We start from the raw sequence: 105,031 nt of genomic DNA, 5'->3' as shown, positions 1-105,031 counted from the left end.
AGAGAGGGACAAACAGGAAGTCGGTTCCCGCCGTAGTCATGGGTAACGTGAGGTCCCTTCAAAATAAAATGACGGAAATAGCGAGCCTCATGCGGTCCCAGAGGATTTATAGGGACAGCAGCGTCTTGATTTTCACAGAGACCTGGTTAACAGCAGAAATGCCAGACTCTATTGTAGGTTTGGACAATTTTCATCTGCTGCGGGCGGAGAGAACGAGAGAATCCGGGAAGAAAAGAGGTGGAGGTCTGGCGGTGTATGTGAACACGAGCTAGTCCAAACCCGAACACTGCACAGTGAAGGAGCAGCTATGTAACGGGGATATTGAACTATTGGCTATTGGCATGAGGCCATATTATCTGCCCCGGGAGTTCTCACATGTGATTTTGATCGCAGTCTATGTGGCCCCGTCTGCCAATGCTGAAGATGCTTGTGAAGCACTGCTCTCCTGCACTTGTAGGCTGACAACACAGCATCCACAGGCTCTCTTCCTCATCTCTGGTGACTTTAACCACGCTTCTCCCTCTTCTGTTCTACCAACATACACCCAGTATGTTACCTGCCCCACCAGAGAGAATAGAACATTGGACGTGTTTTTTGCCAACACCAAGGAGGCTTATTCTTCTTCCCCCCTCCCTCCCCTGGGCAGCTCGGACCACAACCTTGTACATCTGAGGCCTGTGTATGAACCCATCGTGCGCAGGCAGCCTGTGGTGTCCCGTGAGGTGAGGATGTGGTCTGCTGAGAGTGAGGAGGCTCTGAGGGACTGCTTCAGCACCACTGTCTGGACTGAGCTTTATGACCCACATGGGGAGGACATCAACACCATCACAGAGTGCATCACGGACTACATCAACTTCTGTTTTGAGAACATTGTTCCCTCCCAGACGGTGCGGTGTTTTCCAAACAACAAGCCATGGATTAACCGTGAACTGAAGGCTCTGCTTAAGGAGAAGAAGAGAGCCTTCAGGTCAGGGAACAAGGAGGAGCTGAGGACTGTGCAGAAGGAGCTGAGGAGGAAGATCAAGCAGGCTGAAGCCGGCTACAGGAGGAGGATGGAGGAGCAGCTGCAGCAGAAGAACATTCAGGGAGTGTGGAGGAGCCTGAAAACCATCTCGGGCTTCAAAATCCCCCCTGCCCAGACAGAGGGGGATCTACAGTGGGTGAATGATTTAAATGCTCACTTCTTGAGGTTTGATCGGTCACCCGCCCCTCCCCCTGCACAGCTGCATGCTCCCTCTTCCACAGCTGGACAATGCCCTGCATCTGTTCCTCTTCGCTTATCTGCCCCGGACCATCAGCTCCCCACTTCGCCTGGACTCACCCATCCCCCCAGCACACGGTCCCCCTGCCAACCACTGACTGTCACAGCAGCACAGGTGAGGAGTGAGCTGAAGAGGATTAAAGTGAGGAAGGCAGCAGGACCTGATGGCATCAGCCCCAGGCTCCTCAAGTCCTGCACAGATGAACTGTGTGGAGTTATGGAGCATGTCTTCAACATGAGCCTGAAGCTGAGGGTGGTACCACAGGTCTGGAAGACCTCCTGTCTGGTACCTGTGCCTAAGACACCGCGCCCCAAAGATCTCAACAGCTTCAGGCCAGTGGCTATCACTTCCCACCTGATGAAGACACTGGAGCGGCTAGTCCTGGACCACCTCCGCTCCACCGTGAGCTCAGCCATGGACCCGCTGCAGTTTGCATATCGGTCTGGCATCGGAGTGGAGGACACTGTCATCTCCCTGCTGCACCGCTCTCTCTCTCACCTGGAAAAGCCTGGCAGCTCTGTGAGGATTCTGTTCTTCGATCTTTCCAGCGCCTTCAACACCATCCAGCCGCTGCTCCTGAGGGACAAGCTGGAGACGGCTGGTGTGGAGTATGACCTGGCAGAGTGGATCCTGGACTACCTCACAGACCGACCCCAGTTTGTGAGAGCACGGGACTGTGTGTCTGACACTCGGACCTGCAGTGTGGGGGCGCCCCAGGGCACTGCCCTCGCGCCCTTTCTCTTCACCCTTTACACTGCAGACTTCAGACATGACACGGACAGCTGTGTCCTGCAGAAGTTCTCTGACGACTCTGCCATCATCGGACTCATCACGGACGACGATGACGCGGAGTACAGAGGACTGGCGCAGGACTTTGTGGACTGGTGTCAGCAGAACCACCTACTCATCAACGCGGGGAAGACCAAGGAGATGGTGGTGGATTTCCGCAGACGCCACCCCACTGCCCCCTTACCAGTGAACATCCAGGGACGGGACATTGAGAGAGTGGACTCATACAAGTACCTGGGTGTTCATCTGAACCACAAACTGGACTGGACTCATAACACGGACGCACTGTACAGGAAGAGCCAGAGTCGGCTCTACCTCCTGAGGAGACTCAGGTCTTTTGGAGTGACAGGGCCACTCCTGAAGACCTTCTACGACTCTGTGGTGGCATCAGCCCTCCTGTACGGTGTGGCCTGCTGGAGCAGCAGCATCAAAGAGAGGGAGAGGAAGAGGCTGGACAGAGTCATCAAGAAGTCCAGCTCCGTCCTGGGCTGCGCTCTGGACTCGGTGCAGGAGGTGGGGGCCCGGGTGGGGGACAGGAGGGTCCTGGCTAGATTCACATCTATGCTGGACCATGAGTCTCACCCCCTGCAGGACACTCTGTCCGCTCTGGAGAGCAGCTTCAGTGAGAGACTGATCCACCCTCGATGTGTGAAGGAAAGGTTCCGTAGGTCTTTCCTTCCTGCTGCTGTCAGACTTTATAACAAAAACTGTTAGTACTGAACACTCGCAATACTGACCTAACCTAATACTGATGTGCAATTCTGTCATATGTGCAATTACTGTGCAATTACTGTGCAATTACTGTGAAATTCATGTGCAATCTATGTGCTGTCGTGACACATATTCATGTGCAATTACTGTCGTGATCACATGCAATGGTATTTATGTACTTATTTATTTGTCTATGGGAGTTTTTATTTGTAGGAGATCTTCTACAGAAAGTGTTTTTCAGACTTCCTATAAGTGATCTGTTCTTCTGTATCTACCTCTGTATCTACCTGCGTTGCACCAATGAAATTTCCCCATGTAGGACAATAAAGGAATATCTTATCTTATCTTATCTTAACTGTATTAAATGCCACCGCTTGATGTCACTAGAAAGTCAGGTAGTCTGAGTTGGTTCATACAGACAACACAGAATAAGAGACACTTCCTCTGTAAGATACCCCATGACAAGATAGTAATAAAAGGTTTGAGCGTTAGCTCAATGGTTCACTAAACGCTGTCTCGTTATTAAGATGAACAACATATCAACCATCAAGTCATACTGATAGCAGTTCATAGTTACAGTTTACCTGACTGTCCAGTCCTTCATCATGAAGAAGAAGACAGACCACAGCTGAGGTAGAGGCATCATGGCGACAGCGCAAGGATAAGCGATAAATGCCAGGCCTGGACCTGAATCATGAAAGAACAGAAATCTATGTGACATTCTGTTATTGTAAATATCCCAAATAATAGATTAGCTTCTGATAAGGAAGACATTACCAAAATAACTTGTCCTGCACCAGCAGCTTACTGTACTTGTATTTTGGCCTTTAGACTTTATTTTGGAGCAAAGTCCTTGAAAAGGTTGTTTGCCAACAGCTGAAAGATGTCCTCTTAATAAACAACTCATTTGATGTTTTCCAGTCAGGTTGTAGATCTCATCACAGCACTAAGACTGCTCTTGTCAAGGTGACAAATGACACCTGCCTCACACTGACACGGGCCTCAGTCTTAAAAAGCCTCTCAGTCTTAATTCTGTTAGATCTGAGTGCTACTTTTGACACTGTCGATCATGGGATCCTCTTACAGAGACTAGAGGACTGGGTGGGCATCACTGGCACTGCCCTAAATTGGTTAAGGTTGTATCTGGAGGACAGGAAGTACTTTGTTGAAATTGGTAACTGTGTCTCAGACCACATGCCCCTGACCTGTGGGGTGCCCCAAGGGTCAGTCCTGGGTCCCCTTCTGTTCAACCTCTACATGCTGCCATTAGGTCAGTTGATACGCAGCAAAAATGTGTCCTGACACAATTATGCAGACGACACTCAGATCTATGTTTCACTGTCGGCAGGTGAATATGGACCAGTGGATTCACTCAGTCACTGCATCCAACAGATCAGTCTGTGGATGAAAACAACTTTCTCTAGCTGAACTCATAAAAGACTGAAATCATTGTCTTTGGCCCACATAAACAAAGAGAAAGTGTTAGTTGTTACTTCCAGAGTCTCGCTTTAAAACCTACAAACCAAGTTAGAAATTTGGGTGTAATCATGGACTCAGACTTGAATTTTAACAGCCACGTCTGCCTTCACATGTACAGCCTTCCAACTGCGGCGTCCAGTGAGATTTGTTCTGAACTCAGCATTAGGATAGTCTTGCACCCTTCATGCGGGAGACCGGGTGTAATGTTTAACGTCAATTAGGTTTTGTGTCCAATGGTCCTTATGGTAGTGGAGTGCTGGTGCATGATGGGATTGTCTGATTATTATGTAGTTCAGATATGCTAAAGCGATGATGGAAGCTGTAATAAAAGCTGTGAAGGAAATCTCCAATAAGGCCTCTTATTTAATGTAACATGAAACGTCACACCAGGGTTCAAAACTCACTCTTGTATGTTAGTTTTGTTTTTGTTTTTTCACTTTTGCATAAAAATGTTATCCACTAAATATTGATGAACATCCCAAGTCTGCTCGACCATTCATAAAAGTCACTGCATGCTATGTTGATACTGGTCCCCTAAATTCCATGGCAATTCATGTCTAGTATCTAAATGTGTATGGAAGAAGAGGAGCAAACAGTAGGACAGCTCTAGAGCTCGTATGACAGGACCAAATGTGAAAAAGGTAAAATCAGATGGAAGATGGACACTCTGGACTCTCTGGAATAATACTGCAGTAGTTCATAACCAACCTGATTCAGCCACTGTTTTGATGCCGACTCCCAGCTCATACGACATGAACCCCAGCACGGAGAATATGGCAAAACCAGCAAAAACACTGGTTACACTGTTTAGCAGGCACAGGTAGAAGGCATCTCTGTAGAGAACATATAACATGAGACATTCAATATATATATATATATATATATATATATATATATATATATATATATATATATATATATATATATATATATATATATATATATATATATATATATATATATATATATATATGTATGTATATATATATATATATATATATACATATATATATATATATATATATATATATGTATGTATATATATATATATATATATATATGTATATATATATATATATATATATATATATATATATATATATATATATATATATGTAAGTTTGACTGATTGATTGAATATGGATCTCACAATACGACATGTATGGCAAGCTGCAGTAACAACTTGCATTGTTTGCAACAGTAAACAGATTAACAAACCCTCCAGCTCAGCTGCCGTTAGAACTAATTTCCAAATCCAAGTGTATTCTGTAATGAAAAAGTTCAGGGCATTAAGAATTCTATAAATTCCACAGTGCAAAAATAAAGCTTAAACCATCTAGACACTTAGAGCTAACTCACTTTGTACCTGTAACGGACAAAACTGTCCAGAAGATCATCACACGGAACAGTTTGTTAGCACCACTCACTCACACATAGTTAACATGTCACTTCAATCTGGAACATTCCCAAAGGCATTGAAAACTGCGGTCATAAAGCCTCTCCTAAAGAAGAGCAGTCTTGATGCCGCAGTACTGAGTAATTACCGGCCCATCTCTAATCTGCCATTTTGGGGCAAAGTCCTTGAAAAGGTTGTTTACCAACAGCTCACAGATTTCCTATTAATAAACAACTCATTTGATGTTTTTCAGTCAGGTTTTAGACCTCATCACAGCACTGAGACTCTTGTCAAGGTGACAAATTACATCCGCCTGAACACTGAAGCGGGCAAAGCCTCAGTCTTAATTCTGTTAGATCCGAGTGCTGCTGTTGACACTGTCAATCATGGGATCCTCTTACAGAGACTAGAGGACTGGGTGGGCATCACTGGCACTGCCCTAAACTGGTTAAGGTCTCAGACCACACGACCCTGACCTGTGAAGTGCCCCAAGGGTCAGTCCTGGGTCCCCTTCTGTTCAACCTCTACATGCTGTGAAAATGTGTCCTATCACAATTATGCAGACGACACTCTATCGATCTATGTTTCACTGTCGGCAGGTGAATATGGACCAGTGGATTCACTCTGTCAGTGCATCCAACAGATCAGTGTGTGGATGCAAAACAACTTTCTCCAGCTGAACTGAAGACTGAAATAATCGTTTTTAGCCCACAGAAACAAAGAGAAAGTGTTAGCGGTCACCTCCAGAGTCTCGCTCTAAAACCTACAAACCAAATTAGAAATCTGGGGGTAATAATGGATTCAGACTTTAATAGCCACGTCAAATCAATAACATCAGCAGGTTTTTACCATCTAAAAAACATTGCCAAAATCCAAAATATACTGTCAAAACCAGATTTAGAGAGACTTATCCATGCGTTTGTCTCCAGTAGATTAGACCACTGTAACGGCCTGCTCACTGGCCTCTCCAAACGAGCTGTAAAACAGCTGCAGTTAATCCAGAACGCTGCTGCTCGGGTCCTGACTAGAACCAGGAAGTATGATCACATTAGTCCTGTTCTCAGGTCTCTGCACTGGCTCCTGTGGCTCAGAGAATAGACTTTAAAGCAGCTCTGCTTGTGTACCAGTCTCTCCATGGCCTAGCACCAAAGTACATCTTGGATATGTTAGTGCCATATGAACCATCTCGGACTCTGAGGACCTCAGGGACCGGCCTCCTGCAGGTGCCCAGAGTCAGGACTAAACATGGGGAATCTGCGTTTCAGTTTTATGCAGCTAAAATCTGGAACAGTCTTCCTGAAGATGTGAGACAGGCTTCTACTCTTACAATGTTCAAATCTAAGCTTAAAACAGTTTTGTTTAGCTGCGCATATGACTGAAATTATTTTATTTGCACTCTTCTCTTTTATGTCTTAAACTGGTTTTGTGATTTCTGTAATGTCTTTGTAACTTTAATGCATGTCTTTCCTGTTGAATTGCCTTGTGTATGAAATGTGCTCTACAAATAAACTTCCCTTGCCTTGCCAATAGTACAGGGAGGCTAACAGAAAAGTGTAACAAACTAACTTTTGGTGCTATTATTACTGTCATATTTAAAAGAATTATGATATAATTGCTAGACAACAATTATTTCTTCATGTTGTTAGCAGCTACAATGGAGAAAAAGATCATGTCTATATAGTACTCTAATGTTTCTTTAGCTGTTGCTTCAAGAAAAAAATGTATTTAAGCAAAGAGGGTTGTAATACAATATATTGTGACAGCCCACGATATTACTTAGAGACGTTTTCATGTTACATCCTTAGTCATCATTCAAATATTTATTTGAGAAATGTTCCTCACTTGTAGCAGTTGTTGTCAATCTGGTTGTAGCTTCCTAGAGAGGCCAGGCAACCTGTACTTACAGCGTAGGAGAATAAAATCTGACTGGTTGCATCCATCCAAACCTACGAACATCTCAATGTTAAGTTGGGACATGCAAATAATCATGTAAATAGTTGATCAAACCTTTGTTATCAAACCTTTCTGGACCCTGAGGTGTGATCTAATCTATTTCATACTTTAATGTCCTCACCTGAAGGTCAGCCAGGCGACTCGGATCAGGCCACAGGTAAAAGCGAATCCCATCAGCAGCCCCTGGCAAGGTCACACCACGAATAAGCAAAGCGATCATCATGAGGTATGGAAAAGTGGCCGTGAAGTACACAACCTATACAAGAGTTCAAAGACAGGCAGTTGTTAAAACACACATGAAAACAGAGAGATCAAAAAACAGCAAAGCAATCCAGACAGATTCCTTTAAAGGTGCACTATGTAACTTTTCTGGTGGAGGGTATGTCACAAGCTTGTCTCCATTACATTATTGCAGTGCCTAAAATATTTCAAATCTATCTATCCCCAAAAAGACAGGCTAGTTTTGTTTTTCGAGGTATTTCTGGGCAAGAAATGTGCGATTGAAAAAATACTGTATTGTGGAATATTTAAAGCAAATGAACATGATGCGATTTAAAGGGGATTTACTTTACTGGTGGGGCATTTTGCCACCTGCTTGTCACCATGTGTTTTTAAAGAGGTAAAAGCTAAAATGAACACAAAAGCAAAACATGATAGCAATGCATGTTTGTTAATGCTCACTTTTCCAGAGCTTTTGACTCATTTCCAGATGCAAAAGTAACACATGATCCAGCTGAGGAGGAGACATCCAGCCAGGTCCTAGCGGATACTTCCCATCTCCTCGATTCCTCCAGACAAGCCCAGAACTCGTCTCCTGAGCAGCAGTTTATATATTAAAATGTCCAAGAAAAACTGAAATATCTAGAATTTAAAACTCACTGCCAGAATTCTTCAGCAGATGACGTTGCATTTACAGAAAGTGGGACATTCAAGGTTTGATTCAGTCGATAATCAATGCAGTTAACTAGAAATTGTAGAAAGAAGAGTAAAATGGTGTTTATAGGATTTGATGGAGTTTTAAGGTATTCATGGTAAAAGGTAAAATTTGCCGGTCCAAAGTGATAACTATATATATATATATATATATATATATATATATATGTAGTTATATTATTTAGAATAAAAATGTTGTTTAAATTCAACTCCGACTTCTGGATGGTAGAGATGTGATTTGTGACGGAGCACCGTAAAAGCCGTTACAAGTCGGCCCCGACCAAACAGAGAAAAACAGGGTTTTAGCTTTTTTATGAAGTTATGAAGGAGCCCCTCCGTGCTTCAGATAACAGTATTCATTACCTTAAAAGTACACATTAAGCCGTGCTCCGCACGGGGGGCGTTACCTTTTTTCTGAAGCGCAATGTTGATCTTTTTCCACCAATCAGCTGCAAACCACATGGCTACTTATTCAGCAGCAGCTACCATTCTCCTCAGAGACATTATTCATTTTTCCAGACTTTCTCCAGAGCTTATGATTCCCTGGACTACATTGCAACGGAACTGAGGTACTTTTACTCAAAAGTATTGCTTTAACGCTGTGTTTTAAGGTGGTCTTGTGATGTCACTTTAGCCTCGTCACTTTTGCCTCGGCACCTGAGCAGAGATGGAGCAATGCTGAGCTAACACGCTGCTTCAGTGCACTCTACATTATAAATACGGGCTTGAATTTAATGTGACCATTTTCTGAATAATTAAAATCACGTAGTCTCTTGAAACTAGCTGTTTTGGGACGGTATAATGTCTGTATCTTTGTGGGGTTTTTTACTGTTTTTTACTGTAGCCCGCGTTAGCTGGTTAACTTGTTAAATTCCAAACTTTTGTTTCCCTTTTCAAAATTTCAGGCGCTCACAGCTGGATTTTATCAAAAACTATGCAGAAGTCCATTGCATTACAGCTTCGACTTTGCACAGCAGGTACTATTTATTACACATCATTTACTTAACTACACTTTATTAAATGTGCAATAAAGTGCAAATGCAGAATAGCAATTATAGACTGTATGAATAGACATAAATGTCTTTATCACACGCAATAATGTCACATTCATGTGCATATAACTGATGTAAATAGAGTGTTTATTTTACCATTATTATTACTATTGTCTTACGCTAGCTGTTTTTATTTTATTTTATCTTTATTTTTCCCCTCCATTCCATATTGAGAAATGAGAGGTTCTGTCTATAGGATATTTAGTTTATAAGAGTTCTTCTATTAAATTTGTTAAACTTCCTTTAAGTTATCTGTCATTTTCCTCTGTATCAACATGTTATCTGTGAAGCATGTTATTCCCATATTATTGTTAACCCTAATCCTTATTTTTTTCCCCTTTTCAGAATTGGCAAAGACACCCTGACTGACATAATCAAACTCTATGAGGAAAATGGAGCGAGACCACGGTTGAGGAAGAAGCGCGCACAGCCACAGCCACATACACGCAAAATGTGGCCTTTTTGGTGTCTCCTGTGAAGGGATGCAGAAGCAGGTCATTTATATTGAAACTCTCACATTGTGTTAAAAAAAAATGTTAATGAGTGTTATGTGAAATTGTTTGCCATTTCTTAAATGTCCTGTTATTTGCGTAAAGCTTTGATGCCAAGAGACCAGGTGTGGTGCTTGCAAAAAGTCATTGTGAAGCAGAACCTGTGGAATTTCAGCTACTGCGCAATTCAGCTGTTCTGCCTCCAGTTGACAATCTCCATGTTCTGGTCCCACCTGGACTGAACATTGACAGGCAGACCTATCTGCATGAAAAAATCAGGCCTTTCTGTACTGACGAGGCAAAAGACATCACATGCCCAGCGCCGAAAGTCACAGCACAGAAGAGTGCACAGACGAATGTGCAAAAGAGGATGCGGATGTGATCTCTGATGTAATTGGACTCTAATGGTGTACATATCATATCTATTATCTCATTAATTAATACATTTTTATGATGTACATATCACCACTTCCTATTGCCCTACATAACTTTATACCTTTATATTTCATTATGTACATATCGTGCCGTTTAGTGCTCAGTGTTCAATGTTTTTGCTGTTTGTGTTGCACTGAATCACCTGTGAATTCTGTTTATCGACAAATGGCAATAAACCCTATTCCGATTCTGATTATAATTCTTGGATTACAAAAGGCCCTGAATAGCATCAAAGTATTTCCATTTCTATATAGTAACTTCTAATTCTGATTCAAGTCCAGTTTACATCAATAACAATTGTAGAAAAAGCTTCAGTTGTAGTCATCTGGACTCAGTTTGAAAAAATAGACGTTTCGACTCTCATCCAAGAGTCATTGTCAATAAAAGAATTTAGATCGAGAACTCCGATATTAATACTGTTCTGTGGTAAGACCCGCTCATTAGGAGGAGCCTTCCTGAAGTAGAAAGAGTTGTTTGTTTCAACAGAAACTCCCCCCTTGTATCTACCGAGCTAGCCTATTCAGAATCTTAATGGGCTATTAGAATCCTCTTTGTCTTTGTGAGACCCTGGCTCAACCACCCTGAGTACCTGATTAGCATCTAAATGTCGTGGTCCTGGTCCTCTACCTTTCCAGGGGTTCAGTATTCCATTATAGATACCAGGAAGATTGAATCTGAGCCCTCCATTTCTGTTTAAAGAAGGTCTTTCTTTTTTAACAAAAATAGCTTCCTTGACTCCTCTTTCAAACCATCTTTTCTCGCTGCTTAAAACCTTCACCTCACCGTCTTCAAACGAGTGATTAGAGGCTTCAAGATGGAGATGCACGGCACTCTGAGGTCCTGAACTAGTATTTCTTCTGTGCTGATAAAGCCTCTTGTGTAGAGGCTGTTTTGTCTCACCTATGTACCGTTCTTTACAGCTTTCTTCACTGCATTGGATCGAATAAACTACATTGCTCTGTTTTTGAGTCGGCAACTTGTCCTTAGGATGAACCAGTTTTTGTCTTAAAGTGTTTCCTGGTTTAAAATAAACAGGGACTTCGTGTTGTCTAAAAATTCTCTGCAGTTTTTCCGACAGGCCAGACACATAAGGGATAGAAACACCCTTCCTTCTCTGTTCAGTTCAGAGTGCTGGATTTTACACAGACAGCACAAGAAGCACAGCACAGGAAGAGAAAAGAACGCCAAATCAATAAGTTTAACATTCTTTTGAACAAAAAGAATGCAGGTGAGGTCGCTCTAGACATTAGGACTGAGACAGACAAATTAGCGACCAGCAAAAACAATTGGATTAAGAACCTATCAGATCGTGTTCTGACACAGGCAGAAAAGGAGGTGCTCTCTAAAGGTCTCAACTTTTCTGTCACCTCTAAACACATCCCTACAGAGGACTACATCACAGCCACTGAAACGGCAATTAGGAACAACAAAATGACTGAATCGGAGGCTGCAGACCTGAGGTTACGTGTCACAGCGACCCTGAAGAGTGCCAAACCACCTCCTTCAAATATCACAGCTGAAGAGAGGAAAGCACTTTCAGCACTGGAAAAAGATCATAGCATCAACATCCTCCCAGCAGACAAGGGACGTTGCACTGTGATTCTCAACGCAGCTGATTACGAAGCCAAAGTCCACACCCTCCTCGAGGACACGACCACATACGAACGCTTGAAAAGAGATCCGACCAGTGGCTACAAGAAGAAAGTGATAGACTGTTTACAAAGGCTGGAAAAAGAGGAAGCGATAGACCGGCCTCTGTATTACAGATTGTATCCTGGTGAAGCCATGCCTTGCATTTATGGCCTTCCAAAAATACACAAAAAGGATGTTCCACTCAGACCCATAGTGTGCAGCACAGATTCCATCACTTACAATGTGGCCAAGCATTTAACAACTATATTGGCTCCGCTTGTGGGGAATTCGGAACATCATGTGGAAAACACGCACAACTTTGTGGATAAAGTGAAACATCTCCAACTGGACCCAGATGACCTCATGGTTTTATATGATGTTGTGTCCCTGTTCACCTGCATCCCGACCTCTGATGCAGTAGCAGCGGTGAGGATCAGACTGCAGGAAGACACCACCCTACAGGAAAGGACCAAACTGACACCTGAACACATATGTAAACTGTTGGACATCTGTCTGAACACCACTTACTTTCAATTCCGGGGACAATTTTACAGACAGATTCATGGCTGTGCCATGAGCTCGCCCGTCTCTCCCATAGTGGCCAACCTGTACATGGAGCACTTAGAGAAGAAGGCACTGTCCTCATTCTCAGGCATAGCCCCAAAACTGTGGCTCCGCTATGTCGATGATACGTTTGTAACAATCAAGGAACAAGAGCTGGAAACCTTCTCTGATCACATCAATGCTGTGGACCCACATATCAGGTTTACAAGAGAAGACGCTAAGGAGAATCGCTTGGCCTTTCTTGATTGTTCCACGATCAGAGGAGAGGACGGGAAACTCCAAATAGAAGTATATGTGACTGACCGTGGCTAAACCAGTTACATGTCTACCCGGAGACATTTTGAGTCACAGATTCTGAAAGTGTGAATTCAAAGCTTTCCAATGATGTCTCACTCATGTAGATCTGATAATATTTGAGTAAGTTGTGGTCATTTGATTGTATACAACTCTCAAAACCTTTCACTGAGAAAACGGTGCTCAAAGTTTCTCACCGGAGTGAGCCCAGAGTCACAGGGGGGCTCATTTACATCTCATTGAGATAAGCCCTCCCCCCTGTCACACTGACACCACCGTCCCCCTACAGCTGTCACTGAAGACTCAAGGAGTGTTATTATTGATGGTAACTGGACTTGAATCAGAATTAGAAGTTACTGTATTCAAATGGAAATACTTGGATTACTAAAGGCCCTGAATAGAATCAAAGAATCAGAATAGGGTTCATTGCATTTGTCGATAAACATAATTCACAGGTGATTCAGTGCACCAACAATGGTGCACAGAATGATTCAACACAAACAACAAAAGATAAGATAAGATAGCCTTTAATGTTACAACGCAGTAGATACAGGGGGAAAGGACAGTAACTTATAGGAAGTTTAAAAAACACTCTCAATAGAAGAACTCTTATAAACAGATGCCAGGGCCAGGTATACGAACTGCAACGGGTCCATGGCTTTGAATATATGAGATAATAGATATGATATGTACACCACCAGAGTCCAATTACAGAGATCACATCCTCATCCTCTTCTTCGTCTGTGCACTCTTCTGTGCTGTGACTCTCGGCTCTTGGCATCAAAGCTGTAAACAAATAACAGGACATTTAAGAAATGGCTAACTATTTCACATAAAACACTCATTAACTATTTTTTTTTTTAACACAATGTGAGAGTTTCAATATAAATACCTGAAGTGCTGATAACTCTTGATCTTTGGAAGCCGTCTGAAGAAGGGACTCAGATGCTTCTGCCAGTCCAAGTTCTTGACAAACACTTTGCCATGTGCCGTTCCAACAAGCTGTGGGATATTGAGGTGAGACTCAGGAGAGCTGTTTTCCACTACCTGATGACAAGGGCGACAATGTAAAAAAATGAGAACAGAAGAAACATATCTTAAGCAGAGAGCAGCACTGAAGTTTTGCCAGGCTAATGTTTACACATTACAGTAGTCAAATAATATAAACTAACCTCAGCGATGTCTTCCAAAGTGTCAACCCTGGTCTTCATTTATGCTCGCTTGATAAGTCCAAAGTTGCAATCAGGGGAGAATTTGGTGTGGCCAGCAATGAGGAAGTGGATGTCCATTGTGTAGTGAAGCTTGGCCCTGGCTGCAGAGGGTTGGACGGAGAGTCTATCTGTAGTAGACAGAGAGAGAGAGAGAGAGAGAGAGAGAGAAAGGAGATTAGATTAATACATATGACATTTGATTAAGACGTATATCTCTCTATAATTGCTATTCTGCATTTGCACTATTATTAGTACCTGCTGTGCAAAGTCAAAGCTGTAATGCATCCTGATGTCTTTGCTTGCTGGCGGTGAGGGTCCGAAAGACAGCACATTAGATTCTGTTGTAGAGATCTGTGCGTGGCCTGCAGCTTCTGATGTGTTGGAGAAGCTGTTTCCACAGTGATCTGAAGCTTAATGTACAAACTGCAGGCTCACCTGAAAAACAGATGTTGCTTATGGTTAATTATACTCTAATCATTAAAACATGAAAATCACCAAAGTGCAGTGCGTGCGTGACGTGCAACGTACGTAAGCCACGTGACCAGAAGTGGTATCGGGAGTTGTAGTTTTTTTTCTCTTCCCTCGCCGAAAAATAACCCGATAACATAGCAAAGTTTAGCTTACAACTTAGCTCCGAATAGCTGCGTTAAGCTCCAGGCTGTGGGGCTAACAGCCGGTTTAGCACCATAAAACACACACAAAGCACAACCCACACAACCCACGCCGAAAAATAACCCGATAACATAGCAAAGTTTAGCTTACAACTTAGCTCCGAATAGCTGCGTTTAGCTCCGGGCTGTGGGGCTAACAGCCGGTTTAGCACCATAAAACACACACAAAGCACAACCCACGGGTCAAGAAATACTACATAAGTATATAATTTGTACAGACAAAACGCCGAAAAATAACCCGATAACATAGCAAAGTTTAGCTTACAACTTAGCTCCGAATAGCTGCGTTTAGCTCCGGGCTGTGGGGCTAACAGCCGGTTTAGCACCATAAAACAGACACAAAGCACGACCCACACAACCCACGGGCCAACCCGCGCCGAAAAATAACCCGATAACATGGTGATAACAGCAAGTAGTCACATTAAGCCCGTATTGCAGAGTGCACTGAAGCAACATGTTAGCTTAGCATTAGCTCCACCGGAGCAGACAAGTAAGATTCTAAAGTGATCACAAGACCGCCTTAAAACACAGCGTTAAAGCAATAATTTAGTAGTAAAGTAAAAGTGTACCTGAGTAAACAGTTCCGTTGCAATGTAGTCCAGGAAATGTAAGCTCTGAAGACTGTGCTCTGCAGACGGTCTGGAGTAATGAGAGAAGCACACAGGGCACGCAGAGCACGCAGCTGGCCATGCGGATCACAGCTGATTGGTGGAAAATGTAAACAACACGTTGGCTAGAAAAAGGTGACGCCCCCCAGGAGAGCAGAAAAAAGACCCGAAAACTCCACATTTTTAACAGCTTAATGTATACGTTTAAGACAACCAATAGTGTTATCTGAAGCACACAGGGACTTATTCATAACTTCAACTAGCAAATTCTGCAAAAAAATGAAAATCACAAATTTGGGGGAAAAAAAGTAAAATGCTGTTTTTCTCAGTTTCACCGAGGCCGACATGGTCCGACAATTGCGGCGGCGAGACACATATAGGAAACCTACACACACGGACCAGTACCTGCTCTTTGGCTCCAACCGCAGCACAAGCTGGGTGTGATCAGAACCTTACAACACAGAGCTCAAGGTGTGCCCACCAGCTCAGAGGGCAAGAAGAAAGAGGAAAAACATGTCCGAAATGCCCTCTCAGCCTGTGGTTACCCCGCTTGGGCCCTCAACAGAGTGAAGAGAACCAAGAAGCAGGACAAAAGGGAAACTGAACAGAGAAGGAAGGGTGTTTCTATCCCTTATGTGTCTGGCCTGTCGGAAAAACTGCAGAGAATTTTTAGACAACACAAAGTCCCTGTTTATTTTAAACCTGGAAACACTTTAAGACAATAACTGGTTCATCCTAAGGACAAGTTGCCGACTCAAAAACAGAGCAATGTAGTTTATTCGATCCAATGCAGTGAAGAAAGCTGTAAAGAACGGTACATAGGTGAGACAAAACAGCCTCTACACAAGAGGCTTTATCAGCACAGAAGAAATACAAGTTCAGGACCACAGAGTGCCGTGCATCTCCATCTTGAAGCCTCTAATCACTCGTTTGAAGACGGTGAGGTGAAGGTTTTAAGCAGCGAGAAAAGATGGTTTGAAAGAGGAGTCAAGGAAGCTCTTTTTGTTAAAAAAGAAAGACCTTCTTTAAACAGAAATGGAGGGCTCAGATTCAATCTTCCTGGTATCTATAATGGAATACTGAACCCCTGGAAAGGTAGAGGACCAGGACCACGACATTTAGATGCTAATCAGGTACTCAGGGTGGTTGAGCCAGGGTCTCACAAAGACAAAGGGGATTCTAATAGGCCATTAAAATTCTGAATAGGCTAGCTCGGTAGATACAAGGGGGGAGTTTCTGTTGAAACAAACAACTCTTTCTACTTCAGGAAGGCTCCTCCCAATGAGCGGGTCTTACCACAGAACAGTATTAATATCGGAGTTCTCGATCTAAATTCTTTTATTGACAATGACTCTTGGATGAGAGTCGAAACGTCTATTTTTTCAAACTGAGTCCAGATGACTACAACTGAAGCTTTTTCTACTATGGAACACGCCTGGACGAATGAGGGATTACACTGACATAATCAATAACAATACTCCTTGAGTCTTCAGTGACAGCTGTAGGGCGACGGTGGTGTCAGTGTGACAGGGGGAGGGCTTATCTCAATGAGATGTAAATGAGCCCCCCTGTGACTCTGGGCTCACTCCGGTGAGAAACTTTAGAGGCCGTTTTCTCATTGAAAGGTTTTGAGAGTTGTATACATTCAAATTACCACAACTTACTCAAATATTATCAGATGTGCACGAGTGATACATCATTGGATAGCTTTGAATTCACAATTTCAATCTGTGACTCAAACTCAAAATGTCTCTCGGTCACATATGTGAACAGACAAAGCTTGAGGAGAGTTGCCTGTCAACACCTGAAACATGGTGTCAAGGGGAAGACGTTTCTTATTTGAATTTGATGTTACCTGTGTTCCAGGTGTTGTTACAGCTGGCCCATGGCAGTTCAGAATGAAAAGAAGAGAAGAGGTACAACAAGGCCCAGGCCAAAATAACAATGTAGTACATGTTAGTATAGAGCATGATGATTAGGCCTCCATAGCCAATGCCTGCAAGAATTTAGTTAAGAATGATTATGATTATGATATTCGTTAATAGTTAAGTCACCCAGGCCAACAGCAGATATGGCCGACTGCTGTGTGACAGCTTGGGAAGAAAAGTGAATATGGCAGGCAAGAGTACATATATTAAAGCCAAATCAAGTTCATGTACACATTTTTTAAAATATAGATGAGACTTTCCCCTTCCTCTAAGAACTTAGTTTGATGTCTATCTATATACATTTGTTTTATAAATTTTGTTTTATCTGGTAATTTACACATCAATTGTACTGATGTAAATATTGCGGTTTTACACCGTTCTTTTGTATCCAACAAACAAAAATCACCTTCAAACAGAGGACAGATATTCCTCCAGCAAGTGATTCCACCCTGACCAGTTAACTGTCCCAGAGAAACCTCCAGGAAGAAGAGAGGGATCCCACATGTGAGCAGAAACAGGAAATACGGCACCAGAAACGCACCTAGCAGTGAAAGAATATAACCTTTTGTTATAATTTAACTTTCACATTTCATATTAAAGGTGCCATAACATGCTTTTTTCACGTTTCGTAGTCTATCCTAAGTGTATAATTGATAATAATAAGGGTTGTGCAACACCCTTAACATAATAGTTAAGAAATATCACTCAGACCTTGGACCCCCTCACCAACCCGGAAATGCAAACGGCTTGGTTTGATATTCGCCCCCACCCTTGTGAAGAGCGATCTGGCTCCCCCGCCCAACCTGTGACGTAGCTCCGCGGTGCGCCGCTCCGCGCGAGTGAGTGAGAAAGAGTTTACTTTGAGACTAAATAAATCTGGTGTTACTTCTACAGCGTGCGCAGAACAGATATATCTATATATCTATATATCTATATCTATATCTATATCTATATATATATATATATATATATATATATATATATATATATATATATATATATATATATATATATATATATATAAATATAAAAGTCTTATGTCCATCGCGCTCTTATTTCCTGGTTTTTCGGTGACGCGTGCTTGCCCTTATGACGCGGTCTTGCACCCACCGCCCGTCAGTTTGGAGATTCGAGGAAAGGAGATAGTGTGTAATATAGCTAAAAACTGCGGGAATCAATCTAAAAAACACTCTGGGTACATATATGAAGCACAAATAGCAATGTAAGAAGGCTAAAAGCTCTGAAAAGTCGATTTTGCATGTTATGGGACCTTTAAATGAGACAGCTGGTGAGGCTATATAAGAGGTGTATAAGAGGAAGGAGCAAGTGGAAGAATGGTGGCTTGTACTTTCAATATATATAATATATATACAATTTATTTTATTCCAAATGAAAAATAACACACAAAACAAACACTTTTGAGGCCTGGGATCTTGAGGGTTCTGCATAGTATCTTTGCTGTTCCTAGCACTGCACTTTACTGGACTGAGATGTCTGATTTTTTTCCTAGGATCTGCTCAAGCCATTCCTCCACTTTGGGGGAGGTGCTCCGATCACCACCGATACCTTCACGTTCCAGGCCTTCTACAGTTCCTCTCTGAGGTATTTCTCTAGTTGCTCATGTTCCTTTTTTCGGATGTACTGCAATGTCCACCACCACGGCTTTCCTCTGCACATTGTCGACCACCATGTCTGGCTGGTTCGCCATTACCATTCGGTCTGTGTCTATTCGGAAGTCCCAGAGGACCTTGGTTTGGTTGTTCTCCACCACTTTTGGAGGTGTTTCCCACTTTTTCCTTGGGGCCCGTACTCTGCACAGATGTTTCTGTACAATACCAGCCACCTGGTTATGGCGCTCCATGTATGCTGTCCCTGCCAGCATCTTGCACCCTGCAGTTATGTGCGGGATGGTCTTAGGGCCCCTTTGCACAGCCTACACCTTGGGTCTTGTCTGGTGTGGTAAATCTGGGCCTCTTTTGAGCTGGTGCTCAGTGTCTGCTCCTGTGTTGCCATGATCAGGGCCTCTGTGCTGTCCTTCAGAACGGCTAGTTTTAGTCATTGGTAGGATTGTGATATCAACCACATCATTTATGTTCCAGTGGTACATCCCATGTAGGGGCTTGTCCTCCCATGATAGTCCCTCCTAAAGCACCTCATGATCCTCTGTTCCCCATTGTCTGAGACATTCACTGATCACGTCATCTGTAGGAGCCTTGTCCTTGATGTACTTATGGATTTTGGAGATTTTGTCCTGGATAGTGGCTCGCATGCTCACTGGTCCCCGGCCTCCTTGCTTACGGCTAGTGTACAATCTCGGGGTGCTGGATTTGGGAAGGAACCCTCTATGCATGTTCAGGAGCTTTCGTGTCTTAACCTCTGTGGTCTGTATCTCCTCCTTTGGCCAACTGATTATTCCTGCAGGGTATCGGATCACTGGCAGGGCGTAGCTGTTTATTGCCCAGGACTTTCTTGCCATTGAGCTGGCTTCTGAGGACTTTCTTCACTCGTTGTAGGTATTTGGCCATAGCCACTTTCCTTGTTACCTCTTCGAGGTTGCCATTTGCCTGTGGGATTCCCAGGTAATTGCAACTGTCCTCAATGTCTGCTATCGTTCCTTCTGGCAGCAAGACCCCCTCAGTGTGGACTACCTTCCCTCTCTTAGTCACCATCCGCCCACACTTCTCTAGTCCAAATGACATTCCGATATCTGAGCTGTAGATCCTGGTGGTGTGGTCAGGGAGTCAATGTCCTGCTTGTTCTTAGCATACAGCTTGACATCATCCATGTAGAGGAGCTGACTGATCGTGGCTCCGTTCCTGAGTCGGCTGAGGGGGTTCAGACCTAGGCAGAACAGCAGACACTGCTGTTCTGCGCACACACCAAGGTGTGTGTGTGTGTATGTGTGTATGTGTGTGTGTGTGTGTGTGTGTGTGTGTGGCATCACATTAGTGCTGTGACAGAAACAAGTATTTGTCTCACATTTTGCAGGATTTTTCTACTTTGTTGTTGTTGATAAATTAGTAGTGTACATGTATTATCAAACTTACCTCCTCCATTCTTGAAGCAGAGATATGGAAACCTCCAGACGTTTCCCAGACCAACGATTTCTCCAACAACACTCAAAATGAACTCTCGTTTGCTGGACCACTGGCCTCTCTTCGGTGGCTTTGAAGAAGGACTCCGTTGTGAAATCTCAAAATTGTTTAATGACTCCATTTGAAACTTGTACCCTGGGAATCAAAAAAACAAAAAGTATAACACTAAAACTCTGCTCGAACTTCGAGTGTCTATGTGACGCTAGCTATTAAGAGATTAGGATGTTCAAATATTTAACTATTTACCAATCTGCACTTGTACTGTTTATCTTCACCAAAAGTAATATATCTGCTCTAGGTGTAAGGAAACAACACAGCAGTACAACACATGCTAAGGTAATAATTGAGAAAAATGAAAAAAGGAATAATGACTTTGTTAGAACTCTTACAGCTTCTGCCTGTTTCATTTGTGTTGAAGAAATCTTCCTCTCCATAATTATAACACAATGTTGGAACATATTAAGGCTTTAGGGTTGTTTTTTTTCAGCCAATGATCTTTCAGTTAGACTCTGGTCCAAATAGATATTCAAAGTAGTCAGAAACGGTATGCAATATTGACCAAAAAAATCCTGATTTTTACTTCGATTTGACTTTATTTTTAAAACAAAAAATTAATTAAAAAACAAAGCCAAATTGCCTTAGTATTATTTTCTGAACATAATCAACACAGACGTTTAATCATTTTAATAAATCAACTATCTTTCTTCATCCAAAGTCTGAACGCTGATCCAAACCACAAGCTTTTACTGACAGATGATTGACTCCATTAATATCACCTTATTAAATGACTGAATTATAATTTTATGATTTTTGATTATTATGCAGCCTATACTTTTTACAGTTATGTAATATGGTAACCAGTAGTGTAGCCAGAAATTAGTTGTTTTCTTTCCTTATTGAGGCCCCCAAGACGTGACATGAGCTTCCCTATAAAAAGTGTGTTTGTATCATCATCTTTTTTGTTATACATTTTCATGTTTTATTCAATCTTGTCACATCACTGAATGATTTCTATGTTCAGTTTCTGTATTTTACCTATTTTACAGGTGTATGTTATGTTTATTGATTTCTTTTAACTTTACTTTTCTTAACAAAAATGTGGGTTGTCTTGTCTGTCCTAACCTTTGGGAAATAAAAAGAAATCCACCAAAAACTGTCCGGAGACGTCGTATCCAGCAGCCATGGACAGAGAAATTGGTGAGTATTTAAATTCAATCCCGAGGGATGGAAGTGTATAGTGTCGAACAAATTACCTAGACTTTAAATTATATAGTTTAAGATGTTGGGATACGACAACTCCGAGCACTGTGTGGGGTCATTTTGCCAAAAGGATTCTAGTAAGCTAAACTGACATCTCTGGACCCCTATTTCTCGCAGTTTTTTCTGTGTCAATGTTGTGTTGTGTTGTATGTTGGAGCAAAACGATAACATTTTAACAATTTGTATCTATCTATCTATCTATCTGCCCAAAAGTATTTGTATTTGTATGACTGGAGACATCTATTGTGAACATTTTTATACAAAATACAACAGTCATTCTTACTTGTCAACATGTCCATAAACAAATGCAAATGTATAAATTATTTCATGTATAACTTACCTGTGCATTTGGAGGTTGGCTGCAGTGTCAATTGAAGCTGGTGCCTGTAGCACAGACACAGACAATATATCTATAACATACGGTGTATAATATTACCGTTAAACCCCTGGCATAGCCGCGGGTGTTCCAAGTATGAGGGAAAACATGGCATGTCTAAAAGAAGATTCCGCCCTAAATTATAATATTCCAATTTTTCTTTTACACACTTGTGCCACGTTTCCCCTCATACTCAGATTTGGTCTCCTCCGTGCTTTCCCCTCACAGGCCCTCTCTCTTCTCGTTCTCTCTTGTCTGGCTGGACGTACAGGTTTCTCTGGGTTTGCATTCCATTTAAGGCACTGTCCTCTTGTTGTCCAATTCCGCACTGACTTCTAACTTCGTCTTCCTTACTGATTTTGGCATCGGTTCATTTAGTGTCCTAAAAAGCTGTCCAATCTCGTGGTTTGGTGACCCAGCTAACATTTTCTCATGTTAGGTTTCTAGTTTCGAGCTTTTGTTTCACGCACAAAGTGTAGGCTATGAAACCATTTTATTATACGGCGTCAGAACAACCTGCGCTAGCCCCACTACTGACTGAGATGAGAGACAGGTTAGAGCTGGGCTGAGAAGGAGAGAGAGAGTGATGAAGTGATGCTGGTCTAAAGTGGCTTCCACACAACACACTCCAGGAGACTTGCATCAGGGTGTCTGAACTCTTTTGAGGATAGGGTTTTTCTTCTTAGCTGAGATCATGTTAGTTCCATGCGCAAGGCTACGGAAATCAATATTTGATTGCTCTGCACAAAATCAACATATTTTGGATACTTCAAAACCCACAATCAAAGCTAACGGCGAAACAAACAGTAGCTCATGGTTCCAAACGACAATTGCTATCACATCTTGAGATTGACAAGGTACAACACAAAAAAGGGAGCGTCGGGCTGCCAGGTCAGAGGGTAAATAACAACTCCCCAACCAGATATTGGTTACAAAGCCCTAATAAGTGCAATCACACTGAACAAGGCAGCGACTGACCTGAAAGATAAAATGATGAACCCCCTTACAGCGTCTAAGATAAATGCCATCAGAAATCTCCTTTTAAACATCACAAACAATCATTTTCCCCGTGCAGTGCCCCATGTCCTTTTGGTTAATGGCCTGTGCACTGTGCAGCTCAGCTCCTGGGCACTGGGTAGGACACCGGCCGCGCTCAGAGCCACAGCCACAGGTGAGGTGAGTGAGTCATTTTTTACCGATAATCCTCTCCCTTGACTTCGGCCTCTTTATCCATCTAAACTTTGTAAGTCACCATTCATATGAGTTTTTTGTCTGCACTGTCCTATGGGCTTGTGGAGCCTTGCATCCAACATCTAACAAATAAAGTCTAAAGAATAAAGTCTAAAGAAGATAGTGGTAAATGCACCTTTTCAGTTGGCTGCCAGCTGCCATTAAAAGCAACAACAACATCCAGTGCTCAGACCCTGTACTGTGGCCCTGGGAGCGTTGAGGATGGGTTGCTGTTGTTTATGTTCTGTAGAATTCATCAATGATCCGAAATCCAGTTAAAGCTCTGTGTATTAGACTCATTTCTAAACTTTTGGAGACAAACAGTGCACAGTTAGATTGTGGCAATAACAATAGAGTCGGCGATTAAGGGTTTCGGTGCTTTAATTGTGCTCTCCAGTAGTTTGAAGTCCAAGTGCAAAAATGATGCTCTGACAATATTTACAGTGACCAAAAACGTTGAGGCAAAAAAACCACATGGGCTTGTCCAGACTTCTCCTTTAAGTCTCTTACAAAACCACTGCACAGATGTTACCTCCACTGCAACTCACCACAGACTGAGGCAGAGCTGAAGAGATCGCCTTTAAACCCCCGTTGACCCCTCCCACATTACATACACCATTTCTACAAATAAATGGATACCTTCTCATTGTCTAACAGATACAAAACTGTAATAATTATCATACAAAAATATTTAACTAAATAAACAACTTTGCAATATGGACAAAACAAAGATAATTGCGTATGTAACTAGTTTGTGGCTCACATGACCACCTAAGCCCGTGTGACTGACGCATTTAAACCCAAACGTGGATGTGTCCGGGTTTGCCCAGAACGCACAATGGGAGGAGAGGGGAAGACGCAGCGCACAGGTACGTGTACAAGTAGATTTGGCGTGTTTGATATTGGTAAACTGACGCTTCTAAGTGTGCACTCTTAGACACGGCAAACGCGCTGGAGGAAGTGTTGTAAACGGGTTTAAAAATGTTTATTTGCAATTACATGATTTGTCGTGGCGCGCTGCAGACAGGGAAACGGGCGCGCGCATCTTCACGTGCTCTCCTCCGGGACCACGGAGTTAAGGACGGAGCCGCTCCGTCACATAGATGATTCTATTATTCCTCTGTGGAGAAAGGTAAGAACTTAATATGAGTTCGGCAAACTTAAGCCTCTTCTGCCCGAAAAATTATTAGTCTGTTTTACTTTGGCACTGGCACAACATTCTCAGTCAATGATTATATTTAGAGAGAGAATATTTATTGTTAATAGTGATGATGATGATGATGATGATGATGATGATAATGATGGCGATAACGTCAATAGTAGATCGATGATGGATCGATGATAGATCGATGATAGATTGATCAGAGTTGGCTGGATAGAGACTCAGGATGGGGACTCAGGTGATCAGCCAAGCCGATTCAGAACCCCTAAGGCTGATTTGAAATAAGCAAGGATCATTTGGATCTCTACATAATAGCCTGGCTGTAAATGAAGATGATAGCTGAGTGGCACAGGAGAAGAGATGCTGAATAGTCAAGGACTCTCTGAAGAGTAGCTGGATCGAATCTAGAAGCTATCTGCCTATTACTGGAGAAGAGAAGATCAATACCGGTGCAATTGAATAGAGGTTTGAAAGCATTTAGGCGATGACTTTGGAAAATATGGAGAAAAGGTAAGTGCGATTGAGTTGACAATGCGACAATATGGTGTCAAGTCAAATAGGTGGCATAAAAGACCATGCATTCTCGGGTAAAATCTGTTGACAAGTTGGGTAGCCAATGGAAGGGCATGGGTATGAATAAGGTGCCAGAGTGATGGGGTGACGAGTGATTGTTAAATCAGTGTGGATTACAACTGATGGAAGGAGCTGGAATGTGCTGAGTGGTCTATGATGCGTCAATTTATGCATGATGGATTGAAGATAGAAAGGGTTGAGAAAGGAGAGCAGGGGGGTTGAAAGAGCAAATGTGAGATGATTGAGGGGGCATGCCGGTGCCCAGCGATGGCTCTGAAGAGACAGCATCCTGGTGCCCAGTTGTGACCCTGGTGAGGATGCGGAAAAGGTCTCGAGTGGGATGAGGGATAAATAAGGAAGGGGTCGAGCAGATGAATGGAGAGGGGGTTGAGTGGGATAAATGGTGAATGTTGCCGTGGGTACCTGACAAATACTGTCATTGACATACATGGGTTTTTGGTTTACAAGCATTTTGAATGGGATAAAAAATGTTCTCAAAGACAGTTGAAATCTGGCACGCCTATTCTCCACATCACACTGAACATGAAAGCCAATTGGGACATGACTATCTCAAACTGTGCGGCTGTGTGGAACACAGGGAAACAGGCATCAATGAAGTTAACATTTGCCTCGCTTCTGCTATATTGAAGAGGAGGGTTCTCTGACCTTTCAATACCATCTTGCGTAAACATCTACTGGCGTGATGGTGTAATTGCAACTTGACTGTAATAAAGTAGTGTGTTCTACAGAAAGACCAGGACCCAGGCAGATGGTTAAAGGTGTGTTTACTGATTGATCAGGATGCTCTGCTTCGTGTCGAGGCTTTTCAATGAATACAGACAAAAGGAACAATCCAGATATACTTCTATGCAAATGTAATGGGCTATAGTTTGACCCACGGGAGCCACCGTATCAGCTGCCGGCACGCGCCGCTTCCACATGCCGTGACGCACGCATTATTTAAGGCGGAGATTGGCGCGTGCAGGTAAGCACGTAAGGTAAGTACAGGCTAGACTTTTGTCTGTTTTTAATGTGCTGTGTGACCTCTTCCTCTCTCCCTTTGCTACAGCTGGGTGCAACGCTGCCGTGACCACTCCTCCTCAGTGTTCGGGTCCTTAGCTAGTGTTTTAAATATTATTTTAGCCTTGTAGATTTATTAAACTGTTTTGTATTATAAACCCATTAAAATTTATATTAATTGTTAAGTTAAGCACTGTCTCTGCCTCTCCTTTGACCACCTGCAACACTATTGGTTTTAAAAGTATATTTTAAAAGGTTACACAAACTAGTACAAAATGGGCATACATAGTGAGTTCCAAGTAAAGAATATATGTTTAACAGAAGAGTAAGAACAGAAAAACATTTTACGTAAAGAGGCCCCCTTAGATACAAGGTCATGACAGGTGAGGTATAACTCACCTTAAAGTCAATCATGGCTGGACATTTGAGTTTATTTACTACTTGAACTGTGACCTAAACCAGATGTGGCTTGTGAGGCAAGAAGTTTACAAAAACATCCTCTCTTTTTTATTTTATTATCTCTTTTTATGTTTAGATTACATCTCCATAATTGTACAGAAATATTTTGATTAATTAATTAATGAATTGTGTTATTTAGTGTCCAATCCTAACACAAGCTAAAAGGACCTCTTAGAAGATACATAGATTACATATGCATTATATAGGTTATTACCATGTCTGAGGCAAAACCAGTACATTCGGTATAACTTATCAAAAGTTAAACATTCCGTCCTTCAAGTGGGAAAACTGTAATCATGTAAATCATGGCCAAAGTGCCTTCTTGCAACCATCCTCTCGACACAAAAGGAATCATTGTATAAGACAATAATTTTTATGGACAGAATTTCTAGGCGCAGTCAGGGGTCGGAGGGTGTCCGGTTTGGGGACCACAGGATCTCATCTCTGCTGTTTGCAGACGATGTTGTCCTGATGGCTCCATCAAACCCGGACCTGCAACATGCACTGGGACGGTTTGAGCCGAGTGTGAAGCGGCTGGGATGAGAATCAGCACCTCCAAATCCGAGGCCAGGGTTCTCGACCGGAAAAAGGTGGCTTGCCCTCTTCAGGTGGGTGGGAAGTCCTTGCCCCAAGTAGAGTTCAAGTATCTCGGGGTCTTGTTCACGAGTGAGGGAAGGATGGAGCGTGAGATCGACAGGCGGATCGGTGCAGCGGCTGCAGTGATGCAGACGCTGCATCGGACTGTTGTGGTAAAGAGGGAGTTGAGCCGAAAGGCAAAGCTCTCTATTTACCGGTCGGTCTACGTTCCTACCCTCACCTATGGTCATGAGCTTTGGGTAGTGACCGAAAGAACAAGATCGCGGATACAAGCGGTCGAAATGAGTTTCTTCATTCCTCATTCCCTCACGGGGGGAGCTCGGAGTAGAGCCGCTGCTCCTCCACGTCGAGAGGAGCCAGCTGATGTGGCTCGGGCATCTGTTCCGGATGCCTCCTGGGCGCCTCCCTCGGGAGGTGTTTTGGGCATGTCCCACCGGGAAGAGGCCCCGGGGAAGACCCAGGACACGCTGGAGAGACTATGTCTCTCGGCTGGCCTGGGAACGCCTCGGGATCCCCCCGGAGGAGTTGGAGGAAGTGTCTGGGGAGAAGGAAGTCTGGGAGTCCCTGCTCAGACTGCTGCCCCCGCGACCCGGCCCCGGATAAAGCGGCAGAAAATGGATGGATGGATGGATGGATGGTATAAGACAATAGTCGTAAGACAATAATGTAAATAGATGACTTATAAAAACATAATAAAAGGATACATGTACTTATCATCATCATCACCACTGTTTAAACAAGACTCATTATTATCTACTGTGACAGCCAGAATTATATATGCACTCACTACTAGAAGATGGAGGACTTGTCAAACAAAACAATTAGATAACTTTATTATGTAAACAAGACAAACACAATGACAGAAACATGAAGCTAGTGGGATTTTCAACTTTCAACTCCGAATTCATTGTCGGTTTAACTGGTACCATGTCTTGTCTTGCGTCTGTTCTATTTAATCCCTTCTGACCGCCAGAGGCGGTGCTTTAAGCACTGAATGATCATTTTTTGCGCATACGCAGGTCGAGAATCCAATGACAACAAAGTCACCTGTGACCTCGCTGTGACCCAAGTGAGGCTATAAATGTGGAATTTTTTCTTGTTTAATAAAAGGACTTGTGCTAGACTCCAAAAGTTTGTTTCAAAAATATTCACTCACAAGTACTGAATTTACCCCACCTGCTCCTTTAACTGTCTGATAAATGTAACATGAAAATGTCATAGTGATGACAAAGCTGTGAGAGCCTCCAACTGGTTCAACCAGGGCATATTCACAGGTTTATATTTTATTGTCACTGCACAAAAGGCCCCGCGGCCCCTGTGTTTCTATGCTCTTGTAGTTCATGGGGCGACCACTAAAGGCATGCCAGCACCACAGGGTGTCTTATGACATCCCTGCATTCCACCCGACTTGGTGCCACTACATAGCAGCTAAATTGCCGTTGTTCCTTTGATCCTGTGGCGAGGTATATAAGGGGAGAAATATGTATTGTATTGTATTGTCTGTGTGTAATTGTGAGCCTAAATAAAGCTACCAAAAGCACCTTGTATCTTCTCGTCTTTTCCGATCAACCTTCCTGGCCCTAAGTAGTGCTCTGGCAGGCACTCCTGAGCAGTGACTTCTACAAACCCAGAACTAGCACCTTACGCACAGTCCGGAGTTATCTCTCCAACATTTAATGGTCCTTCAAGCCGGATAAGGAGATCCCTGCCCGTCAAGATGGAGGATGAGGATCGGAGCCCTTACAGCAGCGAGGACGATGCCATGTTGTTGGAGGTGTTCGACGAGGTACGCCGCAGGAACATGGAGGAGCTTGACGAGGTACGCCGCAAGTAAATGGAGGAGCTCGACGAGTTACTGTGATAAAATGTAAATATATGATTACATTTCTGTGATGTATTTTATCTGCATAATAGTGATATGACGATATTTTATATTATCTGCATCATTAGTCTAAGAGAAAAACAGCATGTGTGACAAACTGCATTTGTGAAGGTATCGTAAAGATGGGCCTCAGGAATGTTTATCCTAGGGGGGTATAACAGCCCAGGGGAGTTTAGGTAAACATTACCCATGCTTTATCTCTAAGGAAAATACCAACTATTGTGAAAGACAAGTGCCTTGATGTGAAGCTGACCAATGAGAATGTGACCCACCTATTTCATAATTTGTAATAAAACCAACCTGCATGAGAAAAAAACGTTGTGAGACGAAGGAGGGTCGCCAGGTTGCTTACAACAGCCTTGGCGACCCGGCCCGACGGTTTCTCCCATGCATGCTACACAAAAGTCTGACGTTTCTGTATCGTTTCATATTCTAAGTTGAATTGTGTTCTCTGTGTGTTAAGGAATAGCATTGGTTTATGTCTAATTTCTTGACAGTTATGCCGCAGGATGGAGGAGTGGGCAGCCCGAAGGCCGTCTCAGCGTCAGCGCAAGGGAACCCCCTCTCCAGGGTTAGGTGGGATCAAGCAAGAACAGTGCTCGAGCCCGACCTCGGACTACCAGGGGCCCGACCAGGGGACAACGCAGGGGGCGGAACGGAGCGAAGGCCCACCCGGGGGAGGCCCAGCCGAATTACCCCAGGAGGAACCGGGCCCCAGCCGCGGCCCAGTCGCCGGTCGAATCGTCGAGAAGCTGGGAGCGCTGTACCGGGCCACAGAGGCTGAGGGCAGGCGGAGCGGCCCGCATACTACCGGGCCTGGAATGGGTCCGAATTCCACGCCCGCGCCAAGTCTGCTCCCCGTGCCAACTCCCGGAGTCTTCCCGCTGTCTGGGTTCCAGTCCCAACCGCCTCCACTCCCTCCCGAGTCCGGGTGGTGGGCAGGGCAGGCCAGGCCGACCTTCCGGTCGCCGGCTGCGCTGGGGTACCAGTCCCCACGGCCGGTGTGCCCTGGTTCCCCGCACAGGCCAAGCCAGCTCTCCATGTCACCTCCCGGAGTCTTCCCAGCGGCTGAGTACCAGTTCCAACCGCCTTCACCCCCTTCCGAGTCCTTGTGGTGGACAGATCAGGCCGGGCCGACCCTCCAGCCACCGGCCGCACCGGTGTGGCCGGTGTGCCCTGATCCCCCGCCCGAGCCAACCCAGCTTCGTGCGCCGCCTCCCGGGGGCACGATCCGACATGCCCCGCCCCCGCCCGACCAGAGCAAGGGGGACCGGTCCAAGGCCCGAACCCAGGGGCAGGCACCGCTGCGACGGTCGATCAGTTGCGGAACCTGCTGAGGGCGTTCGAGTTCGAGGAGAGTCGGATATCGTCTCAGCACGCCCCCAGGCCGGTGTCTCCGGAGCCTGGAGGAACCATACAGGGGGCGTCCTGTGCCCGTCCCGGACCTCACCCGCTGGAACGCTGGGGACTAGGCCCGCCTGAAGATCGCCCAGGATAACGTACTGCCCCCGGGAAATACCGAGAAATTCAAGTATCAGGTCCTGTTGGGTCATCTGAAGGTGGAGGGGGCTAGGATGACAGCTGACTCCTTTGTTCATTCGAGGACACCCTACAGCCACACCATGGACGCCCTGGACAATGACATGGGACAATGACGTGGGTCTCCTGAAGATCGGAAAAGACGAGAAGATACGAGTATCAGGTCCTGTTGGGTCATCTGAAGGTGGAGGGGGTGAGGATGACAGCTGACTCATTTTCCACATTGATCAAATGTGGAAAATGAGATGACACACAATAAGTAAGAGCACAGCAGAACGTGCAAAACGTGTTTGTAAGCCTTTACGTATTATTATTCAAGGTTCAATTCAATCAGGTGGAAACAGTCTCATGTTTTCAGTTTCATGATTTTATGTCTAACAGATGCAACGTTGTGCTATGGAAATAAATGGTGGAGGACTTGGCTGAGAAGGTCTTGGTATTGATCATTCAGAGGGACATACGCAGGTTTTCTGACGGCATTGCTCCCATTCTCAGCCTCTGAGAGGAATAAGAGTACTAGATTAGAGGCTGATGATGTAACAACAATGAAATGTAAATGGATTGTACCTCTTTCAATGTTCCTGGGGTGCTAGCCAGTTTATACAGGAACCACAATGGGGCCATAGCAACTGAGGAGAAGGCCAGGAAAAGTCCCAGTCCATAACCCCAGGCCGGATAGACATAAGAATTGTTGTACTTAAGTGGCTTGAATTGGCCCAAAGAGAAGAGCAAAACACCCTATAAAACACATTGTGTTATGTTACTCACAATAGGTTAGATTGCTTTTTTAGAAACACCTTCCTTTATCAAATACATACTGGAACCTTCTCTTTGTATAATACAATGACAATTTTCTGCATGCTTTGATGTGCTGCAGGCAACTACAGTACTTCTTTCAAATTCCTTTTGAGGTGATCAAACCAAATGGCCTGATAATATAAGACTGAAATTCTTTGTATACGATCTACAATCTGATCCACAATCTGATCCATGATTGACAGGTGGCCAATCCACCTGTCAATCATGCCCATTTTAACTCACAGAGATATGACAGGGGCCCACACTACACATCTTTATAGAGTATAGGAAAAGCGTGTATTTTTGTCCAGCCAGACCAACAACAACAGACAAGGGCAGTTCCACAGAAAGACTAGAGACTTACTATGCACAAGGCAGGGGTGATGAACTTCCAACAGTACTTCATATATGGCCATGGACGATACCCAATCATGTAACTGATATTGCTGTAGTAGCGGTCAGCACCTTGAGGCAGACAAAAATAAATAATGAAATAATAAGAAGACAAAACTGATATACTGTGACTTACCATACACCCAGCCAATGCAAATACATTCCAGAATGGCAAAAAGTAATAAGGGGATTCCACTGCAGGCATAGTAGTCAAAGAGTTGGAAGACATACAGTCCACCCTAGAGAAAAGAAACCAACCAAATTAAATGGATACCATTCTTTAAGTCACTTTACAGGTTGAATGGGTCTAAAATCCCACCTCAGTGACCATACAGAGACCGACCACAAAGGACACGGCACAGATTCCAAGCAGAAGCAGCTTACGGCGGTGACCAGTTAAAAAGAAGGATGGGTATATGTCAGATATGGATGTTACCATGCCTTCCAGGTACACAAACTAGAAAATCAAAGGAAAAATTGTATTTATTTTATTTATTTACATAACAGTAAGAAAATTAAGAAACGTGACTTTGGGTTTCCAGTGGAGCAGACACTTATTAATCAGCATTTACATGTTGATTATTTGAAATGAGACAAAGTTATAGCGTACATAAAGGGAGGTTTGGGACTTCTCCTCTAAGAACATTTTAACAAATCTGATGCACTTTAGATGTAATATTTTAACTCATACCCATTTGAATAGGCAACATAAAACATTATCATTTTGACCAGGTCAAACCAGGTTATGCTTAAAGAAAGCTAGAGTTTAAGAGATGGAGATACAATATAGTGTACAAATACATCTATGTACATTTTAATGAGGACATAAAGTTAGAATTTCTCTTCTCCGCCCCCTGCAACACCACTGTTTGTGGCACTCTCAGACTTCTGGATCTCTCTGTGACATAATTGTGAACTGACACTTTCAGTTCAATTGTAAAAAACATGTGCAATATACTTAGGGCAGGAGTGTCAAACTCATTTTGGGCCGTGGGCCGAACATAACGTAAAACATAAAACAATAAAAAAACACAAGGAATGAAGAGCTTTATATAGCCTACGCTGTTTTTGAAGCAATTACTGGATCAATTAGAAAAAAATACAAACACGTTTGTTCTCATAAACTGAAATATATTAAGAAAAACAAGTGTAATTTCACTAATACTGTGCTTCAGTTTATGTGCATTACAACTTCAGAGTTTCTCTACAGAGCAAAACATTTAGTCCAGGGGTGTCAAACATACGGCCCGCGGGCCGCATCCGGCCCGCCAAACGTTTTAATCCGGCCCGCCAAACGTTTTAATCCGGCCCGCCGAACATTTCGAATTCATATTTGAATTCACATGTTTTTGTTTTTTTTCGTTCATAGAACCGTAGTTACATCCGTAACCGTTTTTATCGCTAAAACTACACGTCCCACGATGCCGCTGTTCACTGCCATGTGTACTGCCGAGGGAGAAGTGCTGAGAGAAGTAAGACGCGCGTTTGCGCACTTTACAGCACTTTTACACACCTCAGAGCAGAGGTCTGAGCGAGGAAAAGTGTGGTTTGGGAAACACGGGGAAGAAAGAAAGGAGACGGTTCTGTAGATGTTAGAGCTGTGCTAAAAGTGGCGCTAATGTGGAGCTAACAAGAAAACAAACTTCTGTGATGATGCTCTGAGGAAAACATCCTCTACAAACCTGGACAGATCAGCAGCCACAGGTAAAAACACAGGTCAGAGTGTAATAAAGTATGAACATGATTGTGTCCACACTATTGTGACTGTGAACACAAACACAATGAACTCATTTGAGTCACTACATGAATCATTTTGTCACTGAGATCAGCTTAAACTATGAAAATAGAAGTTCATATTGAGTTTGAGCAGAAACATGTCTGTGATATGAACATTTGACATCAGAAATCACATCAAAAGTCCATGTTCCTGTTCCTGCTGCTGCATGAATATGGACTCAGTCTTTCACCTGCTGCACATTTGTGCATCAGTTTCCACAACTATAACTAGGCTGTAAAAAAGCAATTTATTTCTTATATTTTTTATAGTTTTATTTTGTACATAATATCTGGCCCATGATTTGGCAAAAGAGTTTGGTTTGATGGAACACTGTGGCTCATAACTTAACCTCCTTACTTAAACGCTCCCACTTTTTTTTGTATTTAGTGGTGTGTCAGTTCAGGTGTACAGATAACTAAACAGACGTGGAAATGTTAGTTAGTACATTTAAAAGGTTTTTTAGATCTTGAGAAGTTTATTTTGTTAAGTCAAATACAATATTTTTCAGTTCCAAATACCTATTTAACAATATTTAACAATCTATTTAACAATGGACTAAATGTTTTGCTCTGTAGATTAACTCTGAAGTTGATGCCGTTTTGGGGCTTCTGGCAATGAGGGCTGTAGGCTCCCGGGCCTCAATGCCCCCATCTAGGAGATGAATTAGAACAATTAAAAAGGCACTACGTCATGAACACATGTCTGGATGCTTAAATAGTGTAGCCGCAGGAAGGGAGGAGAGAGGGGATGGAGGGGAGAGAAAGGGGGGTAAGTGGGACCTTGCCAGGGCCGGCCCCAGCACATTTGGTGCTACCCCCCTGGCGCCCCTCCCTCCCCCCCCCATTACATTTATTTGTCAATTCCAAAATAGTGTTTGGATACATAGAAGGGGGCGCAAAAAACTCCGCCAAGCAAAAAAATTGGAGGGGGGCGCCCCCCCTGTAGTGCCGCCCAAGGCACCCGCCTATACTAGGCCTAGTGGAAGGGCCCGCCCTGGACCTGGCAACCTGGGCCTGAGAGACGAGTGGAACCAAGGAACGAGTGGGAACTGGCAACATGAAGCCCGCAAAAGTCTAGCAAACTTGTGCGTGAGAAAAGGAGAGAGAGGGAAGAGAAAGGGGAAGAGGGGGGAGAAGAAAGGAGGGGAGGGGGGAAGAGAGAGGATTTTTTTGTTTTTATTATATAATTATTGTTATTATATATAAATATGCATTGTATCTATTTATTTTGTGTTCATTTATTTTTACATTTCCTTCTAGAAATGCCAGCTTCTATTTTTTAGGACAACGATTGGAAGCCGGAGGGGCTAGCAAATGAATGAATTACTTGAAAGGAGTGATTAAGTCTGGCAAATCTTTGGCTAGGAGAGAGGCTTACTACGCATCTGGCTCCGGAGGCGTGCTTGAGAGAAGTGTGATGGGCAAGAAACAAAACAAAGGTGGAGGAATACTTACGTTTCTGGAGGAGCCTCTGCGGCGGAAGGAACGAGAGTGAACGGCGAGTTGTGCTAGCCAATGAGAAGTTTCAACAACGTGATTTTGTAGACGGTGCCGTGGAAACTAATGCCTTTCTTTTTGAGCGCGGTCTGGAAACCTTCATCCAGGCGGTTAATGCAGAGAAGAAAGACGAGCGCGCGCAGAGGGCGCTTAACGAGCGAGGCCGCGGGGAGGACCCGGTGCACGGGAGGATCTGAATCCAGGACTATCAGAGGTAATCCAAGGCGGGAAGCCGGTCTGCTGACGGGAGCCTGGGCTTGGAGCGTGGACAGAGCCCGGAGAGTGAGCTACCAGACTGGAGTGAGTGAGATGAAGTGAGAGAAGGTGAAAAAGGAAAAAAAGAAAAGGAGATAGCCGACCGTAAGCGAAAGCTGCACCTTAGAGAACAACTGAATGATGGGACCGGACGGGTAGCAGCGGGATTCCAGTGGAGGATGGTCCGGTATGGCTCTTCTGTGCTGGGCGAGGTGAGGCCTGGGTCGGGCCGATGTATCGGAAGGAACAAGGTTGAGCTGATCCATTGAAAGGTAAGGAACGAGTGTGCATTCAAGCAAGGGCTTCCGCCGCCATAGAGCGTGTGCACGACATCATAAACATAGGTGTACGTGATCTGGATGCTTAAATAGTGTAGCCGTAGGAAGGGGCGTGGTCCTGCTCCCGAACAAGATAACAAATTTCGTAATTTAACAAAATCAGAATTCCTCTGTGCAGAGCTTGTTTCTACTTATTATTAGAGTAAAACAGACACCAGATGACTGCAAGGTTCAAAGTGTGGGAAAAAAGTAGTGGCATAAACTTCGAAAAGTACGGTATGCATGATGCTTGACACACAAGTCACAGTTGCAGAGATTGCTGAGCTACTATTTAACTCCCAAGCAACAGACACGTGAGATGTCTGCTGCTTGGATGTCACTGTCTTTTTGTTTCTACTTTACTGAACTCTGATCCGACCATAACTGAACTGTCACTCTTTAAGTCACATCTAAAGACATTTAGATGTTGATGCTCATTAGGAAGACATTTGACACATTATTTTTAATGACATAAACGTCATCTTTTCTAAATGTTTCATTAAATACTTGTTTGTATTGCCTAAGTGAATTACCTGCTTGAATGTGCTACTAATTGTGATTGCTTGTTCTAATTTTACTGCTTGAATTAAAAGAAATTGACCACATTCCTGCTGTTAAATAATTACATAGCAACGTCCAACATCAAGCTCCATCAAAGCTGACGGAACATGACATACCAGGTAATCACAACAGTTATCTAACAGTGCTCTTGCAAAGATTTTCAGTGCTGTGGAAAGTATTTATTTTTTTTAAGTTGGTGGTCAGTGTTCTTGCTGAGGGCTTTTGGCATGGCGGCCCGCCATGGTGCCGCCGGCACCCGCCATGCTCAAAATATGCTGCCATGCACCGGCTGGCCCCCGCCATGCTGAAAAGATCCCGCCAGGTATTAAGATAACCGTGCGTGCGCCGCCACCACGCTTCCCAAAAGCTGATAAAACATCCACCATGTTGAAAAACAAAGATTGTGTATTTTATTCAAGTAACATACAACGCTATCGTATAGTTAAGAAAGCTACACTCAATAACGTAGACGACTTCCATTCTGGTCCCAAATGTTTATTTAGCACGTGTTCTGCGAGAGCGTCTGTGGTAGTCGTGGGTGAAAGTGAAGTCGTGATGGTGGCTAATAAATCTTGAAAACCAATTTATTCCGGAGTAATATAAATGTCAACGTAACTACTGAGGAGGGGGATAGGCAGGGCACCGTCTTGACGCTGACTTCGTAACGGTGACAGCTCAAAAAAGCAGCGGATCTACTTCCTTGAACCTTATAACCAGCGTTAACAATGTTGGCAAAACGGAAAGCTACGTTGGACTCTTTTAGTTTCACGAAAAAGCCTAGTGAGGAGGAGGAGAATGAAAGGCCACAGAAAAGTGCTAAATTTGGGGAAGAAAAACGCAAAGCTGATCCCGTACTAGTTCAAAAGCATCGCGTCAGTGGATTTTCAAAAACTGGCTCGAGTGTGAAAATGAGGAAAACGGTAGGTCTTGCTTGAGTGGGATATGTTCAATATTTTAAAATCTAAATAAACTCCCGACCAATAAATATAATTTATATCTATAATTATTATTATTAAGCCTATGAAAGGAACCTGCATGGCATGATCTGATCTGAGGAACGTTTGTGATATTAATTCAAACTGCTAGATTTACATTTAACATGATTCATTATCAACTAATTAGCTTAGGTCTATAATGTATCATGCCATTAGAGCTTTGGTAGGGGTTTGGCTAAGGCCGGTGTTATCTTGGTCACTTCGAGTTGGACTTTGCTTATGCATTTTTTCAATTTCTTTTTAGGAATGTACTGCAAATTATGTCTCAAACATAAGCAGACAGCCAGAGGTGGGACAAGCACATGGACTAAAGTGGGCTGCAAGACGTATCGCAAGGAAGCGATTAAGATCCACTTGAATTCAAATATTCATCAAGTGGCAACAAAATTGGAAGCAGACGCAATAGCTGCCGATAAAGATGGTGGGATTGAGAAATCTCTTGCTAGAGCTGTCACGGTTGAACAAAGTGCATTCTGTGCAGCAATAAAGTGCATGTATTGGTTGATGAAGCACGAGATCCCACGAACAACCAACTTTGAGCTGTTGTTAGATCTCGCCAAAGATATTGGGTGCAAATACCTGAATTCACTTAATTTGAATTCAAAAACGTCCTACACGTCAGAACAATCTATGCAAGAAATAGTTTTGTGTATTGGTGAGTATTATTATGGCGCATAAGGTTTTTTTTTTTTATTCAAGCAGATTGGAAAGATGATGAAAATTATATTCATTATTTCAGGTGGAATGATCAAAGAGCAAAAGCTGAAGGAAGCTACCTCATTACCATGTTTTGCCATTCTCTGTGACGAAACTACAGATGTGTCTGTCACTGAGCAGCTGATACTGTATGCTAAGTACATCCTTCCAAATGGATCGACAGACTTTACATCTCTTGGTCTTGAAGAGGTAGGCTTAGGCTTTCCATCTTGCATGGCTCTGATCAACCAAAACTTACTATCGGTGACTCATTATTTAAACATGTATAATCGTAGGTCCAGACTACAACTGGAGAATACTCGACCAACAGGATCGTGAAATTCTGTGAAGACAATGAATTGGGCTTGCCCAACAAACTTGCTGCCTTCAGGAATGATGGTGAGAGTTCTATGATCTGTGTCCGCCAAGGTGTAGCAGCTCGACTTAAATTGGTGTGTGGAGCCGAGGCCTGTCAGCTACACAATGCTTGTTTCATGATCCACATTTTTTCACAAATAATTTTGTATTGTTTCAGATATGTCCTACTTTGGTATCCAACCATTGTGTAGCTCACAGACTGGCATTAGCCGTTGGGGGTGCAGCATCAAAAGTGGTAATATTATGTTAAGAAGTTCAACACTGCTCTTGAGACCCTGTTTCAATTCTATGAGAAGTCACCAGTACGTGCTGCAGCTTTAAAGGCCATCCAAGTTAGTATATTTGCCTTGACTTCCGGTTTTACTCCACTTTATGGCTCGTGAATTAACATGTTCCCATTTTCTCCTGACAGGAAGCCAACGAACAACCAACACTAAAAGTTAAGAAGGCGAGAACAAGATGGCTTTCTCAGGACCAGGCCTGTGAGACCCTGTCAAAGATATATCCCTCTGTCGTGATGAGTCTTCAAAGGGAGGAGGCTGAAAGGGGCGAAGCGAAAGCAGTGGGACTTTTGCACATTGTCCAAACCTGGCGGTTCGTTGCTTGTCTAAAGCTGATGGTAGACATTTTACCACATTTGAGTATACTCTCCTAATGTTTCCAGGTATGCAAAACCTGTTTGGATTCTCATACTTGGATGTTGCAATATTCACAGATAGAGAACTATTAGAACAGTGTTTGACCCAAATGAGATACCATAGGAAGAGGACGAGTTCTACGGGGTTGACACTGTACAGGTAGGTAGGCAGGCCCAAACTGGCCTTCCGTGCACGGCGTCTTCAAATGACAACAAATTCAATGTCCATGCATTTTCCAAATTTAACCTATGACTGTTTTGCAGAACCTGGCTGAACATTTCGATCTAGATGAACAAGCAACGTTGACGGAATGGAAGAACTACAAACAGCTACTGGTGAAAGAAAGAGATCATTCGATCAAGTGGGCAATGCAGGATCTTATAAAATCCTACTCAGAACTATATCCGAACTTAGCCAGGATTGCCAGTTCAGGACTCGTAATACCCATGTCAACTGCCGGTATGATCAGTCACGTTATAATATAATATATAGGCCTGTAAAGCAGTTTGATTGTTGTCACTAAAAACTCCAATAATTTTCCATTTTTTTTCAGACTGTGAACGGGGATTCAGTGCCCTGAAAAGAATAAAAACAAGACGCAGAAATTGTCTGTCTCATAAAGTACTCAATAGTTTAATGATAATCACTGTGGAAGGTCCTCAAGTACTAATGAGATGAGATGGTTAATGATGTCACAAATCGGTGGTCTGGCATACGTAATCGGAGGATTCAAGTTGGTGAACGGCGAGGAACTACACCTTGAGCGTAATTGATACAAACAATGTCAGTTAGTCATGTCGGTTAGTGTAAGGCCTGTGCCTTACACTAACCGGGGTATTCCAGTTATTTTTGACAAATAGGTCGTCTATGCTGTATGTAATAATGAATAAAACACTGTTGACCATGAAAACAACGTGTTACTTTTTCACAGACGACAATGTGCCTGACAGCAATGTTCCCTCTAATTTTTTATGTGTCTGGGCAAACACACTAGCTCCCTGGGCACACTGAAGACCACTGTGGGCAACATCAGATGTGTGGCCACACACCAGTATCACACGCCTGTTCAAAACCTTGCATCATAGAAGGTTACATTAAAAGACTGATTACAGCAGCAATTTTCATTAGTTTACTTTTATTACAAGAAATTAGGCCCACTTAAAATAAAAAATACAAAAATCCTGTTGTTCATGAGATGTATAGTAGTTATATGTGAGAGTCCTGATTTGGCCTGGCTGTGGTCCAGTGGCACAAGCCATTCCATCCTAAAAGAACCGCATTTCTTTTTTACTTTGGCTTGTTGAGTGGATGTGTCCCTGGCGCTGCCTGTTCGTTTCGTCATGATAAGGCGTCTTTTAACTTCGCCGCATTATTGTTAGCTAGCGAACCTGCATGGTGCGTATGGGTAGGGCACATGTGCACTATCAATGCTATCATTGGCTGTGTAGCGTATGTAAAGCATAGTGTATCATTGGCTGGACACCTGTCAGTGACAGGTGTCCAGCCAATGGTACATACAGCTCTCCTGAATAAAAGTCGCTCACACGATATTTACGAAGAAAATAGAACTTGTTCGTAAACGGGCAGCAACTGTCAATAAACCGCAGGTGCCCACGTTGTCACATGAGATAGTTACACATAGATAAACGCGGTAGTGATGCGTCTTTTGAACTGGGGCTCAAAGCGCACCCGCGGTCCGCTGCGCTGCGGGACTAATTAGACTAATATCTCAGTGAATGAGTCTGGTTGTAATAAAATACAGCGTTTTGAAACAAAAAAATAGAGAACACGAGTTACACAACGTGTTCCCTGGACAGTGCTTCTACTGTCCACTAGAGTCTTCTACAGTGTGTCAAACGCTTGTGCTTCCTTCTAGATTGCCCCCGGTGGCCATTTGGTAATTAGATTAGATTAGGTCTAATATTAGATATTAATTAATAGGTTTATGGTGAATAGAGGGAACAGCTTAGAGGGAACACTACCTGACAGACTTAGAAAGAAAAATTAGGCTTTATGGCCCTGAATTGTTAGAGAAATAAATTATTTTTCGATTTGAAAATTAGATAAGATAAGATAGCCTTTAATGTCCACACATGGGGAAATTTTGGTGTTACAATGCAGGTAGATACAGGGGGAAAGGACAGATAACATATAGGAAGTTTAAAAAACACTCTTAATTACGTAGAGTCATGACCTGCAGACTCATAGTGTAGGCCAGGGGTGGGCAAACTGCGGCCCGCGGGCCGGATCCGGCCCGCAGGGTCTTTCAATCCGGCCCGCCAAGCTTGTTCAAGTAATATTTAAGACAATTTATTTTTTTATTTTTTTTCCCTTTTTTCCCTCAGGCATCTGTCTGCACGTGTATCCTTAATACCTATGAGGTGAAATAAATTAAATAATAGATTCAATAGCCTATATTTGACAGAAAAGTGATATTTTATTTGATATTTAATTTTTTGGATTTTTTTTTCTTCACACCAATGATGGCGGGCCGGCCCTCCGCTACTTGCCTGGGTTCGAATATGGCCCTCGGAGGAAAATAATTGCCCACTCCTGGTCTAGGCATCTCCTGGTCCTCATGGTAACTGTCAGTCATACGCTGAGAAAATAGGTCACTCCACCGCGTGGGACCTATTTTCTCACACACAGACACACACAAGCGGTATAGTCACAATTTACCTACAGCGCTGCTGAACGTAAATTGTCACTATCCCGTTTTAATTGAATTGACCAAGCCCTACAGGTAATATTCAGGTATGAAAAGAGTGATCTTAATTGGATATTTAAGCTTACCGACGTCCGCGCGAGCGCCGCAGTATTTTGCTCTCGCGCCGCTCGATAATATGGAAAGCCAATATGCACTCCGAAAGAGAACGCCGAGCGCCGTCTGGAGTAAATTATGGCGCTCGTTTACAGCGCGCAGCATAACGTTAGATGGCACACGGCGTTAAAAGCCGCTTTATTTTGTAAAAGCGGAAAATACGCCGCTCCTAAGTGGCGGAGTGTAATCATATTGGCATTCCGGCACTCGCGCAAATTTTTATGGCCCGCTATCCTCAAAACCTCAGCCCAGCGAGAACACTGGGTGGTAACACAATCATATCATCTGGTCACAGAAACATACAGGGAAACGATAAATTCTTTAATGTGTAATTGATTTTGAAATTGAGACGTTTCCATCCGAAAGTCAGACTGAATGAAGTTGAAAAGTCTCAATGTCAAAACATTTTTAAAGACGACTAGCTTCGAAACTCTTTCTACCATCAAGTCATACTGATTTGTAGCAGTTTGTAGTTACAGTTTACCTCAGTGTCCAGTCCAAGGAAGAGGATCATCATGAAGAAGAAGACAGACCACAGCTGAGGTAGAGGCATCATGGCGACAGCGTGAGGGTAAGCGATAAATGCCAGGCCTGGACCTGAATCGTGAAAGAACAGAAATCTATGTGACATTCTGATATTGTTAATGTACCAAATGATAGATTAGCTTCTGATGACGAGGACATTACAAAAATGACTTATGACTTTGACAGGAAATAGGGGTGAGAGTAGGGAGGACATTCAGCAAATTGCCAGAGCCGGGAATCAAATTCATGACACTGAGAGCCTGGCATGTTTGCTGCTACTCAGATCACTCAACCTCTTCTTTTTCTACTTCTGTGGTGTTTTACGGCGGTTGGTATCCAAGTGTTACATTACCGCTACCTAATGCAGGTGTATGTCTTAAGTATGTCGCTAGCACGGTGTGGGGAGCTGCGCGTTGAAGTGCCGCTTGGTGCGCCAGTTAGGGACCGTCTCTAAATTACGGTTTGTTTGAAAATGTGTTAAAAAATATCAAACATATTTATACTAAAATTTAACCCTTTATAGATTTTTAAATAATATTTTTTCTTTAAAAAGCAAGGATTCTTTTCAATGGCTCCCAAGTCAGCCAACCTAGATAGTCAACGCTAAGATAAAATAGTAGTTTGAGTCTCTAGGTATCATGCACACCTTTTTTTTTTATATGTTTGATACAAACACTTTACGTACTTTAGAGACGGTCCCTAACTGGCGCACGAGCCGCGAGGAGAGCCTGTTTTGCGGACTCACAGTTTCGGAACACCGAACCTTCGGACTAGTGAACCTTCGGACTTGTGGGCAGCCAACACACACATTTAGACTTTAGACGCTTTAGATTTTATTTATTCACTCAACCACTGGGCAGCAGTATGATCTGCTGGAGCAGCAGCATCACAGAGAGGGAGAGGAAGAAGCTGGACAAAGTCATCAAGAACTCCAGCTCCGTCCTGGGCTGTGCTCTGGACTCGGTGCAGGAGGTGGGGGACAGAAGGGTCCTGGCTAGATTCACATCTATGCTGGACCATGAGTGTCGCCCCCTGCAGGACACTCTGTCCGCTCTGGAGAGCAGCTTCAGTGAGAGACTGATCCACCCTCGCTGTGTGAAGGAAAGGTTTCGCAGGTCTTTTCTTCCTGCTGCTGTCAGACTACAACAAACACTGCTAGCCCTGAACACGTGCAATACTGATTTAACCCTGTGCAATACTGTCATATTCATGTGCAATACTGACTTAACCATGTGCAATACCGTCTTATTCATGTGCAATTACTGTCGTACTCACAAGCAATTAAGGCCATATTCATGTGGATACAACTGATGTAAATAAGAGTATTTTATTTTGTTTACTTACTTACCATTAGTATTAGTATTAGTATTATTTAGTCTTATGCTAGCTATTTTTACTTTATTTTATTTTATTATTATTTTATTTTTATCTTTTTATTTTATTTAATTTATCTATTTTTCCCCCCCTCCATTCCCTATTTAGATATGAGAGGAGTTTTGTTAATAAGAGTTTTTTTGTTTTGTTCATAAGAGTTCTTCTATTAAGAGTGTTTTTTTGAAACTTCCTATAAGTTATGTGTCCTTTCCTTCTGTATCTACTGCGTTGTAACAATTTCCCCATGTGTGGACATTAAAAGGATTATCTTATCTTAATAGTGCCTTTTATCTGGAATATCAGACAACTAATCTTATCTTTCAAACCTATATAAATGTAATCTTAAAGGGCCCAAATCATGCAAAATCTACTTTTCAGAGCTTTTAACCTTCTTACAGTGCTATTGGTACCTCGTATGTGTGCCCAAAGTGGTTTTTTGATTGATTCCTGCAGTCTTTAGCTAGAGAACAGTCTTTAGCTAGAGAACCCTTCTTCCCCTCGGATGAGCAGAGGAAGCACTCTGTACCTGCAACACGCCCTCCCATTATTATTAAAGCTTTTGTTATGTTGTTTTTGTATATGGTTCATTATGTGTATAGATTCTCTATGTACTTGGGCATCAAAACTCCTGCCATGGACAGAATGGATACCTTTGGAATGTACTTTTGGCAGCAGAAAAAAAGGCCTGACATACCTACGTATTGCATCATCCAGAATAAGGACCAAAACAAACCCTGCACCAGTAAGAATTATCGAGACACAGCGCTTGGGGCAAATGCTGATACATACCTAATACGCATCCCCTCTGAAGGATCTGGCGGACCCAGACAAGCTGTTGTTGGGCTTTGTATAGCAATTACACCAAAGTCACTCTATCAATCTGGTCTGCTATCGCAGCAAGAGAACAGCAACGCTGAGAAATACAACAACTCCTCGATCGTGCCTGTGTGTTGGACGCCTTTGACGCACAACAGGGGATGTGTGTCCTTCTAAAGGACGTAGGTGCAAAAAGGGTCCAAAAATGAATCACTTTGCAACGGCTTGTCAGGCAGACCGATTCAAGTCAAACTCAGTGTACACTGTAGGACGAAATAACTCCAGTAGAACTGAAAAATTGTTCATAGACTCAATAACAAAAACAAACAAAGACAAAACTAATGAGCAAGCATTTGCAGACGTCAAGGTAGGGACATCAGATTCAAGCTGGATACTGGAGCCATTGATAATGTCATTCCTGTGCTCCTCTTTAACCTGCTTCTTAAACATGTCAAACTAAGCCCAGACACACCCCCATATCCCTGTCAGGGTATGAGGGTGAAAGACTGGACATTAAGGGGACATGTGAACTCAAATGCAGTTGAAAAGGCATTAACCATACATTTGACTTTGACATTGTGCAGATTGCAGCACCTCCAATATTAGGACTGAGAGCATGTCTTGACCTTAATCTAGTCAAATTACCAGTAGTCATGTCAGTAGAGTCCACATGCATCACAGAGGAGTTTACTGATGTATTTAAAGACATAGGGAAGTTCCCTGGTAAGTGCAGTCTACATGTAGGCCCGACAGCAGTGACAGTCGTGTATCCGCCACGGAGGATTACCATCCAAGTCACTTACACAAACAGAGGTAAATTATGGACAAATAGAAAAGGAACTTTTCGCAGCTCTGTTTGGGTGCAAAGGTTTCTACGCTTACATTTATGGCAGAAACGTTTTTGTGGAGTCTGACCATCAACCTTTTGGGTCAATATTAAAGAAATTCAGAGCATGTGCACCTGCTCGCCTTCTTCTTCCTCTTCTTCTTCTTACGTCTGCCATGTCAGGCTCTGACCCATACCTGTCTATCTTGGAGCATTGCAACACACTGGTCGATGGTTTAATAAACAACTCATTTGATGTTTGTCACAGCACTGAGACTGCTCTTGTCAAGGTGACAAATTAAGATCAAGTTAGAACTATTGGGGTAATAATGGACTGAACTTTAACAGCCACGTCAAATCAATAACATCAGCAGCTTTTTACCATTTAAAAACATTGTCTAAATCAAAAGTATCGTGTCTGAACCAGACTTGGAGAGACTTATCCATGCGTTTGTCTCCAGTAGATTAGACTACTGTAACGGCCTGCTCACTGGTCTCTCCAAACGAGCTGTAAAACAGCTGCAGTTCATCCAGAACGCTGCTGCTCGGGTCCTGACCAGAACCAGGAAGTACCATCACATTAGTCCTGTTCTCAGGTCTCTACACTGGCTCCTGTGGCTCAGAGAATAGACTTTAAAGCAGCTCTGCTTGTGTACAAGTCTCTCCATGGCCTAGCACCAAAGTACATCTCGGACATGTTAGTGCCATATGAACCATCTCGGACTCTGAAGACCTCAGGGACCGGCCTCCTGCAGGTGCCAGAGTCAGGACTAAATAAGGGGAATCTATGTTTCAGTTATGTCAAGCTAAAATCTGGAACAGTCTTCCTGAAGATGTGAGACAGGCTTCTACTCTGGCAATGTTCAAATCTAAGCTAAAAACTGTTTAGTTTAGCTGTGCATATGACATGAATTTATATTTCTTTGCACTCTTCTCTTTTATGTCTTAAACTATTTGATCAACAGCCTGAAAATACTACCTTTACATTTCTTTAAATTAAAACGTCTTTCTTTACCATTCTAAAATGATACAATTACAGTTGAACATGTAAATAATTCCGCTAGACACAATAGCCCATTGTGTCTAGCGCAGGTGCCTGTGGAGATGGTTAGAACACACGCTGGTTAGATTATCAGTCAGTAGTAGTTATACCTACTAATTAAGAGTGAGTTTTAACATTAAAAGCTTTAGGAATTTTTTATCTGGGGCAATAAGTAAAACGAAAGCTTGATCCAGGGAGGGGGCAGACGGGACTGGGTCCGTTGTTAAAGATACAAAAGCTCCACACCTGTCACGCTGACAAGGTCAAATAAATATGGGAAAGAGTTTCTGGAGTGTCTGCCAGTCTAGTCCAAGATTTGGTTTTCCATCCGGCAGATCATTAAGCACGGACAAGATGTATGATTCATGTTAGCAAAACTGTTAAATTGAATGAAAAGAAATGAAGGTTTTGTGATTTCTGTCATCTCTTTGTGATTTTAATGCATTTTTCCTGTTGTGTGAAGCACTTTGAATTGCCTTGTGTATGAATTGTGCTCTTCAAATAAACTTGCCTTGCCTATTGGCTGTATGAACAGTAGAGACATATTTATTGCGCTTATGACAAAACTGCTGCCAATCTGCTGCATGTTTGGTTGCCTTGGCTTCTGCCCAGGCTTTGTCACATTCTTGAGATTATGCAGCGATGTCTGGACATAACCAGGGATTATTCTATTGATGAACATCCCAATTCTGCTTGCCCTTCCATAAAAGTTACTGCACGCTACTGATATGTTGGTACTGGTCCCCTAAATTCAATTACATTTTGAATGGAAGGAGAGGAACAGAGGTAGGAAAACTCTAGAAGTCAGAGGGTTATGATGAAAAAAGTGGAAGCGGACGGTAGATGGACACAATTTGACTCTAAGGAATAATACTGCAGTAGTTCATAACCAACCTGATTCAGCCACTGCTTGGATGCCGACTCCCAGCTCATGCGACATGAACCCCAGCACGGAGAATATGGCAAAACCAGAAAACAAACTGGTTGCACTGTTCAGCAGGCACAGGCAGAAGGCATCTCTGTAGAGAACACATAACATGAGGCTTTTCTATAAGATAAGTAAAGTTTAACTGATTGATTGAATATGCATCTCACGATACGGTAATAATAGGAATAGTTTGGGGAGGCCAACAGAATAGTTTAACAAACTAACTTTCGGTGCTAGGTGCTCTCTGTTTCTTTAGCTGTTGCTTCATACGATATATATCGTGACAGCCCACGATATAACTGAGAGACATCTGATGACACCATATCACAATTGTTCGGTTATCGTTTCATCCTAGTCATCGTTCAAATATTTATTTGAGAAATGTTCCTCACTTGTAGCAGTTGTTGTCAATCTGGTTGTAGCTTCCTAGAGAGGCCAGGCAACCTGTACTTACAGCGTAGGAGTATAAAATCTGACTGGCTGCATCCATCCAAACCTACGAACATCTCAATGTTAAGTTGGGACATGCAAATAATCATGTAAATAGTTGATACATTATCAAACCTTTCTAGACCTGAGGTGTGATCTAATCTATTTCATACTGTAATGTCCTCACCTGAGGGTCAGCCAGGCGACTCGGATCAGGCCACAGGTAAAAGCGAATCCCATCAGCAGCCCCTGGCAAGGTCACACCACGAATAAGCAAAGCGATCATCATGAGGTATGGAAAAGTGGCCGTGAAGTACACAACCTATACAAGAGTTCAAAGACAGGCAGTTGTTAAAACACACATTAAAACAGAGGGATCAAAAAACAGCAAAACAATCCAGACAGATTCCTTTAAAGGTGCACTATGTAACTTTTCTGGTGGAGGGTATGTCACAAGCTTGTCTCCATGACATTATTGCAGTGCCTAAAATATTCCAAATCTATCTATTGCCAAAAAGATTTTCAAGGTATTTCTGGGCAAGAAATGTGCGATTGAAAAAGTACTGTATTGTGGAATATTTAAAGGCGGTATGGACGATTTTTCGTCGATTTGAGAATGCATGTGCACTCCCCCGTGCGGACTGATACAACACACACGTGCGTTTGTTTATTAGCGCAACGGAGCGCATCGCATCGCTCGTCTCCCGTAGATTTCTGTCCACTTCTGCGTCAGCTCGAACAGTCTTTCTCCGTCTTCATTTTGCCCCGTACACTGAGGGAACTATATTATGATAGATCCATGCGCTTAGGCACACGGAAACGTGGGGACGAACCGCACACGGCTCCAGGTGAGCGGTAGGTGCGTTTTATGATTGATACGTGGCAGGACAAATGATTTATCCACGCCACGAGGAAATATGATAAAAAAAATTGCTGAAAAAAATCGTCCATTCCACCTTTAAAGCAAATGAACATGATGCGATTTAAAGGGGATTTACTTTACTGGTGGGGCATTTTGCCACCTGCTTGTCACCATGTGTTTTTAAAGAGGTAAAAGCATAATAAAATGAACACAAAAGCCAAAAATGATAGCAATGCATATCTGTTAATGCTCACTTTTCCAGAGCTTTTGACTCCTTTCCAGATGCAAAAGTAACACATGATCCAGCTGAGGAGGAGACATCCAGTCAGGTCCCAGCGGATACTTCCCATCTCCTCGATTCCTCCAGACAAGCCCAGAACTCGTCTCCTGAGCAGCAGTTTAGAAATTAAAATGTCCAAGAAAAACTGAAATATCTAGAATTTAAGACTCACTGCCAGAATTCTTCAGCAGATGACGTTGCATTTACAGAAAGTGGGACATTCAAGGTTTGATTCAGTCGATAATCAATGCAGTTAACTAGAAATTGGAGAAAGAAGAGTAAAATGGTGTTTATAGGATTTGATGGTGTTTTAAGGTATTCATGGTAAAAGGTAAAATTTGCCAGTCCATATGTGAACAGACAAAACGGTTGAGGAGAGTTGCCTGTCAGCACCTGAAACATGGTGTCAAGGGGAAGACGTTTCTTATTTGAATTTGATGTTACCTGTGTTCCAGGTGTTGTTACAGCTGGCCCATGGCAGTTCAGAATGAAAAGAAGAGAAGAGGTACAACAAGGCCCAGGCCAAAATAACAATGTAGTACATGTTAGTATAGAGCATGATGATTAGGCCTCCATAGCCAATGCCTGCAAGAATCAAACAAGATTTAGTGAAGAATGATTTTGTTGTAAACAAGCCCTACAAAAAGTACATAATGTTTCATGCATTTTCTGCTTAGAACATAAATCACATCAATTGTACTGATGTAAATAGCTGTTTTGCACCTTTCTCTGATCGTCATGCCTTAAGTTTGAGGTTCATCAGACGTGTCTCCAACAAACAAAAATCACCTTCAAACAGAGGACAGATCTTTCTCCAGACAGTGATTCCACCCTGACCAGTTAACTGTCCCAGAGAAACCTCCAGGAAGAAGAGAGGGATCCCACATGTGAGCAGAAACAGGAAATACGGCACCAGAAACGCGCCTAACAGTGAAAGAATATAACCTTTTGTTATTATTTTTACATTACATACATTATTTTACATATTGTTACACTTTTTTGTTGTTTACTTTTTCAAAAATAAACACAAAACACGCAATTTTTGTAATTCTTATTTTCATTTGGAAGACTGTTACAGGTTCCAAGCAGCAAATGTGGACAATTCCACAATTTAGTTGGCAAAACAATAAATAAACAAATGTAAATAAATATAAATAAATAAATATATATGGAGAGAGAGAGAGAAACGGGAGCCATGAGAAACATTACCCACCATGAAAACGAAGGTTAGAGGCTAAAATCAAGCAAGCGTGGAGAGAAGTGAGCCAACTGACTGAAGCTGAGCGAGGTGCAATGAAAAAACAAGTACCCAAGAGATACAACCAGATGCCCACACCTCAAGCACTCGAAACTGCCAAAAAAGGCTCCAAGCCTTGGCCAGCCGCCTAAAGAGGTACACGAGAGAGAATGAAGCCAGACGAATGAACCGGCTGTTCACAACTCAACCAGCGAAATTCAACACTCAATGGCAGAGTAACAACAGCAGAGCAGACCCACCGAGGCAGGAAACTGAAAGGTCCTGGGAAAAAGGTTGGCTACCCACAGGTCCGAAGGTTCACAAGTCCGAAGGTTCACTAGTCCGAAGGTTCACTAGTCCGAAGGTTCACTTGTCCGAAGGTTCACTAGTCAGAAGGTTCACTAGTCCGAAGGTTCACTAGTCCGAAGGTTCACGAGTCCGAAGGTTCACAAGTCTGAAAGGTTCACTCGTCCGAAGGTTCACTATTCCGAAGGTTCACGAGTCCGAAGGTTCACTAGTCCGAAGGTTCACAAGTCCGAAGGTTCACTAGTCCGAAGGTTCACTTGTCCGAAGGTTCACTAGTCCGAAGGTTCACTAGTCCGAAGGTTCACTTGTCCGAAGGTTCACTAGTCCGAAGGTTCACTAGTCCGAAGGTTCACTCGTCCGAAGGATCACTAGTCCGAAGGTTCACGAGTCCGAAGGTTCACTAGTCCGAAGGTTCACTAGTCCGAAGGTTCACTTGTCCGAAGGTTCACTAGTCCGAAGGTTCACTAGTCCGAAGGTTCACTCGTCCGAAGGATCACTAGTCCGAAGGTTCACGAGTCCGAAGGTTCACAAGTCTGAAAGGTTCACTAGTCCGAAGGTTCACGAGTCCGAAGGTTCACAAGTCTGAAAGGTTCACTCGTCCGAAGGTTCACTAGTCCGAAGGTTCACGAGTCCGAAGGTTCACGAGTCCGAAGGTTCACAAGTCTGAAAGGTTCAGGTTACGGTTAGGTAAGTAGGTTGTGAAGACTTGTGAACCTTTGGACTTGTGGGTAGGGTTAGGGTTCACAAATCCGAACCTTCGGACTTATGAACCTTTGGACTTGTGGGGTGGAACCGGGAAAAAGAGGTAACACATATCAGCAATGGTGGATCTAAGAGCGGACCACAGCAACCTCTCTGAACAGAACTCAGTTACCATCAGAGTGGCAGAAATCCAAGAAAGAGTCTCAGGTATGAAAAACTGATAAAAAAACTGCAGGGGTCTCGCTACGTACATACATCCGATTTGACATGGGGGGAAAATAAACCATCTCTAAAACACAACTTCATCCTATATTTTAGGTAGCGCCATCATTAAAATACTACTTCAAATAAACAAGTTCACACCGCTGGGTCAAAGGGTCCAGTTTACAATCAAAGTCTATGTGGACGCGCGTCCAGTGTTTTTATGGCGCGTTTTGAGCGTCGGGGCCTTCGAGCGTCCGGTCCAAGCAGCCACCACAGAAATATTAGAAAAGCTGACATTTTTTTGCGGCAGACGCGGCGCAGCAACCAATCAGTGATTACGCTCTTCCACCACCCGAAGGAAGGCCCAAAGCAAAAAATAAACAAATAAACAAAAAAAATCCTCAAGACGCAGCTCTTGGAGCAAATAAAAATATTCACTAAACTCTGCTCAGCCCTAAAGTATCTGACTCTGATCTTCTATGATCCTGATTATGAGGCAGCATTATAATACTGCCTTCATCCATTAGCTAAAACTGTACCAGTTTTCATTACATACCAAAATTGTCAATACAATTGTGTATTATACATTATACATACAGTGCTCACTGGTTAAAAAAAAATCTATGTCTGTGTGCACTGGTACTACATTTAAATGACTATGTATTTGTGTTTATTTATCATTTCCATGATTCTATTAAGTTTTTGGTAGCCAATATTATAATTTCTTGATGGTGGATAGGTCTACATGCAGTAGTATGTTTAGGCCTATACACCATGTAATAGTATGTTTAGGGTGCATGTACTTTGGGAAATAATGAAGGTACATTAAACCATCCTTGGAGGCAAATGCAACCCCATATGAGGCATATTTACCATCCCTTTAAAAGATTCTGGGGAGAGCACTGAACTGATATGAAAAACTGCACAGAAGGGCATCGGTAAAAACAACTCCTGGTTAAAAGAACAGTCGCTCAAGACTGCAGAACCCGACACACCAATCTGTGTATTGCCTGAATTGATTATATGTTCTAACTATTTGTGTGTCTATGCATTATTATTTGTGAGTTACAAAAACGGCATAGTGAAATGTATTGTTTATGTGCCTGTAATGTTTTATTTTGAAATACTGAATATGTTATTTTGAAAGGTATGAAACTGGATGCAAATGTGTCTCATCCGCCATATTGACATAATAACAAAAAAGGGAAAAATAAGTTTGGTGCTTCGTTGCAGCCGAGTTCAATAAAAGGTAACCTGTAGTTTACAGGAAAGACATCCGCCTCTGTCATCATTGGGAAGCTTTCATTACGTTACATTAAAAGAAAGCTTGACTCAATGCCACACATATGGATCACTGAATACTTGGAGATGTACAACATCCATAGGACTCTAAGAGCCTTCATGGCAAACTTGAAGCGGCTGTTAAAAAACACTCTTGTTAATGTTAATACGCCAAAGCTCCTGACCATGCATGGAGGGTTCCACCCAAAATCCAGCACCCTGAGATTGTACACTAGCCGTAAGGAAGGAGGCCGGGGACCAGTGAGCGTGAGAGCCACTATCTAGGACAAAACGTCCAAGATCCATAAGTACATCAAGAACAAGGCTCCTACAGATGACGTGCTCAGTGAATGTCTCAGACAATGGGGAACAGAGGATGATGAGGTGCTGGAGGGACCATCATGGGAGGCCCCAACATGGGACGTACCACCGGAACATAACTGAAGTGGCTGATATCACAAAATCCTACCAATGGCTAGAGCGGGCCGGACTGAAGGACAGCACAGAGGCCCTGATCATGGCAGCACAGGAGCAGGCCCTGAGAAACATAGCAATAAAGGCCCAGATCTACCACACCAGACAAGACCCAAGGTGTAGGCTGTGCAAAGGGGCCCTGAGACCATCCCACACAAAACTGCAGGATAAGATGCTGGCAGGGACAGTATACATGGAGCACCATAAAAAGTCGCCTGCATAGTGTACATATGTGCGGAGTATGGACTGGAAACCCCAAGGTCAAAGTGGGAAACACCTCCAAGAGTGGTAGAGAATGACTGAGCCAAACTCCTATGGGTGTTCCAGATACAGACTGACAAAATGGTATTGGCAAACCAACCAGGCATTGCCGTGGTGGATAAACAGCAGAGGAAAGCCATTATGTATTAAATATTGTTGGCCTGTAGAATGATCAAACCCAGCATTAGGAATGTAGGGGTATTTTCAAACAAGACAGAAACAAGTTTTTGTTTCACATTTTGCAGTATATATTTTTTTTAATTTGTTATTGTTGATAAATTAGTAGTGTACATGTATTATCAAACTTACCTCCTCCATTCTTGAAGCAGAGATATGGAAACCTCCAGACGTTTCCCAGACCAATGATTTCTCCAACAACAGCCAAAATGAACTCTCGTTTGCTGGACCACTGGCCTCTCTTCGGTGGCTTTGAAGAAGGACTCCGTTGTGAAATCTCAAAATTGTTTAATGACTCCATTTGAAGCTTCTATGTTTCTATGTGATGCGTGCTATTAGGAGATAAAGATGTTAAAACATTTAGTATAGTATAATATTACAATCTGCACTTTTCTCCAAAGTAATATGTCTGCTCTAGATGTAAGAAACAACACAGCAGTACAACACATGCTAAGGTAATAATTGAGAAAAACAAAATAATAATTAATGACTTTGCATTAACTCCTACAGCTTACATTAAATCTGCTGTTTCATTTGTGTTGGAGGAATCTTCCTCCCTTTATTCATAAGACACAATGTTGGAACATATTAAGGCTTTAGGGTTGTTTTTTCAGCCAATGATTTTTTCAGCCTATTTTCAAATAGAAATTCAAAGTAGTCAGAAACGGTATGGAATATGACAAAATAATCCTGATTGTAACTTCAATTCGACTTTATTTTGAAACAAAATTGCCTTCTGTGTTCATTTTTTTTTTAACAGAAACAACAAAGACTATTAATGATTGCCATTTAACCCAAAAACACACATTTATTCATCCAAAGTCTGAATGCTGCTCAAAACCACATGCTTTTAGTGACAGTTGTTTGGCTGCAGACCTTTTCATTAATACCAATCACGTTATTAACTAGAAATTACTACATTTTGATCTCAATTAAGCTTGGATTTCTGTGCAGCCTATACTTTTTACAGTTATGTAATATGTGAACAACAACCATAAAAAAGAAAAAAAGGAAAGTTGTATTGTTGTTGTTTTTTGGCCTTATTGAGGTCATCAAGACCTTATATGAATTTCCCTATAAATCAGGTACCAACCTGATGCCCGCGGGCAACCCCTAGCCTTTCGGACTTCTCAGTCAACAGTGTGGACCTATCCTAAATGTAGAACACTTCATTTGAGAGCTGGGCATGACAGACTGCGACAGATGAGATAAGCAGCTCACTGTCACTTTAGATTTTTTTAAAAATACACCCCATAATTACGTAGTTACAAAGGGACGAAGGGGTGTTTAGATCACAACAGTTTTTGTTTTTATTTCAAGACAAGCAAAAAGGAGACAAATTAAAGCCGCAAGCGGCATCCTTTTGTACTCCGCATTTTCGACATGATAATTGTGTATGTCTAAGAACTAATTAGACGGCGACACATTGGACATGGCCAATGCTGTGCATAACCAGTGCAAATTAATACAATTCTCAGTAAATTTGCAGCTTTGCCGCACAGAAACCGTAACACTTGGAATAAAAAATGTTATAACTTTTGATGCGCCACTCCTGAACATGATATTCCCCAAATTTGAGCTTGATCGGTCTATTGCCCACGGAGGATTCCTCGAGGTTTCTACTTTTTCCCAAAGAGGTTAGGTGGTTTTTCCTTGCCGAGAAGAAAGAGGATCTAAGGACATGGGACCTTTGTCTACCATGGAATTTAACAATGTTTTCCTGCACATTTTTAAGTTTTAGTTTATCTTATCACATCTTTGAATGATCTCTCTGTTCAGTTCCTGTATTTTATCTCTTTTACAGGCAGTATTTATTTCACTATACTTTTTATTTATTTTGTATTTTTATTTAACTTTTGTTAACAAAAATGTTAGGCTTGTAGGCTGTCTTGTCTGTCCTAATCCATAGGTAATAATAAACAAACAAAACAAAAACAACACTTTTTTTCTGTTTTTTGTTTTTCCCTCTTTCTTTTTGTTGATTAAAAACTATGAATCAATAGAAAACACAACACAGCCATTCTTACTTGTCAACACTGTATAACAATGTATAAATGATGTCATATGTCGTATAACTTACCTGTGCATTTGGGGAGCCTTTGCATTAGAGGTCGGCTGCAGTGTCAGTTGAAGCTGTGGCCTGAAGATAAGATGAATGCGCCTTTCAGTAGAAGATGAGTAACTCTTCACATTGACACGAGACTTCTTGAATGAGGAGCCAGCTGTGAGAGAAGGGCGGGGTCAGACAACGGGGGTTATTTTCCACAAATGTCTCCATGTTTTAGGGATGCCCTCCCCTGCCACATGAGAGGGTTATATAGGCAGAACGTTCAGTAGACAATGGTGAAACAATATTAAATACTTTCTCATAGACGAGAGCATTCAAAGATAACAAAGTCTAAATTAGTCTAAAGATTTCCCTTGGCTTACATAAAATTATTTACAGACAACTTCTCCACAATGCACACGATCAAACAGTCAAGTTACCGGTTTGAATCGGTAAATCATGCTTTTTCTATGATACCAATACTAATACTCAATCTCAATCCACTCAGTATTGGAATGGACTGCTGCAATGGTAATCAGGGCAAAAACTATGTATGGATTGTGACTGATTGATATGATTGTCAATTACTTTAACTGGACAATACACAATCAAAAGCGTCTCATGCTGAGAGAAGTGGATCAGGAACAGGAATTAAGTCAAAGCACATGATCATACATTTCTGGTTGTGATTTTTTTTTAAACTTTTGTATTATCATCTTTCAAGAATAAAATGAAAAAAAATGTTCCTAAACTTGAAAGCCTTGACATCCATGTGCATTTATTTATACTTTGTCGTTGTAGAAGTCTAATGAAATGAAAGTCACACTTACCGTAGCATGTGGAGGACCCAAAGGTTCAAATGAATATACTCTGGATGGAGTGGTGTTTGGCCTTTTTCTTTTTTTTTTACTTCATTATTTTTTAACTTGACTTTTACAATACTGGATTATACATAATGGGAGATGAGTTACCCTGTCCCTGTCCAGGGCTAAAAGTCACAGGGAAAACAGGGACAAGTGGTAGAAGATGAATTCATACTTTTTTTTTAATGTTTTATTTGTGTTTTATTATCTCGTGTTTTTTGTTGTTTATTCTGTGTTGTGTTTTAACAGGGTACCCATTTTTTTCCTGTATAAATAAATAAATCAAATGAATGAATGAATGAATGTATGACTGGAGATGATTAATGGCCACACTGGTATTGGCACATACATTTCAGAATCAGAATCAGAAAAGGTTTTATTGCCATTGTTAGAGAACAAAATTCACACTAGGAACTTGCTTCGGTAGTAAGGTGCAACATATCAGCATATACAAATATAATAACAGTGGGAAAATTACAGACTATGAGATTAAATAAAGGCACGTAAAAAAAAAAAAAAGTGTAGAATAAATGTTAAATACAATTAATAATGCGATCAATGTGCAAACAAGCAGTGAAAACAATGGAATAGGTGAAGTATTATTTACATTAATTTACATTAAGGCAGTGCAATTAATCAAATTTCAAAGACAATTATGATTATTAAACCCGACAATTACGAAAATGCATCCTTGAGAGGTGAGGATTAATAATTGATGACAACAATAACGCACACACAGAACCACAGAGGGTGAATAAGGCCATTTGTGAAGTGTGTGTCATAGCATGGAGTGACATGCATCAGCTGATCGTGCTGCTGTTGCCTGAAGTTGCTCTAGTTTGAGCACTGTGTTGCTCTAATCCGCTGCTGTGAGGAGGGGGACGATGCTGAGAGCTATTTGCTACCAGAAATGCTGTCGGAGCGGGAGTTTCAGTCACCTGAGAGCAAATTTGAATCTCCTAAAGGCAGTGAAAAAAATGAAAAAGGATAGTGAAGCAAGTGTCCAAAGTGCAGAGGAAAGTTTAGTGGCCGACACCTCCTCGGGTGGTTCATTGACAAGACTGTTGGAAATATGACATGTGTAAAAGTTACCTGAAGTGGGTTAATTATTATTGATTGTGCTATGAAAGAACAGAAAGAGAAGGCACTAAAGATAAAAACATACACAGCAATATCAACATGTGAAGTGTTTCCCGCTGGGCAAGGTGGGTGGGGAGAAGGGTGTTGTCTCTGGCGTTCCACTGTGATTATTTTTGGTGTGTCCGGAGCAAGAAGTTTGTTAAGATTTGTTGATGGAAACAGTAAGGAAAGTGTGTCTATTTGTTTGAGACTTACCAGATCGTGTGTGTATTTGGATCACGTTTGCGATCGGCTGAGACCGTTCAAAAGGGTCCCATGAGTATGGGCATGTTGCATCTGTGCCAGTTCTGGAAGAAATATTGCAACGACGAGGACTGTGTGGAAAATGGGGTAGAGCCTTAAACCCCCCATTGTGAGGGACCTCATCGGGCGGGATCTCGGGATTGTCCAAGGAGAAATTTAGAAATGCATATTCGTAAACTGAGCGAGCGAGTGAGCGAAAGACTTTCAATGCAGAAGCATTTAAAAAAGTTAAGACAAACATTTGAAGAAAGATGTGCCCAGCATTAAAGAGCAATTGCCTCTGCAGTGAGACACGGCTGCAGGACTGCTGCTGCTGCTGCTGCTGCTGCTGCTGCTGCTGCTGCTGTTGCTGCTGCTGCTGCTGCTGTTGCTGCTGCTGCTGCTGCTGCTGCTGCTGCTGCTGCTACTGCTGCTGCTGCTGCTGCTGCTGCTGTTGCTGCTGCTGCTGCTGCTGCTGCTGCTGCTGCTGCTGCTGCTGCTGCTGCTGCTGCTGCTGCTGTTGCTGCTGCTGCTGCTGCTGTTGCTGCTGCTGCTGCTGCTGCTGCTGCTGCTGTTGCTGCTGCTGCTGCTGCTGCTGCTGCTGCTGCTGTTGCTGCTGCTGCTGCTGCTGCTGCTGCTGCTGCTGCTGCTGTTGCTGCTGCTGCTGCTGCTGCTGCTGCTGCTGCTGCTGCTGCTGTGTGCTCTGCCTGTTCTCATCCGCGACCTGCAGGAAACTATCTATTCAGGACTTATCTGAGGCTTTATTTTGTTCACATTTTGTTGTCAGAAAAGTCAATGGATGCGACAGCACGAGACCCGATGCTGCGTGGCTTCTTTCAAAACTTCCTGGTGTTCTGCAGAGAAGAAGTTTTTTTATGTTACTCATGCAAATCTTGTGCAAAATGCTCTAAAACTCTCCAAATAGCCTGAAGCGATACAAACATACAGCTTATGAGCTGATGTTATTGTTTCACCTACTTTAAACTTGTCACTGTCACATAAAAACATTGCACACAAATAAAAATATTCAATGTCACTATAACTGGAGTCACAGACAACGCAAACGTCTTTAATTAGAGAATTACAGGTAAAGTTAGTTCAATAAATAAGCCCACATATTTATTCAAATAATTAATAACTTATAATAAGCCAAATGAGTCAAATAGGCTACTAGTAATGAACCGAATTGAAATGAAAATACTTTAATGTTTTAATAAGCAAATGGACTTTTTGTTTGAGGTGGAGTCAGGCACGTTGAGCTGGGAGAGCTTGTCCTGGAGCAGAGCAGGAGGATGGTGTTGAACGCAGAGCTGAAGTCCACAAACAGGACGTGGCGTAGGTCCCCGGGGAGCCCAGATGCTGCTCACTTATGACTTCTGCATATTGCTACTTCCGTTTATATTTTTGTAGCGTGAGTGAAACTTTGCAAGGCTTGGTGTGACTTGTTGGGCCCCTCCTGTGCCTGTGCTGGAGCTCTTATGTAAAGCCAGCCGCACAAAAGAGGCCCTAGCTTAATATGTTACGATTAAAAAGTTATGATGTGGCAACGGGACAAATCCTATGACACAACCGTTGCCTCAATAACCAAAGCAAAGCATTTCATCAATGCAAGAGAATCATACTTGGGCCGCACAGTATATTGTAATATTGGTTAATGCAATAATCAAAATTGCAACTGAGACAATATATCACAATAACATAAATAACATAGGATCAAGATCAGCCTGCCCAGGGACTACAAGGTGAAAATAGCTTGAGCTACAACCTGGTACAATATCTCTCCTTATAAGGTTCTTTTATATTGTGCACAGTCCCATAACTTATTATTGATTTTCTTGACCACTCATATTTCCGTCCGATTTTCCCCAAAACTCCTGACTAAAATTTCTCCCAATTCAAACTGAAGCTGTCTCTGAACCTTTGAGGTACAAACAGTTGGCTGGACTCTTCGTGAAACTCTGTAGTTTTGACTTCTCTTATGCAGTGGAAAATCAGATATCGAATCTGCCTAGGGAAATATATGGAAGAGTAAAGCTGCTGTTGGGAGATTCTGACTTACTGACCGTTGACCTTGTAATAAAGTAAAGATTGACACCACATTTCCCTCTTGACGCCCTTATCTTACCATGAAATGACACCTTAAGTACTTGGTATTCAGACTAGCCTCTAAAACACCCAACCTTAATTAGAACTACTGTGTTACTGTGTCAATTTGGTCAGTTTTCTAATACATGTCATTAACTTAGACGTAACTGTGCGTAACGGATGCACCTTTTCTCAGTGTAATTAAGTGCGAAGTCAAAAGTCAAATACAAAATACTGAATCCATATTAGGTGTTTGCTTGGGTTTGGATCAGAGTGTAAAAAGTGTAATTGTGTCACTTTTCCACCTGTGAAATTCATGTCATCTGAGGTCAGACAGTGTAACTGTTATCTGTTTGTCTGCTCGGGGCTGGCCTTCAAAAGACCTGGTGCAGGGCTGATAAATGCTAATCTGCTGGAAACACAAATACAATTCTCCCGACAAACACTGAATGATGTCCCTTAGGGTAACTATTAAGCAAACATGACATGGGACGTTCCCTTTGATGTGAAAATAACTCGCAGTGTTGTTACATCAGACACTTAACCTAACATAATTTAGGCAGTTACTAACTAGTGTAATATACAGTTGCAAGAAAAAGTGTGTGAGCGCTTTGGGATTACTTCGATTTCTGCATAAATTGGTCATAAAATGTGTTCTGATCTTCATCAAAGTCACAATAGAAAAACACCGTCTGCATAATACTGCACAAACATCATCTTTTTTCATGTTTTTTATTGAACACAACCCAAGTAAACATTCACAGTGCCGGGTGGAAAAAGTATGTGAACTTTAGGGTTGAATAACTGGTTGACCCTCTTTGGGAGCGATGACCTCAACCAAACATTTCCTGTAGTTGCAGAGCAAACCTGCACAACGGTCAGGAGGAATTTTGGACCATTCCTCTTTGAAAAACTCTTTCAGTTCAGCAATATTCTTAGGATGTCTGTTGTGAATCGCTCTCTTAAGGTCATGCCACAGCATCTCAATTGGTTTGAGGTCAGGACTCTGACTGGGTCACTCCAGAAGGCGCATTTTCATCTGTTGAAGCCATTGTATTGTTGATTTATTTCTATGCTTAGGGTCATTGTCCTGTTGCATCACCCATCCTCTGTTGAGCTTCAGTTGATGGATAGATCCCAACAGCTCAATTTTGGTTTCATCTGTCCACAGAATAGTTTGCCAATAGTGCTGTGAATGCAGGTGATCTATTGCAAACTTCAAACGTGCTGCAATGTTTTTTTTGGACAGTAGTGGCTTCCTCCGTGGTGTCCTTCCATGAACTCCATTCTTGTTTAATGTTTTCCTCATTGTAGATTGATCAACAAAAATGTTAGTATGTGCCAGACATTTCTGTAAGTCTTTAACTGACACTCTAGGATTCTTCTTCACCTCCTTGAGGATTCGACGCTGTGCTCTTACAGTCATCTTTACAGGACGACCACGCCTAAGGAGAGTTGCAACACTTTCTCCATTAGTAGACTGTCTTACTGTGGACACATGAACTTCAAGGCTTTTAGAGATACTTTTGTAACTCTTTCCAGCTTCATGCAAGTCCACAATACTTGATTGTAGGTCAAACTCAAAATGCGTGTTTTTATAGGGCAGGGCAGGCCAACACATCCAATCCCATCACATTGATTGGACCCTAGGTTGACTGACTCCTGGCTCCAAGTAGCTCTTGGAGAAGTCATTAACAAGTCACATACTTTTTCCACCCATATGTTGTGTTCAATAAAAGTATGAAAACATATAATGTTTGTGCAGTATTAGTTTGAGAAGACTATGTTTTTCTATTGTTGTGACTTAGATGAATATCAGAAGACATTTCATGATCAATTTATGAAGAAATCCAAGTAATTCCAAAGGGTTTACATACTTTTTCTTGCAACTGTATTAAAAGGCATTTTAAGTCAAATGGACATTTAAGAGCTTTTAATCATGTCATAAGGATTATATCCAGTTGCAGCTATATTTAGAATGATGTATGTTTGAGTAATCTTTGTTCTCCTGCCTCCCTGTTAAGTTCTTTATTTGTTATTATACATGTTATACTACATAGGTCAGATGGGTGATATGTCCTGAGCTGCTTCAACCCGCTACACCAAGACCAGCATGTTTCAGAGGTAGTGGCACACGGAGGAAACCCATGCAGTCACTGGAAGAATATGCAAACTCCCACTTGGCCTCTTTTTGCCATGGATCAGCACTTTCGTTGTATTTGTACTTCCGTTTAAGCGAGAACTCTGTTCACTTTAGTGGAAAATGAGGGGAAAGTCTCGCTGCAAGCAAAAGTAGATTGATTTGTGTAAAATGTCCAATGCACCGATTCCCTGGGCCTGAAAACAACTTTTTAGATTTCCGTCTCTTCTGAGCCAGCTCGAACTGTCTTTCTCTGTCTTAATTTTGTCCTGTACACTGAGGGACAGTGTTGGGAAAGTTCACTTTCTACATGAACACAGTTCATAGTTCACAAATTTTAAAATGAACTAGTTCAGTTCATAATTCAACATTTTGAACTAAGTTCACAGCTCCAAAAAATGAACTAGTTCAGTTCTTCTTTTCCAATATTATGCAATAATTGATCTAAATTATTTCCACAGCCCAAATACAACCACAGGCAACAATTAAGCATGCGCAGTGCAGTGCGACACTTGAAATCTGTCTGTCTCCGCGATCTATCGGCCTCTACAACTTTGGAGCTCTCACACTTGCCAGGCATAGGCTCTTTTTGGGCAACTTCCATCCATTTTCTACCGCTTGTTCCTTTTCGGGGTCGCGGGTGACTGGCAGGGCCAACACATAGACACATGCATGTCTTTGGACGGTGGGAGGAAGCCGGAGAACCCACGGGAATACGGGGAGGACATGCAGACTCCACCCAGTGAGATCATGTGATGTTGGTTCCCTGGTCCGGGAATCAAACCCATGATCTCCTTCTTGGAAGGCAAGAGCGCTAACCGCCTTTGCCACCGTGCACCCCTGAGCAACTTTTCGCCTAGAAGTCTCTAGAAATCTGACACCTTATTGAACGAAAATAAAAAGAACGAATTTGCCGTTCACAGACATCAGAATGAACGCGTTCACATTATCGTTCGTCAGCAGTAATACCGTTCGTTCAGTTCACGTTCACCACAGATTTTGAACGCATTCATGAACTTTCGTTCAATGAACGCGTTCAGGCACAACACTGCTGAGGGAACTATATTATAATAGATCCATGCGCTTAGACACACACCGGCATATCAACCACGCATGCGCAGCCAGGGAAACATGCTGCTCTCTATGATTGACATGTGAATGAACTACTCGGCTGTCCACGCCACGAGGAAATGAGACAAAGATTTGGCGCCAAAAAATCCTCCTTTAACAATTTTTAAACCAATAATAATGAATTGCACTGTAAACAGAAAAAAAAATTGCACTATTTCTGACCATCTGTAAATGTTGTGTACATAATCAGACCAAGTCTATTTTAATTTTATTAGTACATTTTTAGTTTTATGCATGCCTTGCTTGATATATTTTGCTGTTATTATTATTCATTGTTGTATGTTGCTTAACTCTGAAGCAAGTTCCTAGTTCTATCATAATATTTCTAGTAATCCTAGAATTTTGTTCACTGACAATGGCAATAAACCTTTTTCTGATTCGCAAAACTTGACATTTCTAGTGATTGACAATATGTTACATTTTTGTTAATGAAAATCTTTGCTCTGGTTTCCACCAGTTATGAAATGTTTTATTTGTATATTATTTTATTTGTCAGGTATTACATCCCTGTTACATACACTTATTAATTGATAGCTGAACCCAAATTTGGATCCCCAAAGATTCTCAGGGGGTCCCCAGGGGTTCTTGAAAAAGAGGTCTGGACTAGATTATGTGATTTTAAATGAAGGAAGGGCATAACTTCTATTAAGTAGTGTATAATCATTGCTGTTCTATAACACCTATAATTAATCATAAAATAATTATATGTTTCAGACAGTAGCATTGCCGGTAGAAGAAGGAAGTTTGGGTCCCCAATGTATCCACAGGTAAAATTTGGGTCACTGGGAGAAAAAGTTTGGGAACCACTGATATAGAGTAGTGACGTTGTAGGTTCAACTAGCAGCCACTAGGGGTCAGCAGAACATTTCTTATTGCAATTCTGTTCTGTGTGTGCCAGTGTTCTTGATTACATGACATATCTCTTTGTTATATTAACTAAATTATTATATTAACTTATATTATATTAACTAAATCCATGGTTTACTAGGAAATTATTCAAGACGGTATCACCACGTTTTCAATATATATACCACTCTAATAAGCAGTGGTGGAAAGTATCGAAGTATAAAAGCAGAAGTACAAGTACATGCAGTAATCTTGACTTTATTTAAAGGCACATTATGTAACTTTCTGGAGCTCATCTGCATAATTTCTTGGAAATAGACAATTAAAAGCATAGTTTGGAATAGTCTCCATACTAAATTTTATGCCACACTGTTGAATATTTTTGCCAAAGGAACAACATTTCCATGGAAATGCAGGAGGAGGCTCATTTGGTGGAGATGCAAGCCCCCTCGCTAAGGACACGGGTTTTAATACATTTGTTTCAGCTTTATTTTTTGGCTTAAAAGTTATATACTGCGCCTTTAGGCCCATTTTACAGAGGTTACTTTTTACTTTTAGGCTATTTTCAGCATGTTTATAGTTAACATAGTTACAACATCGTTAACTTCGAGTTAACATCCTGAGTCCTGACTTTGTTCAAACTAAATTATGCAAGTAATTATAACAAAATTATAACAAAATATGTTTAATCGTTTCAACATTATTAATAAAATCACTATATAGTACTAGTTCTACACTAAAAGTACATTTCTAAACAGGAATTTAAATATTATATATTTTACTCCTGTATCTGTACCTTTACTTTAGTAACAAAAGAATACTTCCAATATGTACAAACTAGACGTATTTATTCCACACCTAAAAGGGTTAAACATGTATTCAATCACCCAGTTCTTCAGTTACCAACCGATGTTTTCAGTTTCACCTTGTGGCAGGAGTTTTGTAAGGGCCCATCCACGCAGCAGATCAGAATCATTAGAATAAGTCTTCAAGTGTCTACATGGTCGCGGTGCTCATTCACGGAGATCATACTATTTCATTGAATGTACGCACCTGCACAGACAGCGGTCCGCAACCTTTTCCACCTTTGGCTTTATTGTCTCGTACATTCTCTGGTTAAAATTCAGTTTTTGATTCACTCTTTTTGAAACGAAGGAGAAACCACCAAAAACCGGGAAAAATTATAAAACTTTGTTAGACACATACAAAATTGCTATTTTCAAATTCATATTTTACATGTTTGCTTAAGTGATGTGCCAAATTTGAATGTTATATCCATGTTGATACACGCTCTAAATCTGAGGATATAAATGTTCACAGTTGCTACCTTGCACAATGGAGAAGAGGGCAAAATAGGATGAAAATGACAAACAACTCAAGTGATATCTGATTTCGTTTAATTGATGAACAGGAAATATTGCATTGCAGATTAATAGGCCGAATTGTAAGTGCTTCACATGACATTTTCTTTTCAATTATTTTTTTTCCTATTGTTTACAGTGGGTTTTCCCAAGACACTCAGACAGATTATGTGGTGCTGCAAACTTCTTCCTAGGTGGGAGTAGACCAGATTTCAGGTCCTCTCCTGCATTCCTTTTTGGAGCAGCAGTTCCTTTGTAAAAGATTCTTTTGTTGGCCTTCCACTCATCAGGCACTTCTGACCTCCAAGTGCAGCCTTCTTTCGGCGTGCAACAGCAGTTGGTTGTACACCTATTCTTTTTAATGCTGACAACTTGCTTTTCCTGTTAAAACGAAAGCAACTGGCTGCACCAGAATACTTCCCAAATGTGTGCAAAGCTGAAATCAGCGCAGAGTCTGTCTGCAGTTTTGACAGCTGGTAGGAAAGTGGTTGGGTCATTTTTGACTTTACTCCTCAATGAGTTGCAAAATGTCATAATACTTTTTTCCACCTCGCAAACCTCTGTGCCGCCATCAACAGAATCATTTAACGATGTGGTCTCCTCCCTATGAACTCCTGAGCTGGCGAGACCAGTGGCTGTGGTTGGTGAAGAGACAGCACCATGGGAAGTCACAGCTGCTGGTCGAGAATCTTCAGAAATGAGATGGTCATCATTCTGCCAATCCTCGTTTGCAGGGACACTCCTTGTGTCCTTCCTCAATGATGAGAACCACTCTAAAGGAACATCTTCTTTTCCTGTGGCAATTTTATGCAGCAAAAGCCTATGTTCAGGTGAACTCACTGGTATAATGTTCAGAGTTTCTACCTTGAACCTCTTTACGACTGCAGCCTGATGTTTACAGGGGCCGCCATTTAGCCCCATATGCCATGTGCATAGCTCCATTTCCACGTCGACGCTGTAGTGCTCATCTTTCTTTGTCTCGCTTGGCACTTCATACAACTTCGGGGAAAGTTGTCTGATAGCATCAAGGTTTATATTGCTGCAAGCAGGTAGGTACTTTGAATGCCTGACCAAGTCCAGTCTGTTGTTTGCCACATCAATCAGACGCCGTTCATAGAGACACTCCATTCTGGTAACAATAAAATCCACCAACTGAAGAGCATTAAGATACATAAGATAAAGGAATATCTTATCTTATCTTATCATTAAATGCTTTCATCCGCAGGAGGATTTTCTCCTTCAGCACTTTGATGGCAGCCTCACAAAAAATATTGGTGTTGTTCCCACGGATAGGCATTTTGTCTCTGAAGCAAATGGCCCACAAGCTCCTACGGCCATACACTTTCCTCACATATGCCATATAGGACATGTGCATGCACAAGCTGATGGTGTTTTCAGATTCTGTAGTTGTGTTTGGCAACCGATTGGAAGACCACCACAGCAACTGTGAGTCATTAATAAAAACACACGGTCCTTATTACCAGAAGAGTCAACAAAAGTCATTTCACCACTCTGTTCAACCATTTGTCGGACCCTTTTCATTAATGGTGTGCATATGGCGAGGATCAACTGGTTGTCACTTGTGATATCCATCTTAATCAGCATCTCCTCCTTCTCTGCATTCAGTCGCTGTGTTAATGACTCCAAGTTTTTCAGCATGTCCACACCACCTCGCCCTCCACCATATGCTTTTTGGGCAGTTGCGTAGTACAACCTGCAATTAGACAACATAAATATCAATTTCAAATTTCAAAAGCAACCAGTTAGCAATGGGTTGCAGGGTTCAGATTAAGGATTTTCACTTGTATAGCAGTGCTGCTAAACAATCCACAATTTTTTTCAAATTTGTATAGTAATTTGATAATTGCATAGCAAAACACAAAAGTGACTAACAATCAATATTTTCCATTGATGTAACAAGATTATTTATTTAAAATGTATTTGTAAATATTAAATTAACAAATGAACTTTTGAACACTTAACACATAACACTTATAAAATAGAAAACTTGCAAATAAAATTATTTGTTGAACAAATTAATTAACCCCAAGTCAGATGGTCTTATTTACAACTTTCTTCCATATCTTCATCATCAGATGACTATTTGCATGAGTCTCATTTACATATTGTCTTTCTTCTTCTCTTACACACACAACACGTTTTGGTTTTGTCCTGGACATGAGTGAGTTTGACCCTTTGAACTCCACATCCTCAGGGTGAAACGGGGTGAAACGGGAGCGCGCGGAGGCGACGAGGGGTTTTACGAGCGCCGCGTCTCACTGATCTCACGACAATAACTACATGTTACACATAGTTTATGTGTGAGAACGGGAACATAGTGATGTGTTACACATAGTTATGTGTGAGAACAGGAACATAGTGATGTGTTACACATAGTTATGTGTGAGAACAGGAACATAGTGATGTGTTACACATAGTTTATGTGTGAGAACGGGAACATAGTGATGTGTTACACATAGTTATGTGTGAGAACAGGAACATAGTGATGTGTTACACATAGTTATGTGTGAGAACAGGAACATAGTGATGTGTTACACATAGTTTATGTGTGAGAACGGGAACATAGTGATGTGTTACACATAGTTATGTGACAGAACTATGTGTAACACATAACTATGTGTAACACATCTATGTGAGATCAGCGGGACGCGGCGCTCATAAAGCGCCTCATCGCCTCCGCGCGCTCCCGCGGCTCCTCCAGCTCAGCAGTTTTCACACGCGCGATCTGTGACCGCAGCGGGACCGTCAGTGTGTCATGCTGTTATTGACCATCGATTGACGAGTGACCAGTACTTTTTAGACGCTTTAGTTAAACAATTGAACACACATTTTTGTATCGCAAAAGCTGCGATACAAAAGCACTTTTTTCTGACGAACGCATCGCATTTCGATACCGCTTATTCTGAACCCTGACGGTTGTAAACCAGCGACAGCACTTCCTGTCAACGAGAACTTAGATTCATTTTGAATGTAGATTCATTGATCAAACTTTGTGTCCTGACTTTCGAAATATTTTTTTTTATTTATTTCCCATCCATTTCATTAAAGGCGATATGGATGATTTTTCGGCGATTTGAGAACGCAGGCGGAAGTGCGCATGCGCACTCCCCCGTGCGGACTGATACAACACACACGTGCGTTTGTTTATTAGCGCAACGGAGCGCATCGCATCGCTCGTCTCCCGTAGATTTCTGTCCACTTCTGCGTCAGCTCGAACTGTCTTTCTCCATCTTCATTTTGCCCCGTACACTGAGGGAACTATATTATGATAGATCCATGCGCTTAGGCACGCGGAAACGTGGGGACGAGCCTGACGCGGCTGCAGGTGAGCGGTAGGTGCGTTTTATGATTGATACGTGGCAGGACAAATGATTTATCCACGCCACGAGGAAATATGATAAAAAATTTGCTGAAAAAAATCGTCCACACCACCTTTAATTTCCAAAGGTCACCTAATATGCTTTTGGGCAGTTTAACTTTAGTACAATATATGGTAATGCAATTTGATTGAGATTACTTGGCCCAACCAATGTAATACTGCATGCTTGCTGAGTAAAATTGATTTTTTCCTCATGCTTCATCACACATGTGTTTATTCAGTATAACCAACAATAGAAAAAGAGTTTTGGTATTACTAAATAGATACTGTTGAAAGTTCTTACCTGTAACACCATTGAAGGTCTGGTATTTTAGCCCTATCACGACTCGTGAAAATAAAATCATCTTGATCTTCAATCTGCAGGTCATATTTGTGAATCTCAAGTGCTGATGGCGGGCTATGGCCCTGCTTCAAAAAGACTCAAGAATTTTGTCTTAACTTCATTTGCACATCCCTGTGTCTCAGGGCATCAGCACAGTCGATTGTGAACAAATCTCATCTTCACAATCATTGGAAATTCCGGGAGATGAGCATCGGTTGACCTGTAACATTGAAAAGTTTAGTTTTAACTGATATGTATGCCCACAAACCACTAACTTTAGAAGAAGCTACTGAAATGTGCAGCTTTTAACTCATACAAGTACCTGGGTGTTCATCTGAACCACAAACTGGACTGGACTCATAACACAGACGCACTGTACAGGAAGAGCCAGAGTCGGCTCTACCTCCTGAGGAGACTCAGGTCTTTTGGAGTGACAGGGCCACTCCTGAAGACCTTCTACGACTCTGTGGTGGCATCAGCTCCTGTAGGTGTGGCCTGCTGGAGCAGCAGCATCACAGAGAGGGAGAGGAAGAGGCTGGACAAAGTCATCAAGAAGTCCAGCTCCGTCCTGGGCTGTGCTCTGGACTCGGTGCAGGAGGTGGGGGACAGGAGGGTCCTGGCTAGATTCACATCTATGCTTGACCATGAGTGTCGCCCCCTGCAGGACACTCTGTCCGCTCTGGAGAGCAGCTTCAGTGAGAGACTGATCCACCCTCGATGTGTGAAGGAAAGGTTCCGTAGGTCTTTCCTTCCTGCTGCTGTCAGACTTTATAACAAAAACTGTTAGTACTGAACACTCGTAATACTGACCTAACCTAATACTGATGTGCAATTCTGTCATATGTGCAATTACTGTGAAATTCATGTGCAATTACTGTGAAATTCATGTGCAATCTATGTGCTGTCGTGACACATATTCATGTGCAATTACTGTCGTGATCACATGCAATGGTATTTATGTATTTATTTATTTGTCTATGGGAGTTTTTATTTATTTATAGGAGATCTTCTACTGAAAGTGTTTTTCAGACTTCCTATAAGTGATCTGTTCTTCTGGATCTACCTCTGTATCTACCTGCGTTGCACCAATGAAATTTCCCCATGTGGGACAATAAAGGAATATCTTATCTTATCTTAAGGTTCAAGTTATTTGATAGACATGTTACTCAAGTCCATTACCTGCTTTTTTTCATTTCTGTGCGTTTTACGACATTGTGGCTTTGCACTGTGTATCCTTCGATGACGGGCGGATGTTATCAAAATCTTTGTCAAATGTGCGCCGTGTGTTATGCCGGCAACGGAGGTGCTCCTGAAAAGCAGAAGGTTATAGTTAATTTTTAACATTTTGCAACAAATCATTGCAAAATATTGACTTCTTCTCCTAACGAGGTGAGGATGAGGTGAAGATTTTGGAGAACATTTGATTGAAACTCCTAGAGAATATGATGAAAAATGAAGAAACTCCTACACTGTTAATAGAAAGGGTTATAAATAGTCATTGTATTGAAATGACTTGTTGGAAGAAGTGAGCAAATTCAAAACTATTTGCTGACCTTTCTAATTAAAAAAAACTAAACACTAACTGTTCCTTTGACCAATGTTCAGGGATGCAAATGAGGAAGGTGGGATGATTGTAGGTGTACAAACTGCCATGTGATCAAATAAAACCACATTATACTTACTTTGAATATGACCTTGTGACCCACATGGGGATAAGTTTGAGACAGTCGAAGGATGGTTTTTGAAGTCTCCTGGAGCTCCCTCTTCCACTTCATTGCCTCTTCCTTTGTTCTGATAGGAAGTCGCAAAGTTGCTGAAAACCCGGATGGATGGTCCTCGAAGCAACACAATTGAGACTCATATTCTGGTGGTATTATAGCCTGCAATTAAAAATATTATTTCATTATAAATCTAGAGACAATGAGATTGCCAACCAAACGATAACCCTAGATAACCCCTTTATCTATTTCTGATAAACCCATATAAGGCCTAAAGTATCTTCAGATATTTTTCTACTAATGATTTCAATTTAGGAGAAAAACTGATAAAGACATGACACTTTAGGCCACGGATTTAACCTTGGAGCTATTGAGAGCTTAATAGCTCCATGGTTAAACATACAGTGCTTTCAGGATAGGCTTAGGGCCCTATCACTCTTTAATTTATATGCATCTATTGGCTAAGGCACGTTTTAGTAAGAATAGTAGGTTTAGCTACAATTTTTGTTATTTTTTTCAAATCTACTCCAGTAGCAGCAGAGAGAGGCCTAGGTCAAGAAGGCCTATATTAATCAGATAGATTACAGTCAACTTGGCTAACTTAAAACTGGTAAATTAGGCCTAGGCCTACACATGTGGTGTGCTGTGTGTGACTGTATTTTATGTATTTTTCATTTTTATTGATGTATGTGAATAAAGCAATTTGAATTTGGATATCAATAAGCAAGGCATAAACGCTGTGTATTTGTATGTTAATCACTATTTTACGCCCACAAATCATCACTGAGCACTCTAGGTTATCATCATGCAGTATTTACCTTCAATTGTGAGAAATATGGGTCAGCAGTTGATTTACTGTCACACGAGCAGTGGTCGCAACGCTGAAGCATGACAAGTGCCATTGGAACGTCATTGTGTTGATATGAACAAATGACATTGCGGCTGCGCGTCTTCTGATTGCGCGCCTTCTGATTGATTGGCTGAGAAATGTACATAGTGTCGGAAGTATCCCACGATCCCAACATGTAAAGTATGAAGTTAAGCGATTTTTTTTGTATGGCAAATTTGAATAAGACATTCAATGAAATAGTATGATCTCCGTGAATGAGCACCGCGACCATGTAGACACTTGAATACGTATTCTAATGGTTCTGATCTGCTGCGTGGATGGGCCCTTACAAAACACACTCTTTCTAACATGTCCATTTTGTCATTATCTACTTCATTCATTCACGCGTTGGCTCCTGGGAGCGGCGAACACGCGTCTATTCTGGGAGGGAGGAGCCCAGAGGAGGCCAGATCTCAGGTTAACGCCCACCTAGAAGCTGCTCGCCTTCTGATTGGCTGAGAAATCTGCCCTGTTCCCAACTCAACTACGAAAAAAATATTCGCCTCCGGGCTGTTTCGCGCCACTCCTTTGGATCTCGCGCGGTTTCGGCCACTTTTGGCACGTTAGCCAATGAGCCAATCAGAGCCCAGCGTGATCCAGTAGCGTCACGTTGCTATTTTTAAACCCCTAACCCCCCATCTCCCGGGTCCCGTACCGCAAAAAGGGTGAGTTTTGCTCTGTACGTTTAGTATAACATTTTAATCGATATCTCAGCCAGAATGTTCATATGCAATCACTTATAATGGTCAATGAATGAAAAAAGTTCATTCTGTTGCTGTTATAAATCGTTATCAAATCACCTCCTTATTATTTTTTATTTTAAACAAAGATGGTGCACAGCTAAGAATATCAAAGAGAAAATGTTTACCACCAGATTTCACGACAAGCTATTTTCCATCTGTACGTTGTCCTTTTGCAAATTTGGACAGACGTCAATCAAACACCCTATGTACACAACAGCACCATAAATAAACATTTCAGCCATAACAATACCGCTAAAAATACAATCATCCAACTCAACATAGCAATACCTCCTAAATACAATTACTGTTCATCTTTAAGCATTTAAAAAATAATCAAAAATAAAATATAAAATACAAGCATTTAACATATAAAATACTTGCTAAAGCTACAAAAGTCATCCTTGACATTTAAGATCTTTAAATAACAGGCTGTTTTTATCATATTTGAAGCCATAACACAACGACTAAACTCATGATTGCTTTTCATTTAATGTCTCAAAAACTTTTATTTTAGAATTTCAGATGGGTAGATATTTGGATCCATGCGGTTTATGATCGGGAATGTTGTTGTTGTTGTGTTTTTGGTGTTTTTTTCATGCACGCGTCACGTGTTTTATTATTTATTTATTATACTCACAATGTATTTCACTAACACAGATGTCATGGAACTTTGAATAATGAGAAATTAAATTTAAAACAAAATGTTATTCGTATACATACTTGTTGCATATAACCGGAAGCTGAAACACATATTATTTTTGAAACTTCAGTAACGTTGACAGCACTAAACTTTTTGATATAATATATATATATATATATACTTAAATAGCTTTTACGACTTATACTTTATCATTCTTGCTTCTCACTAATGCTCCTTGGCTTTGCAGAAATCACATCTCCACAAACATTGCGTTTAAAAAAAAAGTTTCTGGCTCGTTAGCGGGTTTCGTCTGTCATTTCACTGTTAGCGTGGTGAGCTCGTGAGCTCGTGAGCTAGCTAACCGTGTAACCTCGGAGACAAGCCCCGCCCCTGGTTACCACGCGTGCAATCCCGTTCTAGACCACGCCCCGGCTCGCTCTCGCACAGCCAATGACGAACTTGGATTATATGATCAATATGACTTTCGAGGAGCTAAACGGGGAATATTCTCAAGAAAAGTAATTTTGAAATTTGATTGACAGCGATTATGTGCGACTGAGCCGTTAGTGTTAGCGGCATGATCGTCGTCGACGCAAGAAAAAAAGAGAGAAAAAAAGTAAATTTCTGTGATTTTGACGCTGCTAGCTATATTTAAGTGCAGTTTTAGCAAAGTTTGACCGACGTTTGAGCGACTGACAGTCGTGCAAACGTCAAAAAACAAGACATTGCAAAAAACTCGACTGGTGTAAACCCTAGACAAGCTGAGTTATAGCCTACTAGCTCTTAAATGCAACAGTTATCCATTAATAACGTTTTGTAAGAATATTTTCCACTATGCACAATAGAGCTGCATTGGCATTTACTTTCATGCTTACTAAACCTTGTGATTGGGAGTTATGGCACAAAAACATCAAAGTTAATCATGCATGTTGCAAAAGTTAACTTAAATCTTTCATCATTCAACACAAAAATAGATTAAAAGTACAGCTGTTATCACGTGAAGATGAGTTGATTCATATTCCATAGACTGAAGATGCAATGTTCAATTCCATTTATTTTGTAGAGCCCAAAATCACAGCAGCAGTGGCATTGCAGGGATTCACTCAATTGTTTAATTCTTTGATTTTCTAACTTTCTGTGGGTTAAATCAGAAGTTATTGGTCACTAAACTAACGTTCTCAGGATTAGAAAAACTACAAATGTACATATTGATAATAATAATAAGATTATCTTATTGTCATATTTGGCTTTCAAAACTACATCTACTGAATCAAAGTAGTGTCTTTTTTCGAATACATGTCCCCTGCATTTCTATCTTGAGTCACGAGCATGAACACTGTGAGCAACTCTTACACATGGAATGAGTTATTGAGAGTCAATCAATCAGTGCAGATCATTTGAGTCAAGGTTACGCACAAAGAACCAACACAACTAAGTAGCTTGACGACGTTGCCATGTTTGTGCAGGTTATGAACATGCAAGAGTGTATGATACTGTATTCATTCCTAACTTGTCTTGGTGTGGTCTTGTTGCAGAATGGATTCAGCGGCCAAAGCTCTGGAGGAAGTGCTCACGTCGGCGCTGGCACAGGGCTGTATCACGGTCGGAGTCTACGAGGCTGCCAAATCGCTCAATGTGTAAGTATACAAAACGAAACGGTTGCATAATCGTGTGCGTGTGTGAGATTTTCCATTGCCACTCTACTTCAGTCATTATGCACGACTTTATTTATTTTGACATTTGCACTGCTGGCGAGTTTGCCAAATAAAGAGGGCATAAAATAGTGTTGACCCTAAATAAAAGGAGAAGTGACAGGACAATGGATGAGAGAAGCAATGCATAAATATTACAAATGAGTTGATTGAATTTACAGTTAAGCTTCGTAAGTTACAGGTAAAGTCTGCTGTGTTTAACCACCATGTATAAAACATAATAATAACCACAATTTCTCTGTATGTTTTCCGTTTCCAGAGACCCAGATAACGTGGTCCTGTGCATCCTGGCCACAGACGGCGAGGACGTGATGGACGTGGCTCTGCAGATCCACTTCACTCTGATTCAGGCGTTCTGCTGCGATAACTACGTCGACATCCTGCGAGTGAACAACATGAAGCGTCTGGCCCAGATCCTGTGCGGCGCAGGAGGTGGAGGAGGTGGAGGAGGCACTGAGAGGGGCAGGCAGAGCGGAGGAGAACCCATGGACCTCCACTGCGTCCTGGTCACGGTGAGCAGCACTGGTTCAGCACTGATGGGGGAATGAGAGAGGGGCTTATGTTGAAGGATATGGTCTTCAATGATGCTCAGATATTAAGCTGTGTAATAAAGCTGCCCTGCTTTATATGCTGATTTGATAATATTCTAATTAGTGTATATTATATCAGCGTGTCAACATAAATATGCCAGAATTGGCCCATTTTTTTATTCGTAGACTTTAAGTAGGTAAAAACACTTTCAATTTAAAAGGAAACATTCAATTGGACAATAACAGACAACAGACATATATTAAACATTAAACCCAAAAGGCAACAGATGCATAACTCAACAACACATTTGAGACATTACAAAGGAAGATTATTACAGTAAAAATAGATGGTCAGAAGTTGAAAGAGTCCAACAAAGTATAAGAAGGTACCATAAAAACCATCCACATGACCTGCAGGCGGCATGGGTTAAAATATAATTCTGTTTTGAAGAGGTTTGAATGTTATAAAAGGAGAATAAAAAAATGAATTGTAATATTTTATGGCTAAAAATGCCAGGCAAGTTTATTTGTTGAGCACACACAAAGTGACACAGACAGAACCGGAAAAGATGCCTTAAAATCACAATACAAAGAAATAAAACCATAAATAATCATCATAAAGTTACGTCTGAACATGCATCTTATGTTTTCTTTTTTATTTTATGTAATTTTAGGTCAAGTCTGAACTATTCTGAAGGCATTTATTGGCATAACCTTGACCAAAAAATCAATCTGTAAAAAGCCCAATATGACTAAACAATAGAGCGCAGAGATTATGAACTTTCTAGTAATAGTAGGTTTTTACTGGTATTCCTACACAAGGCTGATAGTTGTTCCCTCTCCTTAATAATAAACAAGACTGTTCAGATTTTCCTTGAAAGTGGAATGCTGGAAACAGCCGTTACAGCTTAAGCACGTGACTGAAATGCCCCTCTCTCCACCCTTTTATGACTTCAATGGAATTTAAATACAGGGAAATACCTCTGGCATGGGATATTTTAAACTAATGTTCCCCCTCTTTATTGTTGCAGAGTCCAGATTCAGATGCATGGAAGGACCCGGCGCTTAGCAAAGTCAACCGCTTCTGCAGAGAGTGCCGCTGCATGGATCAATGGGTGCCCATCATCAACCTGCCCGAACGATGAAACTCGCCCAAAAAACAAAGCGGGACCTATATTACATCTGCCAGGCAGGAACAAGTGCCATCACGGACACTTTGCCGCAAACAAAGATCAAATTCCACGCACTGCTGAAACGGGGAAACAAGAAAATGTGACAACAAAAAAAAAAAACTTGATGGATTTCCACTATAGTTTGGGTTCCGTCAGCCACCTTAGTTAAGATGGCGGAAGGAGCGCGTGTGCCTTTTGAAACTGGACACTGTACAGAAGGATGGATCGTGTGTTGGTTGTCGAGGGAAACGCACACAAACGTATAAGGGGCCCCCGAAAGAAAGGGCCCCTCTCTCTCACTACAAAAAGCACTTGTGAAACACTGTTCTATTGCATTGTTTGATTGTCAATGTTGATATTTTTGTAATTTTAAAAGGAAAGGGCTATTTTTTCCCTTGTTTCTTCCAGTGAAGACATTCTGTGTTTTTTCCTAAATGAACTGTTTTCTTGACGCAATTTTTTTAATATTATTATATTATATAAAGTTCTTTTGTTACAATTTAAGTTATTTCTAATGATATTTAAGTATATTTATGTTGCATTCTTTTTTTACATTTGAGAAATCTGAATTCAGACACATGTTTTGCTGTCAATAAATACGTATTTTAACTTACACTCCTGCTCTTTTTTTCTCAACATAACGAAGAAGGAAGTTTGGGTCCCCAATGTATCCACAGGTAAAATTTGGGTCACTGGGAGAAAAAGTTTGGGAACCACTGATATAGAGTAGTGACGTTGTAGGTTCAACTAGCAGCCACTAGGGGTCAGCAGAACATTTCTTATTGCAATTCTGTTCTGTGTGTGCCAGTGTTCTTGATTACATGACATATCTCTTTGTTATATTAACTAAATTATTATATTAACTTATATTATATTAACTAAATCCATGGTTTACTAGGAAATTATTCAAGACGGTATCACCACGTTTTCAATATATATACCACTCTAATAAGCAGTGGTGGAAAGTATCGAAGTATAAAAGCAGAAGTACAAGTACATGCAGTAATCTTGACTTTATTTAAAGGCACATTATGTAACTTTCTGGAGCTCATCTGCATAATTTCTTGGAAATAGACAATTAAAAGCATAGTTTGGAATAGTCTCCATACTAAATTTTATGCCACACTGTTGAATATTTTTGCCAAAGGAACAACATTTCCATGGAAATGCAGGAGGAGGCTCATTTGGTGGAGATGCAAGCCCCCTCGCTAAGGACACGGGTTTTAATACATTTGTTTCAGCTTTATTTTTTGGCTTAAAAGTTATATACTGCGCCTTTAGGCCCATTTTACAGAGGTTACTTTTTACTTTTAGGCTATTTTCAGCATGTTTATAGTTAACATAGTTACAACATCGTTAACTTCGAGTTAACATCCTGAGTCCTGACTTTGTTCAAACTAAATTATGCAAGTAATTATAACAAAATTATAACAAAATATGTTTAATCGTTTCAGCATAATTAATAAAATCACTATATAGTACTAGTTCTACACTAAAAGTACATTTCTAAACAGGAATTTAAATATTATATATTTTACTCCTGTATCTGTACCTTTACTTTAGTAACAAAAGAATACTTCCAATATGTACAAACTAGACATATTTATTCCACACCTAAAAGGGTTAAACATGTATTCAATCACCCACAGTTCTTCAGTTACCAACCGATGTTTTCAGTTTCACCTTGTGGCGGGAATCTGGCTCGGATTCGGCACGAGGGGCCCCCAAGCCCCCGGAAGCCAAGATGGCCGCCATTGAAACCTATGGAGCGTGCTCATTGGCGCATGGTTCCAAAACAGTTTTTTAGTTCCGCATTACTTCCTGAACACTGTCTCAAATCAGAAAAGGTTTATTGTCATTGTCAAAGAACAGAATTCACAAACAGTGGAACTTGCTTTGGTGATTCAGTGCAACATAAAAATAGTAACAATGATAAAACAACCTGTATAAGTCAAATAAAACAAACTGAATAAGATAAGATATTCCTTTATTGTCCACACGTGGGGAAATTTCGTGTGGCAACACAGTAGATACAGAGGAAAAAGACAGAAAACTTACAGGAAGTTTAAAAAACACTCTTAATAGATCAATCTTAATAGAAGAACTCTTATAAACAAAAACTCCTATAGACAGAACCTCTCATTTCTTAATAAGGAATGGAGGGGAAAATAGAGATAAAAATAAAATAAAAACAGCTAGCGGAAGACAAAATAATACTAATAATAATGGTAAAATAAACACTCTTTTTACATCAGTTATATGCACATGAATGTGACATTATTGCGTTAAATACTGAATATCTCAGTATTTAACAAGACTTTGTTTCCATGGCTACGCAGTCTTCTGATGAAAAGGACTTCAGTAAACTCCTCCATTCAGCTCCATCGTTTGACTGAGGGACAAACAGAACATGTCACAGCTTTAGATTATACAAGTCATAGAACACACACTTCATATGTATTAGATTTATACAAGTCATATAACATACACTTCATATGTATTAGATTTATACAAGTCATATAACATACACTTCATATGTATTAGATTTATACAAGTCACATAACATACACTTCATATGTATTAGATTTATACAAGTCATATAACATACACTTCATATGTATTAGATTTATACAAGTCATATAACATACACTTCATATGTATTAGATTATACAAGTCATATAACATACACTTCATATGTATTAGATTATACAAGTCATATAACATACACTTCATATGTATTAGATTTATATCAAATCAAATCAAATCAATTTATTTTTGTAAGGCCCAAAATCACAACAACAGTTGCCTCTGAGGGCCACAGGGAGAAATGAATCAACAATGTCTGTGGTGGCGAGGGAGTCAGACAATGTCTGTGGTGGCGAGGGACGATGTCCCAGGGTCCTCTGTCCTTAGACTCTCCTTCTCGGCCAGGAAAAAGTACAAAAAAAACCTCTTTGGGAAAAAAGCGTAGAAACCTGGAGGAGTTCCAGGGAAGGAGAGATCCGACTCTCACAGACGGACAGACGGACACAAGGAGACTGGAGCTAGACCCACTCTTCAGGCAGAAGAGGGACCGACTGAGTCGAGCTGGACCCACTCTTCTGGCAGATGAGGGACCGTCTGAGTCGAGCTGGACCCACTCTTCAGGCAGATGAGGGACCGACTGAGTCGAGCTGGACCCACTCTTCAGGCAGATGAGGGACCGTCGGGGGCGAGCTGGGCCCACTCTTCAGGCAGATGAGGGACCGTCGGAGGCGAGCTGGACCCAGTCCTCAGGCAGATGAGGGACCGTCCACACAGGGCAGGGACCACTTCACCAGGGGAGGGGCATCTGGGTCCACAGGTCCTCAGGAGTGAGAGAAAGAAAAAGAAGGCGGTGAACAGTTTGCAAGTGGAATCAAAAAATAAATATTGTTTGATAGCATAAGTAGTCAGAAGAAGAGGATAGTGCTCAAGCTGTCATACTTCCCCCAGCATAGTTACTCCTAGGGCAGCGTAGCTAAAGCTGTGGGTTTATGTTTCTGTTCCTAACTACTCTGACCATAAGCGATTTCGAAGAGGAACGTTTTAAGCCTGGACTTAAATGAAGAGACTGTGTCAGCATATTTAACATGGGTCGGGAGCTGATTCCATAACACAGGAGCTTGGTAGCTAAACGCTCTACCTCCTACAGTACTTTTAGAGACTCTTGGCACCACCAGAAGACCAGCATTCTGAGAGCGAAGAGCTCTGTTTGGATGATATGGTTCTATAGCATCTTTGAGGTAGGATGGGGCCATGTCATTTATGGCTTTGTAGGTCAAGAGTAGAATTTTGAATTTGATTCTGGACTCGACGGGGAGCCAGTGAAGAGACTTCAGCACCGGCGTAATGTGCTCTCTTCTTTTTGTTCCTGTTAGTAATCTTGCTGCTGCATTTTGAACCAGTTGAAAGCTTTTTATGGAGCTTTTTGGACACGCTGCAAGCAGGGAGTTACAGTAGTCTAATCTAGTCGTTACAAATGCATGGATACGTTTTCCAGCATCGCTTTTAGGCAGGATTCTTCTGATTTTGGCTATGTTGCGCAAATGGAAATAGGCTGTTTTACAAGCTTGATTTATATGAGCTTTAAATGAGAGCTCCTGGTCAAATAAGACTCCAAGGTTTCTTACAGTAGAACTGGAGGCTACACTAACATTGTCCAGTGTGACTATCTGCTCAGATAGACCGTCTCGTAGATGCTTAGGGCCAAGCACAATGACCTCGGTTTTTTTCAGGGTTAAGAAGCAGGTAGTTTAGTGTCATCCAGGTTTTTATCTCCTTCACACAAGTACTAAGTCTGTCTACTTGATCGCTCTGATCAGGTTTCATTGATAAATACAGCTGAGTGTCGTCTGCATAGCAGTGGAAGTTAATGTCATGCTTTCTGATAATGTTGCCTAATGGCAGCATATAAAGAGTAAACAGAATTGGACCGAGTACCGAACCCTGTGGCACACCGTAAATTACTTTAGAGCTTGGTGAGGAGCTCTTGTTTACATTAACAAATTGGAACCTATCAGATAGATAGGATTTAAACCAGCTGAGGGCTGTTCCTCCAACACCTACATCACATTCTAACCTTTGCAGTAGAATGTTGTGGTCAATGGTGTCAAACGCTGCGCTGAGGTCCAACAGAACCAGGATTGAGACCAGTCCATCGTCAGCGGCTAATAACAAATCATTTGTGACTTTAACTAGTGCAGTTTCAGTGCTGTGGTGGGCTCTGAACCCTGACTGGAAAACTTCAAATAAGTTATTGTCCTGCAGGTGGCGACAAAGCTGTTTTACCACAACTTTTTCAAGGATTTTAGAGACGAAGGGAAGATTTGAAATAGGTCTGTAGTTTATCAATAGGTCGGGATCTAGATTAGGCTTTTTCAGAAGAGGTTTAATGACTGCATGTTTGAAGGACTGTGGAACATAGCCACTTTCGAGTGAAGTATTTATTATATTAAGAATAGGGTCTATAATTAGGGGAAGAATGTCTTTGAGGAGTCTGCTTGGAATGGGGTCTAGGACACAAGTTGAGCTTTTAGAGGACATAATGGCTGAAGTTATCTCTGCTTGATCGACAGCTGTGAACCTTTCTAAGTTTACAGGTGGATTTATATGGGACGTTAGATTTACAGCTTGGGCTAGTTCAGGGCTAATAGCGGGGGTAATTTCATCTAATTTATCTCTGATTGTTTTTATTTTATTGTTAAAAAATAGGAGGAAATCATCAGAGCTAAGTGTAGCTGGGATTGAGGGCTCTACTGCACTGTGACAGTTTGTTAGCCTAGCTACAGTGCTGAAAAGGAATTTAGTGTTACTTTTGTTGACTTCTATTAGATTTGAATAATATCTGGTTTGGGCCTTACACAGAGCCTGCTTATAGGACGGCAGGCAACTTTTCCATGCTTTTAGGGATTCTTCGGTGTGAGAGCGACGAAATAATCCCTCTAACTTTCTAACACTTTGTTTATGTGAACGCAGTTCTTGGTTGTACCATGGGGAGGCGCGCTTTGGCCTAATGACCTCTGTTTTAACGGCGCGACAACGTCAAGAGCAGACTTCAGAGAATTCATGGTCAAGTCGACACATTGATCACTTAAACTGGGACTAAAACTATTCTCAGCAGGATCACATGACATGTCACTGAATATTGGCTCTATTATTTCTTTGAATTTTGAGATAGATTTTTCAGATATTGTCCTTTTCATTATAACTTTATTTTGTGGGACTGGATGATCTTTAAGAAGAAACTGAAAGGTAATTAGGAAATGATCTGACAATATAGGGTTTTGAGGGAGGACAATGAGGTCACTAATCTCTGTTCCATACGTTAGGACAAGATCCAGAGTGTTCTTGTGAGTGTGAGTTTATTTACATTCTGAGTGAAACCAATGCTGTCTAACAAGGCGCTGAAGGCATTACTGAGAGCGTCATCACTCATTTATACAAGTCATATAACATACACTTCATATGTATTAGATTTATACAAGTCATATAACATACACTTCACATGTTTGTCCTGAAGCTGTTTTACAGACACATGTGACAAAGCAGTGTCTCTTTTGAAGAACAATTATCATTTAGTTTTTTTGGTCATAACAAAACAGACATTTTATAAATTCAAAGTACTGATTCTACACTGTTTACTTTTAGTCGAGGCACAAGTTAATATTAAAATACCTTTTGCTTTGGAGTCGTCAGGAGTTTACTTGAGATGACTCTGTGTCTGCAGTGATCAGGTCTGCAGTGACCTGCAGTGACCTGCAGTGACCTGTAGAGCTCTGGTCAGCACAGACAGACTAAACTCACTGGTCAGCACTGAAGATGAGAAAGATACTCATTAGAACATTGATATATTATGCACATTTAACAGAGAAAAGCTGGAATATGTTATTGACAGATTTACATTTCGCCCTGTAACACAAATGTTCCTCTTTTCACATTAATTTTTAAAGCTAGAACCAAAAGACGTTTACTTTTGCATAAGTTTAAACCTTAGAAGTTAGAACATAACTGACATGTTTGCTAAATCTCTACATATTCCATGGAAGTAAATCCATGACATTCATATAGAAAACAAGCGTATGCTTTGCCGTTTAAACACAGCACACTTCATTATTAAATGGGTAATAAAACCTCAAATGTGGTCTCAGCCCCTGTGAGCACCTTTACATTTATATATGTAATATATTACCCATTTCAGCAGGTTATATTTGAATTATTGGTAGTTTTTGATCCAATGCATCTTTGTGTAGCTAAACGTTAGCTCGTGTTAGCTCGTGTTAACTTGTGTTAACTTGTGTTAACTGTGTAATCGTTGTTTTACACTTCACATGGAACGATGTGTGAAACGTGAGGAATGACATACAAACACAACTTACGTGTATCGTTGGTCTCGTCTCGTCACTTTCTTCTGCTTATGTTTAGTTTCCATCACATGTTCTCCGGAGGCTCGTTCACGAGGGTCACGTGCGCGCTCGGTGCGCGTACACTGTTCTCCGGGAGGTTAAAAAAATATTTTTTAAATATTTTAGAAACAGTCAAAGAGTGAAATTCCTTCTATTTTATTTTTAGACTAAAAACAATTTAGCATGTTTGGTAATTTTAGAGGCCGAACTCTTGAAATGGTCAAACCAAAAGGCTGCATTCTACGGAGTGGCCACTACTCAATCTCAGCATTATAATGTTCAATGAATGAAAAAAGTTCATTCTGTTGCTGTTATAAATCGCTATCAAATCACCTCCTTATTATTTTTTATTTGAAACAAAGATGGTGCACAGCTAACGATATCAAAGAGGAAATGTTCACCACCAGATTTCGCGACAAGCTATTTTCCATCTGTACGTAGTCCTAATCAAACACCCTAGGTACACAACAGCACCATAAATAAACATTTCAGCCATAACAATACCGCTAAAAATATAATCATCCAACTCAACATAGCAATACCTCCTAAATACAATTACTGTTCATCTTTAAGCATTTAAAAAATAATCAAAAATACAAAATAAATCATATATAAAATACAAGCATTTAACATATAAAATACTTGCTAAAGCTACAAAAGTCATCCTTGACATTTAAGATCTTTAAATAACAGGCTGTTTTTATCATATTTGAAGCCATAACACAACGACTAAACTCATGATTGCTTTTCATTTAATGTCTCAAAAACTTTTATTTTAGAATTTCAGATGGGTAGATATTTGGATCCATGCAGTTTATGATCGGGAATGTTGTTGTTGTTGTGTTTTTGGTGTTTTTTTCATGCACGCGTCACGTGTTTTATTATTTATTTATTATACTCACAATGTATTTCACTAACACAGATGTCATGGAACTTTGAATAATGAGAAATTAAATTTAAAACAAAATGTTATTCGTATACATACTTGTTGCATATAACCGGAAGCTGAAACACATATTATTTTTGAAACTTCAGTAACGTTGACAGCACTAAACTTTTTGATATAATATATATATATATATATACTTAAATAGCTTTTACGACTTATACTTTATCATTCTTGCTTCTCACTAATGCTCCTTGGCTTTGCAGAAATCACATCTCCACAAACATTGCGTTTAAAAAAAAAGTTTCTGGCTCGTTAGCGGGTTTCGTCTGTCATTTCACTGTTAGCGTGGTGAGCTCGTGAGCTCGTGAGCTAGCTAACCGTGTAACCTCGGAGACAAGCCCCGCCCCTGGTTACCACGCGTGCAATCCCGTTCTAGACCACGCCCCGGCTCGCTCTCGCACAGCCAATGAGAACCCCGCATGCAAACTCCGCCTGACTTTATTCGGTCATTTTTAATTGAACGTACCAGACGCGTCCTCAGTCGCACCGCAGTAGACAATTCACCGCACACGACACGACACATGGAGGTACAGTTCAATCCAGAAACCGTGGAGCTTATTTCTCAACGCTGCGCCTTTTCCACCGAGACGAACTTGGATTATATGATCAATATGACTTTCGAGGAGCTAAACGGGGAATATTCTCAAGAAAGGTAATTTTGAAATTTGATTGACAACGATTATGTGCGACTGAGCCGTTAGTGTTAGCGGCATGATCGTCGTCGACGCAAGAAAAAAAGAGAGAAAAAAAGTAAATTTCTGTGATTTTGACGCTGCTAGCTATATTTAAGTGCAGTTTTAGCAAAGTTTGACCGACGTTTGAGCGACTGACAGTCGTGCAAACGTCAAAAAACAAGACATTGCAAAAAACTCGACTGGTGTAAACCCTAGACAAGCTGAGTTATAGCCTACTAGCTCTTAAATGCAACAGTTATCCATTAATAACGTTTTGTAAGAATATTTTCCACTATGCACAATAGAGCTGCATTGGCATTTACTTTCATGCTTACTAAACCTTGTGATTGGGAGTTATGGCACAAAAACATCAAAGTTAATCATGCATGTTGCAAAAGTTAACTTAAATCTTTCATCATTCAACACAAAAATAGATTAAAAGTACAGCTGTTATCACGTGAAGATGAGTTGATTCATATTCCATAGACTGAAGATGCAATGTTCAATTCCATTTATTTTGTAGAGCCCAAAATCACAGCAGCAGTGGCATTGCAGGGATTCACTCAATTGTTTAATTCTTTGATTTTCTAACTTTCTGTGGGTTAAATCAGAAGTTATTGGTCACTAAACTAACGTTCTCAGGATTAGAAAAACTACAAATGTACATATTGATAATAATAATAAGATTATCTTATCTTATCTTATTGTCATATTTGGCTTTCAAAACTACATCTACTGAATCAAAGTAGTGTCTTTTTTCGAATACATGTCCCCTGCATTTCTATCTTGAGTCACGAGCATGAACACTGTGAGCAACTCTTACACATGGAATGAGTTATTGAGAGTCAATCAATCAGTGCAGATCATTTGAGTCAAGGTTACGCACAAAGAACCAACACAACTAAGTAGCTTGACGACGTTGCCATGTTTGTGCAGGTTATGAACATGCAAGAGTGTATGATACTGTATTCATTCCTAACTTGTCTTGGTGTGGTCTTGTTGCAGAATGGATTCAGCGGCCAAAGCTCTGGAGGAAGTGCTCACGTCGGCGCTGGCACAGGGCTGTATCACGGTCGGAGTCTACGAGGCTGCCAAATCGCTCAATGTGTAAGTATACAAAACGAAACGGTTGCATAATCGTGTGCGTGTGTGAGATTTTCCATTGCCACTCTACTTCAGTCATTATGCACGACTTTATTTATTTTGACATTTGCACTGCTGGCGAGTTTGCCAAATAAAGAGGGCATAAAATATTGTTGACCCTAAATAAAAGGAGAAGTGACAGGACAATGGATGAGAGAAGCAATGCATAAATATTACAAATGAGTTGATTGAATTTACAGTTAAGCTTCGTAAGTTACAAGTAAAGTCTGCTGTGTTTAACCACCATGTATAAAACATAATAATAACCACAATTTCTCTGTATGTTTTCCGTTTCCAGAGACCCAGATAACGTGGTCCTGTGCATCCTGGCCACAGACGGCGAGGACGTGATGGACGTGGCTCTGCAGATCCACTTCACTCTGATTCAGGCGTTCTGCTGCGAAAACGACATCGACATCCTGCGAGTGAACACGAAGCGTCTGGCCCAGATCCTGTGCGGCGCAGGAGGTGGAGGAGGTGGAGGAGGCACTGAGAGGGGCAGGCAGAGCGGAGGAGAACCCATGGACCTCCACTGCGTCCTGGTCACGGTGAGCAGCACTGGTTCAGCACTGATGGGGGAATGAGAGAGGGGCTTATGTTGAAGGATATGGTCTTCAATGATGCTCAGATATTAAGCTGTGTAATAAAGCTGCCCTGCTTTATATGCTGATTTGATAATATTCTAATTAGTGTATATTATATCAGCGTGTCAACATAAATATGCCAGAATTGGCCCATTTTTTTATTCGTAGACTTTAAGTAGGTAAAAACACTTTCAATTTAAAAGGAAACATTCAATTGGACAATAACAGACAACAGACATATATTAAACATTAAACCCAAAAGGCAACAGATGCATAACTCAACAACACATTTGAGACATTACAAAGGAAGATTATTACAGTAAAAATAGATGGTCAGAAGTTGAAAGAGTCCAACAAAGTATAAGAAGGTACCATAAAAACCATCCACATGACCTGCAGGCGGCATGGGTTAAAATATAATTCTGTTTTGAAGAGGTTTGAATGTTATAAAAGGAGAATAAAAAAATGAATTGTAATATTTTATGGCTAAAAATGCCAGGCAAGTTTATTTGTTGAGCACACACAAAGTGACACAGACAGAACCGGAAAAGATGCCTTAAAATCACAATACAAAGAAATAAAACCATAAATAATCATCATAAAGTTACGTCTGAACATGCATCTTATGTTTTCTTTTTTATTTTATGTAATTTTAGGTCAAGTCTGAACTATTCTGAAGGCATTTATTGGCATAACCTTGACCAAAAAATCAATCTGTAAAAATAAATAGAGCGCAGAGATTATGAACTTTCTAGTAATAGTAGGTTTTTACTGGTATTCCTACACAAGGCTGATAGTTGTTCCCTCTCCTTAATAATACATAAGACTGTTCAGATTTTCCTTGAAAGTGGAATGCTGGAAACAGCCGTTACAGCTTAAGCACGTGACTGAAACTCCCTGAACTTGTCCGAGCATGTCCTTCTCTCCACCCTTTTATGACTTCAATGGAATTTAAATACAGGGAAATACCTCTGGCATGGGATATGTTAAACTAATGTCTTTTTCTCCCCCCTCTTTATTGTTGCAGAGTCCAGATTCAAATGGATGGAAGGACCCGGCGCTTAGCAAAGTCAACCGCTTCTGCAGAGAGTGCCGCTGCATGGATCAATGGGTGCCCATCATCAACCTGCCCGAACGATGAAACTCGCCCAAAAAACAAAGCGGGACCTATATTACATCTGCCAGGCAGGAACAAGTGCCATCACAGACACTTTGCCGCAAACAAAGATCAAATTCCACGCACTGCTGAAACGGGGAAACAAGAAAATGTGACAACAACAAAAAAAAAACTTGATGGATTTCCACTATAGTTTGGGTTCCGTCAGCCACCTTAGTTAAGATGGCGGAAGGAGCGCGTGTGCCTTTTGAAACTGGACACTGTACAGAAGGATGGATCGTGTGTTGGTTGTCGAGGGAAACGCACACAAACGTATAAGGGGCCCCCGAAAGAAAGGGCCCCTCTCTCTGACTACAAAAAGCACTTGTGAAACACTGTTCTATTGCATTGTTTGATTGTCAATGTTGATATTATTGTAATTTTAAAAGGGAAGGGCTATGCATCCAGTGAAGACATTCTGTGTTTTTTCCTAAATGAACTGTTTTCTTGACGCAATTTTATTAATATTATTATATAAATAGTTCTTTTGTTACAATAAGTTATTTCTGATGATATTTAAGTATATTTATGTTGCATTCTTTTTTACATTTGAGAAATCTGAATTCAGACACATGTATTGCTGTCAATAAATACGTATTTTAACTTACACTCTTGCTCTTTTTTTTTCTCAACATAACATCAACAAGATTAAAATAAGCAAACACATGAAGCTAGAACTATGCAATATATATCATTTGTGTTGAAATTATTATGCTTGGATAATTTGTGTGTTTTATGTTCTTTTTCAATGTTAAAACAATGAATCTAGTCCCTTCACTAGACGCTTCTAGATCACCATTATTTTGTGCTAAGCTAACTATTCACACCAGTTACCTGCAACTACCCCCTGCTAACTGCAGCAACATGCTAATAACAACATTTATCTTTTTTGATTACTCCTAAATCCTTGAATGAAAGACATTGGTATACACAGTTTGGTAACATAAATAATTATCCACAAAATGTCACAATTTACTCAAAAAATGTACTCAAATATACAAAAAATGTACTATCTGCTTTTTTGTAGCGTACCCTCTGTGGAAGCTAACGGCTCACGTTTCCTTTACAGAAAGAGTTCTCCTGTTTTTCTAATTATGACTCAGTTTGGATATAACCTGTGGTAAATATTTATCATAGTTTTTTACTTGTTAAGAAAGTTTGAAGAATAATAGTTAAAAATGACAGGAAGTAGTTTTAGTGCTGAGTTCTAAAACAGAAGCGCTCTCTGATGTCATCAATGTGCGACGTATCATTGAAAAAGCAGACAATTTACACTTAACTGACACTTTTCTGAGTTGAAACAGTTTAGGTTAGAGCTGGAGTACCTGAAAATAGCATAATGTATCTTGTTTAATGCCGTACTGTGGAACATTCCGGGCAAAGCGATTACATTTCCATAGAAGAGACGAGTACAAAGTTACACATCAAGCAACTAACATGACACACCCTGAGTAAAAGCAGTGAATTCTCTCTTGAAAAGCAACGAGAACCTTTAGTGAGGCACATTGTAAAGGTGGGTCACATGTGGAGGCAGAGGTCACGGTGCCCCCGGTGGTCCCTCCAGCTTCTGCCACGCTCAGCAATTCTAGCTCCACACACAGTTTCATTCACTCACTGTTCACAAGCTCTGTTCATGTTGGACCTGTCCACTTTCCACGCATAGAAAGAGCATTTACTTATTTATGTATTTGCCGTGACTAATATGGTGGTTACAACTGTTTTTGAAAATGCAGTTACGCTCTTTTTTTGTATAGAATTAAAAGAAACATATTTTTTCCTCACAGTGTTGCATTACTGTGTTTCTTTTCTTTCCCATTCTTCTTCTTATGTTTTCTGCATTATATGGTGGTTACATCAGGTGTTTCTCTGTGATTCTGCTTTGTCATTGCCCTTGGGACTCTGCTTATGGAGAATCACATGACTTACTCTAACCAGGGGGGGGGGACTCTTTAAGCAGTCATGAGCCGGCCTGTTTTTCATGTCACGCAACAACCATGTGCAGTAGTTTCCCTTCCAACTGGGCCACGGACACGCTGGAGCAAAAAGAGAGGAAGTATTTTGGGTTTTTTTCAAACTTTATTGACAAGGTTGCAAGGACAGCAGCTGTTCTTGCGTCTTATTATGAACATTTTATACATTTGCGAGTGCACTGTTTATATAAAAAGAGGTATGCTGTTCACAAAAAAGAAAATAAATATTGGTTTGAAATGAATATAGTATGTTTCCTTTTGCTATTAATATATCTTGTATATTCACTATGTATTGTGCTCATTTAACATTATGTTTTAAAAAGGAAATTTACAAGTTGTAAATGAAAGTGAATGAAGTACTGAATGAAGTATTGTGAAGTTAAAAAAAAAATAAAAAAAATGTGAAATGAAGTATTGAAGTAAATCAAAACCTTTATTTACATTTAAACACAATAAATAGATAAACGTTAAATTAACCTATTTGGGGTTCATTTTATCTTGAATGCTTATAAATAAAAAATAAATAAAACATAAAAGCGTTGTGGAAGTGAGTTGATTAATGTTGATTAGTGGATGACAAATTAGGAAGTAGTGAACAGAGAGTTAATGTGTTTTTTCCCTTGTTTCTTTTGTGTTTTCATGTTCTGTCGTCACCAGACTGAAAACAAAGAAACTCCAGATGCTCCACCAAAACAACAGACTTTCACTTACTTTTCTGATGAGCCAAGGGAAAATGTGACATCATGCAAAGATCACTTCAGAAAATCAAGTTGTCTATCACCGGTACTTTTCTCTTTAATAACTATGAAACCATTTACCACTTAAAAAGCAATGTTGTTATTTTTCAATGTTTTCAAGAAATGTGTATTCAAGCTTCAGATGACGTCACAAAATCCTATAGTATTCATGGCAGATAAAACCACTTTATTTTAATATAGGCAGAATATTTAGTTGTATTATAAATAATTCTGACTCAAATTAAATATTAGGTTCAACATTTGTGGCTATTTTTATATTTCCTTTAAAAAAAATTATCTAAAAGGAAAACGGGAGTTTGACATCACACCACAGAACGAAACTGAATACGATGTGAACGCTTTAGTTTAGGGAGCAAATATTGATTGCTAATTTAGTGTTGCACTGACTAGTGGATTAATAAATGCCGACAACAAAAAACTCAAAAATAATGGAATTTAATGAATTCGGAGCTCAGGTTGGGTGCAGAGAGCTGGGCTGGAGGCTGAGGCGGGACATTACAGGAGGCGTCTGGTCCAAAAACTGGGTCACGATCGATGAAGTGACGATCTGGCACAATGTGGTGGAATGAGGCGGGTCTCAGTTCTACAGAGGGTGTGGCACGACTGAGAATGAGCTGCAGGTGAGAAGTGGGCAGTGGCGGCTGGTGGTACAAATTATAGGGGGGGCTATTTGACATGACCGTGTTTTTGTTTTTTTTAAATGTCCAAAATCGATTTTTTAACATTGACTGTATGGATACATATTTTAAATACACATTTTACAACTGAATTAATTAAGTAAACACACTTTATTTCCACTTTTGTTAATGATAAGTTAGAAGTTAAGCGATACTTAATGCTTAGTGTTAGCCTTATGCAAGTAATAAACTAAAAAAAAATGCGTGTTTGTTGTCATGGTAACGGAGCACGGAGTTTGACAGACACATGTCTCGGCTCGGATTGATACGAAATCAGCCGCTTTCAACACAAATAACGCCAGCAAACAGTCGAGGAGCTCATTCTGAGTCGTTTTGGACGTACCTTTTGTAACAGACGTCTGTAGATGCAGTTTTAAGACGGAAAACACGGCGTGTGTGGCACTTCCGCGTAGGCGCGCGCACATGCCTCAGGCTCTAGTGTAAAAAGTGTAGCTCCATGGCGTAACTACTACGTTCAAAAGGGCGCTTTCTGGAGCGTCCCAAAGTCGCTATTTTCCTATGGAGAAAACCATAGTGACGTAGTCACTTTTTGATTGTGATTTGATTGGCTAAAATCCCCATTGATTTTCTATGGGGCTCTGGGGCGCTTTTCAAACCGCCCCACGGCTACGTAGAAAAGTGACGCAGGCTGCGCCAGGCAGCAGACCACGCGCCGCGCAAACAAAGTATACATCTATATCTATTTATAGATGTATATATGGATATATATTATTATTTTACACATTTACACTAATTAGAATATAAGATATTTTTGAATAAATTATATTGTTTTTAGACACAAAAGAAATTGACGTAGTTGGCAGATTGACAGGCGGGGCGGCGCCCCAGCGCCCTTAATGGCAGTGGGTGGAGCCATGAAGAAGGTGCTGCCAGCTCCAGACAGACACACACACACACACACGCACGCACGCACACACACACACACACACGCACGCACGCACACACACACGCACGCACACACACACGCACGCACACACGCACGCACACACAGACACACACACACACGCACACACAGACACACAGACACACACACACGCACAGACACACACAGACACACACAGACACGCACGCACACACACACACACACACACACACACACAGACACACAGACACACACACACACGCACACACACACACACACACACACACAGACACACAGACACACACACAGACACACACAGACACACACGCACACACACACACACACACACACACACAGACACACACAGACACACACAGACACGCACGCACACGCACACACACACACACACGCACACACACACACGCACACACAGACACACAGACACACACACAGACACACACACAGACACACACACACACGCACACACACACACACAGACACACACAGACACACACACACACACACACACACACACAGACACACACAGACACACACACACACACAGAAGGGAGGGGCAGAGAAAACAGGTTATCAACCTGGAACCCTGATGTTTCACCCCCGAAACGAACGACCAAACTCACGTTCATTTAACTTCAGGGCAACGTTTTTAATAACAGTCCTCGGTTCATTAAATACAAGCATTTGTACGTTTTCTGCCATGTCTCTGAACAAAAATAATACACGCCCCTTTTCCCATGAGTGCACTCATCTGTCTAATGTAAAGTTCTTAAAACACATATCTGTTATTACATGGATACAGGGAACTAGTAAAATAAAAAACAATTACTCATCAAGGAAAGTAACAGCATTAAATGCTTCTTGCCATACCAAGCAAATATAAATTGTTCATTTTAACTTTCAGGGTACTACACTGACACTCATTCATATGCTAGTTTAAGGTTAGAAAGCTATTGTGTTGCTAGGCTACAGTGCTGGCCCGTCACAAGTCGTGTGAGAAGTTTGTCCTAAGTTATTTGTTGAGCACAATTCATGCAAATAGCAATTCAAAGTGCTTCAAAACCTTCAAAACCACAATACAATGAAAATCACAACGCTAAACTCACATATTAATGTCGATTCATCTAATAAAACAGTACATAAAACAGTACCTACTCTAGTTAATGTATGGTTATTAAATGAAATGAAAAGTTACATAATGCACCTTTATAGTATGCCAGGGATCAATCAAATCATGACACAAGCACACATTGTCTGGGCCTTTTCTCTCAACGTCTGTTCGACTCTATTAATAGCGACATTGACATAGAGAAGTCATGTGAATATTGTTGGACACAGCAGGTCTTGGGTGCTGTTGGGTGCTGTTGGGTGTCACATTACACGCGCCGACATCAGAGCTGACGTCAGTCTGGCTTTCCTCTCCGTAATGCAGAGTCATCGTCATGAGGAGTGCTCCAGTCAGAGTCAAATGTCACAACCTGGAATCATCATATGCTAGAAGTAATAGAGACATATAAATGACAGCATTATTTATGGAAATTATAAACTTTAATGTAAATAGTTTGTTGAACTCTACTACATCTAGTATTTTGAATGTTCTGGACTCTTTTTCCCCTATGAAGGTTAAAGGTTACAAATAAATAGAAGGCGCCATGGAGAGGTTATGACCAGGGCACAGAAAAGGGAGTGTTGTCCGAGGGAAAAGTCCAAACAGTTTTGTTTAGCTGAGCATATGACGGAAAGAATTTTAATTGCATTCTTCTCTTTTATGTCTTAAACTGCTGTGTGACTTCAGTCATTTTTTCCCTGTTGTGTGAAGCACTTTGAATTGCTTTGTCTACGAATTGTGCTCTACAAATAAACTCGCCTTGCCTAAAGCATGTGTAAATACAAGGTTTGCACATCACTAGTACCAATAAATGAGTGTGTGCCATGTACGTGGGTAGGAACCGGAAGTATTAGAAGTAACACAATAAGATAATGGAATAAATGACGTTGCTTTGCATCAGCCACCACTACAGCAAACAACTCATACATCTAATGTTAGTATTAATACAGCTCATAATTGCGTGAGTGCGTGTGCTTAAGGGATGGGTATGACAACAGAAATAACATTAGCATTAACAGCTCTCAGCAGACTGAGCAGGTAGAAGTGTTGCTAGGTTTGTGGGTTTCCCTTGGAATTGGGTGGCTTTTTAAGAGCTGCTTTGTGTATAACATATTTTATGTGTATATGTATAAATAATATTGTCTGCAGGTTTGGTCAGAGCAATTTTCCAATCGAAATGTTAGAATATACCTAATGAAACGCTTACATTTCAGTGGAAAGCTGTGTGTGTTTTCACACGCTCTTGTGTGCGTTTGGCTGCTGAAACCTGGCCAGCCTGGCAGGTAGCACATTAGCAAAAGCATTAGCATTACCTGTCAACTACATTTTAAAGAAGACAATTCACGTGTGTGCCGTCAATGTAGGCAAAGGAGGAGGGGCCCTGAGCGCCACCATCTGTTGTAATCCTCCTTCCGGTTTTATTATTTTACAGAGATCTACTGATCTCAAAAGTTCTACGCAGACACAAGGGATTTCAGGCCGCACAGGGGATCGGGACAGAGTTGACTCACTGGTCCCATAAACGCTGAGCATTTCAGACAAATCAATCTACTCTATACTACTCTATGCAAGACTTTTCCTTTGTTCTCCACTTTAGAGAAGGAAATTCCTGCTCAACCGGAAGTGCCAATACAACGGAAGTGCCAATCCGAGACAGAAAGATGCAAAAGTGGGTGCGACTGAATAAGGTGAATAGCATTAGCATCAACAGTCTATATATTTAACAGTTCTGCCCACTTTGACTTCTGACTGTGACTGGTGACTCGCAGTTCCGTTTGGCATTTCCAGTCATGCACTTTTGTATTTGTTTCAGTGGAGAAAAGCCTCGCCAATAAAATCATAAAATAAGTTGCTTTGTGTAAAATGTTTGATGTTCATGTGCACCAACAAGTCAACTATTCTTTTTTCTGGTGGTCCTGAAAACAACTTTGTGTGTAAAGAGCTTTTTTGCTGTCGAGATCGGCTTCTCTACAAACAGGGGGGCACTATTAATGAGGGTGCCATGGCAACCTCCTGAATAAGGTGGATAAATAAATACTATTCAATCAAAAAGGAGGATCAAAAACTCCATTAATTGTAGCAGTTTCAAAGTCTGAGTGGGCAACAAGGACGAGAGTGACTCAGGTCGGGGCAAAGCCGTTGATTAACTTCATACCTGCAATAAAAGTATTCATAAAGCAATTATACAGGTGTGTGAAAGCGGTGCCGCTCCCTAATGCACTTATAACACACCATACAGCACAGAAGTATGCAATAAAGAGGTATTCCTGGTCTTTTTACCCAGCAGCCATCACTGGAGAACAACAATAGAGCAGATAAAATGTATTAAAAGGAAACATGCACAAAATATTAAGCTAACATAATCATTTTAAATGTGTGTGTATTCATGGGACAGTGCACATGATCTACCAAGGACATACTGAGAGGGGGAAAAGAACATTTAAAGTCAAATATAAACAAATCTGAATTGTTATGGGCCAAGTTAGAACTATAAAAATGATGTGAGTCACAAGAAGAGGCTTGAACTTTGGTTTGGAAAGAAACATGGACTGCAAAGAGAAGACTTCTTGAATTGTGTCGTGTAAGTCCTTTTGGCATCAATGTCAAAGTCAAATATGTGAACGTTACATGCCCACAGTGTGTGATGTGATGCAACTCTTCTCTTTCTCTGTGTGAAAGGTCGTGCCATGTGTCTGGCAGGGTGTGACTTTTCCTCTGAAGGTAAAAGGTAAGTCCAGTCGCTCTGCACATGAACTGCATGGATTTTAAAAAGTTGCAGATTGCCAAACAAGTGAAAATCAAGAGTCACTGAGAACCTGATAGCAATATTATGTCATCACATGTCATCAAATGTTTAAATACTGTTTATCAGATAGTATTAGACACTTTGAAGAAGGCAATAAAGCTGCATGACAATCCTAATAACTCAGCCTTATAGCTCTTGCATACATAACTAAATACATATAACTAAATACTAAATACATATACATATACATACAGGTGAAAGATATGACTCTTACTTGGCACAGGTGAACGTTTAGATTGTTCAGATTGCACCTTAAATCTGTAATATCCATATCTGTTGAATCTGATTTACTCTCTAACTTCTTATACCGTTAAAACATGTTTGTGAGAAATATACTTTATTGTTTAATACACTGTACTGTTACTGTTACTTCTCTTAAAACTCAGATACAGTTTGTTAATTACAGCTAATTTTACAAAAAAACATTTTTAGAGACTTGTAATAACGCTAAAAAAATACTGTACAATATACTGTTTATTTATTTATTTTGGTTTGGAGTACAAACTGACCCTGATTCCCAGAAAATAAGTGGGTTAAGGCTTTCTTTTAATCTTAATAATTATGTTTCATTAGATAGTTCACAAAAGGGAATAAATGCAAGTACCCCGGAATTTTAAGGGGCAAACCTGAAGCAACTTTCACTAAGCTAAAACAGAATTGTCCTATGCTCCACTCATTATCAATGCACTTAAGACGCGTTCCTCTGGGTGAAAGGTCAGGCGCTAAATCCGAGATAATGGGCCCCTGGCTTGTCACACTGGAGCCATGATGCAACCTGGGACACATTGCATAAGGCCCTACTGCTCTGAACGTGTATGTTGGCATTTTATGGATTGCTGTGTTCATGAGATTATCAGCGTCCAGGAGTCAATGCCGTGTTTCTGTGCAGCAAACATCAGCTGCAGATAGTGGGGGAAAAGAAAAGGGACCTTAAAGATGCTGTAGAAAGAGTGATAAAGGTCAACGCTCGCTCCTTATGCCGTGTTTGTCGAGGAGAGCTACTTATCAAGCTCCACTGCAGAGAATGCACTATGCTTCCTTTACAATGTTCGGCAAATGACCCATGGACAGAATGCATCCCTCTTAGCACTCTCCGAGCTCTTAGTTCTGAATGTATCCAAAATATAAGCAAAACGTCTGAAGGTTTAAGAATATGACACCACAGAAACTCTGTCCTGTTTGGTATAAGACCGGTTCCGTCCTTGCCACCTTTTGACTGGCTCTGCTACCCTAGATTCTTCCTGCAGCAATTCTGCAACTGACATATGCCTAATATTACAAGTTTTCTTAATAAATCATATCTAAATTGTACCTGAATTATACTTTTTCTTTGATAAGGCCAATCGCAGACATTCACAAAAAGACGTTTAGTGTTTCCAAGTTTGTGGCGCAGGAAACTACTTCTGGTTCAGCCTTTTCTGCAGTTATTTCATTTTGCTGTGCCTCTACACCACATTTTAACCTGTCTTTATGGAATGCTTTAGGTATGGATAGTGTTCGATGCATTATGAACTGGAAATCTAATATTTTGTGCTGTGCATCGATAAACAGGAAACATACTTGCTAGCTTTGTTTTGCTACATCTGCTCAACATATAAGTTAGCATCACTGGAAAGGCGGCGGTTTATCACATCATAAGTCAGCGTTTGGTGAGTTTCTGTTCATATCTGCTTTTCCCCGTCTTGTTTTCGCCTGAGTCCGAGCTCTTTCTTGTCCAATCATCTCGCTCTGGTGATCAGCTCCATCTCAGCTAAAGCGAACCTGGTGCCTATAGCGAGTCAGACCGCTTTGGAAGCAAGACCTCAGAGTATCTGCATTGGATCGCCGAAAGGGCCACTACGGTTCATTTAAGACAATGGAGACACTTTCGAAGCTCCAAAACGAACCAGTGGAAACCAGTGGGCTCTCAGGTTGGTTGTGTCCCTGCACGCTGGGGCTCTCAGGTTGGTTGTGTCCCTGCACGCTGGGGCTCTCAGGTTGGTTGTGTCCCTGCACGCTGGGGCTCTCAGGTTGGTTGTGTCCCTGCACGCTGGGGCTCTCAGGTTGGTTGTGTCCCTGCACGCTGGGGCTCTCAGGTTGGTTGTGTCCCTGCACGCTGGGGCTCTCAGGTTGGTTGTGTCCCTGCAAGCTGGGGCTCTCAGGTTGGTTGTGTCCCTGCACGCTGGGGCTCTCAGGTTGGTTGTGTCCCTGCACGCTGGGGCTCTCAGGTTGGTTGTGTCCCTGCAAGCTGGGGCTCTCAGGCTGGTGATGTCCCTGCACGCTGGGGCTCTCAGGCTGGTTGTGTCCCTGCACGCTGGGGCTCTCAGGTTGGTTGTGTCCCTGCAAGCTGGGGCTCTCAGGCTGGTGATGTCCCTGCACGCTGGGGCTCTCAGGCTGGTGATGTCCCTGCACGCTGGGGCTCTCAGGCTGGTTGTGTCCCTGCACGCTGGGGCTCTCAGGCTGGTGATGTCCCTGGACGCTGGGGCTCTCAGGCTGGTTGTGTCCCTGCACGCTGGGGCTCTCAGGCTGGTGATGTCCCTGCACGCTGGGGCTCTCAGGCTGGTTGTGTCCCTGCACGCTGGGGCTCTCAGGCTGGTTGTGTCCCTGCACGCTGGGGCTCTCAGGCTGGTTGTGTCCCTGCACGCTGGGGCTCTCAGGCTGGTTGTGTCCCTGCACGCTGGGGCTCTCAGGCTGGTGATGTCCCTGCACGCTGGGGCTCTCAGGCTGGTGATGTCCCTGCACGCTGGGGCTCTCAGGCTGGTTGTGTCCCTGCACGCTGGGGCTCTCAGGCTGGTGATGTCCCTGCACGCTGGCGCTCTCAGGCTGGTTGTGTCCCTGCACGCTGGGGCTCTCAGGCTGGTTGTGTCCCTGCACGCTGGGGCTCTCAGGCTGGTGATGTCCCTGCACGCTGGGGCTCTCAGGCTGGTTGTGTCCCTGCACGCTGGGGCTCTCAGGCTGGTTGTGTCCCTGCACGCTGGGGCTCTCAGGCTGGTGATGTCCCTGCACGCTGGGGCTCTCAGGCTGGTTGTGTCCCTGCACGCTGGGGCTCTCAGGCTGGTTGTGTCCCTGCACGCTGGGGCTCTCAGGCTGGTTGTGTCCCTGCACGCTGGGGCTCTCAGGCTGGTGATGTCCCTGCACGCTGGGGCTCTCAGGCTGGTTGTGTCCCTGCACGCTGGGGCTCTCAGGCTGGTGATGTCCCTGCACGCTGGCGCTCTCAGGCTGGTTGTGTCCCTGACTGTAAGCTGTGTGTTTGGGCTGGAATGTGCTGATGTGTGGGGAGGAAGGGTGGAGCTGCTCAGTCTGCTGCAGCGTTGGGCTTCGGAGCGTTGCACTGTGCAAGGAACAAGCTCACTTTTGTATGTTTTATAGAGAAAATCAGAACTGGGGAACTGCTGCAATGTTAGTGTCCTTAGTGTGCATCATAAGAAATCTCAGAAGAGGGTTGTTCCTTTTGTAGTTTTTAATATAATTGTACTTTTCAGACATCATATTTGTATTCCTACCTAGTGATAATACTCTTTCTGGAGTAAAAATGTTGGTACCTCCTCCACCTTGAGTAACTCTACAAGTGACAAAAGCAGCTTTATGTTGACAACAATGTGTCTTTCTTGCGCTGCTCTTTGAGTTATGCTTCTGTTTTTCTCATTTTTGTGAAAAACACCAGATTCTTTGCATTTTCTCTTTCCAATTGTATTCACTTCAAATAAAACAGATGAAAGTACTACCGGTACTCTTAATTTAGTCGTAGTTTCCCCAAATACTGTTCTACTCTTACAGAAGTCGGTTGCAAATTGTTGAAAGATCAAATGTACTGATCAAAGTTTAGATGCATGTTGATGGAGAAGACGCATAGACTTCAAAATACACCTAATGACATGGCATTTTGAACAGAATAAAGACAGTCTAAAATAGGAAGGAGGAAACAGGATTGTAACTATGTGTCTTTTGAGCTTATGATTGCATTGTTTGTGATCACAATTGTTAAAAAACCTTTCTCTGGACATGAATATAGTCAAACGTCTTGGGACCCAAACGTTCACAACACAGCACCTTTCCTTTGTCTCATGTACTTCTTTATTTCCGAGAAAGTGTGAGAAAACCGCAGCGAACCGACTCTCTTGTTTTGCCCCAAACAATAGATAATAACAGCGTGTCATCTGCATGTGGGAACGTCCAACACCGCTCCTGTACACTTGAATATGCACAATACCTATTCTCTCCAAACGCGTCTTCCCATTGTTGAAACTCCAACTTTCGCACAAACCAGCTGGTCCAAACAAGGTCAGAGGATCCCCACGCTGTAGATCCGGTCCTCAGCTTTCAGACGGGCCAGAAATAGAAGTCTTCACTCGGCGGTGGAAGACGAGAGGTGGATGTAGTGGTGTATTTTTAGAATCCGAGCAGACAGTTGAGGCGAGCGAGAGGGAAAGCTTGTGTCAATAAATGAGCACATACAAAGGCCACAGAGGAAAGATGGGCTGCATAGTTTGGGTTAGACATTAAACTTATGTTGCTCCATGGCGACAAGCAGGTGACAACATCAGGCCAAGTTACAGGTCAGATCTATGGAGAGGCGAGTCCGCTCACAGTATGAATGAAGGGCTTTCAATGTTTTTTTCCTCTTGCAAAAAAAACAACAACCTGTTTTTTAATAAATGCAAGATCTTTATGTTCAGTGTAATAATGTGGAGCAATGACATCTCCTTGGAGGCAACAAGGTCCACACCAGAAATGTTACACAGTGCACCTTTATTTTGTTAATTTTTGTAATACGTTTGAAGATCATGTGTCTATATTTCTTAATCAGACTTTTTGGGGTGAAATTATTTGGTGAATTAAAGCCACAAACAATTTTAATAAATAAAGCATGTATTATTATGTGTTTTAATGCACTAAAAAATCTTGCATTGTTACTATAAACCAGCTTGCCTCTCCACAGACCTGACTCGTAACTTGAGGGTTTCTCCATGGAGATGTTTTTGCTTTGCTTTGGTCTAATTCATCTTGATTTACAAAGTGATGACTGTTCCTGTTCCACGCATGAACATGAACCTGCAGTGCATGTGTCACATGTGGAGTCATGCCCACCACCAGAAACCTGACACAGTGCTGCTTTAATAATAATAATACTATTTATTTATGCTCTACACACTTCACTCATGCACTTCAAGATTATCCATCTTCTTCCGCTGGATGGAACTCCATAATACTAGGTTCAAATATTAGCAGGTTATTATGGACTGTATTATATTTACTGTATCAACATTAACAACACACAGACGTTTAGAGGCATATTCTGATTTATTGCAATTAAAAACATAGAAGTGTCAGTGGTCCTAAAACATAAACCATCGGCAGAACTACTGCGCAGCATAAAGAGTCAGTACCATCAACGTGGGAGCAAAACACGGCAGCATTTTTACTAATCACATCCCATAATACAAACGAACAGATGTCAAACGAAGAAAGATTCTCCCAACTACGACATACTTCATAGTACAACAAGGCATTGTCAAGTAAGGCTTTAGAGTGTACAAGTTACCAAAGCGGACCCCAGGAAAAATACAGTTTGATATTGACAGTAAAAAGGAGGGGATTTTTGGAATGTTGTAAGTCATGACTAGATTAGTTTCCATGGTAGACACTGGTTTCGAAATCAAGACATTTCAACAAAGTAATTACTCTTACAGCTTCAATCATTAAGGCCTATTGAGGTCCGGCCACCTCTACCTCAGTGCTGTCGAGTAGCGTTTGACTGGGTTGATTTCTGTAAAGGTTTTATGAAGGTATTGTAGACTGAGGGGAGGATCTGGTTGTATCCTATTTAAAGAAGAGTTTTCTCTCTTTCTTCCTTCACACCTCTTTCAAACAATCCCTTCTCCCTGTTGAAACTGTTTGAACATGTAGATTTGTGGCGTTTCGATGAAGATGCATGGCTGATTTTAAACCACTCCTGGACGAATGAGGAATTACATAGTTTTTACACACACTATAAATATTGCAATGATGAGATTTAGAATTGTAGAGGGAAATCCAAGCGAAAACGAGGCCATATTTAGAGCAGGCCTGCCAATCAAATAAGAGAAGTACAGAATGTTTTGCCTGAAATCATCTTATAAATATTGTGTTTATTTGAAGTTTTTTTATTTTGTTATTAAGGAAAGCCAATTTGATATTATATTAGGATACCAAACAAAAATGTGACTTGTAATAATGCAAGCTTGAAATGACTATGCAAACACGTACTCAGAAATGTTGTAATGGATAAAGATTCCACTAAAAATACAGATTAGTGTGTAACCAAAGTGAGTCCTTGTGTCAACCTCTATCTAATAACAATCAAGCATTTCTTTTGACCAAATAAGTCTTCAAGGTGAACTCATATATATATATATACAGAGCATCCGGAAAGTATTCACAGTGAATACTTTCCGGAGGCTCTGTGTATATGATTTCACCTGTATTAGTAATATCTGAATTAGAGCCAATGGAAATATTCTTTAGCAGACACCCATTTCCACAGAGGCCTGCTATCTGAGTCCACACCTCTTTACTGTCAATGGTAGACCCCACCCGCCCTCAAAGGATTCACAAGAAACATGAAGAATTGTGAGAGGGCATTACAGCCAGCACAGACCAAAGGGGGAAGTATAAATGTTTGTACCATAGAAAGATGGTGCAAACGACTGAGATGATTCAAAGGCAGTTCACGGTCTTATTTGGTCCATTTGTCACAGTGTGGTCATGAACAGTCTATGAAAACACATTTTGCTAGTATGTGGATAATACTTATTCAACTTCTTCACTGTCAGTATGTGTGTGTGTGTCTGTGTGTGTATATATATATTAATTATAATTTCACATACAAAATTGGCACAAATACATTCTTAAAATGCCTATATCAATCATATCGCAAAAACCTTTTTTTAAACTGTGTTTTTTTGTATTTGCAGTTAATCATAGCCTATAAATAACTGTATACACTGTATAATGTCCTCACAAAGACTCAAGAACGTACTTAATTGATTATGTCAGAACTAAAAATGGCACATACAGTAGTTATGTTTTGATTTGAGAGGTAAATCTTATAAATCTACCTTAAGTACATTTGTTTTTCCTACAGCCAATGTTTTGAAATGACACAGTTAGAACACATATCAGGTATAAAACTTATTGGCAATAATGTTTTAACTCCAAAATTGTCTGATGATTGAGGGTAGAGTTTGTGTCGACTATAGAGAAACTCCATAAACAATAGCAAATTAATTAGATTCATTAGATGTATGCATTGTGATTATTAAATATTTTATTTACTTTGTATTAATCTAGAGTCTAGATTAATAGAGTCTGAGAACCACTTTCCAGTGGTTCTCAACCTGGGGGGACGCAAAATGATTTCAGGGGTCTCTAGATAATGTGGGGAATATTGTATATGCAACAGTCATAAATATGGCTCGACGCTCTTCAAATGCAGTGGTAAATGTTGATTCCTGTTTGCTAGCCTACAAAATTCATTTATCTAAAATAAAATCAATCAACAGAAATAAGGCTACTTTATCACTTTGTGGATAGTCTATTTTCTGTGTTTGGGGGTCGTGAACTCTAAAGGTTGAGAGCCACTGGTCCAAATATCAGAAAAAGGCCTAATGCTACTACTAAAGTGCTATAATCTATTTTAGCACGTTTTTTTTTTTTTAGCACATTTTCTTGAAGCTAATGTTAACTTAGCATTGTGGTCCATTAATTTATACAATGCATTAGCTACGTGTGTTAAACAGTCATGGCCGACAAACCAACTCAATTTGCTTTTCCAGCCTCAAATAATATTATTGTTATTTAGAAAAATACTTATTTATTGGGACTTTTAGAGGTCAAAGTTAAAAATATCCCACAAATCAACAATGGTGGAGCTTGTTATAGGTGATGTCATAAAATTCTAAAACGAGTTCATGGTTCAACATTTGTAGCAAATAAAAGTAATAAAATGTGCGTCAAACGTGGTGATGTTATTCAATTATGCAGGCTGAACTTTAAACCACAAGTTAAATATAGGCTACACTAATTTGCGGACCCAATCCCTAAAAAATAGACTAGACAGTAGATTTTCTGTTCTTTCTTCTAAACCATTGGAATGCACTGTCAAAATCCTGTCCCAGCCCTCACCCGCAGAACAAAAAGATATAGCGACATTATTAATAGCCAAACATTAAAAATGAAAAGATGAACTGTTAAAGTGGCGTTCGTTACAATATGGTGCATGGCTTTTTGTCCTTGAAGGGGTTGTCCGAGGCGGGGATGCCCATGAGGAGGGGGTCGTGGCGGGCGTGCTCGTTGCAGTAGTGCATGAGGTCGGCCGAGGCTTTAGACACCTGCAAAAAAATAAATGAATGCATGAATATGGCCATAGTTAAATATTGTTATGTTACAGTTATGACATCACAGATTTTTACAATGAGATGCAAGTCCTGGCCCCTTGGGTGTAGTTAAAATCAGCAATATGTTTCTTCTTAATAAAGTCTACATCATATTATGCCAAGTCCAGTTCAAATAGATGAGACTGACCTAGCGCCAAAAAACAGTGGTTCCTGATCTGCTTCATACACCTTTATTACAACAATGGAATACGAGGGAATATTTATTGTTTCTAGTGATGAATGTGATGAGATCAATGATAGATCGATTAGAGTTGGCTGGGTAGAGACTCAGGATGGGGGCTCCATCTCAGATGATCAGCCCAGCCAATTCAAAGCCCCCCTTCCTTTAGATGGTGGTGTGTTACGGTGAAGACGTTAGAGACATGGGGTGGGAGGGGTTGAGAGAGCAGAGACATTGAGTGGGAGGGTGGGGTCGAGAGAGTAGAGACATTGAGTGGGAGGGGTCGAGAGAGCAGAGACATTGAGTGGGAGGGGTCGAGAGAGTAGAGACATTGAGTGGGAGGGGTCAACAGAGCAGAGACATTGAGTGGGAGGGGTCGAGAGAGTAGAGACATTG

General features: G+C 41.4%; 4 protein-coding genes and 1 pseudogene across 4 annotated transcripts in view; 2 read left to right on the top strand and 3 right to left on the bottom strand.

Annotated features, from left to right (window-relative positions):
• Positions 1-3,342: 3,342 nt before the first annotated feature.
• Positions 3,343-55,646, bottom strand: LOC140355858 (sodium- and chloride-dependent GABA transporter 2-like; annotated as a pseudogene).
• On the bottom strand, positions 30,959-53,762 carry LOC140356684 (sodium- and chloride-dependent GABA transporter 2-like). Its single transcript, XM_072441831.1, has 14 exons — positions 53,584-53,762; positions 49,599-49,733; positions 49,254-49,394; positions 48,982-49,066; positions 48,784-48,916; positions 47,855-47,989; positions 47,631-47,734; positions 47,205-47,329; positions 42,212-42,324; positions 32,113-32,250; positions 31,930-32,032; positions 31,765-31,865; positions 31,170-31,340; positions 30,959-31,100 (listed from the first exon to the last, which is right to left on the bottom strand). Exons 1-14 carry the CDS (start codon positions 53,750-53,752, stop codon positions 31,050-31,052), a joined length of 1,704 nt encoding a protein of 567 aa, XP_072297932.1. The 5' UTR covers positions 53,753-53,762; the 3' UTR covers positions 30,959-31,049.
• A 17,810-nt stretch (positions 55,647-73,456) lies between the features above and the next one.
• On the top strand, positions 73,457-76,404 carry LOC140356683 (growth arrest and DNA damage-inducible protein GADD45 alpha-like). The gene is made up of 4 exons (XM_072441830.1): positions 73,457-73,516; positions 74,534-74,635; positions 74,970-75,222; positions 76,272-76,404. The coding sequence occupies exons 1-4, from the start codon at positions 73,467-73,469 to the stop codon at positions 76,383-76,385; spliced, it is 519 nt and encodes a 172-aa protein (XP_072297931.1). The 5' UTR covers positions 73,457-73,466; the 3' UTR covers positions 76,386-76,404.
• An 8,363-nt stretch (positions 76,405-84,767) lies between these two features.
• Positions 84,768-88,257, top strand: LOC140356682 (growth arrest and DNA damage-inducible protein GADD45 alpha-like). Its single transcript, XM_072441829.1, has 4 exons — positions 84,768-84,936; positions 85,964-86,065; positions 86,400-86,649; positions 87,713-88,257. The coding sequence occupies exons 1-4, from the start codon at positions 84,806-84,808 to the stop codon at positions 87,824-87,826; spliced, it is 597 nt and encodes a 198-aa protein (XP_072297930.1). The 5' UTR covers positions 84,768-84,805; the 3' UTR covers positions 87,827-88,257.
• A 13,196-nt stretch (positions 88,258-101,453) lies between these two features.
• Positions 101,454-105,031, bottom strand: part of gng12a (guanine nucleotide binding protein (G protein), gamma 12a) — a 5,007-nt gene continuing 1,429 nt past the window's right edge. Inside the window, exon 2 of the mRNA XM_072441828.1 lies at positions 101,454-104,409. Coding sequence (XP_072297929.1) covers positions 104,284-104,409 — 126 coding nt within the window. The 3' untranslated portion in view covers positions 101,454-104,283. The remainder of the gene's footprint in view (positions 104,410-105,031) is intronic.

This window comes from Eucyclogobius newberryi, unplaced genomic scaffold (genome assembly GCF_026437365.1).
Source record: "Eucyclogobius newberryi isolate DKJ021-1_F unplaced genomic scaffold, fEucNew1.0.hap1 SCAF_12, whole genome shotgun sequence".
Classification (NCBI taxonomy): Eukaryota; Metazoa; Chordata; class Actinopteri; order Gobiiformes; family Gobiidae; genus Eucyclogobius; species Eucyclogobius newberryi.
The sequence above is the reverse complement of the archived record's forward strand: the minus strand, read 5'-3'. Positions and strand labels throughout refer to the sequence as shown.

What these genes read in the sequence shown, in the direction of transcription:
- LOC140356682 (XM_072441829.1), top strand. Translation starts at nt 84,806, where the DNA reads ATGGAGGTACAGTTCAATCCAGAAACCGTGGAGCTTATTTCTCAACGC. An exon ending in GGGGAATATTCTCAAGAAAG is followed by an intron (nt 84,937 to 85,963) that starts GTAATTTTGAAA and finishes GTCTTGTTGCAG; the next exon opens with AATGGATTCAGCGGCCAAAG. An exon ending in TCCACTGCGTCCTGGTCACG is followed by an intron (nt 86,650 to 87,712) that starts GTGAGCAGCACT and finishes TTATTGTTGCAG; the next exon opens with AGTCCAGATTCAAATGGATG.
- LOC140356683 (XM_072441830.1), top strand. Translation starts at nt 73,467, where the DNA reads ATGATCAATATGACTTTCGAGGAGCTAAACGGGGAATATTCTCAAGAA. An exon ending in GCTGCCAAATCGCTCAATGT is followed by an intron (nt 74,636 to 74,969) that starts GTAAGTATACAA and finishes TTCCGTTTCCAG; the next exon opens with AGACCCAGATAACGTGGTCC. An exon ending in TCCACTGCGTCCTGGTCACG is followed by an intron (nt 75,223 to 76,271) that starts GTGAGCAGCACT and finishes TTATTGTTGCAG; the next exon opens with AGTCCAGATTCAGATGCATG.
- LOC140356684 (XM_072441831.1), bottom strand. Translation starts at nt 53,752, where the DNA reads ATGGAGTCATTAAACAATTTTGAGATTTCACAACGGAGTCCTTCTTCA. An exon ending in GAGTCAAAAGCTCTGGAAAA is followed by an intron (nt 47,990 to 48,783) that starts GTGAGCATTAAC and finishes ACTCTTGTATAG; the next exon opens with GTTGTGTACTTCACGGCCAC. An exon ending in GTCTCTGTATGGTCACTGAG is followed by an intron (nt 32,033 to 32,112) that starts GTGGGATTTTAG and finishes TCTTTTCTCTAG; the next exon opens with GGTGGACTGTATGTCTTCCA.